General features: G+C 51.2%; 6 protein-coding genes and 1 long non-coding RNA gene across 8 annotated transcripts in view; 3 read left to right on the top strand and 4 right to left on the bottom strand.

The window, feature by feature from the left end:
* The window catches only part of VPS37B (VPS37B subunit of ESCRT-I), a 26,877-nt gene extending 502 nt beyond the window's left edge, over positions 1 to 26,375 (top strand). The window contains exons 2-4 of the mRNA XM_070399879.1: positions 22,755 to 22,926; positions 23,831 to 23,913; positions 24,605 to 26,375. Of these exons, the coding sequence (XP_070255980.1) occupies positions 22,755 to 22,926; positions 23,831 to 23,913; positions 24,605 to 25,033 (684 nt within the window). The 3' untranslated portion in view covers positions 25,034 to 26,375. The remainder of the gene's footprint in view (positions 1 to 22,754; positions 22,927 to 23,830; positions 23,914 to 24,604) is intronic.
* On the bottom strand, positions 25,166 to 27,095 carry LOC138997922 (uncharacterized). The gene is made up of 3 exons (XR_011469047.1): positions 26,224 to 27,095; positions 25,969 to 26,118; positions 25,166 to 25,855 (listed from the first exon to the last, which is right to left on the bottom strand). It is a non-coding gene; the product is annotated as an uncharacterized lncRNA (long non-coding RNA).
* Positions 27,096 to 28,877: 1,782 nt separating this feature from the next.
* HIP1R (huntingtin interacting protein 1 related) lies at positions 28,878 to 58,053 on the bottom strand. Its single transcript, XM_070399877.1, has 32 exons — positions 57,895 to 58,053; positions 45,365 to 45,428; positions 42,437 to 42,579; positions 42,127 to 42,183; positions 40,979 to 41,059; positions 40,518 to 40,594; positions 40,167 to 40,228; positions 38,018 to 38,158; positions 37,325 to 37,382; positions 37,162 to 37,237; positions 36,870 to 37,010; positions 36,700 to 36,761; positions 36,426 to 36,498; positions 36,121 to 36,304; positions 35,929 to 36,017; positions 35,732 to 35,848; positions 35,538 to 35,639; positions 35,059 to 35,253; positions 33,660 to 33,807; positions 33,464 to 33,550; positions 33,005 to 33,112; positions 32,708 to 32,844; positions 32,381 to 32,491; positions 32,096 to 32,154; positions 31,835 to 31,865; positions 31,663 to 31,725; positions 31,302 to 31,402; positions 31,077 to 31,182; positions 30,808 to 30,931; positions 30,670 to 30,731; positions 30,342 to 30,548; positions 28,878 to 30,070 (listed from the first exon to the last, which is right to left on the bottom strand). The coding sequence occupies exons 1-32, from the start codon at positions 57,985 to 57,987 to the stop codon at positions 30,023 to 30,025; spliced, it is 3,207 nt and encodes a 1,068-aa protein (XP_070255978.1). The 5' UTR covers positions 57,988 to 58,053; the 3' UTR covers positions 28,878 to 30,022.
* Positions 58,054 to 63,657: 5,604 nt separating this feature from the next.
* On the bottom strand, positions 63,658 to 88,109 carry CCDC62 (coiled-coil domain containing 62). Its single transcript, XM_070399367.1, has 13 exons — positions 88,025 to 88,109; positions 84,609 to 84,801; positions 83,832 to 83,998; positions 80,707 to 80,808; positions 78,065 to 78,236; positions 75,771 to 75,872; positions 74,012 to 74,100; positions 73,536 to 73,651; positions 72,309 to 73,028; positions 69,540 to 69,687; positions 69,017 to 69,142; positions 65,352 to 65,441; positions 63,658 to 64,184 (listed from the first exon to the last, which is right to left on the bottom strand). Exons 1-12 carry the CDS (start codon positions 88,058 to 88,060, stop codon positions 65,394 to 65,396), a joined length of 2,019 nt encoding a protein of 672 aa, XP_070255468.1. The 5' UTR covers positions 88,061 to 88,109; the 3' UTR covers positions 63,658 to 64,184; positions 65,352 to 65,393.
* A 3,181-nt stretch (positions 88,110 to 91,290) lies between these two features.
* Positions 91,291 to 103,021, bottom strand: DENR (density regulated re-initiation and release factor). The gene is made up of 8 exons (XM_070399444.1): positions 102,909 to 103,021; positions 102,013 to 102,127; positions 98,987 to 99,006; positions 97,963 to 98,047; positions 96,965 to 97,048; positions 93,821 to 93,937; positions 91,699 to 91,838; positions 91,291 to 91,594 (listed from the first exon to the last, which is right to left on the bottom strand). The coding sequence occupies exons 2-8, from the start codon at positions 102,116 to 102,118 to the stop codon at positions 91,550 to 91,552; spliced, it is 597 nt and encodes a 198-aa protein (XP_070255545.1). The 5' UTR covers positions 102,119 to 102,127; positions 102,909 to 103,021; the 3' UTR covers positions 91,291 to 91,549.
* A 20,093-nt stretch (positions 103,022 to 123,114) lies between these two features.
* HCAR1 (hydroxycarboxylic acid receptor 1) lies at positions 123,115 to 127,352 on the top strand. 2 transcript variants are annotated; one of them, XM_070399692.1, is made up of 2 exons: positions 123,115 to 124,541; positions 127,076 to 127,352. In XM_070399692.1, the coding sequence occupies exons 1-2, from the start codon at positions 123,663 to 123,665 to the stop codon at positions 127,289 to 127,291; spliced, it is 1,095 nt and encodes a 364-aa protein (XP_070255793.1). In that variant the 5' UTR covers positions 123,115 to 123,662; the 3' UTR covers positions 127,292 to 127,352. The 2 variants fall into 2 exon arrangements, with proteins under 2 accessions (XP_070255793.1, XP_070255794.1); XM_070399693.1 differs by lacking the exon at positions 127,076 to 127,352 and having other exon boundaries at positions 123,115 to 124,928.
* A 6,173-nt stretch (positions 127,353 to 133,525) lies between these two features.
* On the top strand, positions 133,526 to 136,189 carry HCAR2 (hydroxycarboxylic acid receptor 2). Its single transcript, XM_070399732.1, has one exon. It carries the CDS (start codon positions 133,629 to 133,631, stop codon positions 134,748 to 134,750), a length of 1,122 nt encoding a protein of 373 aa, XP_070255833.1. The 5' UTR covers positions 133,526 to 133,628; the 3' UTR covers positions 134,751 to 136,189.
* The last annotated feature ends 3,557 nt before the right edge of the window (positions 136,190 to 139,746 follow it).

The raw sequence follows: 139,746 nt of genomic DNA, 5'->3' as shown, positions 1-139,746 counted from the left end.
CAGATATTGGGGTCTGAGAATAGGTTTTGAGGCTCTGAGTGGACTAGCGGGATATGAGCTTTAGGAGATAATTTGGGGGCTCCAAGATGGGTTTGAGGGGGCTGAGTGTCTGTAGCTGGTCTGGGATGTGGTTGGGGGGCTGAGTGACTGTAGCTGGTCTGGGAGGTAGTTGGGGGCTGAGTGACTGTAGCTGGTCTGGGACGTAGTTGGGGGGCTGAGTGTCTGTAGCTGGTCTGGGATGTGGTTGGGGGGCTGAGTGACTGTAGCTGGTCTGGGAGGTAGTTGGGGGCTGAGTGACTGTAGCTGGTCTGGGAGGTGGTTGGGGCTGAGTGACTGTAGCTGGTCTGGGAGGTAGTTGGGGGCTGAGTGACTGTAGCTGGTCTGGGAGGTAGTTGGGGGCTGAGTGACTGTAGCTGGTCTGGGAGGTGGTTGGGGGCTGAGTGACTATAGCTGGTCTGGGAGGTAGTTGGGGGGCTGAGTGACTGTAGCTGGTCTGGGAGGTGGTTCTGGGGATGAGTTCTGTAGCTGGTCTGGGAGGTAGTTGGGGGCTGAGTGACTGTAGCTGGTCTGGGAGGTAGTTGGGGGGCTGAGTGACTGTAGCTGGTCTGGGAGGTGGTTGGGGGGCTGAGTGACTAGCTGGTCTGGGAGGTAGTTGGGGGCTGAGTGACTGTAGCTGGTCTGGGAGGTAGTTGGGGGCTGAGTGACTGTAGCTGGTCTGGGAGGTGGTTGGGGGCTGAGTGACTATAGCTGGTCTGGGAGGTAGTTGGGGGCTGAGTGACTGTAGCTGGTCTGGGAGGTAGTTGGGGGGGCTGAGTGACTGTAGCTGGTCTGGGAGGTGGTTCTGGGGATGAGTTCTGTAGCTGGTCTGGGAGGTAGTTGGGGGCTGAGTGACTGTAGCTGGTCTGGGAGGTGGTTCTGGGGATGAGTTCTGTAGCTGGTCTGGGAGGTAGTTGGGGGCTGAGTGACTGTAGCTGGTCTGGGAGGTAGTTGGGGGGCTGAGTGACTGTAGCTGGTCTGGGAGGTGGTTCTGGGGCTGAGTGACTGTAGCTGGTCTGGGAGGTAGTTGGGGGCTGAGTGACTGTAGCTGGTCTGGGAGGTGGTTGGGGGGCTGAGTGACTGTAGCTGGTCTGGGAGATAGTTGGGGGGCTGAGTGACTGTAGCTGGTCTGGGAGGTAGTTGGGGGGCTGAGTGACTGTAGCTGGTCTGGGAGATAGTTGGGGGGCTGAGTGACTGTAGCTGGTCTGGGAGGTAGTTGGGGGCTGAGTGACTGTAGCTGGTCTGGGAGGTGGTTGGGGGGCTGAGTGACTGTAGCTGGTCTGGGAGGTAGTTGGGGGCTGAGTGACTGTAGCTGGTCTGGGAGGTGGTTAGGGGGCTGAGTGACTGTAGCTGGTCTGGGAGGTAGTTGGGGGGCTGAGTGACTGTAGCTGGTCTGGGAGGTAGTTGGGGGGCTGAGTGACTGTAGCTGGTCTGGGAGGTGGTTGGGGGCTGAGTGACTGTAGCTGGTCTGGGAGGTGGTTGGGGGCTGAGTGACTGTAGCTGGTCTGGGAGGTGGTTCTGGGGATGAGTTCTGTAGCTGGTCTGGGAGGTAGTTGGGGGCTGAGTGACTGTAGCTGGTCTGGGAGGTAGTTGGGGGCTGAGTGACTGTAGCTGGTCTGGGAGGTAGTTGGGGCTGAGTGACTGTAGCTGGTCTGGGAGGTCGTTGGGGGCTGAGTGACTGTAGCTGGTCTGGGAGGTGGTTCTGGGGCTGAGTGACTGTAGCTGGTCTGGGAGGTAGTTGGGGGGCTGAGTGACTGTAGCTGGTCTGGGAGGTGGTTGGGGGGCTGAGTGACTGTAGCTGGTCTGGGAGGTGGTTGGGGGCTGAGTGACTGTAGCTGGTCTGGGAGGTGGTTCTGGGGATGAGTTCTGTAGCTGGTCTGGGAGGTAGTTGGGGGCTGAGTGACTGTAGCTGGTCTGGGAGGTAGTTGGGGGCTGAGTGACTGTAGCTGGTCTGGGAGGTAGTTGGGGCTGAGTGACTGTAGCTGGTCTGGGAGGTCGTTGGGGGCTGAGTGACTGTAGCTGGTCTGGGAGGTGGTTGGGGGGCTGAGTGACTGTAGCTGGTCTGGGAGGTGGTTGGGGGCTGAGTGACTGTAGCTGGTCTGGGAGGTGGTTGGGGGGCTGAGTGACTGTAGCTGGTCTGGGAGGTGGTTCTGGGGCTGAGTGACTGTAGCTGGTCTGGGAGGTAGTTGGGGGGCTGAGTGACTGTAGCTGGGTCTGGGAGGTGGTTGGGGGCTGAGTGACTGTAGCTGGTCTGGGAGGTGGTTGGGGGGCTGAGTGACTGTAGCTGGTCTGGGAGGTAGTTGGGGGCTGAGTGACTGTAGCTGGTCTGGGAGGTAGTTGGGGGGCTGAGTGACTGTAGCTGGTCTGGGAGGTGGTTCTGGGGCTGAGTGACTGTAGCTGGTCTGGGAGGTAGTTGGGGGGCTGAGTGACTGTAGCTGGTCTGGGAGGTGGTTGGGGGCTGAGTGACTATAGCTGGTCTGGGAGGTGGTTGGGGGCTGAGTGACTGTAGCTGGGTCTGGGAGGTGGTTGGGGGCTGAGTGACTGTAGCTGGTCTGGGAGGTGGTTGGGGGGCTGAGTGACTGTAGCTGGTCTGGGAGGTGGTTGGGGGCTGAGTGACTGTAGCTGGTCTGGGAGGTGGTTGGGGCTGAGTGACTGTAGCTGGTCTGGGAGGTAGTTGGGGGGCTGAGTGACTGTAGCTGGTCTGGGAGGTGGTTGGGGGACTGAGTGTCTGTAGCTGGTCTGGGAGGTAGTTGGGGCTGAGTGACTGTAGCTGGTCTGGGAGGTGGTTGGGGGGCTGAGTGACTGTAGCTGGTCTGGGAGGTAGTTGGGGGCTGAGTGACTAGCTGGTCTGGGAGGTGGTGTGTGTGGGGGCTGAGTGACTGTAGCTGGTCTGGGAGGTGGTTGGGGGCTGAGTGACTGTAGCTGGTCTGGGAGATAGTTGGGGGGCTGAGTGACTAGCTGGTCTGGGAGGTAGTTGGGGGGCTGAGTGACTGTAGCTGGTCTGGGAGGTGGTTGGGGGCTGAGTGACTGTAGCTGGTCTGGGAGGTGGTTGGGGGGCTGAGTGACTATAGCTGGTCTGGGAGGTAGTTGGGGGCTGAGTGACTGTAGCTGGTCTGGGAGGTAGTTGGGGGGCTGAGTGGCTGTAGCGTGTCTGGGAGGTAGTTGGGGGGCTGAGTGACTGTAGCTGGTCTGAGAGGTGGTTGGGGGGCTGAGTGACTGTAGCTGGTCTGGGAGGTGGTTGGGGGGCTGAGTGACTGTAGCTGGTCTGGGAGATAGTTGGGGGGCTGAGTGACTAGCTGGTCTGGGAGGTAGTTGGGGGCTGAGTGACTGTAGCTGGTCTGGGAGGTAGTTGGGGGGCTGAGTGACTGTAGCTGGTCTGGGAGGTGGTTGGGGGGCTGAGTGACTTTAGCTGGTCTGGGAGATAGTTGGGGGGCTGAGTGACTAGCTGGTCTGGGAGGTAGTTGGGGGCTGAGTGACTGTAGCTGGTCTGGGAGGTCGTTGGGGGGCTGAGTGGCTGTAGCTGGTCTGGGAGGTGTTTGGGGCTGAGTGACTGTAGCTGGTCTGGGAGGTGGTTGGGGCTGAGTGACTGTAGCTGGTCTGGGAGGTGGTTGGGGGGCTGAGTGGCTGTAGCTGGTCTGGGAGGTGGTTCTGAGATGGGTTTTACGACTGGGCAGGGGTCTTCGAGGTATAAGACGTGAGGGCTGTGTGTCTCTTACGGGCTCTCGTGGTCTGACTGCGTGAGGTAATGGCCCTAACAGTTATCCAGGGGGCTTGTACGGTGGGTGGGCCTAAGCGGGGGGCGGTGGCAGGACCCCTTTCCCTGTAAGAGTTCCCCCCATACACACATAAAAGGGAATGCTCTGCCCTAGTGTAACCCCCCCCCCCCCCCTCCCCAAGGAGATTTCCTTGGCTGTTTATTGGAGGAACATGAACTGGGAGGAGGGTTTGGGAGCTGACAGCCCATCCCCACCTCCAGAACCTCCTGCCCATTCGCGCTCACGGTAACTGCCCTCACCCTGTGCCTTTGCCGCGTCTGCTTGCTTCTCCCTTTCTCCAGACCCTCTCTGAAATCCTATCCGGGGGTCTGGGCCTTTCCGCCAGGCGCCAGGCGGACCCAGGCCCGTCCCGCTCTCCAGCCCACTCTTCCTCCCCTGTGTCTCTGAAGGCGGGGCCTTCCCACGCCCGCCTGCCCGCGGGCTGCCCCTCGCCAGAAGCCTGTGGGGGCTTCGGCTGTCTTTCCCAGGAGGGATTGTTAGCACCGAGCCAGCCCCTGAAAAGGGGGCTTGTCTGGAGGTTGCACATTCAGAGCCCCTGGAAAACCCTCAACAGATCATTGTCCCGAGCGACAGAGAGGCCACTGTAGTGAGATGGTATCAGTCTTTCCGTTAATACGCCCCTTGTATTCGCTGGCCTGTAACTGGGCACAGGTCACGCTGCTCCGAGATGCAGCTCCCCCGTTTGTGGTCTCCGGGTGGCACTCTCCATCCCGGAGGATAATAAGTGACAAAATCCATCTTTCCCGGCGGAGTGAGAGTTTCACGTCCCCAGAGAAAGAAAACCTTCGCTTCGTGTCCCTGCTTTTCCGTCGCCAAGGAGACCTTTGGCCGGCCGCCAGCAGGCATCTTTCTAGTTTAATAACCAAATGAGGTGTGTTTTTCTTTGTGTAACCCGCGTTGTTTCTCTCTGTGTGACTGTCCTGGTTCAGGGAGGAGGGCGTCTGTCCTTCTGCCGGCGGAACGTTAATAGAAATAAGCGCCTTTTGGTGGAGGGAAGGTTGTGCAAGTCCAGGAACTCGCCGCCCGACCGAGGCTGTGGGGCCTCACTGGTTTCCTCTTCCTGGGAACTGGAGGTTATTCTTTAAAGGGCACGGCCAGTTCATCCAGCAGGTTTTGGTTGATTGTGGGTTTTGGTGTCTTGTGTTGGCGTAAAGGTGACCTTCATACCTGAGCGTCCTGTACTGAGACCGAGGACGGGCTGAGCCCACTTGTCTCGACCGCATAGTTCACGTTCATAACTCAGCAGGAGTTTGTTTTTCAGGGCGTAGTGCTTTCAAATAAAACAAGGAAACCGGAGGCAAAGACCAGAATACCTTTCTTGGCCGGGCAGCTCACCTGGCCACCGGCACACGCGGCGAATCCTGCCGCCCCGGCCCCGGGCAGCGGGTTCTGGAGGAACGGGTGTGCCACAGAACAGCCGGAGTTCTGGCCGTGGCAGTTTTTGCTGGTGTTACTCGTCGGTTTGTTTGGGGGTGGTTGTGAGACACGGCAGAGGAAATACCTCGTGGACTGTCCACTCTCGAACCACGTGGAAGACGCATGCTGCGCTGGTAAAGAACACCCGGGCTTTGGAATCGGACAGGCCGGGCTGGACTCGGCCACCCCCAGCTGTGTGATTGCAGGCACGCCGCTGTACCTCTCTGAGCGTCCGGAGAAGGGTACTGTGGTCGTATTTGGTTCATGGAGTTGGTGTGCGGGTTATGTGAGACGGTGCATGTTAAGTCCTTAACACAGCCCATGGTCGGTGCTCAGTAGTGTAACTGCAAGTTTTTATTTTTATATTTTTGTTCATCCTCACCTGAGGGTATTTTTTTCCATTTCCATTTTCATAGTGGAAGGGAGGGAGGGAGAGAGAGAGAGACATATCAGTGTGAGAGAGACAAGTCAACTGGTGGCCTCCGGCACGAGCCCCAACCAGGATTGGGGCGTGAACCGCAGCCCAGGTACATGCCCTTGACCAGGAATCGAACCCGAGACCCTTCGGTGCACAGGCCGACGCTCTAACCACTGAGCACACCCGACCAGTGGTTACAATCATTTGTAGTTCTCCCTTTTTAGAAAAGCTACTGGCGGTCCTCAATACCAGATCATCCAGACACATTCGTAGGCTTGTTTCAAGAATGTTGAGCACATTTTTACTTGCCGTCGGCCTGAGAAACATTTTGCCTTCCTGTGGTCAAAAGGCTTCGGTGCCTCAGTAGGTCTAGGAGGAGCCGGTCAATGGAACAGGCCTTGGGCCGCACGGAATCGCCTAACCTGAACCAGAGGCTCTGTTTTGTTTCGTGTGTTTTTTCTAATTGGCAGAAGGATGTGTTTTAAATTGCAGAGTGAGGCCTCTGGAAGCCTGAGGGAATACTTTGCGGCCACTGGAAAGTGTGGCTGGGTTTCGAAGGCTTTCATTCACTCTTGGGTTTAAAGACAGCGGGCGTTGTGCTCCGCTGTGGGTGTGAGCGGCAGGCGAGATGGTCCCATCTTCCAGGCCCTGTGTGCACCCTTTCCCGTCCTCCTGTCCATGTCGGCTCCCTGCAGGTGGCACGCCCAGTGACCGTGTTCTTTCCCACTGCCCGGGGCGGATATTTCAGGTGCACATGTTTTTACTTGTTTTCAGTTATTTGTACGTGGCCTTGTATTCAGAGTACACTAGAGGCCCGGTGCACGAAATTCATGCAGGGGGGGGGGGTCCCCCCCCTCAGCCCAGCCTGCACCCTCTCCAATCCAGGACCCCTTAGGGGATGTCCGACTGCTGGTTCTCACAATCCTGGACCGCTGGCTCCTAATCGCTCACCTGATTGCCTGCCTGGTCACCCCGTAACTGCCCCCCTGCTGCCAGACAGGTCGCCCCCAAGTGCCCCCTCCCTGCTTGCCTGATTGTTCCTAAATGCCCCCCCCCCTGCTGCCAGCCTGGTCACCCCTTACTGCCCCCCACTGCCCCCCAGCCGGCCTGGTCTCCCCACACAGCCTGATTTTTAGTCATTTGGTCATCCCTCACTAACTCCCAGCTGGCCTGGTCGGAGGCAGCCATCTTGTGAGGGTGTGAGGGTTAATTTGCATATCACCTCTTTATTATACAGGATGGTCTTGTATTCAGAGTTACTTGTATTTGGCCGAGGAATTGGCCTTTCTCTCTGGGTCCCCATGATCCCCGTGAACCTCGTGGACCTGCAGGAACTTGCCTGGGGGCTTGGGCAGCTGCTCCAACCCCTGGGGTCACTCTCCCAGTGCTTTTTGGGGAAATGCTGATTGATTGGTGCTAAGGATCCAATTCAGGATTTCCGTTCCTCTGGCGAGCGAGGATGCCCACATGCCCATGCCCACATGCCCCAGGAGGGTCTGAAGCGCAGCTGTGTTGTGGGAAGCACCGAGTCTCAGTCTCTCCTGGAAGGAGCGGCTTCCTTCCCCGAGGCGTGCTCTGCAGAGCGTGTGGGGCCGCCAGGCGGCTGCGGGAATCACAGTGGCTCATTGAAATGGACCAACCTCGCTGCACACGTGGGGGTGCTGGGCGAGGGGTGTGGAAGCTGGGGTGTAAATGTCCACTGTGTGCGGCCGGCGTTGGTTCCTGTCTGGTCATCACTGCACGTATAACGCCTTCCGCTGTTATATCTGCCTCTGCTCTTCCGTGGACCTGTTACTTTAACTCTTGAGTAAAAAATGACCATGCCCGGGGTATTTCCCGAAATGTGGTTTTTATCTGATTTTACCTTTTTTTAAAGGAGGCACCCAGCGAGTTGGGTGCCCTCATGTGGGTCCTTGGAGCTCTGTGCTTCATTCCTCCCGTCGGGGGTAGTGGCCCTGCCCGCCTCTCGGGGTTCTCGGGGGGCGAGGGCAGGAGCCCGCAGTGGGGCTGCTCCCCTTCTTTAAGGAGGGGATTTCAGGCCTGTCAGCCTGGTCCCTTAGTTCGTCGCTCTCTGCTCTTCTGCATTGATTGACAGCGCCTTGGGGGACAGAGGCCAGCGCTGAGGCCAGCAGTGTGGCTGCTCCGCCTCCCCTGCGGCAGGTTCCTCGGGAAAATAGAGAGGATAATGGCCCGGCCGGCATGGCTCGGTGGCCGAGCATCATCCTATGAACCAGGAGGTCACGGTTTGATTCCCAGTCAGGGCACATGCCCTGGTTGCAGGCTCCATTCCCAGTGAGGCAGGGGGAGGGCATGCAGGAGGCAGCCGATCCGTGAGTCTCTCTCATCATTGATGTTTCTATCTCTCCTCTCTGAAATCAATAAAAATATATTTTTAAAAAAATAATGGGGATACTAACCAGTAACCAACTGCAGAGGGTGGTCAGGGGGACTCAGTGCACTAAGCCTGTAAGATGCTCACCGTGGTCCCACGGCACAGGGGGGCACCCAGTGAATTGCTGTTAGCTGTCGTTGCTGAAACAAAGGCCCAGTATTTTTGCTGCCATTTCCGGAAGGTTCCGTTTCAGGTCCACAGCGTGGGTCACGGGCTGTGCAGGGCATCATCCGGGACAAAAAGGTGAACAGGCAGGATCCCTGTAACTCGGGGAAGAAACCAAGTCCACAAACATGCGCAGAACAAGAGAGTGAGGGGCGTTTGCGCTTGGGAAGATGAAAAGGGGGGGGGGGGGGTGCCCAGCAGGGTGACTGCTAGGCTAGTGCCACCGAGCTGCACGCGGTTGAAAGGGGATCTGTGCTCTTCTAAGCGTGACCCCCCCCCCCCGCCCCCCAGGATCAGTGTTATGAGCTGTAAAGGCCTCTGAGCGGTGTGAGACGGACAGAAATGGGGGATCAGGAAGAAGCTGTGGCAGGAAGGCCCGGGACAGGTTTATGACCAGTGAGTTGCCGTCTGTCCGCCTTTGCCAGATCAGATTTGCTACGAGCAGGGACAGGACGGGCAGGGAGGCGGGCGGGGCAGGGTGCCAGCGTGTGGGCTCGGTGGCGGGAGCCGAGAGGCGCGCTCGGGGATGAACCTGGCAGCCGCGCGTGGGCGGGATTGGCAGTTGGCGCGGGGACATTCCCGAAGCCCAGGTCTCGGGGGGACGCGGAAGGGCAGGTGAGAAGAGCTTGGGTTTGAGCTCGGGTTCTGGAGAGGAGACGCAGGCCGGCTGCGGGCTCCCTGCCACCTCTGTGCCCTGGTGGGTTGTCCCGCCCCTGCCCACCGGAGGGGCCCTGCAGCCTCACCCTCCGGGCTCTCCCCAGCCCCTCCGTCACTGACACGTGGTCACTACGCCTCTTCGATGACCATCCTGGGGCAGGACCCATGTTGTGTAAGTCCGTCCCTGCCCCGTGTCCCCGCCGAGCCTGGGACGTGTTTATCCCTGTCCTCGCACCCAGACGCTGCCTGGCCCGCAGGATGTGCCGAGGGCTGCTGAGCGAGTGGAGAGAGTGGCCGGGGCGGGAGAGGGGTCACAGACCCTCGCCAGCCTGAGTGTGGGCACACAGGACAGTCACACTGTCCGGCTGGCACGCGAGGAGCCGCGGGGCCACATTTGGGGGCCAACTTCCTCCCAGTGCTCGTTGCAACCAAAGGGACTATCAGAGGTTGAAAGGTCACCAGGAGGGATTAGTGGGCTGGGAGGAGGAGGGAGGTGGCATCAGCAGGCGGTGACCATCCTTCGCGGACGGGCCGACATCCTCCTGTCCAGGGCCTGCCCGGCAGCCGGCTGACTGGCCGGAAGAGGAACCAGGAGTAGACCCGACTGTTGGCCTCTGTCACCTGCGGAGCTGATGGGCTCCTGGGCTCAGCCGATGCGGTGGCTTATTTACTTGGCTTTGGCCACAGGATTGGGGCTGGCGGTCGTGGGGGGGGGGGGGGGTGGTGGCAGGTACACAGGCCTGTCTGTCGGGCCCTGCGGCAGCCACTGCTCACACGCGTGATCTCGGGTGCGGCTGGGAGTCCTGCGGTTTATCTCCTCGGCCCCGTGGGGGTCTCCGCTTCCATCGTGGGCAGGAGGACGGTCTGACCCAGGGGTGCCGGGCTTCTTCACGGGGAAGGAGGAGGTAGACAGGTGGGGTGGCTTGGTCGTCATCAGGTTACCCTGCAGCATGGGATTGTGGGAGCCGTTGGTTTCTGTGCCAGAGAGGGGGTGCGAAAGGCCGACTTGTGGATAGTCTGTGTCAGTACAAGCAGCGGCCTATGGTTAATGCTGCTTCCAAATCAGGTCTTTGGTGACGGCCAAGGTTATCTAAGGCACCTGGAGGTTACATTCCTACCCGCGGCCCAGCGCTGGGGTGGCCCCCAGTCAGCACGTCCGTTAACCTGACACAGCTGAGGTCGAGGACGACGTGAAACTGCTGAGCCGGTAGCTCCCCTCCTTTAGGGTAGAGCGGTGTGCGTGTGACCCCGTAGTGAGGCGGCCGTGCCCCAGCGGGAGGGAGTCCCAGCGAGTCTGGGCTGCGGAGACCACAGGGAGGGTTTCCTAGGAGGTGCCCCTGAGCCGGGACTCAGGTGGGTTACTCAGATCAGGAGGGAGAGGGCTTCCGTAGTCATGGGCGGGCAGCAGGGACCAGGGCGGGGGGGCCGGGGGGGCGGGGGGGACAGGCGGAGGGGCAGGCAGAGACAGGTGGCCTCATGCCTCTGGGCCTGGCCCGCCCGTCGGAGGGAGCCCTGGTGGGTCCTGAGCTGGGCTCTGCGGTCTCTCTGGCAGTTCCTGGAGGACATGGGCAGCCGGTGGGCGGGGGATGGGGGTCAGACAGAAAGCAGGCAGAGCCGTCGGAGGCCGGAAAAGGATGGATCAAAAGGCCTCTGGGTGGCCAGTCCCGACGTGGGCGGCTTTCCCTGGGCGCCAGCGCGGCCGGTCTCGCTCTGCTCGCAGTTCAGGGAACGGCCTGAGCCCTGCGGTTTATCCACCAGTGGCAGATTCTTAAGGGGTGTCGGGAGAAGCCAGAACACCGCCAAGAAGTAAGTGATAGAAAAGGAGGAGCCAGATTATAAAAAGCTGCATAGAAATGGAAGGTCGGCTAGTAAGCCTCGTGGTTAAGACGGGCCTGGGTTGCTAGGAAACCATGGACACAGATTAACCTCCCAAAGCTCCGGTTTGCTTATCTTTAAACGGGAGCACTGTGATACCGCCTGTGAGCTGTCTGCGGGTGACGGGGCTCTGTGAACTACTGAGTCCAGTGCGTGGGGGTAGTAAGTGCCCGGGAGCCGGGAGCGGTCAGTGGTTGGGGCCACTTGGGGGTGTGCTTCCCGTGGAGGCCGGATTGTGTGGGTGCTCACGGTGATTCCTTAAAGGGGTTCCCTAGTAAGCGGGTGCGGAGAGCAGAGCGGTGGTGAGGTCAGAGGGTGTCCCTTTGTCCCTTTGTCTTGCTTTGTTTGTCTGCCTGCCAGGTAAGCTCCCCGAGGGGCACGCGTGGCAAGTGCTTATTTAGGGGATAAGCCGCCATCTGCTTCCATAGCCCACGGCACTGGCTTATCACAGATGGTGCCTAGTTACTTGTTATTCATTCGCAAGGTCAGTTCTGCCTCATCAGAGGCGCCCTGCCTTCTCCGGTTAAAAAGGCAGGGAAGCCCTGGCCGGTTTGGCCCAGTGGATAGAGCAGTGGCCGGCAAACCGCGGCTCTTTGGCCCCTTGAGCGTGGCTCTTCCACAGAATACGACGTGCGGGCGCGCACGTACAGTGCAAAGTTGACTTAAAACTTTAAGTAAAGTTTATTAAGTTAATTTTAGGGAACGTTGTGGAGTGAAAGAAGATGTAGAGTCGAGGATGGAGAAAGGTATGTTGAAATGGTTTGGACATATAGAGAGGATGAACGAAAGGAGATAGACCAGCCGTGGGCAAACTACGTCCCGCGGGCTGGATCCGGCCCGTTTGAAATGAATAAAACTAAAAAAAAAAAAGACCGTGCCCTTTTATGTAATGATGTTTACTTTGAATTTATATTAGTTCACACAAACACTCCATCCATGCTTTTGTTCCGGCCCTCCGGTCCAGTTTAAGAACCCATTGTGGCCCTCGAGTCAAAAAGTTTGCCCACCCCTGAGATAGACAAAACAAGTACACAAGACGAGTGTGGATGGGAGAGTTGGAAGGGGTCGACCTCAGAGACATCTTTAGCAAAGGCCAGCTTAGGAGTACCCTAATTAAGTTAATAACAATGTACCTACCTATATAGTGTAAGTTTAAAAAATTGGGCTCTCAAAAGAAATTTCAATCGTTGTACTGTTGATATTTGGCTCTGTTGACTGATGAGTTTGCCGACCACTGGGATAGAGCATCGGCCTGCGGACTGAAGGGTCCCAGGTTCGATTCCAGTCAAGGGCACATTCCCCAGGTTGCAGGCTCAATCCCCAGTTGTGGGCGTGCAGGAGGCAGTCAGTCAATATTTCTTTCATCATTGATGTTTCTCTCTCTCTCTCTCTCTCTCTCTCCCTTCCTCTCTGAAATCGATAACAATATACATACACACACATACATATATATGTCCTATATAATAAAAGCATAGCATGCAAATTGTCCTCAACCAGGGCGCAGGGCCGGCCCGGGGAAGGGAGGGAGGCCCCGGACAGCAGCCGCTAGGGACCCTATCTGTGCACGAATTAAAAAAAAAAAAGAGGCAGGGAAGTATATAGCATTTTAAATTTCTGATCCCAACAGACCAAATCTTTAAAAATAACATTTTTTATGTGTTATTATAGAACAGAAATTTAAATACAGAAAACTGGAGAGGAAAATATACAATCACATGTAATAGCACCACTCAGAGGCGACTGTTAACAGACATTTTATACGTTTTCTTTCTTTCTCCGCCAGGATCATTATGTATGTACCTTTTTCTGTCTGTTTTGTGTTATACGCTAGGCATTTTCTTACCAGAATATGAGAAAATGGCTAGTGGTTGAGCATCGACCTATGAATCAGCAAGTCATGGTTCGGTTCCCAGTCTGGGCACGTGCCCGGGTTGTGGGCTCAATCCCCAGTGGGGGGTGTGCAGGAGGTAGCTGATCAGTTATTCTCTCTCATCGTTGATTGATCTTTCTATCTCTCCCTCTCCCTTCTTCTCTGAAATCAATTAAAAAAAATGTATCTGGGCAGTTTTTTATCAGAATGTTCTTCCATGACATTTAAAAAATAGATATATTTATTGATTTCAGAGAGGAAGGGAAAGAGAGAGAGAGATAGAAACATCAATGATGAGAGAGAATCATTGATTGGCTGCCTCCTGCATGCCCCCTACTGGGGATCGAGCCTGCAACCCTGGCATGTGCCCTTGGCCGGAACTGAACCCGGGACCCTTCAGTCCTCAGGCCAACGCTCTATCCACTGAGCCAAACCGGCCAGGGCTTCCATGACGTTTTTAATGGTCACATGATATTTCACTGTGTGGCTATGTCTTAATTTATGTGACCATTCCCTATCATGTTATATTACAATTAACATCGGTGAACATGAATCTATTAAAATATTTTTTGAAAATAAGTCTTAAGTAGCCACTTTTAGTTAGAATGTCTACTTCCCTATATCAGATATAATTGCAAAGTGTTTTGTGTTTTTTTTGGTTATGAAATTTAAGTAGAATAGCTGGTTCTCCTTTGATTCATCCCTTTCTTCTTTAGCCACAGTCTTAAAAAATAAAATTCCCTTCTTAGAATAGCATTTTCTCAGATTGACTAGAAGATGAGTAATTTCAAGCACGTGAGAGTAAGTTATCTCTTAAACGAAACTCGAGTCGGGTGGCGGGAAGTGCGTGCGGGTCAAACTGCGCTTTGAATGTCAGAGCACAGTTCGTTGGGGGGGGCAGAGCCTTAGCGAGAAACCCAGGACCCACCGGGCGGCGTCTGCGGGCTGCACCTGTGTCGAGGCCCCGGCACACCCTGAGCTCTGCACACACATGGCTGCTTTGGCTGCTGGTCCCGGCCAGAAACTGCTACTGAGAAAAACCGGGTTTCGAAATTGCCTTCCGTTAAGTGGCTTTCTTTGGGGGCGGGGAGGAGGGGGCGGATTTTTTATTACGGAGAAGTCATTAATTGACCTCCTTGCACTAAAGCAGGCCAGCGATTGGCCCTGTCTGTTCCCTTTATCCAATATGATTGAGTGATCCCCCAACCCCCCCATGACCGTGACCATGACCATGACCATGACCGGGTGGCAGGCATTTCTGCTCCCACCAGGCAGCTGCATCTCTACCCAGAGTCAAGCGTGTTTGCTCTCAGACCGGTTGTTCTGGTTTGGCAGTTACAGCCGTGCCACGATTCCATTCAATCCTGTGACAGCTGCTGAGCCACTGGCGTGAAGAGAGGGAAAAGTGGGCGCAGAGCAGCACCCACTGCCTGCTGCTCGAGGAGAAAGCAGCCGGAGAGCCAGGGGCAGGCCAGCTTGGGGGGAATCGGGAATCCCAGATGCCTCTCGCCCTGCCATCCCGCGCCTGTCAGCTCTCCGCGGGCAAGGCCGCCGTCGGGCGGAAGCACCTCGTCACTCGAGCTGGTGGGTGCTTTCTCTCTAGGAAGAGACCTTTGTCTCCAACCAGGGGTGGGGAGCCTTCCTCTGGCCACGGCCACGTGGACATTTCTAACATCACTCGCGGGCCATACAGAACGGTCAGCTCAAAAAGTAGCCTGTCTGTGGCCAAACGTTTAATGAACTCTCCCGAACGCCTCGGCTGGGCCAGGCCAAATGATTTCGAGGGCCTCCTGCAGCCCGTGGGCCGGGCGTTCCCCACCCCCGCCTCCCAAGGAGAAAAGGGGCAGGTGTCTTTGTAATTTTGTTTATTCAGTGATTTCCTGTTTCAGGCAAACTGCTCGGTGAGCCGAGCCGGCAGCTAACTGGTTCCGATGGTCGTGGGTGAGGCCTCCCGGGGGGCTTCCCTGGCCCCCCTGCTGGCACCGGGCTCTGTGGCCAGGTGGGCCTGGCGTGCGGAGCCCCTGGCTTGGAGGAGCCTGGGACGAGGCGGTTCCCTGTGATCAGCTGAGTGTCCCATCCCCGCCCTGCCCTTCCTCCTCCTCTTCTTCCTCCTCCTCCGCCCAGAGCCCCAGGCCTTAGAACAGTGATGGCGAACCTTTTGAGCTCGGCGTGCCAGCATATTGAAAAACACTAACTTAACTCTGGTGCCGTGTCACATATAGAAATTTTTTGATATTTGCAACCATAGTAAAACAAAGACTTACATTTTTGATATTTATTTTATACATTTAAATGCCATTTAACAAAGAAAAATCAACCAAAAAAAACGAGTTCGCGTGTCACCTCTGACACACGTGTCATAAGTTCGCCATCACTGTCTTAGAAGGTCAGTGCTGGTCTCCAGTGACAGTCACAGCTCGGACAGTTCTCGGAACCGCACACCTGTAACAGCCACATCATCCAGGAAGGGGCAGGGCTTGGGCTGTTTTCTCTGAATATTAGCTAATGAGGCTTCCAGGGAAAAGCATCAGCGGAAATGCCCGGAATACTGTTCTGCCAGGACTAGGAGGCTGTCCGTCCAGTTGTGTGAGCCCGAGACCACCTGCCTCTTTCCGGGTGGCCCATTGGTTTTCCAGCCCGGCCTTTGCCTTTGTGTGGTCATTCGCCCTCGGAGTAAGGGACGCACTGATTTCAGATTCGAGCCAGCCCCACGCGGAGGGTGGTCCAGGCAGCACCCCACGGCCTGCTGCTCTCTGAGGGCAGCCGGTTCTGTCTCAACCAGCAGGACTTCGGGTCTTCAGTCAAAAACAGTCCCCATCGGCCTCTCGGTTCTGTCTGTTGCGGGGGTTGCTCTGGTGGGAGATTTGATGAGCCGCTGGCACAGTCCTTCCCCGCGCAGGCTACAGTCCGGGATGGTTTCACACCGCCCACGAGGTTGCTGTTTTAGGGCCGTTTCATCGTGCTCTGCGGCGCTCTCGCTGTATTTTAGTATTTTTCCAGATCTTTCACCTTGGTAACATGTTGCACAGTCCGACTCTGCAGCCACTGAGGGTTTGTTCTTTTTTTGTTTTTCATGAAAACTCAAGGAACGCTTGGGAAGCACCGAGGGCGTGTGGGTAGCACGCAGCTCTGGGCATGGCAGGCTTGGGGCACAGGCTCCGCCTGGAAGCCGCGGGGAGATGAGCTCCCCCGGACAGGTGTTTTCACGGAATGGGGGAGGAATTTGGGCTTTCTAATACCCTGACCTTTAACATCCACGGCCACACTCACAGTGCAGGTGGTGCTGCTGGAATTGACCCTGAAGTAACTGGCGAGCTCGAGCAGGTGCAGCACAAGGAAGGAGACGAGGTTAAGCTGGCGCACGCCTGCCAGCCTTTCATCACCTAATCCGCGAGCCGGCGGAGTTTAAAGCCCGTGCAACCCAACCTTTGCTGCCGTGGAAAACCGCAGGAGCCCAGGCTTGTCTCCGCCTTCGTCTCTGGGTTATAGAGAACTGTCCGTTTAGTGTTATCTGGACAGGAAAATAGCAAAATCCAAAAGGAACCGGTATGTCTCCGAGGGAGGGCCAGTCTGGGTCGGGGCCACACAGAGGGCAGAGAACTGTCAGCCCCCGGGGTCAGCTGCTGGCCAAGTTGGAGTGTGTGTGTCCCCCCCCCCGCTTGGCTATGGACTTTGAGCATCAGAAAAATGAGGGACTACCCCCCAGAAAGCTTATTGGTCATTTTTCAAGGTTGCTTGAGCATTGAACCAATCTACTAAACATGGGTTATAACGGGGAAGGGAGGGGTGGGCAGAATCAAACAGTTATCCTGCTCTTCAGCCCTGGCCGGTTTGGCTCACATTGGCCTGTGGACTCAAGGGTCCTGGGTGCAACTCCAGTCAAGGGCATGTACCTCAGCTGCGGGCTCGATCCCCAGCCCTGGTCAGGGCGTGTGAGAAGGCAGCCTATTGATGTGTCTCTCTCATATTGATGTTTCTCTCTCTGTCTCTCCCCTTCCCTTCCACTCTCTCTAAAAATCAGTGGAAGAATATCTTCAGGTGAGGATTAACAACAAAACAACATTTATCCTGGTTTTCCTGTAGAAACCATTTCAGATACTCAAACAGAGGAGGTAAAAAGCCCTCTATGGAAGAATTCCAGCCCGCACGCACAGAAGATGAAATTAAACAATTACTGTTAACTTTAGGAAGTGTGATTGTGGCCTGTGGTGAGAATTATAGTCCTTGCCCATCAGAGATACATATTAAAGACTTTACGGCTGCAGTGATCAGGTGGCTGAGATTTGCTTTAAGCCCCGAAGTGAGCTTGGGAGTGGTGCTGCCTGTCCACCTGGGGAAGGTCCACGGGACTCCTAACACGTCTCCCTCCGCTCTGCTCTGTGCTTGACAATATCCGCAATGAAAAGGTAAATCAGAGATAAATAGAAGTGAAACGCAGGCCATTCCTGGGACTTGAACACAGGGAAGTGATAGTAGACTGGACCGTCAGTGGCAGAGAGCAGCTTTCCCAGCGTAACTTACACACAGTCCTGTAGAAACGCACGTCGAGAGAGACGGTCCTCACACGTGGCGTCGGAGTCCTGGGGTTCCTCATGACACCCTGGTTCTTCATGAAACCTCCTCAGGTTGCACCTCCTCCTCCCTGAGAGAAAGGGGGACAGGTCTGTCCCGCCCTCCGCCTCCGAGAGGAGAGGATGGAGGTGATGCGTGGAGAGGGGGCGCAGGGCCGGGCCTGCAGGGAGTGCTCAGCAAGCGCTGGCCAATCCTGCTGAGGTGGAGGTTGTCCCATCACCGGTGACGCGCTCACTCACATCTTTAAATTCGCGTCTGTTCTGATTTTGTTTTCTCTTGCGGGCCTTTCATGGGAAGAGCAGATGCAGTCTGTGTTGGGGGCGGGCGGGGGCTGCAGTGCAGGGCGACACGGGCCTGTCTCCGGGACGGTCGTGAGGGCCTGCTGGGTTCTGGCTGCCGCCTCCCCAGAGCCGGGCACGGAGAGGTGCTCCATACGTGTTTCCTGAAGTTCGTGAGTTTTTTAACAGATGTGTGAGTTTCGGGGGCAGCAAGGCCCCCGTCGTCGCAGCCTGGCTCTCCCGTGGTCCTGGCACAGCCTCCAAAGGCAGGGGGCCGAGTCCCGCCACCGAGAAGGGTGTGACGGTGTGAGGCCGGCTCGCGTCCAGTGTGTCTCCTTTCTCTGCCTTCGCGGGTGTTTGCTTTAGGGCAGTCACCGCATCATCCTAATTCTTCCCTTTCGGGGTCACTGCCAAACCATGGCTCTGCCGTGTGAGCGAGCAAAGCCGGTTCCCAGCCCCCAGCGGGGGGTGTAGTGATGGTGTATCTGTGGTGCTGCTGTGGACAGTGTGTGGTAAACAATTTAGGAAGCTAATCTCCGGAGCAGTTTAGCAAGTTAACAGGTAGCCGACAGTGGCCTGAGGCCCGAGGTCCTGATCCCTGCAGATTAGGCTGAGGAGTGTTTAGTGATAGGCCTGTTGGCCAGTTCTGGGCCTTGGAGTGAGTGACTCGATTCTCTTAAGGGGGCGTGTGCGCTCCCATGTCATTTTATTTAACTGTGAAAGCCCTTCTAGTTATGTCAACCAAGACGGCCCCCAGCTCAGCGACATGAGAGGCGAGTCCTAAAGGCGTGCTTCACCAGGAGACCTGGGCGTAGACCCCAGGGCCTGGCCTCGGGGGTGTGTTTCCTCCAGACCCCAGGGGTGGAGAGAACAGAGACGGAGAGAGGGCTGCTTTGAATGGGGAGATGGGTCTGGCCGCCTACAGTCACCCCATGGGGAGGGGACCCAGAGGACCCCATCCTCAGTCCCCATCGCCAAGTCCAGCAAGAACTAGAAGGCAAGGGGCCTGTTGAACTGGTCCCGGGGCCCATCTCAGCCAGTTGGCCCCTGGGGCACAGAGCAGGATGAGACAGACGGACATTCCAACACCAACACCCACCGTGTCAGTGCCCTGGGGCTGCCACAACAAGGGACTACAAATTTGGTGGCTTAAAACAGGGGTAGGGCATGTCCGGCCTGCGGGCCATATAAGGCCCCTGAAATCACTTGGCCCTGTGAAGGCAATAGGGGTGAGTTAATTAAATGCTTAAGCAAATACAGCAGGCTACTTTTTAAGCTGGTAATTTGTATGGCCCACGAGTGATATTATAAATATCCAGGAAAAGGGTTCCCCATCCCTGGCTTAAAACAAGAAAGCGACTCTCCCAGTTCCAGAGGCCTGAGGTCTGAAACCGGTGCCCACACTCCCCCTGGAGGCTCCCGGGGAGTGCTCCTGCCCTCCCGGCCTCTGCTGGCCGCGGCTCCCGGGCTTGTGGCCGCTCGCTGCAGTCTCTGCCTCGTCTGCACGCGGCCCCTCTGCGTCTGCCTCGTCTGTGTGTCTCTTACCAGGACACGCGTGGCTGATTCAGGGCCACTCCGATCATCCAGGGAGATCTGGTCTCCGGACCCTTAACTTAGTCACATCTGCAAAGACAATTTTCCCAAACAAGGCCATACTCCCACGATCCAGGGATGAGGATGTGGACACATCTTTGGGGGGGCGGGGGGCCATTCAGCCACTCCAAGCACCATCACTCCCAGGAATACAAACTCCATTGTGACACAGCAGCCCCCCAGGCGCACCTGTGATGCCTCAGCCTTCCCCCTCCACCCCGCCCCATTTTTGATGAATGAAGAGTTACCTGAACAAGCACAATGGACTGCGGTACAGATGCACTCACGCCAAAGGTGTGCGCTGACCACCCTGCAGTAGACACTTCCTGTGGGTGGAGCATGTGGGTTCCACCTCCACAGAGCTGTGCCTTGGAGGCCACGTGGGCGAGATTGTGCGGCCCGTGGGGCTGTGGGGTGGTGGTGGGTGAGCACCGCGGCCACGTCTCCAGGACTAAGCGGGGTGCTGAGCGTTTACTCCCAGCACTACCAAGCATTTCCGTGTGTTGTTGAAATTCGCTAACATAACTCAGTAGCGGCATTGACTTTGCTGTAAGGATGTATTACAAGGGGAGCAGAGGACTGCCCCGAGCATGTTGTCATAGGAAGGGTGAGCTTGGAAATGGGCAGGTTTAGGAAGGCACAACTCTCAGAGCTGAGGCAGCCGACCGGCCAGCGCCAATCAGAATCCCACGTCCCAGAGCCTCCTCAGACACAAGCCTCTGAGCCGGTGACGGCCGGCGGGCGGTAGGCGTCCCTCTCCCGTCCCCACGTGTCTCATTTGTAACCGTTGCATGTGTCATTCAGGGGGAGTTCACATTTGTTTGCTTTTTGACCTTTATTTCCTGCCCTATTCCTTCAACCAAGTAAGTAAGTAAGTAGTGACTAGTGCGTTTGAGGTGGAAAGTGTGTTCTGCGGGAACGTCGTCATTGCTGGGAGCATCCCAGGGGGAAAGGGCCGGACGTTCTGCCTGGACAAGTACAATCAAACACCTGTTTTCTTTTCTAAAACAAAGACAGCTGATTTCCCTGCCGCCTCTGCCCTCTGGCTCTACTAACACCCAACAGATTTATTTTTATTTTTAAAATATATTTTTATTGATTTCATAGAGGAAGGGAGATGGAGAGAGAGACATTAATGATGAGAGAATTATCCACCAGCTGCCTCTTGTACGCCCTCCACTGGGGATCAAGCCTGCAGCCTGGGCATCCAACCATGACCTCCTGGTTCCTAGGTCGAGGCTCAACCACTGAGCCACGCCGGCTGGGCCAGGTTTGTTTGTTGTTAATTAAAAAATAAAATTTTCAGTAAATTTGTATGTTTATTATATACAAACAGAAAAGAGAAAGAAACAAGGTCACACAGTCCAGAGGTCGCCGTTGACTTTGGGGGGACACCCATTCAGCCAGCGCTGCTCAGGGGAGACAGATGGGCAGATAGCTCCCGGCCGTCGGGTCCTGCTGTAAGTGCTGCTTCGGCAGCTCATTTTCCTTCCAGCGTGAGCAGAAAGGGGAACTGCAGTGAAACCGAGCACAGCGATAAAAATGCTTCCTACCACAGCAAGATTATTTCCTGAAAAGATTGCTCTCTGGTTAAGAAAAAGGATCATGAGAACCATCAAGGGTTGGCGACAGTTTTCAATTTCAGGCGTCTGCTGGCTCGGCACCGCGGCTCCTGAAGCGTGGTGGCCCCTCCACGGGGTCTCAGGTTCCTGTACAGAGCGAGCGGCCACAGCGGCGCGGCTGGGATCGGGAGTCGGGCTGTCACCCGGCGCGGCCCCGGGGCCTGCCCTGCCGAGTGCCCTGGGCGCTGCCCGACCAGCACCGCCGCTGTTTCCTTCCCCGGGAGCAACGGGAAGGAACACTGAGGGGGAAGGTGTCTTTCTGCGTCGCGTTGAGCGGCCCGAGCTCTGCTGTGGGGCCCGGGCGTGGGAAGAGCTTCGTCAGCTGCTTAGAAGCTCCCGCCACCGCAGCCGTGTCCACCTGGAGAGGCTGTGGGTGTGGGCTGGCGGCCACTTAGAAGTCACTGGTTTGTTTAAATGTAAAAACATGAACGCCCGAAGGTTCTAAAAAATCACAGCTCGCTCGGTGGGCCTCCTCTGCTGGCCGGTGGCTTTGCCCTCTTCTTTGTGCAGACGAACTGCCTTTTGATGCTAGCCTGTTGCTTCCTGTGTTCCCCTCCCCTGGGACTTCCCGGCCGTAGAAGTGACTTTGACCTGACTCTGACCCTGCGAGAAGAAGGTGGCCGAGCTGACGCGTGCTGGGCGCTGGCCTGCCCGAGGTGACGAGAGGTTGCCGTGGCGTTCGTGTTCCAGCCGGGCAGACGGGGCGCCGGAGCACACACTCAGTGCCCATTGCCAGTAGCGGCACCGTGACCGAGCGTGGCTGCCGGCGTGCAGTTTCCGGGTCGCATGGCATTTGCATGTTTAGTATTGAAAGGAATTGCGCTGTTTCTCAGAGCGGCTGTACGGTGGTGTATTTGTTTTTCTTTGTTCATTCTTTGAAATGCTCAGCATTCGGAGGGAAGACCTCAGGACACCGCCCTGTGGCCAGCGCTCTGTGGGTTGGGGCAGAGGGAGCCCCTGCTGGGCCCTGCGGAGCCCGTGTGTGTGTGTGTGTGTGTGTGTGTGTGTGTGTGTGTGTGTGGTGCCTGAGTCCGTTCAGAGGCACGGCCTGGCTCGCAGCAGCAAGAAAGGGGAGGTTCCTGCTGTAGATTCCTAGTGCTGAGCTGGAGGCTCTCTCCCTTTGATCTGTTAAGCTCGCCCACTCTTTAGGGCCCGGGGCCCTTCATCTGTGTGTGTCCTGCTGCAGGCGTGGGGCTATGGGCCTCCTCTTTGTTCTCTTACTCCACCAAGTTGTGCGTGTGCTCTTCTGCATGTGTGCGTGCACACACGTCAGTGAGTGTGCTGGGAGCCGTGTGGGAGCCTCTGGTGGGCATGGCTCGAGGTGGGCAGTGGCGGCAGCGCAGCCAGGGCCCTAACCTGTGACTGTGGAGAGGAAGGAAGTAGTGAAAATAGATGGGGGTGGGGGCGGAAGGGGGTGGTGTGCAGGGAGCAGAGAGGACTGGCACAGGCTTGAGGGAGAGAACGGGCAAATAGTGGGGACCGCGTGCTGCTGAACCTCAGGTCCAGAAAGCGGGTTGCGGTGGGTGGAAGGAAACTAGAGCAGGAGGGACCACCCTCCATGCCCCCTCACCCCCGAGGTCCAGGCGGGTGGGCTTCTCCTCCTCCCAGATAACCCTCACTTCCGAGAGGAAGGAGAGGGCAAAAGGAAACCCCTGTGGGGCAAACAGTCCCCTCCCAGCTCAGGGTCCGTTCGACTGATGGTGACCAGCAGCGGGGGAGCTGCGGTGGGCGGGGTGGGAGCGAGGGGAGCAGGCTCAGGGGCACCAACCGCCTCCCCAGGGCCCCAGGCTTGAAGGTCATGGGTCATGATGTCGGCCCACTGGCCCCTCCAATAGTGATTCTTTAACTTCCCCTGGAGCAGCAGACACTTAGTCTGAAAAAACCTGTTTCCTCCTGGGAGGAGTAAGGCGTTCCAGTCAGCACAGCCACTGAGGAGCGGTCCGGGACAGAGCCCGCCCTGCACGCTCGCGGGGAGGGAGGTGGCTTGCTCTTTAAGAACGGGAAGCAGCATCCACACTAGATGCCGAGGGTCCGGCCGGGAACTAACACGCTTGGGTTCTCACCGTCCTGTGTGTTCCCTGCAGACACAGAACGTCCAGCTTAACAAAGAAATGACGCTCGCCAGCAACCGGAGCCTGGCCGAGGGGAACCTCCTGTACCAGCCCCAGCTGGACGCGCGGAAGGCGTGCTTGACCCAGAAATACCAGGAGCTGCAGGTGCTGTTCGAAGCCTACCAGATCAAGAAGACCCAGCTAGGTAACTCGGGGCCATCAGATCCGTCAGGAGTGGAGTTGGGAGCCCTTTCCCAGCTGCTGCGGCCGGGAGAGCAGTGTTCTGGGGAGACCTCGGAGGAAGAGGCGACCTGGGGAGTGTCTGAACCGCGAGGCTCCGCTGCGTCACCTGTGCGGTTAGGCCCTCAGAGTTAGTGTTGAAATGATCGTCACCGGGACGTTGCATTTTAATGTCTCACTTTAATTTCCAGCCATGACGAGAGGAGGTGGGAACAGAATAGAGTCCTGGGAGCTTTGGGTAGGTTTCAGGGAGACTTCTCGGTGAGGAGGTTAAAAACCACCCCCTTAGAGGTCACAGGGGCATCGGATAGCCTGGTCCCCACACTGTCTCCATAACTTCGGTAAAAATGGACCAGAACACACCTAGCCAGACAGTGACAGGGAAGCGGCCTCGTGCCCCGTGCGTGAGGTGCAGACTGCGCAGCCCCTGGGCATGACAGACACGCACACCACCCCAGGCGTGCTGACCCCCAAGTGGGTGTTGATGTGGCTCGGAGGCTGTGGCTTTATTATTAGCTGGACTTGGGGGCCATCTGCATGTCGACCGTACGGTGACGGGCTCCACAGGGTGGCAGGCAGGAAGTGCGATGTCGCGAGGGGAGTGTGGAGCGAGTCGCATGCTCAGTATCAGTCCCAGTCCTCGGAGGGGCAGAGGGACCTGGGCTTTGGGGCGAGGTGCACCTGTCCTCAGATTTAGTCTCACTTCCTGGAGAGTCCTCACCAGTGTGACTGCTGTCACCTTTCTGGCTACAATGCTCGTGCTTTGAAGGGGGAGTGGGAGGGGTGTGGGGAGCGTGGTTGTGAGAGGCTGGGGCCCTGTGATTTCCGAGGGTCAGCCCCCTGCTCACCCTGCCTCTGGCTTCTTCCAGACAGACAGCCCAGCAGCGCTTCCTTGGAGACCCTGTTAGCACTTCTTCAGGCCGAAGGAGCCAAGATTGAGGAAGACACAGAGGTAACAGCCAGTGTCCCTGGCCCAGTTCCCTCGGGGACAACGAGCACCACACCCGAGGCCAGGAGGTGGTGCCTCCCAGGCTGCTCCTGAACCGAGTGGCCTGGGCTGGGGGTGCAGCAGGGAGTGGGGTCCTCAGGTGAGGGGTGCCTGTTGTGCTGACTTAGCGAGGGTCTCATGGGCACTGGGGTGCCATCTGCTCTGAGTCAGTAGGTGAGAAGTGCCCACGGGACGCAGCCGAGCACTGGAGGCTGGAGCCTCACTAAGCGAGGAGATGAGTCTGGGGACAGTTGTAGCTGCGAGGCTGGCGTAGGGGTCCAGATGGGACCCCGGTGGGCACAAGCTAGCTTCGGTCCTGCTGAGCCCACGTGTGTCAGGATGCAGCCAGTGGAGGGAGCAGACGGCTCGGGCTGGCCTAGGAGAGGGTTGGAACTGGGCGCGGTGCTGTCCTCTCCGGGCCGAGGGGCCCCCTGCATCCTGAGGCCAGCTCTCCCCAACCTGCTGCCGTCCAGCTTGTGGTTGGGAGGTGGGCCCGCGGGGTCAGCCAGGCCTGCCGTGCGGAGCTGCGGTGACCGGAGGAGGGCCCAAGTTGGGAGGGAGCTGGGGTGCCTCTCCGAGCCCGCTGGGTGGTGGAGGGAGAGTCCTCCCCCAGGGCTGGGCTGTCCCTGTGACCAGGTGTCCCTGCTGCTTTCAGGACATGGCAGAGAAGTTTCTTGAGGGAGAGCTGCCTCTGGACTCTTTCATCGACGTCTACCAGAGCCAGCGGAAACTGGCCCACGTGCGCAGAGTGAAGATCGAGAAGCTGCAGGAGATGGTGCTAAAGGGGCAGAGACTCCCGCAGGCCCCGGCCCCACTGTCGTCCAGGGTGCCCGAGCCAGTGCCCGCCGCCCCGGAGGCCAGCGGGCCCCCCTCCGTCATGCCTCGGCGCATCCCGCCCCCTGTGCCTGCAGGACGCTTAGCCACGCCGTTTACCGCTGCCATGGGCTCAGCACAGGCCCCGCTGTACCCTCCCTTGCCCCCCCGCATGGGCCTCCCCGCGCAGTTTGTGTCGCCATACCCACCACCTCTCCCCCAGAGACCCCCGCCCCGGATGCCTCACCAGCCAGGCTTCATCCTGCAGTGAGGGTCCCCACCCATCCGTCCTGGGAGACTCACGCCAGCCTGCTGGCCGGGCCCACACTTGGGAGGGAGCGAGGCCCAGGGCCCAGTGGCGTCTGCTGTGAGCACTAGGTGGGGTGAGTAGTGTGGGGCCCTGGTTCGTGCTGGTGCCAGTTTGCAGTCTCCACTCCGGTGCGGTTTGTGTTGTGAGCTCACGAACCTGGGGAAGCTGCCCTCCCTCCCCTTTAGAATCATGGTCCTCCCGTCGCAGCTTTTGCGGTCAGCATGGTTCCTGGTTTCTGCTTTATTTTCACGACAGTTTGTCCCAGCCCAGTGAGGGTCGGCCGAGGGGCCAGCCCAGAAGGTGCTCACTGAGTCTGTGGGGTGACAGCCCCCCACCCCTCCAAAACCTCAGTCCTTCAAAGCCACCCGCAGGGTTTGCACTTGGCCCACTACCCAGTGGAGGTGGGCGGAGCTGGACTTTGCACATCGCTGTCCTCCCAGCTCCCCCCACCCCCCCCCTCAGCCGGTCCCAGGGTTTCTATGAAGAAATACTCCAATATTTTTACTACGTGTGTAAATTTCCTGTTTTATATTGGGGAAGAAAACTTTTTGACACAAAACCGTTCAGGGAAACTTTATAAAAAATGCACATGTTGTTTTGAGCAGATGGAAGTGTAGGTGACATGAACCCTGTCACAGGCGGTGGGTGCACAGCTTCACCGGTGCCACGGGGTGGCTGCAGCCCCCAGCTGCCTTCAGGAAGGGCACGTCACGCTGTGTTGTAAGAAGTTCGTGCCCTGAACCAGGGTCCTCTTAGCCAATATTCTCAGCCTCTGGCTGGGCCCTGGGACGAGAGAGGGTGCCAAGCTAGGACACTCTTCCTGCCCCTCTAGGTTCTCGGCTATAGGTGCCCCACGTGCTGAATTCCGAGGGGGGCGGGGGGGTGTCACCACCTACCTGTGGACAAACAGGCCAGGTGCTCAGGTGGGGAACTCCTGGCTGCTGCCGAAGCTCAGACGGTCTGTCCCAGTGGCCACGGGTGAGGCCACCACCTTTGTACTCAGTGTCCACACAGTTCTCCTGGACTTGAACTCTACTGTATTGTACCTGTTTTCAGAGAAACAGAGCTGTATAGGACCATTTGCTGCCATGCCAGTCAGGGGCGCCTGCCATGTTCTGTGAACCCTGAGAGCAGTGCCACCCACCCCATACCTCTGCCGCCGAGCAGGACGCAGCTGACATGGGCTCCATGTGGATGTGGCGAAGGGGCTGCCAGGCCGGCCACGCCATTACTCCGGGGCCATGTCTGAGCTGTGGTTGTGAGGACGTGGGACCCTTTTTAATAAATAGAGAATTGTTACTAACAGTCCTGTCACTTATTTACCTGTGCGTGATGTTTGGTTCTAGAACATCAGTGAAGCTGACTGGTGTGTCGCTGACGTTAAAAATGAAAGCCACCGAGACGGCGGCCGCAGCCGCCTCGTCCAGGGCCCTGGCCCTGAGGCAGAGCCCTTGTCCTGTTTTGAATCAGGAATCCTCACAGCCATCAGCGAAGGGCAGAGAGAAGCAGGGTCCTCACCGGTCTCAGTGGACGCGGCCCCGGCTGCTGCCCACCTGATGGAAACGAACATTCCTGCTTGTTTCAAATGACAGAAGTCAGTGGCTGACATTCTGCTCTGGGGACCCCCCGCCCCAAGGCTGAGCCATGCCTGGGACCCTCACTGCCCGCTGTCCCTGTCTGCGGACCAGTCTGATGCCCTGGGAGGGACTCTCCTCAGTGGGTGGGTACAAGGAGCACCCACAGCAGCCTGAGCAGCTCGCCCACCGCCGGCTCCTAGACGCCATTCCCCGTGTGGCACTGTGCGCTGGGGTTTTCCTGAGAAAGCAATTCCTTTTTTAAAAAGAATTTGTATCTAATAGTTTCTCTTTCCCAGTGGCTCCAAGCTTATAGGCAGAATCCAGTCCACCCCACTGCAGGCGCTGGCCTGGGCATGGGTGTGGCTCCTCACCCAGCCTTGTCTGGTCCTCTCCTGCCTGCTGGGCCCCTTGGCTCACGAGAAGGGGGCGGGGGGTGGCAGGCGGGACAGTACCTGAACCAAGGCTTCTCATTCGGGGTCTCCAGTTCAAGTGTAGTCGACTTGCACCGATGTTCACTGGGGGGCACTGGGTGAGAGAACAATCCGCTTTAGTCTTCTCAAGCTGTTTCCTTATGAATAAGAACAGGCATTGGCCGTGAAAAAGAAAAAAATCTTACCTTTTGCAACAGTGTGGATGGGCCTGGAGAGTATTATGCTAAGTGACATAAGCCAGTCAGAGAAAGACAAGCACCATGTGATGTCACTCATATGTGGAATCTAATGACCAAAATGAACTAACAAAGAAACACTCATAGATACAGAGAACAGACTGACAGCTGTCAGAGGGGCAGGGAGTTTGGGGGCTGGGTGATAAAAGTGAAGGGATTAGGCAAGAAGAAGAAAAAAAACACCTCATAGACACAGACAACAATATGGTGATTACAGATGAAAGGTGGGGGGAGGAGACAGAAGGGGTAAAGGGATGGTGATGAGAGGAAACTCAACTTCGGGTGGTGAACACAACACAATATACAAATGGTGTATTATACAGTCACACACTGAAACCTGCCAATCACTCCAATAGGTTCAATGAAGATACAGTACTGATCAGGTAGGTGCTTGTCAAGATATCTAGGCACATTAAAAACAACCACAAAAGACTGCCTTCATGGACTCCAGTTCTTGCAAAGTAAACGGACAACAATCATGTAAATGAACAAATCAGTAATATGCTTTCTAGAGAGTAGTGCTATGAATACAACATGGCAACAGGACAGAGCAATTCTTCCATTAAAGTAACTTTTTCATTCATTCCATTTGAAAACACGTTTGTCTCTGTTACTGCTCGTCTTGCTAACACCTCCTGAGGGGGCCATGTGTGCCAGGCAGCCATAAGCATTACACGCATTATCTTCCAAGCCCTCAGCACTCCCCCCGTGGGTGCTGTGAGGCTCTGCATCTTATACAGGAAGACACTCCCCGTCTCCATTCTGGACACGAGGCTGGAAGAGGCACAACGGGGACCCACAGGAATCCAGCTGTCCAGTGAGGCGGCCATACGTACACCCTCAGAAATGTCCCCTCACCAGGGTACCCTCCCCTCCTTGCCAGACACGCTCCGTGAGATGGAGGTCTTTCTTTGCTGCTGTATCTCCAGTACCTGGCATGCTGTTTGGCACAGCAAAGGTGCTCAGTAAATTTTTTTTTGCCAAAGCAAAACAACCTTACAAAAGCAGAGGCAGGGGCCCCTCCCTGTTTACGGAGACCAGTTTCCAAAGCACTGACCCACCTGGACCTCAGTCACCCTGGGGACAGGAGTGGACGCATGTCTGAGGACACGGTGGGAGTTCTGCCAGCTGGGCAGGAGCCACCTTGACCTTTCCTCCACCCCCTCCCCCAACCGGCACTGTCCTTTTGTTCCAGATGCTTGATCTGAGGCCAAGGCAGGCAGCCAGGAGCCTTCCCTCTCCCCAGTGCCCTCCTGGGAACCAGCTGTGTGCTGGGGGGAGGGGATTCAAGAGCCACGGGGGCTGGGGACCTGCCTTGGATGTGGCCTGGGGGCCATGGAGAAAAGCCCTAAACCACCACTCACCACACAGGCGTCCGGGCCTCCACTCGTAAACTTCCCGGAGAAACCACCTCAGTGACACCTGGCAGAAGCAGCAGCACCAGCCAGGGTTGCTGTGGTTGCAATGCCGTTGTCACCTGCAGAAACTAAGCGAGTCCCAACCCAGCTCCTGGCCCCCGAGAAATAAACAGCCCGGGCGCAGCCCCTCACTGGGGCAACAGTGACCACAGTCAAAGTGCATTTTATTGCCAATTGGACCCCAATCCAAGGAAACACTGAACTCTAAGCCCAGAACTGGATCCTTGTGCTCATCCCGACACAGTGGGTACTGGCCGCAGGGGGTGGTCCTTGCAGGGCCGGTCCCCTCCCCCCAGCCAGGGCCCCACCCCACCCAACCACTCCCCAAGGGGGTCTCAGCAATGCAGTTCTTCCGAGTCCTCCTTCAGCGGGCAGGGAGGCCACGCTGGGCTTCAGCACCGGGCGGAGTGGGGCTGCCCTCTTCTGTGGAGCACGAGGCTCCCTTGGTCCAGAGGATAGTGGCAGGGCTATGGTTCTGGGCTCTTTCTGGCTGAGCTGGAAACCTCGTGGCCCGGGAGGTGGAGGTGGGCAGTGGGCAGAGCCCAGAGCTGGGCCTCCAGGGCAGGGGCAGCCAGAGAGGAATGAAAAACAGGAAGCAGGCGGCCACCGGATTTCAGCGGGAACAGACTCCAGGAGCGAGGGCAGCACCTGTGCCCAGCAGGCATGGGGCTGTCAGCCCTGCCTGGCCCACGGCAGAACCCGGCCCGCCGCTCCCCCCAGACCACGACCTCCTCAGCACCCCCATCACTGGTGCCCGAGAGCGAGGCCCGAGGAGAAAGGGCGCTGTCCCAGTCCTGCTTTGCCTAAGTCCCATCTCCATGGAATCAATGTCCCAGAGACCCAGGGAGACTCACGCAGTCCCGACGGCCAGCACTGTGTTCTGCTCACCTCTCACCTCAGACCTCGAGTCCAAAAGGCAGGGGAGGCCCTGCCCACCCCACCCCCACGGCCCTGCTCCTGCGCCGAATACAAACTCACAAGGAAAAGCTCTAGCTGGGAACATACAAATGTCTGTGTATTTCCTGAACCGTGGCTCCAGCCTGCTGAGCCTGGATGCTCTCGGTCCCGTGGCAGGTAGGTAACTCACATCCAGAACTGCCCTGTCAGCCCCGCTCGGCCCAGATCCAGGGGCTCAGCAAGGGCTGGGGCCTCGCGGACATGATCCAGGCCGTGGGCAGGCCCGGCCACCTGGTGTGCGCGCCGCGCCCCTCAATGCCTCCTTAGCCGAGTCACGGTAGCCACGTGAGGCCCAGGCCGCCTGCCAGGCTCCCGCTGGACCCCTCGGAGCCTAGGAGTTCATGAGTTGAGCAGGGCAGACGCCATCCTTTTTGTCCAGCTGCAGGGGTCAGAGGTGAGGTGCTCACTGGACATTGCAAGGGGTGCATAACCAGCCAGGCCCCCTGCATCCTTGTCTCCTCAGCCCCCTACATCTTCCTCTTGAGTGAGCCGAGCTCCCCATGTTGCTGGGTCAGCATTTGCTCCTGCTGGTCAGGGTTTTCTGACCTTCCCAAGGCCCGTGTCCCGCAGACCTGGGAGCAAGAGGCTGGCAGCACCCTCCAGGGCCCCTCCCCATCCCAGCACTGGTGCCTGGCACCTGGTGGTCCTACCTGGTGGTCCTGCCGGGGGGCCACACTGGGCTTCTGGGCCAGGGGTGGCTTCCTGGAGGTCCCGCTGTGGGGGGCAGTGCTGGGCTGGCCAGGCTCCTCCTCTCCAGGCGTCCCCACCCCCACAGCCAGTGCATAGTGTTGCTTCCGAAGCTCTCCCAGCCGCACACGCTCCGCCTCCAGCGTCTTCTCCAGCTCCAGGACCCGAACCTGCCGGCGAGCACCACTCAGCAGAGCCCTCTGGGAGCTCGGCCCCAGGGGAGGGACAGGCCTAGAGGCTGCCCAAGCACCTAGGAAGTGGGGTGGCTGTGGGGTTGGCACAGGCACCTACCTGGGTCTCCATCTCCTGCTTCTTCAGCTTGATGAGGGACATGCCAGAGAAGTCCATGGTGTCTGTGACCAGAGACAGAGTAAGTGTCTGGGTCCCCGCCCGCCCCCCCAACGCCACTCCCAGGCCCCCAGCTGTCACCTCTCTCTTCGATCTGCTCTTGGCCCGACTTAGTGGAGGCCACCACGTTGGCGGCCATCACGTTGACGGTGCGGGAGCACTCCTGCAGGCGGCTCAGGTGGCGGCTGTCCTTGTTGGCCTTCACCTGGGGAGCGTGGGGGTGGGTCAGGATGCAGGGTGGCTCCCATGGGACCACCCCATCCCGAGGTCTCCCGGCCACATGCGGTGCATCCATCGCAGCCAGGAGGTGGGGAACCTGAGCAGAGGCCGGGCCGGGCACGGAGCCTCACCTTGGAGGCTGCCACCAGCTGGGCCGTGCTGGCCGCAATCTCGTGGGAGCAGACGATGAGCTCTTCGTACTTGCCCGTGTGAAGCACCACCTTGTCAGCCGACTCCCTGGAGGCAGAGCGGGCGGGGCCTGGGTCTCCAACCCCTGGAGATCAGGGCCACCCCACACTCCCTCCTCAGACCCTGGGCACCACACTCCCTGCTGCCCCCCACCTGGGGCAACATACACCAGCTGCGCGGCTCCCCAGCCGACGGCCTTGGAGGCGGAGATGAGGCCTTCAGTCCACCTTGAGTTCTTGGCGTAAAATTCCTGCTGCGTGGCTGCCCCCTAGTGGCGATAAGAGGGCAGGACAGACCAGTCAATGACATCACAGGTGGCTATGGATGGTCCCCAGGGCCCTTCTCTGGGCTGCGGGGGGTTCAGCTGACTCCCAGGCAGGTGTGCACACTGGGGGTCTCATCACTGCACCCTTCAGGAGTCTCCTGCCCAAAGGAGCCCTGTGGCCTGGGATGAGAAGGGCGCTGGAGCGGTGGCCCTTCAGGAGTAGCTGAGTGACCCCCACCCTCTCCCCCAAAGGCCCAGCTCACCCTGCCGCTCTCCACAATCTCCTTCTGCAGGCTGGTGGATGTGGTCACCAGGAGCCGGATGGCCTGCCAAGACCAAGACTTATGTCACACTTGGGGCAGCCCTCTCAGCTAGAGCCTGCCCCTGGGGTCCCAGCCACAGAGCCCGCCCCTGGGGTCCCAGCTGGCCGCTCACCTTCATGAGGTCTGTGCAGGACTTGAGGATCCTATGGGTTGGAGTGGGGGGAAGAGAGGGCAAGCTGCTGTAGTGTGGCCAGGAAGCCACAGGGGGTTACGGGTTTGGGGGGTTAAGGGGCCTGACACAGGGCCCACAGGGTGGGGTGTGCTGCTCATCCCTGTGCTTCTGGAAAGCGGGCAGTTAGGAGGGCAGACTGCTGGTGCTGGGAGGCGGTGGGAACCTGCTTCGTCCCGGGCCTGGGGGCAGAAGTGGGCTCACCTCTCATTCACCTCCAGTTTCACCCCTGAGCTGGCGTGGCGGGCCTGGTTCATCATGTCCTGCACCAAGGACATAGCTGTGAGCTGGCTGGGAGGAGGGCAACGCGGGAGGAAGGGGGCTGCTGGAGCAGCCGCTGCACCAGGAGGGGTGGGCTCGGCTCAGGGCACCACATCAGGGCTGCCTCCCCGTCCAGACCTGCACAAGCCACCTGTCCTTGGCAGAGGGGGGCGCAGCCTGCTCTCAGCCCACCCTGCCCAGCGTCCTGCAGGACGGCACCGGTCCTACCTCGATCCTCCGCACGGCCTCCTCGATGGCCGAGGACGTGGCTGCCATCTCCTTGTCAACCAGGGCCCCCAGCTCCTCCTGACGCACGTCCAGGCTCTTGGGCTTCAGCTCCTGGGGGAGGCAGGCACCCAGGGCTCAGATGGGGTGAATTCAACCCCCAACCACCCCACAGGGAGCCTGGGGCAGCAGGACTCGTGCTCTGTCCCCCAGCACCTGGTCAGCCCAAACTGGAGAAAGGTGCAGAAAAGTTGGGGATCCAAGCCTCAACCCAACCCACTGCCCTCCACCAGAGCCCAGCCCACACTCAGCACCGGGCTGCAACCTCACCTGGCCCAGCTGGAGGATGGCCTGCAGGGGGCTCCGCACCCGGTCGGGCTGGGCCTGCTGCACAGCCTGCTGATCCTGCAGCTGCCCCACGAGCTCCAGCGCCCGGGCCCCACACTCCCGGCAGGTGTCGATCAGGCCTGGGGGAGAGGGCTGTCAGGGTAGCCGGTGCCCGAGGACCCTGGGAGGAGTGTCCATACAGGCTCCTGCCTAGGCTCTGACGCCGGGACCTGTCTGCAGACTCCCACCCGTCCCTGTTCCACCGTGAGAACCTGCGGGACACAGCCGGGGCCCACTTACGGTCAGCAGGGTCGGTGGGGGCCAGGTGAGAGGTGGCACTGCCGTTGATGATGGTGTCCGCAGCCAGGTGGGAGAACTGGGTCAGGGCTGCCACCAGGGCAGAAGCATCTATGGGCAAGGAGAGGAACAAGACCCTAATGCTGCTGCCACGGAGCGAGTCCTGGCCAGCGCCTGAGAGCAGGCGCCATGCCCCCTAAGACAGGTGCCCGCGCCCAGTCCACAGATGAGGAGGAGGGCTCAGAGGGGAGAAGGTACTAGGCGAAGGTCATGCAGCTAGAAAACAGCAGAGCAGGAACCAAACCCAGGTCTGTGACTCAGGCCTACAGGGCGGGCTCCCAGGTGGGCATGGTGGGGGCACCTGTTGCAGGAAACCACCCGAAGGCAAGAGGCAGCCAGGGCTGGTGGAACCAGCACCCAAGTGCCCTGGCCTCTCCCTGCCCAGTCCTGCCCTGCACTCACCTGATCTGGAGGTCAGGTACTGTGCGTGGCCCGTCTCCAGGGCGCTCACGGCGTCCAGGGCCACCTGGGCCCTGCTCACTAGGTAGTCTGCAAGCAAAGGGAGAAGGGGTGAGGGGCAGACCTCTCAGGGCAGGGGCTCCCGCCCTGCCAGCTCGTCAGGAAAGCAGGTGGCTGAGTGCCCGGCCGGCGGCCCTACCCGGGGAGCTGGTGCAGCGCAGGTGCAGGGGGTCGTCCAGCTTGCCCACGGCGTCCTGCAGGATGCGCTCAGCCTCGGCGGCAGAGCGCCGCAGCACCTCGAACTGCTCGTCCAGGAGCCTCTGCTGCAGCCCCTGCTCCCGAGACTCCTGCAGGAGGGGAGGAGGCAGCTTGGAGACCTGCCCAGGCCCAGCCTCACACCAGCTGGACAGGACCAGCCCACCCCTCGCTGGGGAGGAGTCGGAGAACAGGCCCAGCTCCAATCCCAGGGATGGGGCCCCTCAAGAGTGTGCTGGACAGCTCAGGAGTAGAAAGACAAACACCAGTTAGAAAGCAGGCGAACATCTGAACAGACATTTCTCTCAAGATATGCAAATGGAAGGAACACAAAAAATGCTCAATGTCATTTGCCACCAGGGAAACACACATCAAAACCACAATGAGAATGAGGCCTGGCCGGTGTGGCTCAGTGGTTGAGCATCAACCCATGAACTAAGAGGTCACTGGTTCAATGCCAGGTCAGGGCATGTGCCCAGATTGTGGGCTCGATCCCCAATAGGGGCGTGCAGGAAGCAGCCAATCAATATTTCTCTCTCATTGATGTTTCTATCCCTCTATCCGTCCCTTCCTCTCTAAAACCCATTAAAAAAAAAACATTTTAAAAAGCCATCACAAAAACAAATTAAAAAATACAGTGAAGTACCACTTGAACCCACTAGGATGGCTAAACACAGACAGACAGTGACAAGTGCTGGCAAGGGTGTAGGGAAACTGGAACCCACGTACACTCCCAGTGGGAAGGGAAAATGGTGCAGCCACTTTGGAGAACACTGGTAGTTCCTCAAAAAGTTAAACAGCGTTACCATGTGACCCAGAAAATCCATCGTAGTTCCATATGAAAGAGAAAAACATGTCCACACAAAACCATGTACACAAATGTCCACAGCAGCATCATTCACAATAACCAGAAAGTGAAAACAACCAAGTGTCCATCAGCTGACGATGGATAAGCCACGTGTGGTCCCTCCACACAGCAGAATGTCCCTGGGCCATGGAGAGGAAGTTAGTTCTCTAACAGGTGAACCCTGAAAACCTGCTGAGCGAAGAAGCCGGCCCTACTGTACAACTCCATTTCTATGAAAGTCCGGAACAGGCAAATCCAGAGACAAGAGCTGATTAAAGGTGCCAGGGGCTGGAGGAGGGGGTGCAGACTAACTGCTTATTGGGGGGGGGGGGGGGGGGGAGGGTTCTCTTTGGAGGGGTGAAAATGTCCCCGAGTTACCAGATGAAAGCACAGCCCTGTGAGCATAGAGACCCCCTAACTCGTCCACTCTCAGGGCTGGGCTGTGGGTATGATGGTCTCGAGCCGGCTGTCACACGGGGTGGGAGAGGCACACTACCTTGTCTGCCAGCCGCCCCTGCAGCTCGGCCCTCTCCTGGGAATGGCGCTGCTGCTCCTGGCTGAGCGCTGCCTCCTTCTCCTGCACCAGGCTCTGGGCGGCCTGCAGGTCGGCCTCCTGCTGCCGCACAGCACTGCTCAGCGCCTCCTTCTCTGCACTCAGCACATCCAGCCGTGAACTCAGCTCCGACCCGCTCTGTGAACACCAGGCGGGTGGGCAGGGCTGCCAGGTGCCCACCACCCCTCACGCCCACCCCACCCAAGTTCACAGTCCTCACTATCCCCCGAGACTGCGAGCTTCTGGAAGGCCAGGGCCCATGTCCTGTGTGTTCCCTGCATGCTGGGTCACAGCCACAGGCCAGGATGGCCGAGGGGCCACTGAACCAACCTGATAGCATCTAGGCGTGGTCCAGTTCACGGGGAAGAGGACCCTGACGCCTGTCCCGCCCAATCCGGAGGCCACCCTGGCCAGCAACTCACCTGCTCCGTGCGGCTCAGGTCCTGCTGTACGCGCACCAGCTCCCCGGACTTGGCCTCCAGCTCCCTCCTGAGCTTCTCTAACTGGTCACTCTGCTCCTCCAGCTGCGACAGGGGACAGTGTGTTACGGGGACAGTGTGTCACGGGGACAGTGGTGCTGGGGGCTCCAGAGTCAGGGCCTATGCACATGACGCACCTTCATCTCAGACTCCCGCTTCACCTGCTCCATCTGGAACACCAGCTGCTCCTTCACTCGTGCCACCTCCTCCTGGTTCTGCTGCTTGGCCGTCAGCTGCTTGGCCGTGTCTGCATTCTGCGTGGACAGGGGATGGGCTCATACTCTGCCGTCGCCAGGCCTCCCTCCTCCCACCAGTTGCCTACACATGGCCCTACCTTCCTGAGCAGCTCAGCGTGTGTGGCGATGAGCTTGCTGTGCTGCTCCTTCAGCTTGGTGTAGCGCGCCTCCGTGACACTGGCCTTCTCTGCAGGTGAGAGGTGAGGCTGTGACCCCCAGCTCGGCAGAGGGCCCCCCACTGGGGACCAGACCCTCCCACTGGGCTCGGCCACCCCGGCCTGGCCACGCACTCTCGGCCTCTTCGCGCAGGCCCTGGTTCCGCTCGCCCTCCAGCTGGGCCGCCCGCAGCTGGGCCAGCTCGTGGCGGAGCTGCTCGTTGTCCACCAGCGCCTTCTGCTTCTGCTTCCGCTGCTCCTCCAGCTCGGCCTCCAATGTGTTCACCTGGCCCTTCAGCTGGGAGATGTACCGCTGGGCCTGTGGTGTAAGGAAGGACATGGACATGGTGGATGTGAGGACTGTGTTGGGCCCGCATGCGGGTGCTGGGTACAGGTGCTGGGTGCAGTCTGAGGCCTCCCCTTGGTCCACATCCCCTCACCTCCAGCCTGATCTTCTCCAGCTCGGCCCGGAGTGTCTCCACCTCTCTCTTCAAGGTCTCGATCTGGAGGTCCCTGGGGACAGAGGTCGGGCAGGCAGGGTTATCTGAGGCCCACAGTCTGGCGTTCAAGTTCAGTCAGCACAGGAACTGTGGTCTCATCAGCGCTCCTGGGGATCTGGGTGTCTCCAGTTCACATCCCCCACCTGTGGACTCTCCTGACCACAGCTCCATGGAGGCCACGGCCAGCCCTACCCCAGGGTGTCCCAGGCCTCACCTGTCATCCTTCATGGAGCCATTGGGGGGTCCAAACGTCTGGTCAAAGAGGTCGGCCACCACCTGCCACAGCAAAGCACCGTGAGCCCCACCCTCCAGGCCAGGAGAAGGAGGGAGCTGAGGGAGGCCCAATCACCCCAAACCCCCCTGCAGGAAGAGGGGGCCACTCACCGCTGGCTCCCCGGCGGGGGGGGCCGTGCTGATCTCAATGAGGTTCTCGGGCTCCTCGTCCTCGGGAGCCTCCTCGGGGATCACCACCACCGGCTTGATGTGCTCAGCCAGCGCCGAGGCCCGCAGGAAGTTGGGGGGTCCCTGCAAGGGCCATAGGTGAGAGCTGCTCAGGGTGCCCCCCCACCCCACCCAGGAGCCTTCCCTGGCCATCCCCAGAGCCCACATGGGGCCCTGCTAGGCACCCAGGGTCGTCCAAGGGCTCAGAACCCAGAGTGGAAAGCAGGGCAGGCACCTCGGGCAGTCGGGGGATCTGGATGAGGCGCTTGAAGTAGAGCATGTCGGACGCTCTGCGGAAGAAGTTCCTGAGGCTGCGGGGACACACACGGAGGTCAGAGGGGAGCCTGGCCGCTGGCAGCCCCAGCCCCAGACATGCCCGCAGCCCTGCCTGCTGGTACCTGTGAAACTGCTCGTGGAACCGGTCCCTGTGGCCTTGCAGGGTGTCTGCTGGGAGACCTGGGGCGGAACAGCTTGATGACCTTCATCTCTGCTCACCACTCTGTGGCCGCCGAGACTTCACATTCCCCCCTCCCTTCCGCTGCCTATTCCTCCCCCTTCTACAAGCTGCCACAGAACAGAGGGATCACTACCACCCGGCCAAGTCCCCACCATGGAGGGAAGAAATGTGAGTGGACAGGGCGGTCCCACGGCCAACCCCTGGGCCCAGCTTCGGAGGCACAGTGAAGCTTCTTTAGACTCAAGTTTGCCCTGGTCTGATATTCGAATGGCTCCTATGCCCCAGGCCAGCGTTGTCCAAGTGGGGCCCGGGGACAAGCCCCTTCCCAAACCCCACGGAGACATTAGCACCGACTGGCGCAGGGGCAGCGAGGGGCCGCTCTGAGACCAGGCGTCCAAGAGACCGGCACACACGTCACCTGCACCGCTTTTCTCACAGAGTGTTTGCTTTGAAAACTAGGGATTTTTCATAACAAGTATGTCATTTATGTTAATGGGTAATGAGCTCATCATTGCTACTTCTATTAATTTCTCATCTCTGATCCAGTCCATGCCAGTGCATGTAAGCCCCCTGGGCTCAGGCTGGACCTCAGGGGCCGCGGTCGTGGTGAGGGGACCGGGGCGGTGAGACTCACAAGAGTGCAGCCTGAACATGAGCTTGACTGTGTAGTGGTAGAGGTGGCTGCAGTCCTGGATGACCTGGATGAGGGGGGCCAGGCGGCACTGGCCTGAAGACATCTGGGACACGGCGATGGCTGTGTTGAGCTGCCGAAAGACTGAGAGAGAGAGAGAGAGAGAGAGAGAGAGAGAGAGAGGCAGGCGCGGAAGGAGGAGTGTGAGACACAGGCAGAGCTGACGGGAGCCTAGTGACAGCCCTGGTGTGGAGTCTCATGGCGTCGTCACAGAAGCCTGGGAGGTGCCGTCCTGGGGAGCCTGGCTTTCCCTCCCAGCTGGGCAGTGAGATTCTGTCCCTCAGATACCAGTGGGCTCCTTACTTCTAGAATGGGAGCCCCATGTGCTGTGGCTGCTCCAGACTGAGGCCAGTGCTCCCTCAAACTAGGGTGACAAGGTCGGGCAAATGGGATCCAGCTCAGCCTGGCCAGGCTTTCCCGAGAGCCTCAGGGTGGCCCTGGGAGCAGCTGCAGCAGCAGAGTCAGGACGCGGCTCTGTAAAACCCGTGACCCCAAACTTGTGCCCAGTGCCAACCTCCCTGGACCCTGACAATCAAGCCTTTCATCAGATCATCCAAGTAGGAGGGACAAGGACAAACATGAGGCTGCCCACCCTCCAACCCCTCCTCTGGGCAGAGACGACAAGTAGGCAGCCCGCCAGGACGGAGAGCCGCCAGGGCGCCCACACGGGACACGGACCCGGGACACTGCTCCAGACGGGCGGGCCCCAGCTCTGAGTCCTCCTGTCACCTCGCCTGGGCTGGGACCACTGGCGAACCTCCATGTGACACGAGAATGCCCAGGAGGGAGGGGACGAGAAGGCTGGAGCTAAGTGCTGTCCCTCGCTTTTATAAAACTTAACTTTTAATTCCATGTCAAGTACATTTTCCTTGTAAAAACTGAGAACACCCATGAAGTTCTATTTTGGGTTTTTTTGAGACACAGCCATTTCTCCACTGAGGGGCGCTCAGGACGTTCCTCCCATCTTTGGCTGCTATAAACCAAGCAGCAAGGAGCAACCTCCGGGTGAGCAACGCCCCTGCACCTCCCTCCAGGAGACGCTGCCAGGATGCCCTTCTCTGTGCTTCATTAAGACATCACTGACCTGGGGGCTTTCTCCACCTTCCCTGGTGGGGACCCCTGTCCTCCCCACACTCAGCCCCACCCTGGCCAAGAGCAGCACAGGGGTGGGGACCGCAGGACTCAGCTCCTACATGACACATTTCTGCCAGCGTCCAGGCTGGCAGCCATGGCCCTCGACACCTGCCCTAGTTGGGTCCTGGACAGGGCCACCCTCCTGGGCATGGAGGTTCAACGCCAAGCTGCCCACAGGCCCACCCAGACCGGGATGCCAGGAGGCTGCCCAGACACACCTCTTCCTAACGCCGATTTTCCCTTAAAAAGGCATTTGGGCAGAGACGACAAGTAGGCAGCCCGCCAGCATGAGTCACCCACAAGTTATTCTGAAGCTGTGGCCCACAACAATCACCTCTGCGGCCCTGGGAAGGGGACCCTGAGGCTTCCTGTCCAAAGGCTGCCAGTCCCTGGGCGGGGAAGTCCAACACGACTCAGGGGCCTTTTATAGCAGAACACGGGCAAGTTGACCCAAACTAACTCTCTGGGGTGGGAGCTCCTGGTGGCCCCGCCCCTGCCCCCACCCTCCCTGCCCTGGAACAGGAGTGGGTTCATGTGCTGGCAGGAACAGCAGATCTCACACCGGCCCCTGGAACTATGCCCAAAATTAACCAAAAAAAAGAAAAATAGGGATTTTTTTTTCCTAACAAGTATGTCATTTATGTTAATAGGTAATGAGCTTATCATTACTACTTCTAATTAACTTCTCGACTTCTCATCTCTGATCCAGTCCACATAAGCCCCCTGGGGCTCTGGCTGGACCTCAGGGGCCGTGCTCGCAGTGAGGGGACTGGGGCGGTGGGACTCACAGGAGTGCAGCCTGAACAGGAGCTTGACCGTGTAGGGGAAGAGGTGGCTGCAGTCCTGGATGGACCCCTGGGCAGCGCAGGCAGGAATGGGAAGTCAGTCTAGTCTGGCTCACAGAGGCACCCCTGATTCCTAGTCTCCAGGTTCCCACACCTGATCCCTCCCGGCTCACCTGATTCAGACAGTTTCAGCTCGCAGTCCATGTAATCGAACATCTCCACGGTGAGCTGGAAGCTGCGGGGGGAGGCAAGAGGATTGAGAGAGTGGTAGGAGGCATGCCCCTGGGAGACCCCTCCACAGTTCATCAACACGCCTTTGCACAGCACAACGGCCCTTCGGCCAAAAACACCTGATTCCAAACAAATCCCATCCCCTCAATGTTAGCTTCATCTCCAGGGAACATGACCTTTGGCCCCAGAGAGCCACTGACACGTGGGAACCCGGAGACTTTAGGGACAAGCAGGGAAACCGAGGGAGGAGAAGGAAACGGCGCCAGGACACTCCACCTTGTGGAGAGACTCACATGTCGTTGATGTCAGTCCCAGCTGCCTTCTCCAACACCTCGTCTGTCACCTCGAGGCCCGCAGGAAACTGGGGGTGCTGCAGAGAGGACACCCTACTCAACAGCAGGCCCAGAACCAGTTCTAACTTCTGAGGGAGGGGAAGAGGCTGGAGAAGCCCCCGACCTGTGGAGCCGCCCTCCGCCCTGGGTGCTGGCTGAGGAGGGACTGGGAGGGACCGGAGACCAAGGACAGAAGATGGGACACCTCCAGCCAGGGCGAAGAGGCTGCCCAGACCCAAGGGCAAGGCCAAGACCACCTCCAGTGTCCGCAGAAAATGCGTCAAGAGGCTCTGACTTCCGGGAACCCCGCGTCCCCGTGGATCAGGTTAGGACAGAACAGGACCTGCCCTCCACCAGGTCCCAGGACATCAGGAAGGAAATCCCAGGGCCCCTCCGCCCCACGACCCTCCCGAGGACACCACCTTGAGGTGGAAGGAGATCTTGGTCAGCAGGAGTTTGGTGTAAACATTGACCAGCTGTCCGTACCGATCGTGCAAATGGCCCTGTGGAGGGAGGAGCTGGATCAGCACCCACTGCCCGGGAAGGTGCCCGAGAGTCCCATAGGCCCTGGCACGCCACAGGGCAGATCAGGACGCTGAGGTGGGACGACACCAGGTGACAGCCGAGTGTCACTCCTTCACCCACCAATCACTTATTCACTCAACAAACGTTAACCAGCCAGAGGCGACTGACTCTTCTCCTGGGAACGTCCACCAATGCCCTTTGTCGAAAGCTCTCTCATTTTGTTTTTTTAATCATATTCCTTGCCAGTCTTGCCAAAGCAACTCCTGTGACAAGAGCTCCTTGTCCAGGCAGCAGGCCAGTTCTGGGTTGAGATACTTTATTACAATGCTTGCAGCAGACCGGGAGGCACACTCCACAGGCGCGCGTCCATGTCCTCCCAGGTGCCTCCTCTGTCACCTCCTAACACTGCTTCCCCGTGGCCACGCCAGCTGGACGTGCGTCTGCACATGGCACCCTGCTGCCGTTTTCCTGACTTCCGGTGAAACACAGTGGCCTGCCTGGCGGGGCTCTAGCATTGCTCCCAGGGGACAAAGAGGCCAGAGGTTCTCTCTCCACCCCCGATTCTGGAGGGTGCAGGGGGGACCTAGATGACCAGCTCTCGGGCTCTCAGACTGGCCCGTGAATAAGAATCTTCTGGGAGCTTCCCGAGCACACAGATTCCGATCTGAGATTCTAAAGCAGCCAGACTGGGGGCCCAGGAGCCTGCACCCCTCCCACGGGCTCTAACCGCCACCATGACCCGCCATGACCACCCAGGACGGGCATTGCTGCGTTTCCCGACTCAGGGCCTGAGGGGCTGGAGATGCCTAGTCATGCCTTTGGAACTTCCTGTACCAGGTCTTCTAAAGCAAGGCTGCAACGCCCCCACTGTCACCCCAGAAGGCATCACTCTAACTTCTGCTCTGAGAGAATGAAGAAAGACATCGTCACAGGGCCCCGCCAATGCTCTGCCCTGAGTGTTGAGGACTCGAACACCAAGCAGGCCCAAGGCTGGACTCTGTGGAGGGTGAGAGATGGAGGCCACCAAGCTCGCCTCTGCACCTACCCATAGCTCCCCAATCTCCCGGATGTTGCTCCGGTACCGCTGGCAGTCATGCAGGACCTGCAGCACAGGGGGACAAGGGGGGAGGCTGGAGAATCCAGGACTGGCAGGAGGGGCCCAACACACTGACCCATGCTGGCGGCACGCTGAGGGCAAGGCTGGGAAGGGGCAGGTAGAGGGCAGCAGGCGTGGCGGGACAGAGTCTCTCATTTCAAAGGGACACTCCCTGCCTCCCCTGGGCACCCGCTGCCCCAAGAAGCACAGTGGCTGGAACAGGAGACCCTCTGGGGACCAGTGAACAGAGGCTACTCACGTTGGGGTGCCCATCTCGAAGGACCTTGTGGAGGACATGGCAGAATTTCCAGCTGAGGATGGAGCTGCTGGGAAGCGGCAGGCCGATGGCATAGGACCAGAAGGTGAAGGCTCCCTTTTCATGGTGAGTGCCCAGAATGATGCCTACGAGCGAGTGTCAAGGCCAAGTGCAGCATGCAGAGACCAGCGTGGGGAAGGCCGGGGGCACTTGGTGACGCCCATCCCACAGCTGCTGAGCCCCTCCCCACATTCCTCCCCCCATCCACCACGGTTCACAAAGAGCTCAGCAAAGGTCAAGAAAAAAGGGCAATGCCTTAGCCAGTTTGTCTCAGTGGATAGAGTGTCGGCCTGCAAACTGAAGGGTCCCAGGTTCGAGTCTGATCAAGGGCATGTACCATGGTTGCAGGCTCCTTCCTGGCCCGGGCCTTGGTAAGGGCGCATGCAGGAGGCAACCGATTGATGTGTTTCTCTCACATCGATATTTCTGTCTTTCCCTCTCTTTTCCAGTCTCTCTAAAAATCAATGGAAAAATATCCTCAGGTGAGGATTTAAAAAAAAAAAAAAGAATTAAAAAAACAATCCCATTTACCATTGCATCAAAAAAATTAAGATACCTAGGAATAAACTTAACTAGGGAGGTAAAAGACCTGTACTCAGAAAACCACAGGACACTGAAAAAAGAGATAGAGGAAGACATAAACAGATGGAAGAACATATCGTGTTCATGGAATGGTAGAATCAACATCATTAAAATGTCCATACTACCCAAAGCAATCTACAGATTCAATGCAATTCCCATTAAAATACCAATGGCATATTTCACAGACCTAGAACGAACTCTCCAAAAATTTATCTGGAATAAAAAAAGACCCCGAATGGCTGCAGCAATCCTGAGAAAGAACAAAGTAGGAGGGATCTCAATACCAGATATCAAGCTGTATTACAAAGCCACTGTTCTCAAAACAAGAACAGACATATAGACCAATGGAATAGAATAGAGAACCCAGAAATAGACTCAAACCACTATGCTCAATTAATATTTGACAAAGGAGGCAAGGGCATACAATGGAGTCAAGACAGTCTCTTCAATAAATGGTGTTGAGAAAGTTGGACAGATACATACAAAAAAAATGAAACTAGACCACCAACTTACACCATACACATAAAATAAACTCAAAATGGATAAAGGACTTAAACATAAGACGGGAAACCATACAAATCTTAGAGGAATTCACAGGCAGCAAAATCTTAGACATATGCCAAAGCAATATCTTCACCAATACAGCTCCTAGGACAGTGATGGCGAACCTATGACACGTGTGTCAGAGGTGACACGCGAACTCATTTTTTTGGTTGATTTTTCTTTGTTAAATGGCATTTAAATATATAAAATAAATATCAAAAATATAAATCTTTGTTTTACTATGGTTGCTAATATCAAAAAATTTCTATATGTGACACGGCACCAGAGTTAAGTTAGGGTTTTTCAAAATGCTAACTTAACTGTGCCCATGGTCAGAGGCCACACATGCTCAAAAGGTTCGCCATCACTGTCCTAGGGCAATGGAAACTAAAGAGAAAATAAACAAATGGGACTACATAAAAATAAAAAGCTTCTGCACAGAAAAGAAACCATCAACAAAACAAGAAAGCCCACTGCATGGGAGAACATATTTGCCAATGTTATCTTCGATAAGGGTTTAATCTCCAACATTTACAGGGAACTCATACAACTTAACAAAAGGAAGATAAACAACCCAATCAAAAAATGGGCAACGGACCTAAATAGACACTTTTCAAAAGAGGACATTCAGAAAGCCAAGAGACATATGAAAACATGCTCAAAGTCACTAATCATCCGAGAGATGCAAATCAAAACGACAATGCGGTACCATCTCACACCTGTCAGAATGGCTACCATCAACAAATCAACAAATGACAAATGCTGGAGAGGATGTGGAGAAAAAGGAACCCTCGTGCACTGCTGGTGGGAATGCAGACTGGTGCAGCCACTGTGGAGAACAGTATGGAGTTTCCTCAAAAAGTTAAAAATGGAACTCCCATTTGACCCAGTAATCCCACTTCTAGGAATGTATCCCAAGAAATAAGAAACACCAATCAGAAAGGATATATGCACCCCTATGTTCATAGCAGCACAATTCACCATAGCTAAGATTTGGAAACAGCCTAAGTGCCCATCAGCAGATGAGTGGATTAGAAAACTGTGGTACATCTACACGATGGAATACTACGCTGTGGTAAAAAGGAAGGAACTCCTACCATTTGCAACAGTATCGATGGACCTGGAGAGCATTATGCTAAGTGAAATAAGTCAGTCAGAGAAAGGTAAATATCACATGATCTCACTCATTTGTGGAATGTAATGAACAACATAAACTGATGAACAAAAACAGATCCAGAGACAGAAGCATCGATCAATGCTCAAACCTCAGAGGGAAGGTAGGGGAGAGTGGGGGTAATGGGGAGAGATCAACCAAAGGACTTGTATGCATGCATATAAGCCTAACCAATAGACACAGACACCAGGGGGGTGAGGGCATGAGCGGGGGGTCCGGGGGGGGGAGGGGAATGGGGGAAAGATGGGATAAGGATACATATGTAATCAATAAAGAAAAAAATAGAAAGGGCAAGTTCATGCCCCTCAAATTTAACTGGGCTCAGTGGTCTAAGATAATAGATGGTGCTCCTGAGATGAGGCTCAGAGTCTGACAGGAGCTGCTCGACGCAGGAGACTCTGCCGGGCCAGGACAAAAGAGGACATGCGCCCGTCTCGGTGGGGGTGGACCTCACAAAGCCCCAGTGGCACTAAACCACTCCCACTGTGCCCATGGTCAGAGGCCACACAGGGCAGGCCCACGTCCTCCCACCTCCTCCCACCACCCCCTGGGACCCAGAGCAGGAAGGATACGCCGGGCATGCTTCTCCTTCACGGGGGCCTCCTGGGTGTTGATGGCCTTACTGATGCTGATGGCCTGGGAGGGACACAGGAGGCAGAGTTCAGAAACGGCAACACCCAGACAGACAGGGCAACCCTTCCCGCGGTGAAAGGCACGTGTGGAGACGGACAGCCAGACATCTCTCAACCTAACCAAACCAAACTTTGAAGGCTGGACATGCGCAGCTCAAACCACAGCTGACACCCAAGGCCACCAAAGCCCCCAGAGCTTCCAGGGGTCTAGGCGGTGAAGAAAGCGGCTGCTGGCTGCAGACACCACCTGCGCTTAGCTTTCCCGAGGCGAGGCCCAGGCAGGGTCCTGTCCCTCCTCTGGGAGAAGCGGCCTCGAACAGAGCCCTCACCACACGCCGTGGACAGACATCTGCCAGCCCCATCTCGCCATGGCAGGACCCAGAGAAAGGCTGTAAGCTGGCAAGGCCCATACAGCCACTGCGTGGAAAGCCAGGATAAACCCAGCTCCGTTACCTGCCAAGAAGGCTGTCTCTCTCCCGGGTGGGGCAGGAATGGGAGGGGGGTTCGCTGCTACCACCTGGGCCCTGAGCAAGCAGCAATCTCATCCTTAACGAAGTCCTCTCCCATCTCCACCCGCTGGAGTCTGCCCTCATCCCCCTTGTGTCAATGCCTCCTCTTCTGAGAAGGCTTCCTGGAGGTGACTGCTCCCTCACCAAAGGCTCAGGGCACCTACTGTCACCCCTCCCACCTCACCCAGGAACTACCACCGGCCCTGGGTTTACTTGTGGATGTTTTATTTCTCCACCTGGGGGCAGGTCTTATAAGCCTCTGTCCCCCCACCCAGCACTGAGCTGGGGACATCAGCGTTTGTGGACTGAGAGGGGCGGCCTGCGAGTGACCAGACAGGGGCCTGACGAATGCAGACACCTCTCCCGGCCAGATCCTCTCCCGCCTCCCACAATTCCTTACAGGGCCACACTGCCCTTTCCCCTCCACCCCCCCCCCCTCCCCGCCCCGGCAGCCAAGAAGCAGCTCACCCATCCTGCAGGCTTACCTACCCTGCAGCCAGCCCTGAGCATCCCTGCCTTGTCAACAGGAAGCATCGAGAGGGGACAGGGCAGAGGGGGCCGAGAGACAGGGCCAGCGCTTCCTTTTTATGGCTGCAGCCACTGTGCTCCCCGCTGCTGGCATCTGAGCAATAGTCGCTGCCCAGCTCGCCCATTTCTGGTGCATTGTGACCGACTTGGAGCCTGCTCAGAGATTTCCTCTGTAAGAAAAGCAGCCCCTGGGAGCACAGGTGGCCATTCAGATCAGACACACAGGCCCAGAGCTGAGGGAGCTGGGGCTGGGCAGGCAGTTTCTGGAGCCACCCAGCAAGGCAGGCCGCCCTCCTTTCACACACTGTGCCCATTGTGGCCCGATTCACGGGGTGCGGGCAGTGCTGGGGCTGCGACCATACATGCTCCAGCATCAAGGACAGGCTGGGGGAGCAGCCCCTGCCTGGGGGTACCAGGACTGAGAGGAGCGCAGGCAGCTCTGATTTCTCTGTCAAAGCCTCGACAAGCCACTCACAGAAGGTGCCCTTGGCTACCGGTGCTATTTGCCAGACTCTGCCAGTACAGCTGCCCGAGCCCTCGGCGCCTTCACCAAGAGCCACTGAGCAGCTGTGGGGAGAGCACCCCACCCGGGCAGAATATGTCTAAGACAGGGGCAATGACAGGCACTGGCTTACCCTGTGCCGAGCACAGGCAACATGCCTCCCAGCAACAACCCTAGAAAGTGGTCACGAGCCCATTTTCCTGGTGGGGAAACTGAGGCACTGGGGTTAGGGAACTTGTCTGCACAACTAATAAGAGCAAAGACAGGTTTGGCTGATTCTATGTTCTGTGTCTTTAAAGATTCTGTCCACGCCCCCCCCCCCCCCCCCCGTACGCCCCCAGGTGCAGGTGCAGAGCTGGGAAGAGAGGGCCACTGAGGCAGTGCCAGGCAAGGGGGTGGGGCCATGCCTCCCCCAGCAGCAAGCAGCTGCCAGCTCATAAGCCAGGCGTGTCCTGTCTCCGGGGTGTGTAACCCCATCCCCCAGCTGCCCTGATATTTGAGCTGGCTCTTCTCACAACTGCCACCTGGTCCAGAAGGCTCCAGGCAGCGTGGAGCCTAAAGCCACCGTGCAGAGCAGGCCGCCCAGGGGAGGCTGAGGACCAGCGATGTAACCACAGCCGGATGAAGTGCTTTCTCCACCCCACGTCCTGGGTGGGCCCCAGGAAGGGCTGCAGGGGAACCCCTCTCCTTCCTGCAGGCCTCCCCCTTTCTCCTCCAGGCCAGCAGCTAGGAGCAGAGCAGAGACCCATCCTGAAGGAGCAGGCTGGCTTGGGCCTGCCTGGGGCCCAGCAGGGTGGGGAGAGGGGGAGGGCTGTTCTTCCTGGAGCAGGGAGGAACGCACAGCTTAGCTGGGCCCAAGGTAAGGTCAGGCATCCCCACCTCCCACTTACTTTACTGAGCACCTTCTCATTGCTGGACCCTGGACCCCCAGAAAGAGCCCCTGCCCCCCCCAACCCCTTTTGGGTGTCTGCTCACCTTGTCACCTTCCTGATGCCACCCTACTTAAGTCTCCATGTACTCAGCACCCACTAACAACGTTTTCCTTATCTGTCTGTTATCCGTCTCCTCACCCTAATGTCAGCACCTCGAGGGGGGTGGTTCTACCTGGCTGGTCGCTGCTGTACCCCAGCCCCTAAGGTGCCTGGCACATGGAAGATTTTCTAAAGCATGGCACCATCTGTCAGGCCTGCCCGCCCTCCAGTCCCACCCACTGCTGGCTGCAGGACCAGGGTTCCTCCCAGCGGGAACACGGCCCCGTTGTGTGCAGGGGCAGATGTGCGGGTCAGGTCGCTCACAAGGAGGCTCAGTGCTCACACAGAGGGAGTCTGTGGACACCTCACAGGGCCTCGATGTTCCTACAGCAGCAGCAGCCAAGCCCCGTCCCAGAAGGGGACATCAGACCCCGGGACGCCCGGGCCTCTCCAGCCGGTCCTGTTGGACTTTCCCCTGCTGGGCGCAGGATGGGGTGTGCAGCCGGCCCTCCTTCAGGCTGGACTCTGTGCTGGGCGATTAGGACCCAGCTCAGCTTCGGGGCTGACAGTCTCGGTGGAGGCAGCCCTATCACTTGGTTCTGTCTACACAGCGTAGCACCCTCATGCCAGCCAAAGGGTGACTGTGGGAAAACTGAAGGGTGAGGGGAGCCCGGGACCACTGTGGGGGTCCTCTCGCACCTGCGTGCCTGAAGAACCCTTCTTCCCTCGGCCCCTGCAGCCCCCTCCAGAGCCCCTCAGCAGTGCTGACCAGCAGGCGCAGTCCCTCCCGGTGGCTCAGGGGATCCCTGCCGCGGAGAGAACTGTCTTCCAGGGAGACACAGGCTGAATGAGATGGGTGGTTGGGGCCCTCAGGTCCGGAGGGAAAACCCAGTGCTGGAGAGCAGGGCCCTGGGTGAAGGGAGGAGAGGTGGCCACCGTCTTGGGGATCTGTCAGCTTCTCTGAGCCCCAGGGGAGAAAGGGAGCAGCTTTGAGTGGTGGGGAAAGGGGGTCAGGGAACAGCTCTCCCCACTCCTGAGCACAGGCAGGGAAGCAGGACCACAGCAGTACTGGCGGGTCGGGGGGCTTTGGGAGGGAGCGAGCTGGAGGGTCTGCAAGGACAGAGGGTGGGCAGAGGTGTGCCTCCTGGACCGGGAGGGAGGGCTAACAGTCCTGGGCATTCACCCCCATGCTCCTGTGCTGGAAAAATCCAACAAGCCCACACCCAGGAGCCTCTGCAGTCTGCACCTCACTCCACCCAGTGCCCAGTGGTGAGGGAGGGGCCAGACCCTCCAGAGCCAGAGGCGGGGATGAGGTTGGGGTGGCCACAGGCCAGAGATGGGGAGGCTCTAGCTTGCACCAGAGACACAGTCAGAATGGCCAGCTCCTCACAGCATGGAAAGGTGTATCTCACACCGCAGGTCTCGATCACCTAACAAGAAAGTGACTTATCCAGCTCAGCCATGTGCCAGGCACACTGCTGGGCACTTCACAGCTGTGATCTCCCTCAATCTGAGCAACCTTGGGAGCGGGCGGGCAAGGCTTCAGGAAGTTAACCACTTGCCCAAGGTCACAATGACGAAATGTTGACCAAGTGCTTCTGCCCTGCCTGGCGCTGTTCTAAGCACTTTACACATATTGACTGAGCCCCACACATCCTCCCCCGTAGACTGTGACGAGGAAGCTGCGGCACAGGCCACCTGCCCCTGTGACTGTCCTCTCAGCCCCCACACAGGCCACCTGCCCCTGTGACTGTCCTCTCAGCTCCCACACGACCCACCCAGTGCCCAGTCTGCACCTCACTCCACCCAGTAGCCTCCTGGGCCACCTCTCTGGGGGGAGGGGCAGAGGGAGCAGAGAGCCTCTCTGTCCCACCACAGGAACCGGCTCCCCAGGACCTGGCCTGGGCTTCACCTCAGCTCCCTCCAGGAGTGGCTCTGTCCTGTGGCCAGGGCGGGGACATCCTGGGAGGCCTCTCAGGAGGGCCCCACTGGGCCACACCTGCCCTGCTTCCAGGAACAATCCCGTCCTTGTTTGTCTAACAAAAACCCTGTGGAGACAATCCCAGGACCAGGCTGGACAGAGCCACAATGGCATTCGTCCCTGGACGGGCCACACGCAGGGACACACACCAGGGAGCATCTTAGCAGGCGCTGACCCAGGAGACAGGAGACTGGGAGGCAGCTGCAACTGCAGCCACAGGCGTGATTCCCCAAGAGGCTGGGTCCTGAGGTGGACTCAGGCATGCACACAGTCAGCAAAGCCAGAGGGCCACATAGGAGACTCCGGTCAAGGGCTGCTCACAGCAACCCAGTCCCTGCCCCATCAGCTGTGGGGCTTCACACAGGGCACAGGGGCCCCAGGAAGTTTGGGAAGAGCCACACAGTCAGGGGGGCAGCGGGGAAGGGATAGTCACTGAGGATGGAGCGTGAGCATTTTCCGGCTCCTCAGCCCATCGCGCAGCAACACCTTTCTGGGAACCCAGTCCTCGGCAAGGGGATGAGCCGAGTGACTGTTCTCGGGGAGACATGACATCCTCTAGTCCATGGGCAATATTCACCATGGGGGAACATGGACTCGGGGAGACCCCTTCCCCAGGGGCCCACGTCTGAGGACAAATACAAGTCTCACTCAGTTCCACCAGTGCAGCCGCAGCTCCCCAGCCCTCAGACTGCATCCCCACCCACCCGACACAGTGGGGAGCCTTCGCTTTAGAAACGTCCCCTTCCCAGACCACCACTTCCCCATCTGGGAAGCAGGAATAAGAAAACCCCGTCTTCCGGAAGGTAAGCACACATGCAGCTTGTCTAAAGCATCGTGCTGTGTCCCAGCCACGTGTGCCTCCCTTCTGTCCCTCCAACAGGGCAAGCCAGGTCCCGCCTCCAGGCCAGGCTGTGCCTGCCCACCTCCCAGCTCTGGGCTGAAACGCCCCTTCCTGGAGGGTCTGCCTCACCCACCCCCAAGGGGAGCGCATCTCCTGTTGACTTTACCCGGGACATTTACTATCCCGAGTACCACTTACTCTCTGTCCACCTCTGACCTGGACACTCGGCTGGAGGAACCCTGTCCGTCTTGATCCCTGCTGTACCTCCAGTCCCCAAACCCTGGCCCTGGATGCCAATAAATCTTTATTGGCTGAATGAAAGAGTGAACACTTGAATGGACAAAAGCTCTTTCAAATACAAGTGCTGGTTAAATTCAAGGTGGTGAGTGTTCCTTTCTCCAGCTAATAACTTAACCACGAGGGTTAAATACTAAAGGCGACTATAAAACAGTTTCTATTTTAAAAACCAACCCTGCGATGAATCAGAGCTAAGTCTCCTTGTACTGTTATCATGACCCTTCACAGCGGCTCTCCGCGGGGACAAAACCGTCCTTCAAAGAGCTGGGCCGGGGACTGGCAGAGAGGCGGGTTATTCTGCTTTGGCGTTTCCAGAGCTGTTGGAAGAACAGAAGGATCTCATTCAAAGGCTTTTGCCACCTCAAAGGCCATTGATGAAAGCGAACACAGGATTTCTGTAGCCGAGGCAGCGGCTAGGATGTGGTCACATGCAAAGCAGCAGGGTGCACTGGGACGAATCTGCAGCTTGGGGACTTCAGCAGCGGGGAAGGCAGTGGAGCGCCAGTCCTAAGGCTTCAAGCGCCACTTCTCTTCATTCATATCCCAGCCTCTCAATTACGAAATCGGAGGGCTGAGCTGGGGCCACCTGCCCTCCGGGGGGAGGGGCATGAGTCAGGAAGGATGGTGCCACTCACGGGACAGCCCAGCCCACTGCCACCTCTGCCCCAGCCCTGCTGGTAACACACGAGGAGGTGGAGATGCACCCCAAGTTCCACTTCCGGAATGGACAGGGAATCACCCCAGGCGGTTTCGTTCCCTGGGCCCTGGTGACATCACTCTAAGACCTGTCTGTCCCACAAGCCAGGGGCCTGAGTCACTCCCTGGCAGACGGACCTACTGCAGTTTGAGGCTGTTTATTTCAGCAGGAGAAGCAGCAACCCCGCCTCACCCAAACTTTTCTCCACAGCTCGGCCTTTCTCCGCAGTGGGAGCCGTGGCCTTTCAGGCCTCACTAAGTGGCGGCTTTGAAGAAGGGAGACTCGCATGGAATCCACGCGCACCGAGTGTGTCCTCTGAGCCACGTGCTCAGGGTGCTGGGACACAGGAAGAGCCAATACCTCCCTGCCTGAGAATCCTGGGGTTCAGGGGGTAGTGCTTAGGGGGCCCGCCCACAGGTGAAGCGAAGCAATCGTGCCCAACCTTCCATGTGCCCACATCCTCGGTTCTGCTGCAGTGTGCTGGGGACAGGGAAACGGGTGAGGCCTCACAGACAAGGTGATATCTGAGTCCCGCCCGAGATCAAGTGGACAAGGGAGAGCCTGGCCCACAGTGGCCCGGCCGGCGTCTCAGGTGAGCCGGCTGGGTTTCCCTGTCCCCCAGCCAAGCAGGCCTAGACTCGACTCCAGTTTCCACGCAAGCTGCTGCAATCGAGTGCCCAGTCTCATTTCATTCACAAACGGCCCTGTCTGCCCAGGTCACGCTGGCCTGGGGCAAGGTCAGAAGGGCAGCGTTTCTGCCAAGGGAGTCACAAGCTGGCTGTCCCAACTCCCTGGGGCTTCCCTGGAGTACCTTCCCAGAGGACCAGGGCCCTGGAAGCGGGCCTGCTGTCCTGGGGAAGGGGGCCGTGAGCACCTGCAGACTCGCTCTTCTGGAGATCCGCCTCCCTCCCCAACAGCCCTGGCTCCACTCCTGCCCTGCCAAACCAAAGCACAGGGACAGGCCCAACAGGACATCCTTTCTACGTCTTTCTGTCTGACCTGCCCTTCTGGGCTCTATGGAGCAGCTAATGCTGACAGAGCATCTACTCTGCACCAGCACCAGGCAATCCGTCAACTCTCATGACCATGACCTGGGCACAACCATCGTGTCCACTTTGCAGATGAGCCGACTGAGGCACAGTCTTGTTCTTCACTGCTCTGCCACAGCACACCTGTCCTTCTCTCACCTCCTTCATTAAATGAAAACTGTTGGAGGGACAAGGATGATTTTCTCACCCTGGCCGGTGTGGCTCAGTTGGTGGAGTGTGGTCCCGGGCACCAGAAGGTCATGGGTTTGATTCCTGATCTGGGCACATGCCTGGTTACAGGCTCAATCCGCAGTAGGAGTGTGCAGGAAGCAGCTGATGGGATGTTTCTCTCTCACATTGATGTTTCTCTCCTTCTCCCTTCCTCTCTCTAAAGTCATTTTAAAAAATTATCTTTTTCTTCCTGTAGCACACTCCAAGGCACCAGAAACAAACCCAAAGACACAGCATGTGGTCCTCATGAACATGTCATGGGACAAATGAGCATCAAAGATGGGAAGAGTGAGGGAAGGGCTAGCAGCTGCATCCTCACCCCCATCTGGACCAAGAAGTCAACTGATGGGAGGGGGTAGGCTCAGGGGATTTCTGGCAGCCCAGAGTCAGGAAGTCAGCTGCTTGCCTGAGCATCACCAAGAGGGCAGAACCAGATAGAAGGGCACAGTTCACCACCCATGACCCACCCCAATGGCAGACCTCAGCAGGCAGGTGAGTGCAGCTGGAGTGGCTCATGGCCAGCTTTGGGGGCAGTGTCGTAGGGTAGCTGTGCGCCTAGTTCTTTCTGTCCTTCTCAGAAAGGAACCTTGACTGGCCTCTGTCCTTTAGCCACTCAACCCGTCTGTTCCAGGTGCCAGGCACCCTGCCTGCACAGGGAACACAGCGGGGAGAAGACAGGCCTGCCCCGCCCCCATGACAATGGTGGGACGGAGCTGGGGTGTCTTGGCTGTCCACCACATGGTTTAGATTTCTTCTCAAACTTGGGAGCTTTTTTGGTAAATATTTAAATGAGGCCCAGAAAGGGGTTAGTGACTTAGAGTGTTACAATACCAGTGTTTGTAAGGAACAAGGACGATGTGAGGGTGGGCACATGTGAGTCTACCTGCCTATCACAGGAGACTCCATGGAGGGGGCGATGGGCACACAGGGGAGAAGTCAGAACAGAGGGACCAGCAGGCGCAAAGGATGGGATTCCGAGAGTACTGTGTGCTTGGGAACAGCTTTTCCAAAGAGAAACTCAAGTTCCCAAACACTTGTCCTGTGGTCTGCCTCTAATAATGAGATTCTAAAGAATTCCTGGCAGGAAAACATTAAAAACAAAACGAAACAAAAAAAACAATGCCCTGGGCTCCAACCCAGACCAGATGACTCCACATCTCAGGTACCCAGGCACTGACATTTTTAAAAGCCTCCCCCACACCCTTGGTGATTCTCCCACCGTGCTGTCTACACCAGCCACGTGTGGCCACTGAGCACCTGAGTGTGTGAGCCCAAATCCAGACATGCTCTGAATGTCAAACACACGGATTTTGAGGACTTAGTAGGAGGAAAGGAATGTAAACTAACCCACTCATAATTTTTTACGGTAGTTACGTGTTGTAATGGTTAATCTGAAGACACCAGGCTCAAGAACAGATACGATGAAAAGGAATTTCTGTTGACTTCTTCATGGGGCTGCTAGGAAATGGGAAGTGGTACGCGTGGTTCGTAGTTGGTTTCTATTGGACAGTGCTGTTCTAACGGGAGATGGGGCTGAGAAGCCCTGAACGGCAGTAAGTGTTCATCTTTACAAGACTTCGGCTCCCAGAGGCTGCAGAGGGGATGTGTCACTGAGCTGGATGGTCACCCTTCTGTCCAATCCCTTCCGCACCATTAACACCTGGGCTGCTCACCGCTCCACACGGGGCTTGGCACACTCAGGTGCGGCCCCTCTCTTGTGCTGACCTCATGGGAAGCTTTAGGGATCTATTTCCACATCCTGCAGGGGAAACTGAGGCCCAGAGAAGCAAAGGGACTCAAAGCTAAGGAAAAAGCAAGACTGGAATTAAGCATTTCCAAGACTGAGTCCTCATCCATAACAGGCCTCAAAGGCAGGTCTGCTTGGTCAGAAATGGCTCTCAAACTGTAAGGCTTTGTGGGGGCGGGGAAGGAAGGGAGAAAGACGACTACCTGGCAGTTTGCAGAGCACTGTCCTACCTGCTTTGCATTCTGTATGTATTAGTAACCTATTACTGCTATAATAACACGCCACAAACTTGGTGGCTTACCCCTATCATCTCACAGTTGAGGTCAAAAGTCCAAAATGGGTCTCATGGAGCTAAAGTCCCGGTGCCAGCAGGGCAGCTTTCTTCCTAGAGGTTCTGCAGGAGACCCTATGCCCACCTTTCCCAGCTTCCAGAGGACACCGCGTTCCCTGAGAGCGGCCCCAGCCTCCACCTCCAAGGCGCCAGCATTGGATCGCTCTTCCATATTAAAGGCCATGTGACTGCATTGGGCCCACCTGGCTGACCCGGGCTATTCTCTCCACTCTGAGGTCAGCTGATGAGCATTTTCTTAGCAAGGACTGTCTCTACAGGTTCCAGGAATCAGGAGACGGGCACATTGTTGAGGGGCTGATCTCTATACCTTACAACAGCCCCAGGAGGTGGATGGAATTATCTCCATTTTTAGAGACAATGAAAGAGATTCAGGAGTTAAGCAACTGGCCCAGGGGCACAGACGAGCCCTCCATGCTACCACACCGTCTTTGCAACGGTACAGGCCATTTTCCGGTTCAGAAGGCAGGTGTGCTGTATTGTGGTGATCTGTGTTCAGAATACAACACAACCACAAGCCAACACGATTTTCTGACACCCATTTTGGAAAGGGGTTTTATCACCAAAGAGAATGAAGTCATGGGGAAGAGACCAGCCTTCTGGACACTCCCCCTAGGATTACAAACACACCCACTCACATCACACAACAACCACAAGTACCAGGTACCTTCCCTGAACAGTCCTGACTCGGGTGGGGAGGGACCTTTGTAAAACAGGGGGTGTGGCCTGTTGAGAAAGCTAATCTGTACTCATTTTTCCTATTCCTCACCCAGGAGCCCACCAGGAAGGAAGCTGGGGGGTCATAAGGATGTAAATTCTTGGGAAGCCAAAGTGCTCCTTTGCAACCCAGGGCCCTGTGGTCACCGTGAAGACACAGGCGGCGTATTCCAAAGGGAAGGCGGGTCCGGGTTGGACGTGCTCTTCTGTGTCCAGAGGAGACACGAACGCAGCAACCTCAGCTCTCCAGGTCCTTCCCACCAATGGGGTCTGGCTGGCAGCTCACTAGATATTTCTGGGAACGATCTAATTAAATATTAACCATCCGCAAAACCTTATTCCTACATCCCCAGTAAGTCACCCTGAAGACAGGCAAAGCCAGACACTGAACCCGAACTCTATCTTTCCAGGAAAAAAAAAAGGAGCGAGCCCTGGAAGGGGCAAATGCTATTTTCACCCATTAGAAAGTTATTCATCATAAGGAACGCTCTCAGCCCCTGAGGGAAAAAACCCAACAAGCGAACACCAACAAAACACCTTGTTTTCCAAACCAAAATGTGTGGATCTATATCAGAGATCCCTTCTCTTTGACATTAAAGAAGGTTGCTCCTGACTTAGAATAACTCAAGAGTTAGGCCATTAACTTAGCCCTTTAAATTCCATCCTCTCTAATGGAGCAACCAGGCTTCTTTATTCCTCCTCAAAGGCAAGAGAGAAAAAAAAAAAATCAGCGACCGAATAAAGCTTCTGACAACATCCAGATTCTCTCTGCCCATTAAGTGTCTCGCCATCCTTCCGCAGGTTCCGGCAAATCGATTATGTATTAATGACTTTAAATGCCACATTTGTTTTTATGATGGGCTATCCGGGTTGAGGGAAGAAAAAAAAAAACATACGGTAGGCCAGAGGAGGATGATCACAAGGATTAATTAATTTGTGGCCAGGTTACTTCTAGCACGAAAGCCTCGGTATCCCAAGGTTTTATGATCACTTTCATTGCTCATCACAAGCACAAAGGTGGAAGGTCCCCCTGGGTTTTTCTTATTTCAAAAGGCAGCTGCTGCAGACAGAATGTGCTAACTTGTTTTGAAAGCAACCGCAGAAGTCGGGTCTCTCTGCGGGGAGGAACCTGCTAATGGCAGCCGCACCCGTCACCATCCAGCTTCAGGCAGGGGAGGGAGGGAGGTCCTTTCGGCCTCCTTTATTTCGAAAGTAAGGTGGTTTTCTTTTAAAAATTTTGTGGCTATTTCAGCCTTGCTTGACTTCTTTGGGCAAATAAAGAAGTATGCTCTCCCCTCCCCCAGGCCTCAGCACACCTCGGTGTCTGTAAAATGAAAAGGAACAGAAAAAAAACAAAAAACACAGAAGCACAGCCACGCCGGCATCGCGCGTTCCCCGCAGGAACACGCGTCCAAATACACGCCCGCGCCATTGTTTCCCGGTTAAAATAACCTCCCGGGAGGGCGACGCGGGCGCGTGGGAAGCGCAGGAAGGAAGTTCCCGTCTGCCGGGCGCCCGCCCGCGTTTCATCAGGGGTGGGAACCGGCGTCTGCGTGGGCCCGCGCTCGGGCGAACAAGTCCGGCCGCATTCGTGAAACTTTTCGCCCGGCAGGTAACCAGCCCCTGCGCGGCGGGGAGACAGCCCGGCGAGGAGGAAACCCGAGCTTCCTCCGAGGAAACGCGCTGCTTCCCGGAGACCCGGCGGCTCTTTGACTGGCGCGGAGGATGGGGGCGCGAGCCGGTCCGCGGGGGCCGGGCCGCGCCGGCCGCACCTGGGCTCCGCGCTCACCTTGACCCCCCGCTGGCCCACCGCCGCGTCTCGGCTTCCGGCCACCGCGGTCCCCACTCGCACCTCAGGCCCCGGCGCCGGCGCGCGCTTCCGGTTCACCTGCGCGCGGGGCGGCTTCGACCGCGGAGGCCGGGGGGGGGTAAGAGGCTGAGCGGCTGAGGGGGTGCGGGGGGCGGGGGGGAGCGGGGAGCGACCGGTGGCCCGGCTCTAAGGGACGCGAGTGAGCGGACAGGGGAAAGGGCGCCGCCCGCCAGCCCCCCGCCCCCCGCGGCCCGCCGCTCGCCTGGGTCTTGTCGAACTGCTCCCGCTCGGCCTCCAGGCTGTGGCCCGGCCTGCGGCTCAGCACCCGCGCCGGCACGTTCTTGATACTGTTCATCCTGCCGCCGCCTGCGCTCCCGGGCCCGGCTCCGCGTGAATGAGTGCGCCCCGGCCGGCCGCCCGAGCCTAGGCACCGCGAAGCCGCCGCGCCCCGCCCTCCCGCCCGCTGCTGCCCGGTTCCCGGCCCCGCCCCTCGCGCCGCAGCTCCGGCTCCCGGCCCCGCCCCCTCCCCGCTTTAGCCACGCCCCCGCCTCGCGCCACGCCCCCTAGCCCCGCGGGTCTGGCCCAGGCCCGCAGCCCCTTCAGGCTCGCTGCACCTGCTCCTTGGGCGCACTCCTCCCGATTGGGGCTCGGCCATGTCCCTTCCCGCACACACCCCACCATCCCGGGATCACTAAGACTTGTCTACACCAGCCCCGGATCTAGTTCTTTTTTTTTTTCGTTTCAGTCTCATTAATTTGTGTCACAATGAATACAATTAAGCAGCCGCTCTTTGTGCATCTCTAACATCACCGCAGCTGCTCCCCCCGCGGGGCTGTGCGTGAGCTTTCAGAGACTGAGGACACCTGCCTGGGGCCAGGAACCGCGAGGGGACTGGAGAGGCAGGGCAAGGACAGACAGATTTGAACAAAACACAGTGATGGACCATCGAAGCGCATCAAAGAGATGCCCCTGGAGGTGGTGTGGGACTTTTAAAAATATTGGCCGGCCCCAGCAGCTCAGTTGGTTGAGCATCTCATTCTGTGCACCAAAAGGTTTGCAGGTTCAATTCCTGGTCAGGGCACATACCTGGGTTTCGGGTTCGATCCCTGGTGGGGGCACATCTGGAAGGCAACCTCTCTCTCTCTCTCTCTCTCTCTCTCCCTTCCTTTCTCTAAGCATATATTCAGGTGAGGATTAAAAAATAAAAATTAAACAGCTATCCCAAGTATGTGTTCTCAAATGGTTGTTATTGTTTGTTACCTCCAACTTTCCTATCAGAATATAGGTGTGAAATTACCCAATACAGCTACCAAGGACTCCCCTTGAAGAGGGAAAGGGATCCCTCCATAACCTTGACCGCTGTCTCCTCCACACTTTCTGGAAGCTACGTTCCTGGAGCAGACACAGTTCCTGAAAATGGTATTTGACAGGGCTGTCCTCTCACTCCACTAGAGAGAAACTAACCATGCTTTACCTAACTCCAATCCCTGGAAGGTTTCTCTACCAGAATAACAACAAAAATGACAATAGCTAATAGTTATTGAGTGCTTATTATTTGCTACAGCACTGGGCTAAACCCTTTACATGTATTATCTCATTTTTAATCCTTGGCGCCCCAGTCCATAGCTGTGATGAAATAAAGACACCCCCTCCCACACACACACAGAGGCTGCTGGCTCCCACACCAAATGTTTCTCAGACTCCTGCTCCACATCCAACAAATCAGATCTCCAGTGAACTTCACACAGCATCTGCTTTTAATCATTTTTTTAAAATATATTTTTATTGATTTCAGAGAGGAAGAATAGAAACATTAATGATGAGAGAAAATCATTGATCAGCAGCTTTCTGCATGCCAGCCTCCCCACCCCCACCCCACTGTGGATAGAGCCCACAACCCAGGCATGTGCCCCAAGTGGGAATTGACTGTGACCTCCTAGACCTAGTTCATACATCGATGCTCAACCACTGGGCCACACCGGCCAGGCAGCATCTACTTTAAATCAAACGACAACCCCTCTGGGTCTAGACCAGGGGTGGGCAACCTTTTTGTGAGTGCGTGCCAAAACCAGCAAAATCTCTGACTCAAAATTCTTCTGCGTGCCAACCCTAATTTTTTGAGAACATGTTACGCCTACTTGATATCTCTTAAGGTGTACGTATGTGAAGAACCTTGAAGAAATAATAAAATTCATTCGAGTGACAAAAACACAGTATATGATGATGAAAAATACATTTATTTTTTAATGTATACATGTACACTGATAGTCCGACAGAAAACTTTATGACTCCGTTTGATATTATCAGTGGGACTTTTGCTGCTGCATCACTGATGACAGAGATTTTACATCAGGTTTATATTTCGTGACCTTCAGAGATATGCACGAGCTACTACTTTCATCCATCAGGCTACTCCTATTACGAGACTTAACAAAATTCATCACTGAGAACAAAGATTCACAAGCATATGTGGATGAAAACATGGAGAGTAATGCTGTTGCAGAGTTTTTTAAACAGAAAAAATTTTCTGGAATGGCATTCCAAGTCCTCAATAGTTCGTTTTTGACACTTCTCTCTGGTACTCCTGTCTCTAATCGCTTTTTTTCAATGTTTTCCAAGTCAACTCTAAGGTCAATAAATTTCTGCTTCCAAATTAAGCTACTCTGAAATTCAATCAACTGCATTTCAAAGTCAGCCATGTCTGTCCACAAAAACATTTGTAAGTTTAGTTCCTCCAGTTTCATGCTGTCTGGAAACCTCATGAATTTTGCTGTCTCTTCCAGTTCTCTGAATTTCGCAAATCTTGAGAAGAACTGCTCAATAAGTGACTCGATGATGTTTAAAAACAGCTTTTGAAGGCTTTGACAGTCTGTTCTGTCATCTTTTGGGAGGTCTTTGATGTGCCTCTTGAGATTTGGGAAATATCTAAATCTCTCACCATCCACATCCCTCTTAAAGACTTCCAGTTTCTTTTCAAAAGCATTTATGTAACCAAACATAACATCAAGTGTCTTGCCAGTTCCTTGTAATTTAACATTTAAGTCATTCAAATGTTCACAAAAATTGTAAATGGAAGATTATAAGAGAGGGTTTCGCATGCCAGCACAAAAGTTACTGGCGTGCCATGTTTGGCACGCGTGCCAGGGGTTGCCCACCCCTGATCTAGATCATCTGCCATAGTGACTTAATGTTAGCAACCAACCTTCAGACTATGACTAATCAGGGTCAGTGACTTTGTGGACTAACCGCCTGTTTTTGTAAATAAACCTTTATTTATTAATGTGCTAGGCACTGTGCTGAACACTTGTTGGGATCGCAGAGTACTTGGCTTCAGCATCTCTAATGAATTCTAAATTATCTGCTTGTAGGTAAGATGTTGAGCTACTACAGGGCAAGGACCATTATCTTCCTCAGTTTTATACCCTCAGTGCCTAGCCGGGTGCCCAGCACAGAGCAACGTTCAAAAATGTGTGTGCAATGAAAGGTTGGAAAGTAGGTCAATAACCCCCCATAACTTGCTACACACCTGCATTTGGCTTGGTTTTATGGAAGAGCGTTCCTGGGAGCACAAGGACACAGCTTCCTCACGCATAGTTTGTCCAGATTCATCTGTGGGAACATCTTCAGGGAGTGCTGGTTCTGTAGCTGTTGGGCGGAGAGTCTCCTTATCATCAGAATCAGGGTACCACGCTTTGGTGTGTCTCCAGGGCTGTTTAAGGCTCCACCCGGGGAATTACAAAGGCAAAGCATTTGTGATATGAATTAGACCTTGTTTCCAGAAAAATCCCAGGAGGCAAACAGTAGAGGTGACATCATTGCTTATTAAAATGACGGTGCTGCAACCCCCACACTGCCTCATGGACACGTGACGCCCCGCCTCTCTGCTCAGCTTCATCTTACTCCATCCTGGTCCACTGAGCCCGAAAGTATGTCAGTCACACTCCTTCCACCTCAGGGCCTTTGAACATACTGTCTGGAATGCTCTTCCTCTTCTGTTTGCCTGCTCATCTTTCATCTCTTAGTTCAGATGTCACCTCCTCTGGAAAGCCTTCTCTCAACCCTCCGCCCTTGTGCTGTGCCCCGGCTGCATGCTGTCACGGTGCTCGAAGCTTTATTTCATAGCACTTACCAGTTTCCATGACCTATTTGTGATTATTTCATTAAGGTCTCTCTCCCCCACCAGGCTGTAAACAGCTGGAGTCTGCTTTGCTCAATTGTGTGTCTCCTCCAGTGGCCAGCAAAGCAGTACTTAACTGTGCTCAAATCATTTCCTTTTTTTGTTAGATCTCCTAAACGTGTATTTGGCTGAGAACCCAGAAATCGTCCTGATTGATGTGCCCTCTTCGTTTGATAAACTCTCAAAGACCATGCTGGTTTTTGGCCTACCTTGTCAGCTGTGGTCCTGATTAATATGCCTGGTTTCTCAATCCAATCATCACTGTTTTCTATCCCTTATGAAGTGGTTGCTAAGATTATTCTGTTTAAGGCCTAGAATGATGAACCTTCCTGAAATGGATGCTAACAAAATCGATCTCAAATGGTCCGGGGGAAACCAAGGTGTACTACTTCAAAACCACTATGTAACTACAGGTATCTCAAAGGTGGGGGGTGGAATCTCAGGTCAAGGCCACCGAGGAAAACTGCAGGATCGAGTAGCCATGGCATGCATAAGGTTTCAAACCTCAGCCATGTTCCTGAAATGAACCAACCTTACCCCACGGAGCCTCTCAATTATTTCTATGCATTCTACTAGCACTTTTTAGGTCAGACTGTTTTGGGTTTGGTACTATTTTGATTCAGAATTTACTTCTTTGGGGATATTTCTATTTGTTGAAATGATCTGTTCACACAAATCCTAAAAATACCCTTTTACCAGTCTCTTCTGATGGCTGAGAGAATTTCTGGCAGGCAAGTTATAGTACAATTTAGTTGCCTCCTCTTAAGATAAAGGATATGAATCATATAAAATATAAATGCTAAAATCTAGTTTTATCCTGCAATTATTTTAAACATACTGAGGCTGCTTCTCTTTAACAGACATTGCTCACATTTAAATAACTTTAGCCACAAAAAACAACAACAAATGAACAAACATGTGTCTCTGCTTTCTTTCTCCTAAACTCTAAGGAACTCCAATTGCAACCAGGGGAGCAGTGGGCAGTGGCAGCATGTCCAGGGCTAACCCCTGAACCTGTCTCCAGGGCCTCCTTTGCTTCTGTAACTGGTTTCCTGAGTCCACGCAGCCCTGAGGCTCATTTCTTCTGCCTCTGAGACCTTCTTCTTAAAGGGCCAGAGCAGCTCCGCCTATACTCACTCCAGTTGCTATCCTCTTGCCTTTTCTATCTTATGCCCTTCCTTTGTTTCACTTCCCAGCTTTAATTGACATACTCTCAAAATAAAAATACTAACTTTAGCCACAAAATAACTTTTGACTTTTCAAATCTTTTCATTCCCAACATTTTCCTCCTTAGAAGCTAATCAGTGTTCTTTTCACAGGCAGGTTGACATGTGGCCTAAAGAGAAATGTGATCGCATCATGAAGAGGAGATTAACATTTTGATTCTCAGATAGGAAGGCAGCCTCTGCACATAGGTTTCTGACTTGGGGGCGATAGTTCAGAATCAATGATCCCTTTCTTAGATGCAGCTAGACCAACCAGCCTAGCCTGAGGGGAAAAGCAAGCATTTGTACAGAACACAGCCAAACCTCACCCATTTCTCTTTTCAGCACTCTCATTCAAAAGGCTCTATGGGGTGGCTCCTCCGTTCTCCTGAAAATCACCTCTGACGTGGCCCTGGAACCCCTGAACAGAGGGGCATTTACACAGCACAGCAGAGTCTGAGTCTGAAATGCTTAAAAGGCCCACCCCCATTCCTGAGGAAGGGAATGTGCTAAGTTTGGCTTCTCGTGACCAACCTTCCTCATTTCACTCCTGAATGATAAAAAGAACCCAAAGAAAATTATTATTAAAAATATTTTTATTGACTGAAGCTGATCAATTCTCATAGAAGAACAGAGAGGCACATAGTATATTCTTAAAAAAAATTAAATTACAAGTTAAAATGGAAGTGTTTTAGACTTTAATATATATTTTTTTAAATGCATATAAAACTTGATCTTTCGGCAAGCTGTTGTTTGTGTGAGCCGATGAGACAACTACATATCATTTTATGTCTGTTTACACAGCCATGTCCAGAGCTGAAACCACAAGAAAAGAGAATACTATTTCTCATATAGTTGGAGCTGACTTCTAATAAGCTACTGGTTATAATGCAGGGGGGTCTTTTTCTCTTTTAGCATAATCCCAAGTTTGTGTATCTCCAATAGAGAATAAGTTCTAATTTCTTACATGTGAAAAACATTTGACATATGCAAATTATTAACTTGAAAACAAACAAAATACAGGTGTTTAAAAATTGACTTTCAGTTTCTGCTCCCCTTTGGTATGAAATCACTGCTTCTGCGGGATTACAATCCTCTTTTTGTTTTCAAGGTTAAGTACTAGGTATTGATGTCTGCTTCCTACCTTCTGCATAGATGAGAGACCAGCTTCTGTAGGAAGGAAATACAGAGTTAATAAAATCAATGATGCTGGATTGTGTGCTAGGAACTCCCAGTCTCTAAAAAATTAAATGTATCCTGCCTTGGCCGGTTTGGCTCACTGGATAGAGCGTTGGCCTGCAGACTGAAGGGTCCTAGGTTCAATCTGGTCAAGGGCACATGCCAGGGTTGCGGACTCAATCCCCAGTAGGCGATGAGCAGGAGGCAGCCAATCAATGATTCTCTCTCATAACTGATGTTTCTATCTCACTCTCCCTTTCTCTCTGAAATCAATAAAAATATATTTTAAAGGAATTAAATGTATCTTAATTTTCATCAACATAAGGTCATGCAAAATATTACAAATATGGAAACTTCTCAGCAGAGAGAGAGGAGGGATAGGAGAGAGGAAGAAAGGGAGAGGACTACTAAAGCTTTCTACTCTCACAGGTTTTTTTTAATGCTCTTATGCTTACATCAAAAACAACTAAAATGATGAATACCTTTTAACCTAAACTGGGTTCTACAGAAACTGTGCATGTGATGTGAAGATTTGATAGCAGGAAACACAAACTGAGAAAGTGCTTACTGGGTCAATAAACCTTTTTCTACAACTTGAAACTCCATGAAAAGACTTCATCCCAGATATTCAGATGAAATGTTCATTTACATTCTTTTTAAAATATATATATATTTTATTGATATTTTACAGAGAGGAAGGGAGAAGGATAGAGAGTTAGAAACATCGATGAGAGAGAAACATCCATCAGCTGCTTCCTGCACACCCCCTACTGGGGATGTGCCCACAACCAAGGTACATGCCCTTGACCGGAATCGAACCTGGGACCTTTCAGTTCTCAGGCCAACGCTCTATCCACTGAGCCAAACCAGTTAGGGCTGTTCATTTACATTCTGATTTTGAATGCTCTATGTGGTACCTGCCTTCAATTTAAAATTCTAGGTATTGAGAACAAGAACTTTTTTTTATCTCCACTTCTTATACAAGTAACTGACATTTTACCCTGATTAAATTTAGAAGGTATGTATAAATAGGTCAAACCAAAGAGAAAGAATTGCAGGTCAAACAAACGTGAAGCCTTAACTCCACCTTATCAGCGTTCCCAAGTTACTTATTAAATCTCCATTGAGATAGAAGGCGAGATAAGCAAGGTGACTTACCCACGAATATTGAATATTGAAGTGGACTTTTGTTTTCTTCTATTACTGAGAGCTGTTCCTTTGAGCTGACTCTTCTGAGGCTTCTAAGTTCTACAAAACAACGCCCAAATTAGTAACCAGGATAGAAAAACGAGAAGATACTTAAGAAGACAATATTCAAATACAGCAGGTGTTCCTTGAAAAGATCTCAGGGAAGTAACAAAATACAATGAAGGAATTTCATTCCACAACCAGCCATCCAACAAGGACCTACCGATTTCCTATTCGCGTGTGGGGCCCTTTGTCTCATGGTGGAGCAGGGATGCCGTTTGCTTTACCACACGTGTTGGGGCTGAACTCTGGCTAACGCCCAAAGATACCTGGCTCTTTGTCAGCCTCCATATAGACTTGGTGGTGAGCCCTTAATGAAGATAATGGTCATCAAAAGAACCAACCACCCTAAGTGTTCTCATTCACTTGAGTGCCTACTGAGGGCTTAGTCAGCATTGTTAGGTGTTTGGGGGGATTTTTTTTTTTAAAGAGAAAAAAGGAGGAACGAGAAGGATGATACCTGGAAAGACAGAGGCAGACACAGGTGATGAACTTCAGTTTGTAGGGTAAGCCCCCTTGGCAGCTGCGTCCTCCTCCCCACGGGGCCTATGTTTGAGCCTTGACAGCATTCCCCTCGGTGTTTCCATACCTCCCTGCTTGACCCACGCTGCCCTCTCCACTCAGACAGCCTTCCTCTGTATCTTACAATCTGATGGATTTGACTTTATTCACTTAAAAACACGATTCTAAAAGGGATCCATAGGCGTTAGCAGCCTGCCACACAAAAAGGGATGATACCGCCCTAACCGGTTTGGCTCAGTGGATAGAGCGTCGGCCTGCGGACTGAAAGGTCCCAGGTTCGATTCCGGTCAAGGGCATGTACCTTGGTTGCGGGCACATTCCCAGTAGGAGGTGTGCAGGAGGCAGTTGATCGATGTTTCTCTCTCATCGATGTTTCTAACTCTCTATCCCTCTCTCTTCCTCTCTGTAAAAAATCAATAAAATATGTTAAAAAAGAAAAAAAAAAAAGGGATGATGCCAAAGGTCTCAAACTCGTAATGAGGACATCCAGTCCCCTGTACCAGTCAAACGCCAAGTCCAGCCTCAGGCCAAGTTCCTCCCCACCCCCACACCTCAGCTCCTAGGAAGCTGCTGTGGGGGAAGGGGATGGGGTCAGCTGTGCTGTTATATTCTTTCCTTTCTTCTCTGTTTTTAAGTTAATGGTATATTTTTTCAATAGTTAATACACTGATGTGGTTTGAAAAGAAAAATCATGTATATTCTTATTTCCATCCCCTTTCGTAAACGTGGTGAATACCATATGAACCTTTCAGCATCTTGCTTCTTTTCACTTAAAAATATACCCTGGAAATATTTCCACACCCAGATCTGCCCCGTCTGTTTCACGGGTAGGCAATGTTCCTGCGAGTGGACACCCGGGCTATCTCCTAACCTTTGCTGTTATAAAGCAATCCTGCTGTGGAAGATTACTTGTCACACATGCAGGTGTGTCTGTAGGAGGGCTCCCCAAAGGCTCAGTTCTCCTGCGACTTTGAGGGAACAGAGCCGGGTCCCTGCCTGAAGGATGGAATGACTTGTGAGAGGGCCTGCTGCAGAGGCAGGCTCTGAAGTGAGACCTTTGTCTCTAGCAGCAGATGGCAAAGCCTGGAGAAGCAGAAAGGCTGCTCAGAAAGCTCCCCTATTGCAAAAAAAACGACCCGAGGGGCCCTGGCTGGGTAGCTCCGTCGGTTAGAGCGTCATTCCGATACACCAAGGACGAGGGTTCAATTCCCAGTCAGGGCACTTATAAGAATCAACCAACGAATGCATAAATAAGTGGAACAACAAAACCCTCTCTCCCTCTCTCTCTCTCTCTCTCTCTCAAAATTAAAAAAAGAGAGAGACCAGAGGGAGGAGTCTGTAAAATTCACTGCCAAGTGGGTTTTTGCTCATTGTTCTCCCAACATCCCAGAATCACTTAATCCACTGGAACACACATTCCATCTAGAGCCAATATTCTTCCCAACTGAATGATTATCTGACTCTAGCTGTGGGATGTTAAGTAAGAGATTTAGTCACTTTCCTCACCTGTAAAATGAAAGGTTGAGATTAGATATCCCTTCTGGGTCTGTCTAGCCCAAAAATTCTCTTAAGCCAAGTTTCACCCACCTCCATCAGCTTCAGTGACTTTTCCTCTATACCTGAGGTCACTGTTTAGCCTCTTCCCTTCACTTTTCCTACCAATTCCGTCAGGGTCTTTCCTGAGCATCCTGTGTGATGGGCCCTGTGCTATACCTGGGGATGCCACCTGAGTAAGAGGGGCACTAAGGGGCTCAGGGATGAGCAGGGAGCCATGGAGTCGGAGATCAGGTGCTGAGACGCATGCTCTGATGGAGACATACCCATACACACATACACATCCTGTGCTTTGAGGTCAAAAGTGAGGGAGCTACTGATTATGTCTCTGATAGGAATTCAACATCAGGCCCTAAAGAAGAGGCTGAGCCCTAGCTGGTTTGGCTCAGTGCATAAAGCTTCGGCCTATGGACCAAAGGGTCCTGGGTTCTATTCTGGTCAAGGGCATGTAACTTGGTTGCAGGCTCCTCCCTGGCCTGGACCCTGGTCAGGGTGCATGCAGGAGGCAACCAATCAATGTGTTTCTCTCACATCAATATTTCTCTGTCTTTCCTTCTCTCTTCCACTCTCTCTAAAAATCAATGGAAAAATATCTTCGGATGAGGATTAAAAAAATAATAAAATAAAAATAAAGAAGAGGCTGAGACAAGAGCCTGAGGCTGGGGATGAGAAGGAGTGTCAGCGATGATACTGAAACACAGCAGTTCTGCTGCGACACTTGCTTCGAAAACAGGAGTTTTCTCCAACACATCTGGTGTATCGGGGAACAAATCTGAGCCCAGTGTGAAGTTTGCATTTGTTCACATGTGATTTTTGCCCACGAGAAACACAAGGTGAAATGTACCCAGCTGGATTGAGCCATGCCATGTAGGAATGCACACACACACACACACGCACACACGCACACACACATGCACACATGCACACACCCTGGCAGCCACACCCACCCACCCACATATGCTGCTACCCCTCCGCATCTGATACCCCTTCTTCTCCCATTTCCCAATCAAACTCCAGCTGGAACCTCTCTGACACGCGAACTTCATGTCTTTTTCAAGGCGAAGTGCCATGTTTACTGCAGTACTTCCGTTATGCTTGCTTTTAGAAAGTCCTTATGTGTTAGAGGTACATGAGGTATTTATGAGTAAAATGATATGATGTGTAGGAGAAAACGTGTATGGACGGGGAGACCAAACAAAAATGACAGGAAGTTGCTGGCTGCTGAAGGTCTGTGATTACAGAATTCCTTCTACATCCGTGTGTACTTAAAATTTTTTATAATAAGGTATGCTTTTTTAAATCCCCAAGTAATCAGAAAGAGGAAGTTTGGGTGCAGTGACATTAGAGTATGACATTTTCTTCCTCAAAGCCAGCGTGCTGCCCCCTCCCCCCGAGACATAAAGAAACGTGCTCGCTGCCCGGCCAGCGACGCGGTGCAGGAGGACTCGGTGAAGCGTTCAGGTACTACACGTGGGGCCAAGAGAAGAGGAAGCACCTACCTTCTTGGCAGCGCCGTTGGCATTCTCAGAGCCGATGGGGAGCAGAGTGCTCAACTCCAGGTCCGTGACCATCTGGCGAGATTCTGCCAGCAAACGCTGCAGCTTGCTGGTGGGAGAAAAATCGTCCTGGGGAGACAACGCGATGTCAGCATCCATGAAATGAAGAAGCATATTTCAATGTTTAAGTATACACTTTTACCTAGTAAAAGTACCAATGCTTTTACATAAATACCTTTATAGAATAAAAGTATAAAAACAAACATGGAAGCAACTTCAGAATAGGGGTTAGCTGGGGGGCGGGGCGTGGAGAATGGGAGAATGGAAGAATGTGGGAATTACACCTTATCTGTAACACTTCATCTCTTTGCATGTTATAGTCTTCATTTTTTGTGTGTTTAAAATAATGATGAATTAAAGTTGATATGTCAATCTCAACTTGGAGAGCCTGAGGGACATCTTGCCTAAAGCTGATCTGTAGGATACTCGCAGGAATACGCCGGGCTTTTCTAAGTGCAATACAAACCTTTTCACTGGGCAACGCTGCATCTTTGCACCCAAACAAAATCCTAGGTGAATTCCTTTTCTCAGAAGGGGACTCTGTCTCCAGCAGCTTCTCCTCCTCTCTTATGGCAGCACCCACACAGTGGGAATGCTGGATGGCAATGAGCTCGCTGCGAATAAGAAACCAAACGGAAACAGACATCTTGAAACGGTAGCGAACATGTACCAATACTCTTATGCTTACAAGTATCTCGACAGGACAAAGAAAAAGTTGTTTCTCTTCTTTAATGAAGTTGTAAGTAGAACACTATAGATCTGAATAGACCATTTGAGAAAGATATTATAAATTAATGCATACCCTTTGCAATAAGAATTAAAACAAGATTCTTAGTTAAAGGGTAACTATAGAATAAAGAATTTCTCTCCTCCCCCAGCAAAAAAAGAAAAGAAAAGAAGGCTCAGAGACAGGATGAACCAAAAAGAGGGAGAATTAACAGAGTATAATTTCTGAAAATTTTAGTGTTTTGGTTTGTGAGACCGATTTCTGTCAATGGCATATAAAGGTCCTTTTGTGTAAGTAGAATGGCACGGCTGTGGCTCATTAATTCTATAGTTTCTCCAAATCAGAGAACAGACACATGCAGCTAAGCTTCTAGGTATGTTATTCGAGTCGATAACGAAAGCTGCCGTGGCTCGGATGGGAGGCAATGGCCCCTCCTCCGCCATGTAACCTGTAACTAGGTGAGAGCAGGCTGCCCTGGCTTCTCCCTCCACGGGTAACCTCTAGCTGCCAAATGGAATGGTGTACAGATGTGAGCACTCAGATAATAAAGTGGGTCACAAGTTCTCACAATCTAAGGAAAAGTAGGCAAATAGAATTATCTTTTCTACTTCATCACGTACTTGTCATGCGATGCCCGGCATGTGCCTCTGCTGGCCGAACAAGGAGTCACTCCTGCTTATTTCATACCAGGGAGGTCAAAATGGTCTCGAAAGAAAACTCCACATTTAAGTTTTAATTTTCTTACATACATTAAACTTAATATATTTCCTCTTTGCTCTTATAACCATCTGACACTGCTTTTCACTTAACATATGGGTGTTCTTGTAGGGTAGTGAAGTCTGCAGTGGTGCCCTACCCATAGATACCATTATCTAAAGAAGACCTTTAAAAACCAAGTATGACCCTGGCTGGTTTGGCTCAGTGGATGGAGCACCGGCCTGCAGACTGAAGGGTCCCGGGTTCGATTCTGGTCAAGGGCACATGCCTTCGTTGCAGACTAGATTCCTGGCCCTGGTCGGGGCATGTGCCGTAAGCAACCAACCCAATCGATGTGTCTCCCTCACGTAGATGTTTCTCTCTGTCTCTCCCTCTCCCTTCCACTCTCTCTAAGAATCAATGGAAAAATATCCTCGGGTGAGGATTAACAATAACAACAAAAAACAAGTATGAACACATAGCACTTAGTATGACAACCAATTTTTTAAAATTTTGCAACTGACAGAATACCTATGCGCATGATTGTTCAACGACTCAGGCTTCTAAAAGAGCCAAAGGACAACCCATACAATGCAAGTTCTAGAAACAAAATGTAGTCATAAAGTCCTATGAAAGTCAAAGGCCTCAATATAGAAACTCTGTCTTTTCTGTGATTTAAGGCTTACCAGGTAGGTTTTATTTGAAAATAGCTGACATTATTATAGCATCACTTAACCAAAAAATTCAGCCATCCTGACAACATGATGAGTCTGAGTAGTGCATATCAGCTAATAATGCATATGCAGCTTATGCTAATAACTAACCCATTTTCTTCTCATAGCTTTTCCAGCCTGTTACATATAGGTATTCTTTCTCTTGCAGATTTTAAAGAGCAAGAAAGTTTGGAAAATGTACAGTGAACGCAGAGGCAGGAGCAGTTGGGTATGTAAGTGTGTGTGTGGGCGGGGAGCAGGGTGCAACCCTGGAGAAGGATGTTACCTGGGATCCAGGCAATGCGTTTGGTCTGGACACAGAGACACAGCTTATCCAGCCAAACCCTCCCAGAGCCGCACAAAGTGACTCACCTCTTTGTTATTAAGTAAAACATATCTTCCCACCCACCCAGCATGGCTCAGTGGTTAAGCATCGACCTATGAACCAGCAGGTCATAGTTCGTTCTGGCCAGGGCACATGCCCTGGTTGCAGGTTCAATCCCCAGTGTGGGGCGTGGAGGAGGCAGCCAATCAATGGTTCTCTCTCATCATTGCTGTTTCTATCTCTCCCTCTCCCTTCCTCTCTGAAATCAATAAAAATATTTTTTAAAAACCGTATCTGGCCCTAACCGGTTTGGCTCCGTGGATAGAGCGTCGGCCTGCGGACTCAAGGGTCCCAGGTTCGATTCCGGTCAAGGGCATGTACCTCGGTTGCGGGCACATCCCCAGTGTGGAGTGTACAGGAGGCAGCTGATCAGTGTTTCTCTCTCATTGATGTTTCTAACCCTCTATCCCTCTCCTTTCCTCTCTGTAAAAAAATCAATAAAATATTAAAAAAACAAAACAAAATCGTATCTGCCCGACCCACAACAACCGGCTTTGCTTTTAACCAAAACCTTTGCCTCAAAGGCTGTGCTAGGTGCAGGCTTTTCACTGGAATCAAGTTCAGTTTCCACGCAATCAAAAACTCAACAGCCTCGGCTGCAATGCAGAGGAAACAAGTTGCCTCAATATCACTCGTCTGCAAATATGAGGTGGCTACTGCACTGCCTGCACGGCCAGGGCCCCCTGGGTGTTACGAACATGAAACCTCACTAACCTCGTGGAGTTGTATTTTGTCCCACTGGCACTTTCTGCACAAGTGCACACAGACTTGTGGCGAACAATTCTCTGCAGTTTGGAAGGCTTGAAGATGTTCATCCACTCCACGTCGGACATCTGGCCTGGGGCCTCGACGATGAAGTTACTCGGGTGGCAGCACCTGAGCTCACACGTGTCGTTCTCGCCCAGACAGGCTTCGCTTTTGTGGCAACATGAGAATCCCGATCTGTCCAGGGGGTCTTGGCATTCGGCATCCAGCTTCTCGGGCCGTTTTGAACCAGAGCAGTCAGCCAGGCCCAGGTAAACACTGACATCGTGCCAGGGCTTCTCATCAGACGAAGCCGATGTTTCTGAGAGGTGTTTCTCTTCCATCTGAATCCCAAGATCATTACCTCTGGGGGATTTTGCGTGGCTCTTGCACAATGTACTTTTACTTTCGGGTTCAAACAGGAGTTTTCCTCCCAGAGACCAAGACTTTTGTTTCTCCGTTAAGTCTTTTGCAAACAGAGATGAAACAGCAATTACACTTTTTCCCCCAAATGAAGTATTAACCTGTAGCTTCTTTTCTTTGCACGCTTCACAAGAGCTCTTGCCCGACCTATTTTGCTGAACGAACATGGTCTCAAATTTTTGGTCCTTACCCAGTGACTTCTGATATTTCTCCTTAATATCGACTTTTGGGTGGTAATTTTCAAGGTCAGATAAACACATGTCTCTGCTACAGTGGTGTCACAAAAAACGGAAGTTATAAGATACACCCAATACTGTCATTTTCAATAGTTCACCCAAACCTCATTAGCTGAGCCACATTCTAATAAGACCCATTTGCCTATTAACAAAGAAACAGGAAAACTGAGGTAAGAGCAGGCTCGCCCTCAGCTGGCCGAGCTCCTCCAGCAGCTATGCACAACGTTCTTTGCACGACTTCTTTTGGGCCAGTGCCCTGTCTGTGTATTTTTATTTGCCCTTATTCCTAGCCCCGTGCCTATATGAATTTCTTTTCTCAGATGGCTAAATTAGGGTCATGCCTAAAATTCTAAGCGCTGGTCTCACCACAACCTGGGATTAAAATGTTTATTATTAACTCACATAGATTTATTCCCTACTAATTTATTCCCTACATAGGGAATAGCAGTAGATGCTGGCCCACAGCAAGTACTTAAAAATATGACTAAAAGATGGAATAAAATACAAGATTACACTAACAGCCTCTTCCTATGGTTACCTGGAATCCAGGGCCTTTGATTCCTCCATCTTCGAGTTATATATGTGTATTAACTCCTGAGAATTCTCCACATTGAAATTCAAAAACTGTAGATCACTCTGTTGTTTTACGTAAATCTGCAGTAGATATTGGTAAGTCAATATAAAGTGTAACAATAAAACTAAATTGAGCCAACAATTGGGCACTTTCAAATGTTAAAACAGATCAGATAGTGACTGGAGACACGTTAAAAACTTGTGCTTTTGTTTTTTTTTCCTGTGTTAGCACTGAGATTTGTTAGTCCAACTTGTTTCCTAACTTTTAATGACTGTAACAAGACCCTATCTGCTACAATAAATATGAAATACAGCTAATGTAGCTGGGATTCCAAAAGCACCATAAACAAAACCAGCAGAGGTACACATTTCCTAATTTGATGTTTGTTTTTAAACATTTCCCACCTGATAATTGTAGAAGAAATGTAACTGGGGACATACCTGTCTCAGACTATGCAGTTCTGCATTTGTTCGTTCTTGCTTTGACTTCGCAATATCAAGCAACTCATCTTTCCTTTTCTCTCTCTCTGCTATTAAAGAAAAAGTATTATTAAAATACTTTTCATCAGCCACATTAACACAAACCTCTTCATGTCCAAAAAATATTTTGAGACATTGGTATGAGTAGAAAAAATGTTTAAGAAATCAGCCTAGCAAATAATCTTTTAAATTATGTCAAGAAATGGGTTTATTATAGTATCATCTAATAAATTCCATATATTTTACTTAGGAAATCATAACAGAATATGAGTAAAAATTGGTGAATCAAAAAGAAAAAGAGACTGTCAGAATATCCTGTGTTTTTTTCTTCCCCTGATCTCCCACAGCATTTCATTCATAGCATTTGTTTGGTACTAAATTTTCTGGGCCTATGAGTTTCTTAGCAAATAGCAGAGTGCCTGGCACACAAATACTGATCCAAAGATTGATTGAATTCAGTTCTGAAGCTATAAATATATCTTAAATATAGCTACCGAGCTATATATGTATCTTTAGCAATATAAGACATTACTTTGAGCCCTAGCCGGTTTGGCTCACTGGCTAAAACGTTGGCCTGCAGACTGAAAGGTCCCAAGTTTGATTCCAGTCAAGGGCACAAGCCCAGGTTGCAGACTCAATCCCTAGTTAGGGGTGTGCAGGAGGCAGCCAATCCATACAAATTCTCTCTCATCATTAATGTTTCTAGCTCTCTCGCCCTCTCCCTTCCTCTCTTAAATCAATACAAATATATTTTTTAAAAAAAGACATTACTTTGAGACAGCAATCCTAATAGTGGAAATAGTGACCCCTACTGGTAGAAAGACGTATTTTCCACATGAGATTCAAGTTAAGAATTCAATTTTATTTGAAAAATTTTAAATAAAATGCTGCATTTTGCCCCCTTTACTTTATAGGAATGTATTCTCTTCCTAGAAGGCAGGGCATTGAGGGTAGGTGTGGGTAGACAAAAAATTTAATTTTATTTATAGTTGGAATTTTACCTCCAAATCTATGATTTCTCTAATACATGCTACCAAAATGAAAGCCTAATAAAATCCTCTTGGCTGGCAGGGATAGGCATAAGATCTATATATCAGTGATTCTCAGCTGGGAGCAGAGAAAGGAGAAATTTTCACTACTGGAAAATGAGATTCTGGGGTAGGGAGGGAGGGGATAAAGTGTGGCAGAATATGGAGAGGAGGGAATGAAATTTTTGTTTACCAGAAGGGGTGAAGTTAAACCTTACTGACAAACTTGCTTTTAAATCATTAAAAATGTATCTCCAGCATTATTATTTTTAGGATCATACTGATGTAACGAAACACGTAACTATTTTTCCAACCTTAATAAATTAAGGTCATCTATTTGCAAAACTGAAAAAATGTGGAATTACTAATTTTTATATAGTATTAGCGCAAGTATAAACAATCTTCCTTCTTCAATTCATAAGTCTGTCTTGATGGATTTTTAGTGAGAAGGACAGTCACAGGCTTAAGCTGGGAGGGAGGGCAGCTCATTTTACAAAAGAGGAAACAGGGTCAACTGGGAGGTGTTGTAACAGTTTAAAAATTCCCTGCCTGGCCCCTGCCCACCCCTCAAAGGTGCTTTAAAAAAAAAGAAAAGAAAAAAATGACTTTGAGAGACTGTAATTCCTTTAGCCTGCGATAGTAGTATCGTAAAAAGCTTAGTATCCTATTCAGTCACTTAAACGATTTTTTACCAGTAAAAACCAATTCATCGTGCAGGCAGCTCTTCTCTTGTTTGAGGCGAATGATCTCTTCTCGCTGTTCGTTATTCTCTGTTGTCTTTTCATTGAGATCCTCTTCACAAATAAAACAAACAAAAAAAAGTTCTCAAATAAACACTAGTTCTTAGAAGAAGACACACATTATGACTACGTCTCATGTCCTCAGCACCCTTTCCAATGAACAGGAAGTCCTGTTAAACCTACAGCCAAAATCTGTCCCATCTGCAGCAGCTCATGGCAATGACCCTGGCCAAGGCTTTGCTACCTCTCACCTGACTGGTCTCCCTGCTGGAACCGTGCCTGCTGTCCACAGTGCAATGAGGGCAACCTTTTCAAAATAAAAATCTGCTCACATTACCTCTGTTAAAAGCCTCCTCCCATACTTAGGTTGAAATCCAAACTCGTAATAAGCCCTCCTGGCCTGGACCGGCCCTGCCTGTCACTCTCCTCCTTCTTTCTGTTCCTTGAAGGTGTTCCAACCTCAAAACCCACTAGGGCTTGTGCACTTGCTGTTCCTTCTGCCTGGAAGGTTCCCGGCCCAGATCCTCACATGCCAGTTCTTCCCATCACCCAGGTTTCAGCCCAAACGTTCTCCTCAAAGATGCCTTCCAAGTCCACTCAAACTGAGTTTCTATATCCCTCATTCTCTAGTCCACTATCTATTTTCCTGTTTTTCTTTTTTAAAAAAGTTTTTTGAAATATATTTTTATTGATTTTTTACAGAGAGGAAGGGAGAAAGAAAGAGAGTCAGAAACATCAATGAGAGAGAAACATCGATCAGCTGCTTCCTGCACACCCCCCACTGGGGATGTGCCCACAACCAAGGTACATGCCCTTGGCCGGAATCGAACCTGGGACCTTCCAGTTGGCAGGCCGACGCTCTATCCACTGAGCCAAACCGGTTAGGGCAAAAAAGTTTTAATAAATATTCAATTTATAAAATAAGGCATACTAACACTAAAACAGGCTTTTTCCGTGAATATTTTACCTAGGTATGCACAGTATTTAATAAATACTTATCAAATGCCACCATGTACCCCAGGGGCTGTGCTATTAACTGCAGATCCAAACAAAGGAGACTGAGTCGGCCCCTGCTGCCAAGGCCTACCTTATGGTCCTGGTTCTAGCTGGAGCCACAAATGGACACAAAACTCTGACCTGCCACAAGCCAGAGCATCATCAGAACAAGACCGAGTCGTCTAAGTTGAATCAGTCACAACAGTCACACAATCTCAACAGCAACTCGCAGCCTCACGAGGTGCTGTGGGCACGCCACTGGGACAGAGGGAGGGTGGCCTCCACACCCCACGGCTTTGTCACTCTAAGGGGCTTGTTCCACAGTGGGAGTCGGTCTTCGTGTCTAAGGGAGTGACTATGTATAAAATGATAGCGCCTCTGCCCACAGTGGGGAAAGGCCAGAGGAAAGCAGATCTACCTCCACAGCCTCTGAAGACACATTTAAGTTTTGACTCTATCACCTATGTCCATAGTCAAGTACGTAGCACTAACCTATTTCGTATACCTACCCTTCAGTTCATTATAAAACCTCAAGTAACATTACTCAGAAAGAAATGAATCATGGAGCTACTGTGAGAATGAAAATAGAAAAGGAGAAGGAAAATAGAAAACGCAAAGGAACCTTTAAAAATAAAACATGCTCCAAAAGTCACTCTGGCAGATCATGCCGTTCTCGGCGACTCCTCACTGCTCCCTGCCTGCCTCCCACAGTTGCTTGCAAATCCTCCCATGAGAAGCAGAGGATATTTCTCCACCACCTGACTTCGGGTTGAGCCACGTGACTTGCTCTGCTCAGTAGAGTGAGGGGGAAGTGAGGTGTGTCAGGTCCTCACATTTCTGCTTCCTCTCTGACACTTCTGCCTTCACCGTGGGAGGAAATGCCTATGGTGAAGAGATGAGGTACATGAAGCGGAACTAGCCCAGATGAGCAGCGTGGCCTCATCAGCTTCCTGCCTCATGAGTGTACCAAAGACTCACTGCTGCCTGCCACTGAGATACTGTCCTTGCTTGTTACCGAGCAGTATCAGCAGTACTGACTGACTGGTGCAGCCAAGGCAGGATTATGTAACAAATATCATGCATTATGCAATTTCCCCAACTCTGCTATATATCTCATAGCACAGAAATGACATATGAAATGAACATTTCATGGTGGGACCTAGATCTACTCTTGATCTTAAGATTCGGTAAACCTGAATGAAGGAATATATTCCCAGAATAAAATGCTTACATTTATATCTCTTCCTTACCTTTTAGTTTATTGATTTCGATCTTAAAGGTCTTCAATTTCTGCTTATAGTCTTGCTTTTCTTTCACGATACACGTCTCCACCATCTTGGCGTCGCGCAAGGCTTGCTCTAGCAATTTAAATTTCCCCGAACAGTCTGCAATGTGATTGACTGCCTCAATAATATCTTTGTCCTAAAAACCATATTTGGAAACTATTACAGAAGATTTTTAAATTCCCACTAATCAATATGAAAAGATTACACTTGGTGTTAAGACGTCATTGTGTGCCAGGTTTCAGCCTATGCACTTTTCACGTGTTAACTCATTTTATCCACACGGTAACTCTCCGAGAGAGGGGCTATATTTATCCCCAGGTGACCCATGAGTCAATAGTAAATTGCCCATGGTTACACAACTAGTTAGTGATGGAACTCCCATTTGAACCAACCAGCTGGCCCCAGAACCCAGTGCCACCCACCCTCGCTTACTGTCTCAGAAAAGCTTAGAGCCAGACAACTCAACTCCCTGGAATACTGCAGTAACAGGAGGGCTGGTGGCCCTTGAAGGGGCTTATGCTTTGAGTCACAGATAAATCCCAGGGGCCCCACTCTTCCTCCCCTTCTTTTCAGCTGCTAAAATGACAGACTCCAAGACCTTATCACAAACCTACCCAGATCAGAACCTCACTGTTGAGGTAGTTTTTTAATTACAAAAAGAGGATATCTGCTGGTTGAAAAGCAATTCAAACAATACCTAAAAGTATAAAAATAGTAAGAGTTCTTTCCCTCCCCCACTCAAATGGGATAACTATTAGCAGATTTTATTCCTGCCTAAGGTCACAGCTTTCTGCTCCAGCGTCCTATGCATGTTCATGAAAAACCTCACAGTCTACACACCTCACACTAGGAGGACTCGTGGAGAAGGAAAGGGTTGGGCAGACCATTCAATAGCTGATGGATCTTTGTGATCAGACCAACGTCAGCAAACCCCAACATCCCTATTAAGTACATGAACACAGTTCAGCAAATGCCAACACAGACGCATTAGTCGGCCAAGCCTTTTCAGCATCGTCATTAGCACTCACAGCTCTGCCCGGAGTTTGCTATGACGGAACCCACAGTGGTTGTTGAAGCCATGAAGCTGGTCATTACTTCACTAAAGAAATTCTGGAGCTTTTAATATTTTTCTCTTTAATATTAAGAAAACTTGGCCCTGATCACTTCAAAACATTAATGTGCTGGGGGAGGGAGAAATCACATATAAATTAGCAAGATTGTCCCACTCTACCAACATCATTCCCCCACTTGCCAGTTGTCCAACATGTGTGTTATGGCAAAAGAGACTGTTTATCAATCACTGCTCATGACATGTTAGTCACTATCTATAATAATAAAAGCTTAATATGCTAATTAGACCAAACATCCCTCCGGGCAACATTCCGGATGAAGCCAGGGCTGCGAGGGAAGCCAAGGTCCCGGGTGCCAGCAGCCAGAGGGAAGCCCGGGTCCCGGGTGCCAGCAGCCAGAGGGAAGCCCGGGTCCCGGGTGCCATAGGGAAGCCGGTGCCGGCAGCCAGGGGAAGGAAGGCCTCCTCTTACACCAATTTCGTGCATCGGGCCTCTAGTAAATATACAAAACTGCTTGATTGCTAACCATTTTTCTCTCCATTAAAAAAAATTAACAAGCCCTAGCTGGTTTGATAAGTGGTTAGAGCCACAGCCTGCGGACCAAACGGTTTCAGGTTTAATTCCTGATCAAGGGCACGTGCCTGGGTTGCAGGCTCGATCCATGTCCCTGATTGGGGCACGTGTGGGAAGCAACCAATTGATGTGTGTCTCTCTCTCTCTTTCTCTACGCACGCCCTTCTACTTTCTCTGAAAATCAATGGAAAAAATATCATTGGGTGAGAATTAAAAGAAAAAAATTTAACAAGCATTCTGATTGCCATGACACCTAACAATGGATCCCTCGGAAGAAAACGAGTTAATCCGGGTTAATCCGGGCATGCTAGACCATGGAATGGGACTTGGAGACAGAAACCAAAAGTGGAGTCTTGCCTCCTCTCCCAATGCCTTGAGGACATCATTTCAAACTCACTTCTCTCATTTCTAAAATGGTAGCTCTATCAATCTGCACAGCTATGGATTTAAGTAAGATTGTGTATGTGACTATCCTATCTAATAAAGGGGGAATATGCAAATTAACTGTTACTCCGTCACAAAGATTGCGGTGCCCATAGCCACAAGATGGCAGTGCCCAGTCCCCTAAGCCCAGCCGGGTCGGGGGGAGGGAGGAGGCGGCAGGCGCACAGTCCAGCTGGACTGGACCCATCCTCAGCCCCCAGCCGCCCAGGGCAGGCCCAAGGCGCAGACAAGCCTTGGATGGTGGCTGCCCAGCTGCCCAGGGCCAGTCCGAGGCTCAGGTAACCAGGGCCAGCAGAGGTTTGTGCTGCCGGCAGTGGCAGCAGCAGAGGTGTGATGGGGGCTTCGCCTTTCCCTGATCGCGGGGTCGCCTCCTGCCCCTGAGGGCTCCCCAACTGTGAGAGGGGGCAAGCCAGGTTGAGGGATCCCCCTCCAGTGCATGAATTTTCATGCACCGGGCCTCTAGCACTTTATAAACTACAAAGCACCCCAGTATATGGAGATCGTATTATTCTGAATTACCTTTAGCTTTATCATTGTAGTGAGAGACTGTTCTCGAGCCTGTAGCTGTCCTACCTGAGCAGAAAGTTCCACTAACGTATTGCTGAGATTTTCGTTTCTAGCCTGCAAGGGAACAACACATAAATGCTAATGTATGAGCCATCGAAAAGCTTTCATTACTGTCAGCAGCCACACTCTGTGTTCATTCTTCTATTTTGTTTTTTTTTCTTTAACTTTTTTTTTGGTAACAAAATGGGCTTAAGTAAGCAGTCATCAAAAGGAATACAAACATCTATTTCTCCATTACCTCTAGCATCCTCTCAATACAAGTGTTTGCTCTACTGAATTATGTTTATAAACATGTCTACTTCCTAATGTCTTTTATGTATAATTCTAGGTTGGCAAGAAAGAAGAAAATGAATGAATGAAAACAGAGTTCCTTTGCTAAACTATAGTAGTAGTGAACTTCTGTGCATTATTTTTTACTCTGTGTTGGGGTACTGCCACTTGCCAGATTTTTTTTAAACCACAGAACTATAGCTGATATAACTATTGTATATATCAAGCATGTCAAACTCGCGGCCCATGGGCCACATGTGGCTGACAATGAATATTTTTGTGGCCCAGCCAATATAACGGTATGTAAAAAACATTTTAATAAAAATTTCATAACTTAATTTTGACAATATCCTGTTATACATAATTATTAATAATGAACTACAATGTTCGCTAATGACGGATTACTATAATCGTGTTGCATTTATTTCCCTTACGCACCTTATGCGCAGGCGCACCATTTCTCTCCACTAATACTAGCAGCGAATATTTTATCAGCCGATGGCCACATCATTAGTCTTGTACTGACCTGTCTGGTGTGCGCAACAGGAAATATTTCACTTTCAGAGAACAAGAAAAATAGGTTTATTGCGTTACACTTATTAATTTATGCAGTTATTCAGTATCTTGTAAGTTAATGTTCAAGAAAAAATATTAATTTTTATTAAAATGTTCTATTATTTTATGTTAACAATGATTCATTTATTTCAGCCCTTTGTATTCAGCATGTCTCTATTGAAATAAACCTATGTTTCTATGAAAATTGGAGCTTTTGTTTTTTTGCGGCCCACATAAACTTAAACCTTGTTTATTTGGCCCGTGTTAACCTTTGAGTTTGACATGCTTGGTGTACATGATGTATTTATTGGTTAGGAAAAAAGAATAATCAGGCTTTTAAAAAGATATCTTCATGGAGGAAACTTAACTGCCTATTACTAAGTACAGTTAAGTTTCCTCCATGTGAAAAGACTACAATTCTAACCATACATTTTAACCATATGACATTCTGGAAAAGGCAAAATTATGGGGGCAGTGAAAAGATCAGTGGTCGCGAGGGGCTCTGGGAGGGAGGGATGGAGCACAGAGAGCTTTCAGGGAGTGAAACTTTTCCATGTGATACAATGCTGCATATATGTCATTATACATTTGTCAAAACCCTTTTGGTGATAATGATATGTCCTGTATATATATACTGATTGTGATAAATGCACCACCATGCTAAAAATGTCCATAATGGGGTGGGAGGTGGGGGGTGGGGTATGAGAAATCTCTGTACAGTCCACTCTATTTTCCTGTGAACCTAAAACTGCTCTAAAAATAGTTTATTAATTTAGAAATATCTTCCAGCTATGCAGCCCCCATAATGCATTAGCCCTAACCTGCAAAGTGGTGATATTTGGAGATGAGCCTTTGAGAGATAATTAGAATTAGAGGTCATGAGAGCAGGACCCCATCATGGGATTAGTATCCTTATAAGATACCAGAGAGCTTGCTCATTCTCTCTGTTCCCAACACAGCAAGAAAGTGGTTGTCGATAGACCAAGAAGAGAGCCCTCCCAGGAAACTGACCCTGCTGGCAGACACCCTGATCTGGGACTTCTCTCTGCCAGAACTGTGAGGAAAGAAACTTCTGTTCGTTAATCCCCCCAGTCTATGGCATTTTGTTATGGCAGCCTGAGCTGATGGAAATACTTCCTTTTATAAAAATTATATTTTTATTGATTTCAGAGAGGATAGGAGAGAGAGAGGGAGAGATAGAAATATCAATGATGAGAGAGAATCATTGGTTGGCTGCCTTCTGCACGCCCCACACTGGGGATTGATCCTGCAATCTGGGCATGTGCCCTTGAATGGAATCGAACCCGTGACGCTTCAGTCCACAGGCCGGCATTCTATCCACTGAGCCAAACTGGCTAGGGCTGAAATACTTCCATTTTTAAATTGAACATATCAATAGATTCTAGAATAGTTTTTACTTAGTTTGTAATTACAAACTCTCTACTATAGTAATCTGAAAAAAGAAAAGAGGCATACAATAAAAGCTATACCATTATTGTAAATTATTAAGCCCCATTGTATTACCAAGATTTATACTGAATATCATCACTATGAAACAAGAAGAATATGAAGGATGGAATAAAAAATGGCTTTCTGTCTGTGCCTCTCATAAAGCATGAGCTCAAAAAATATGTCTGATACCAGGCCAGTGTGGCTCAGTGGTTGAGCATCAACCAATGAACCGAGTGGCTGTGGGCCCAATCTTCAGAGGAGTCATACAGAAGACAGCTGACTGATGTTTCCCCTTCATCTACCTTTCTCTCTCTTTCTCCCTTCTTCTCTCTGTAGAAATCAATAAAAAATCTTTAAAAAGATAACTGATGACTACCCAGTTGATCAATCTTACAGATTTTATTTCTAATATGCCTTTAACATGGGTTAGATATCTGTTTATCATATCAGATAAGACACAGTTCTTTAGAAAGCATACTTTGAAGTGCCCAAAACTTGGTGATACTGCTCTCGGACTTTGAGATAGGCTTTCCAAAATAACCCATTGTTGATAAAATGATAGATGTTACTGAACCAAATGGCCCAACAGTTAGAAAAGGGTTGTCGTGAAGCTTCATCTGCAGGACAGACAGCTAACAGAGCAGTACAATGAGTACAAGACGAGGACGGTGGACAGCTATACTTTCACACACACGCACATGCATTTTCAATGGAACCATTGAAATATACCAGTAAATCGTCAATAAGTGAAACGCAACCACAATTTGGGCTAGTGAGGCTGATCACAAAATCAAACCCACCTCAAGGTCTTCAGAGAGGAGAGAGGAATGGGTTGCCTTCTGAGCCATTTCCTGAAGCTGCAGCTGAGTCTTCTGAAGAGCTGTCTGGCATTCCGTCTGACTAGATTCTAGGGTTTTTACCTTCTTTGTGAGTGACCGGATTATTTCAGTTCTTTTATGTAGTTCACCTGAGGGAAATTTCACCAGTCGCTTATTTGTGTTCAGAGCTGAAGCTTAAAATGCATTATTTTCCAATACATCGTTAAGAGGTAATTGTGCTAAAAAATTGTTTAAAGATAATTCTTCTTTTAAAAGTTTGTATTATAGCTCCAGCCAGTATGGCTTAGTTGTCTGGAGTGTCATCCCATACGCCCAAAGGTAGCAGGTTCAATTCCCAGTCAGGGCACATACCCAGGTTGCCAGTCGGGTGTGTGCAGGAGGCAACTAGTCAATGTTTCTCTCACATCAATGTTTCTCTCTCTCTCTCTCTCTCTCTCTCAAATCAATCAATAAGTTAAAAACAAAACACAATTTCTAAAGGTTCACTCCTAACACACAGTGTTAACTGGAGCTCTACTCAGCACTCTTTCCACATGTAAGCACTTTGTTCATCCGACTTTAATTCACATTGTATTTGTCTGTTTGATGGTGGGTATTCACAGTCCTCCTACTGTCATTCACACTGAACCCCAGGGCAGAGGGTACTGTGTTGGGATATGTCATTCCCATGAGCCCTTTTCATGTGTGAGCCTACAGAAGTGCATACTAGTACCAGTCGTGGCTGCACGCATTTCTGACCTTCCAATTTGCTGCAACGCTCTTCCAAAGTCAACACCTTCTGCCGATCCTCCTCCCACGACAGAAGTTGTCTCTGATGTACTGCAACCATTTCATTGAGCTCTTTGTCTCGATCTTTCAGTTCTCCAATGAGCAGCTGCAGTTCTTTCCGTTGTTTCTCGATAGTGGAATTCTCAACGTCTGACCCGATGTTCTAATCACAGAAAGTGGTTTCACACAAAATAAAACTCATCAATAGGATAAATCAGCCAAAGCCTATTTTCCAAATAATTATATCTTCTTGTGCTGCCAATTCAAGGTAGTGATGTTAGTTAGTTTTATTTGCTCTTTATAATGTGGCATCGCCAGGACCGGTTTGGCTCAGTGGATAGAGCATCGGCCTGCGGACTGAAAGGTCCCGGGTTCGATTCCGGTCAAGGGCATGTACCTGGGTTGCGGGCACATCCCCCGTGGGAGATGTGCAGGAGGCAGCTGGTCGATGTTTCTCTCCCATTGATGTTTCTAACTATCTATCTCTCTCCCTTCCTCCTGTAAAAAATCAATAAAATATATTAAAAAAAAAAAATAATAATAATATAATGTGGCATCAAAATTATGTATATTTAAACCAGGATCACACCTACTGTTCACTGCTTCTATCATTTTGTAATACCACACACACCACTCAAAAAGTGGGACTGTCCTGGCTGGTGGGGCTCAGGGGTTGAGTGTTGAATCATGAAACAGGAGGTCACCGTTCAATTCATGGTCGGGGCACATGCCCAGGTTGCAGGCTTGATCCCCAGTAGGGGTGTGCAAGAGGCAGCCGGTGGAAGATTTTCTCTCATCAATGATGTTTCTATCTCTCTCCCTCTCCCTTCTTCTCTCTGAAATCAATAAAAACATATTTTTTAAAAAAATTTTTAAGTGGCTAAATTACAAATGAACCCATCTCTGCATTTTTCTTTGCTGTCAACCCTTTTCTTGTATCAACCAACAATATTATCCCTCACCTGCTTCAGCAATTCTGGAGCAATCAAGTAAAGGGAAACATGAAATAATTACTGGTTAAAAGTAAATAATCTTCATAACACTTAACTCACTCTATCAATTTAACATTGGGACTGATCCAAACTCAACATACCTATTAAAAAAACAAATCTTATAAAGGAAAGTTTTCAAACATACACAGAAGGCAGAACAGCACAATAAACTTCCCTATGCTCAGAACCCAGGTCCTGCCATTATCAAGATTTTGCCATATCCGTTTCAATTTTTTTCCCTTTTTGTTGTTGATGAAAAAAATACATTTCACTCATACATACTTCAGTATGCATCTCTAAAAATGAACATTTTTATATAACCATAATGCCATTTTCATACCTACCAAAATTATCTACAGTAATTCCCTTTTAAGCATACATCATTTTAAAATCTAGTGCAGGAAAGTTGGTCTGACCTAAGTGGGGGTCCAGAATTAGCCACGGGGTGGCTCTATAATCTTGGACTAGTTTCTTAACTTTAAGCCTTAGTTTCCTTCCCTATAAAATCGCAATAACAGCACTGTGATTATTCTTAGAGTTGTGTGGATTACTCAAGGGGCAAGAGAAGCTCTGTAAAGTACTTCACAGTACTTGGCACATCACAGGCACTCAACAAGCATTAGCTATTAAGACTTTAAGTTACATTTCAAAATATGGTACTGTTCCCATCAATGAAATAAAGAGCTAAATGTATTACTTTAAGAATTCTATCTTGAAACCAGGTGGTGTGGCTCAGTGGTTGAGCATCAACCTATGAATCAGGAGGTCATGGTTCCAACCAGGTGGTCACCTATGAACCAGGCATGGTCAGGGCACATGCCTGGGTTGTGGGTTTGATCCCGTGTGGGGCAAGCAGGAGGCAGCGGATCAATGATTCTTTATCATCATTGATGTTTATCTCTCTCTCCCTCTCCCTTCCTCTCTGAAATCAATAAAAAAATATCCTATATAATAAAAGGTTAATATGCAAATCAACTGAAAGGTAGAACAGCCGGTCACTATGATGTGCACTGACCACCAGGGGGGAGACGCTCAATGCAGAAGCTGCCCCCTGGTGGTCAGTGAGCTACCACAGGGGGAGCAATGCTCAGTCAGACGCCAGGCTCAGTGCTGGCAAGCGCAGCGGCGGTGGCAGGAGCCTCTCCCGCCTCTGTGGCAGCACTAAGGGTGTCGTGAGGAGCTGGCCTAAGCCATCAATTGGACATCCCCTGAGGGTTTCCAGACGGTGAGAGGGTGCAGGCTGGGCTGAGGGACTCTCCCCCTCCCCCCGAGTGCACAGATTTCATGCACCTAGTATTTAAAAAAATAATAATTCTATCTTGCCCTAGCCAGTTTGGCTCAGTGGATAGAGCATCAGCCTGCAGACTGAAGGGTCCCAGGTCCAATTCTGGTCAAGGGCACATGCCTGGGATAATGGGCTCAGTCCTTACCAGGTAGCTGATCAATGATTCTCTCTCATCATTGATGTTTCTATCTCTCTCTCCCTCCCCCTTCCTCTCTGAAATCAATTTAAAAAATAAAGAATTCTATCTTGAAAAGTTCATGGAGGCCATGTACATCATTCCTGCTCTCTGAAAAATACGACTTGTAAATAAACAGAAACAACGAATGGGTAACAGTTACTAGTAACTAAACACACAAGAAAAGGAATTTGGAGTTAAGGGATTCGGAATCACAAGACCTGAATTCCAGTCTTTGGTAAGCCATTCATTCTTTCATTCATTTGTTCAACAAATACTTACTGAGCACCAAGTGGTTGGGGACACAGCAAGGAGCATATACTCTAGTACCGGAAAACAGGCAACAGACCAAGTATACAAAAAAGTTCATCCCATCGCATACCGATTAATGCAAACCTAGAGCAAGTTCACTTTCAATGCTTTTTTTTTTTTTTTTTTTTTTTGTAAACCGGCTGGGTGCTCCCCCACTGGCAGGTTACTGAGGACAAATTAAGGACAGGAAGGGAGGTGGCCTGGAGAAAGCTGCTCTACAAATGCCCACTGTCATCGTTAAGAACTGAACACCTGCCCTGTGGCCCGTGTGACTCAGTTGGTAGGGCACCGTCCATGCATCTACAGGTTTCCGGTTCCGGTTTGATTGCCCGTCAGGGGTTGCCGGCTCATCCCAGGTTGGGGGAGGGGGGGCCGTGTTTCTCTCTCACATAGATGTTCTCTCTCTCTCTCTCTCTCTCTCTCTCTCTTAAAAAAGAAGTGAGCACCTGGTCCCAACACTGGTCTAAACGCCTGGGTTGGACAACAGGTTTCTTCTGAGATAAGGAAACGGGATATGACACTCCATCCCTCCGGTTTCCCTTGTTTAAAATCTGAAGCGGAAACCGTGCCCTAAAGGCCACCCGAGTTCGGCCAAAATGCACGCCGTGCCCAGGCCGCTCACCTGGCGCCCGGCGAGGAAGGGCACTGTAGGGTTCATAGGAGTTTCCTCCGCCCCCGGAGAAAGTCGCTGTGCGCAGCGTCACCTTGGAAACGCCATAGCGCGTCTGCCCGCAGCGGTGGGGGTGGAGGTGGGGGGGGAGCCCAGAGCCCGGGAGCCCCGCGCCCTTGGCCCAGCCGCCGGCCCAAGCGCGCCCCCCAAACCGCCTGCCAGGAGGACCTCGAGCGCCAGGGGCGGGGCCACCCGGGCTCTCGCGATACCTCGGTAGCAGCACAACCAGACGCGGGAAGCTGGCTCCCACCAGACCACCTGCGGACACCGCTCTCACGACGCTTCATGCTTCCAAATCCGGGCCTGGGACTCAAGAATGATTAATCTGAGAATATGCGGCCCGCAAAACAGGTTAATAAAGGACGAAAATTACAGTTTCTGTCCCCATCACCCTGGGTCATGACATTTGAGTTGCTCACCTAGTTCCCTCTGGCCCCACTGAACTGCGAGCTTTTTAGCTGCTGCCTATAACTGACACTGAGAACAGTATCTGGCATTCAAACGAGTACATGGATGGAGGAAGACACCAGCCCCGGTAGCCAATACTTGTTGGCCAGCCCAGCAGACAGCTCTAAACTAAGAATTGCAATTAAACCCTAACTGGCTCAGTGGATAGAGCATCAGCCTGCGGACTCAAGGGTCCCAGGTTCGATTCCGGTCAAAGGCATGTACCTTGGTTGCGGGCACATCCCCAGTAGGGAGTATGCAGGAGGCAGCTGATCGATATTTCTAATTCTCTATCCCTCTCCCTTCCTCTCTGTAAAAAAATCAATAAAATATATTTAAATAAATAAAGTCATTACTTGAGTTTTTTTAAAAAAAGAATCGCAATTAAAAAAAAATTTGTTTAGACTCTGGATGTAGCTCTTGAACAGCAATGAGAATCTTGCAACTCGCCAAAACCGGTTTGGCTCAGTGGATAGAGCGTCGGCCTGCGGACTGAAAGGTCCCGGGTTCGATTCCGGTCAAGGGCATGTACTTGGTTGCGCGCGCACCCCCAGTGGGAGATGTGCAGGAGGCAGCTGGTCGATGTTTCTCTCTCATCGATGTTTCTAACTCTCTATCCCTCTCTCTTCCTCTCTGTAAAAAATCAATAAAATATATTAAAAAAAAAAAAAATCTTGCAACTTTATCATGACAAAATTTACCACATTCTGGTTTGAACCTAAACCTTTTCACGTGTTGTTTCATAGTCCTCCCTTCTTCCCCCTTTTACTCTTCATGATATATAGGAAATGAACTATGAAAAAATACTTATCCCTGACAAGTAAATAATACATTTAATCCCTGGTCACCCACCCCCTACTGCTTAACCCATACGCTGGCATTGCTGCCAAGACAAGTTACCAAATAGTCTTATAGTATTTCAACTTTATTTTTTGATTGTGAATTAGCAAAACACGCCATTGTGTTTATAAAATCTGAAATGGAAAAACAAAATTACAGTTTGCTTTCAAGCTTCACTGATGTGGGTGACACTTGCCTTCATAGGATAGGCTCATGTTTTAGGGGAACCAAGACAATGTCTTAGAATTTAAAATCAAGTAAGAAAATTCTGACAAGTTACTAAAAATAGCTTATCCAGCCCTGGTCGGTGTGGCTCAGTTGGCTGAGCAGCATTCACGTACCAAAAGGTCACCAGTTCAATTCCCGGTCAGGGCACATGAAGGAAGCAGCTGATGGATGTTTCTCTCTTAAATCAATAAATACATATCTTTAAAATACTGTATATCAAAACTGTATTTGCATTTGAAGTTGCCAGCTTAATCATGACAAATCTCTTACATATATTGAGGTAGGCTGTTTAAGGGTTAGTATTCTTTTTGCTAAAAATACTAGACTGTGAAAACATTCCACAAAACACATATAAATAGAATGTATGAATTAAAGTCATGCTTTGTTCTACTACTTCATTTAATCAGAGATTAAAATATACTCTATTTTAAATTCAGGTCAAAGAAACACATTCACACATGTTATACACAAGGACAATTTTAATCCTGCATTTTCCTGCAGTAACATCCACTGCTGACTATATATGGATTGAAACTGCATTTGCCAAGAACTGTGAACATTAAGAATCTTTACATGAAGTCACATGTGTTGATACAGGCATACAGACATCTTCCAGCACCAACAGCATACATAACACATACCACATGGTCTCGATGGATGAATTTGCTTCATCAAATAATCAGATAATCATATTTAGTAAAATTCACAGTTAATGCAGAATTTCTTTTTTAAATTTACATCTTTACTACACATTCTAAGATTTTAATTATTTATAAAAACATTCAAGATTGTAATTTGCATGGCAATAAACAATAGGTTCTAAATTTATTAAAAGAATCTATAGCAATTAAAATACCACCAGTCTTCAACTTGTAGCACCTGGCTTAAGACCTTTATAAAAACAAAAGTTTAAATTTGTTTAGTGCATTCATTATAATGGTGTTTCTCTTGTGAGAAAAACATGTTTCAGTTGCTATTTCCCAGACAATATATTGAACACGGGTTTATAATATCTGCAACTGGTTAGCAGGATTTTACACTCAGATAGCCAGAACAAGAACTCCCAGCCTCTGAAAATGGCCTTCCACTCAGAACGATGACAATGTATGAAACGGATTTGGGGTCTGCCCCTACTTAACATTATTAAACATGTTTCCAAGTATTCTTGGAAAATATTTTATAATATAGGTGTAATAGTGTACTATATGAATGCACCATCATTTCTTTAACCATCTCCCAATTGCTCACTTATATCATTTGCAATTTTTTTGGTAGTAGGAGTAACATCTTGATGAACGTAAGACATACCTTTAGGATAATGTCAAAGAAGTGGTTTACAAGGTCAAACAGTGCAGATGGTTTTAAGGCTTGTCATATACTTGATGAATAATATTCAGAGTAGCTTGAACAACTCCCACCAGCAGTATGTTTATGGGCCCACAAAGTGGACTTGGTTGGTAACAATGAAGCCCATTCAACCACAAATCTATCAGATGCTCAGGCATCTCAGAACTCTCACACTGAAGAAGCAAGGAGATGATTATGCCTGGGGATGAAGCCCAATTACAATTCTTTAAAACGTCACTCAGCTTTAAACCAGATTAAATCACGACCATTTGGAAAATGATACACAAAATAAACTTCCCACAAAAAGTCTACAGTGTTTTTCCAAAAATAAAAAGTTTAAAAGACAGAAAGAGAAGTCAGGACCAAATGACCAAAAATTTTTATTTGACTAAATTCTATTTCATGCATAAGCATGACAGTCTCCCCTGTTTATAGGACTTTGGCAATAAAAAAACAAAACAAAACACAAGCAGCCTTGTACAGAACAGTGAAAATGCCAAGGGCGAGGGTAGTCCACAGTTTTACTGTAGGATAAATATTTTTTCTTTTCAAAAGGCCTCTCCCCCTTTGGCCAACTCTCAGTTCAGACCATTAAATACAGAGAAATTCTCAAAATCACTTCTTCACTTCTCCAAGATCTTCAATACTATCATCATCCACCTATAAAACACAAATTACATCTCATGAGTTGTGATAGAAAATAACATGAAAGCAACCTGCCATATCAACTTATTTCTATAGATGTGTATGGTCCATAGACTCACCTCTGGCCATTTTTCCTGAATGACATCAATGATGTCGTCTGTAAAGTCTCCCTGAATGATGATCTCATCCTCCCCTGTCACTGAGGCACCACAGGAGAATTTTTGAGCAAAAAATCTTTGTGCTTCTTTAAGATCAATTTCTGTTATTTTAAGAAAAGAAACAACAAAACTATAATCAGAATTGTGTGTCCAGGACATTTTTCCATTTTGAAACTTAATCTGCATTTTAAATTCATAAAACAGATTGCATTCATGGGTTTCATATTCCTTTCAGAACAATAATCACCATCACAGACAGTGGTCTTAATGCAACAATTCAAGGTAAACATACAGCCTCAGTACATAAAAATACCATCACCCATAATATTCATGACTTGTATAGTAAGATCAAAATAAATCCAGGGCCCTAGCTGGTTTGGCTCAGTGGATAGAGCAGGGGTCCTCAAACTTTTTAAACAGGGGGCCGGTTCACTGTCCCTCAGACCGTTGGAGGCCGGACTATAGTTTTAAAAAAAACTATGAACAAATTCCTATGCACACTGCACATATCTTATTTTGAAGTAAAAAAACAAATGTTTTCGGCGGGCCGCATGTGGCCTGCGGGCCGTATTTTGAGGACCCCTGGGATAGAGCGTAGGCCTGTGGACCAGAGTCCCGGGTTCAATTCCAGTCAAGGGCATGTACCTCGGTTGCAGGCTCCTCCCCAGCCAGGGCCCTGGTCGGGGCGCATGCAGAAAGCAACCAATCAATGTGTTTCTCCTGGGGCGCATGCAGAAGGCAACCAATCAATGTGTTTCTCCCACATAGATATTTCTCCTTGTCTTTCCCCCTCTCTAAAAAAATCAATGCAAAAATATCCTTGGGTGAAGGTTTAAAAAATAATAATAAACAAACAAATAAATAAATAAATCCAGGAACACATGAATTCCATTACATATACACTTCTGAGTACAATGAAGTTCTTTTGTTTATCCCTTTCTTTATTCTTCTGTATCTCTTTAAAAAAAAAAAAAGATAATCTACAGCAGAGAAATAAACCTAATATTTGTAATGTGGTTCAGTGATTGTTTTCCAGTCTGTGTTGTCACACAAAGGGACCTTGATTTGCAGTTTCACCCCAGTTTCACTATTCATTCAAGGCCTCCCCGCAGGACCTTCTGCCACCACCACCTTCCCTCACCCTCTACTGTCCTTCCCAGAGGGGACGAGTCATTTTGCAACCCTCCAAGTTACGGGGCCAAAGGAGCAGCACTCACTGGTGGGCGTCAAAAGGAACCCTATCCTTGCCCTCTTCATTCTACATAAAATGTGCCCATGCAGGAATTCTGGAGAGGAAAAAGTTAAACCAGTTCTCTCTGGGAAAGACATTAAAATGTCTTCCAAATTTGATTTTGAAATTATAGTAACAAATGCAGAATCTTATCCTGTATCTTCTTAGCAAAAACAGACCCATGAAATCTTTATGATTCCAGATTTTTAGAAAGAGAAATATATAGAGAGTTCACATGCTTTAAACACATTTAAGATCAAAAAGCAACTGTTTGTTACATCTGTTGCTTGGTGTAAAAAAAGAAAGAAAATTGTCTTTTAAAAGAAACTCTGTGGGTCCTAATAATTACTCTGGAAGGAAATAAAAAGAGGTTTCCTTCAAACAGATGGAAAACTGTAATTAAAAGTCAATATATTAGGTCTCAAGAAGAAAAGTAAGTAATTTGTATTTTTGCCTCCCTAAACAAAGCTAATGTAAGGTTATTCAAAGACTAATAGCAGAAATTTAATTAATGTCATTTACTTTCTATAACCTAGGACAGTGGTCAGCAAACTCATTAGTCAACAGAGCCAAATAACAGTACAACGAATGAAATTTCTTTTGAGAGCCAAATTTTTTAAACTTAAACTATATAGGTAGGTACATTGTAATTAACTTAATTAGGGTACTCCTAAGGCTTAGGAAGAGCCACACTCAAGGGGCCAAAGAGCTGCATGTGGCAGTTTGCCGACCACTGACCTAGGACAAGTGAAGTTAAAAAATAAACCTTGTATCAGATTGGTTTAAATTGGCTAATTAAAATAAATGAAAAAAACAAAACAAAACAAAAAACACACTTAAGATTAAACTCACCGAAAGTTGCAAGGCCACATACTCTTGTTACATATTTCTTCTTTGCTCTGGGAATTTTGGCTATCGTAACCTTTTGTGGTACGGTCTTCTTTTTTTGTTTTATTTGACCCCTTCCACCTTTATTTATTAAGGAAGAACTTAGCATTAGTTGTTTCACTTTCAACATAGTTAGAAAATACTGTCTTTAAAGTTGTTAACTTTCAAAAGGTAACAAATTTTATTTCTACAGTTGCTTGTTCTAATACAAAATTAATGAACACGTGCATGAGTATTCATTCAATAGATATTTAAGTACTATGTGCCAAGCACTGAACTAAGGACACAAAACGAACAGAACACAGCCCCTTCAAGGATTCTCAAGTCTAGTCAAATGCAACAAGAAAAGTTAAGTCTAGCCCAGCCAGCATGGCTCAGTGGTTGAGTGTCGACCTATGAACCAGGAGGTCATGGTTCAATTCCGGGTTAGGACACATGCCTGGGTTTTTGGCTCGATCCCCAGTGTGGGACATGCAGGAGGCAGCCAATCAATGATTCTCTCTCATCACTGATGTTTCTATTGCTCCCTCTCCCTTCCTCTCAGAAATCAATAAAAAAAATATATAAAAATAGAAATGTTAAATCTTTACAGCAACCTGCTATTCTATATAATCCTATATAATAAAAGGCTAATATGCAAATTTGTCCCCTAAGGAGTTCAACTGACCAGGAGTTACACGCACTGGGAGTTTGACCACTGCTGTGACATGCGCTGACCACCAGGGGGCAGCATGGAATGATGAAAGGCCCCAGCCTGCAGCTGGCAGCCAAGGAAAGGAAGGCCCAATCAGCCCTGATCACTGGCCAAGCCTCGGGACCCTACCAGGCCTCTAGTATACTATACCTAGAGGCCAATGCACGAAATTCATGCAAGAGTAGGCCTTCCTTCCCCCGGCTGCCAGCACCGGCTTCCCTCCAGCCGCCGGAAGGAACCTGGGACCCAGGCTTCCCTTGCAGCCCCGGCTTCGTCCAGAAAATCGTCCAGGAGGATGTCCAGTCTCATTAGCATATTGTGCTTTTATTATTAGATAGGATCCATAAATATGACACTACCACAGCTTCGAAGAGGAGCGGCTAACCCTGCTTCTGAAGGACAGAATAGATTTCCTAGTGGAAGTGGCATCTAAGCTCCTGCAGAATAAGGAATTGTCCTGGCTGGAGAGGTTTAAGAAAGGACATTCCAGGAAAAGGAACGAGTTCAGAGATAAGAAAAGGGATTATAGTTCAACAGGTTTGGCTCAGTGGATAGAGCGTCGGCCTGCGGACTCAAGGGTCCCAGGTTCGATTCCGGTAAGGGGTATGTACGTTGGTTGCGGGCACATCCCCAGTGAGGTGTGTGCAGGAGGCAGCTGATCGATGTTTCTCTCTCATCTGTGTTTCTAACTCTCTCTCCCCTTCCCTTCCTCTCTGTAAAAAATCAAAAGGCATTATACCTGAGAGCTACACCTGTCTTGATGAAGCACACTATGGATATGCAGCAGATAAAGCCGGAAAAGCAAAAAATTCTGTGTCAGTCATTAAAGGAACAGTTCATCAAGCTTGTAATTTGATTTTACACTGAAGAAGGAGATAAGCCACTGAATGTGCAGGAGTGAGATGACCAGATTTATGTTTTGTCAAGATCACCCTACAATGTGGAGGGTGGGTCTGTGAAGAGTTAGGCTGATTGGGAGGCCACAGAGCCTGCATTAGTTCAGGTAGAAATTAATCAAAATCTAAACCAAAGCAATGGCAACAGCAATGGCCACTAGGCACAGGATAAAGACAGTAAGTAAGAGAGAAATGTAACAGAATTTAGAACTGACTAAAGGGACAAAACGAGAGAACCTAAGATGGGTCTCAGATTTCTGGCTCAGATGACTGGATAAACTGTGCTGTCATTAACCAAAATAGGGGAAACAAAAGACACAGATTTGGGACTTAGAAAGTTTACTGTGGAAATCCTGCATCTGAGGTGCCTATGGCACCATGCACATTCCCCATGTAGAGACATGGGCCAGGACCAGAGATACAGATGGGGGACTTCTAAGTGTCCAAGTTACAAACGTCTAAGAATCACCCTAGGACAGTGGTCAGCAAACTCATTAGTCAACAGAGCCAAATATCAACAGTACTTCTTCAAAATAGACTCGCTCAGGCCAAAAACCGACTTCTGTGCATGGGCCACGAAGTTTCAATCGCATTGTACGCGCGCCCACACAGGGTATTTTGTGGAAGAGCCACACTCAAGGGGCCAAAGAGCCGCATGTGGCTCACGAGCTGCAGTTTGCCGACCATGGCCCTAGGAGAACAAGCAGAATGAAAGGTCAGAGGTCAGAAGACGGAATCCAGGGAAACATCAACTTCTGAGGGACAGAAGGGAGAAGTCTGCACAGAAGACAGAGGAAGAGTGATAGGATGAAAAAGAATGTCACAGAAACCAAGGAAGTACAGCACTTCCAGAAAGGAGTCCTCAAATGCTCTTATTATTTAGCAATTACTGACCCTTATTAGAGGGTTTTAGTGGCGTGAAAGTTAGGTTAGGACAGACTGGGCAGTGAACAGGAAGTGAATGGCTAAGAAGGGAAGCAGGGGGATAAGGCAAAGAAAGACATGGGCTCTTTGGAAATTTTTTGAGAAGATACAAAGTCCTAAAAATATCTATAGGCTAATTTTAGTCTCGGGGAGAATAATTAAGGAAGAAGAAACAGGAAGGGACAGGATCCAGAGGAGAGACAGACAGGTATATGCAACATCAGTAAAAAAAATGTCAACTGAGCTGTCAGAATAAGAAAAAATTTATATAAATGTCCTCGTTCTAATTAAATAGAATACACAGATAGTTTAATAAGGCAACAAAGTTTTCACATCATCAAGTTGGCTGGTTGCTTTTTACATATGTATACGGCAAATAAAGCATGTTTTCTTAGGTCTAATTTGCTAATAAAGCAACAAATCATTCCGGATCCAACTCCCCCCTGAAAACAAGGTTCTGTATCCCTCTGAATGATATTCATGAATTACAATAACAGGCGGGTGTTACTGATGTTGGAAATGCTTTCATCACTGATTTCTACTGGCAGAGGGAAGGTAAGTTTGTGTCCATCAAATCGTGGAGTTAGGTCTCACCTCTCTTTTGTTTTTTCTTTTCTTCCTCTTCTCCTGCTGGTCCTTGACCCTCACTAATTCCAGCTTCTTGTTTGGGTGAATTTTCTAGATGTAAAAATGAAAATTCAAAAGCATTAACATCCCTTCCTAATAATGTAAAAAAATTAAATCACCTTTGAGCAACCCCATGCAAAAATAAGCAATTTTACAACAATTGAGCATGACTATTATTTTATTTTTGTTAAGCCTCAGCCGAGGGTATTTTTTCCATTGATTTTTAGAGAAAGTAGAAGGGAGGGAAGGGGAAGAGGGGAGAGATGGCGAGAGAGAGAGAGAGAGAGAAAGAGAGAGAGAGGGAGAGAGAGACATTGATGTGAGAGAGACACATCGATTGGTTACCTCTCGCATGGCCTGACCAGGACGGGGGATCGAACCTGCAGCCCAGGTACATGCCCTTGACCAGGGATCAAACTAGAGACTTTTCAGTGTGCAGGTCGATGGTCTAACCACTGACTCACATCAGCCAGGGCCTTCCCCAATAATTATTATATCCCTGTTCCCTGTTTATCACTACTTAACATAATTATGTCATCTGTCTCATTTTACTTATTTTATTTGTCTCCCCTTAGAGAACATAATTTCCAAACACATCTTTTGTTTGCTGCTTTATCCTCATCATTTGAAACAGGGTGTAGCATATAGTATGCTCACAAGAAATAATTTGTTAAATGACTGAGTGAAAAAATATTTGCCCCTAAATCATTTACTCTTCTTTATATAAAAAAAGGTGATATTTTTAACATACACTGTTTCAGAGAGAGAAGACACATGAAGCAGTGTGTGATTTGATATAAGGAATTTTAACCCAAGAACTTAAGATAGTTTTAAAGTTCATAGGTATAGGTTATAATTCTGTAATTATCCTACTAAAAGAAGACTTTTCGTATCTTTAAAATAATACCTTACGTGCATTTGTTTTGGGTATACAAGTTTTGATGAAAGAAAAAAAATGTTCATACCTACTGTAAGTTTTGCGAACTCATTTGGAAAATTCTTCTCTAACCACTGTCTACATTTAGCAACATCAGGCATATATTCACAGTACTAGGGGGGGAAAAGAATAAACAGAGTTACAACAAAACATTTTCAATCAACCAATATATTTTCATTTAAAAGCATTCCCAGTACTTGCTACATAAAGAATGGTAAAACTAACTACTTCCACCTGCTGTCTTATCTACAGGAAATCTATATTCAACCAGGAAACACCCCATAAGAAATCAGAAATAAAAAGAAATTAGGCAGCTTCTCACTGTAGTAATTTCTTTCTTTTTTTTTTTTTTTTTTAAATATATATTTTATTGATTTTTTACAGAGAGGAAGGAAGAGGGATAGAGAGTTAGAAACATCGATGAGAGAGAAACATCCATCAGCTGCCTCCTGCACACCCCCTACTGGGGATGTGCCCGCAACCAAGGTACATGCCCTTGACCGGAATCGAACCTGGGACCCTTCAGTCCGCAGGCCGATGCTCTATCCACTGAGCCAAACCGGTTACGGCAGTAATTTATTTCTTTTCCATCAAACACAAGGGCCATTGGAAAGGGAACAAACAGACAAAAACAAGTACATCTACCTCTTGCTCTGGGCACATGGGTGCCTCATTATTTTCATGGCTTGCCCACAGAGCCTGACTTAGAAGCTTATTAACAGAAGTCTTACACATAATTCATGCTTTCCTCTGCTTGCATGTCAAATTTTGGCTTTAAAGTTACTCTTGTTTTATTAGCTGACCGACTATTCATGAGTGCCATGCAAAACCCCAAACTGTATGGCTAAGTGCAAAAGATGTACACATGAGACTCAAAATCTAAAGATTAATTTGTAATTCCATAAAATTATTCTAAACCAAGTTTGTCTATTAAAAGGTTGAAAATCTACTACTAAATGATAGAAAATGAAAAATAAGAAAAAAGTTCTCAAGGTAGCTGTAAAATCAATGATCTCAAATGCAGAAATTAAAAGAATTTCAAAAGAACTTACCTCTGTTGGTAATGAACACACTGGGGAAATGGAGAGAAAAAGATTTAGAAATTTAAATACACACACACATAGCACTCATCATAACTTTAATTTAAAATTGACAAAATGCCTCATTTGTACTTTTTCCTATATTTTTTCTGTATTACTTTTCAAATGCTACCATCATGCCTTGCTTGTTTGAGGCAAAAGGCACATGGTTAATATCACACTTATAAACTTCAGTGGCACTTTGCTACCATTTCTTTGCAATATACTTTTTCCTTTTCCTATTACTAAAAATAATAAAATAAAATCAATTTCCCTCTACAAATCACTTATTATTAGTAAGCTAACTTTTCAAGGCAAAAATCTCACAGTCACTTTCAAATGCCACATCACTAAGTGGAACAACCTGACATTATATAGGGATGATCTTATAATTATGTTATGTCAATCTGACCATTTTTTCTTTCTTAGTGGAACCTAAAATAATGGTACATCTTATAAAATAAAGAATTCCAGATTTGATGAAACAGGATATAAAGAATAGCTCTTAAGTACACTAGTATACTTTTCTAATAATAATAATAGTTAGCATTTATCGTAATACATTCTTTTTTTAATATATTTTAATGATTTTTTACAGAGAGATAGGGAGAGGGAGAGTCAGAAACATCGATGAGAGAGAAACATCGATCAGCTGCCTCCTGCACACCCGCCACTGGGGATGTGCCCGCAACCAAGGTACATGCCCTTGACCGGAATCAACCTGGGACCCTTCAGTCTGAGGGCCAACGCTCTATCCACTGAGCCAAACCCGTTAGGGCGTACATACATTCTTGTCTTAGTTGCTGTACCAGAAGCTTGATACGAATCATCTGACTTATTTTATAGGTCTCAAGAAATAAGCCTCTAGCCCTCAGTGAAGTTTGTTAACTTGCCCAAAGTCAGGTAGCTAGTAATGCTGGAGTCAGGATGCAAACTCTGGCCATGACTCTAAAGTCAAACAATATAACCCAGTAAAACGCATATATAAGAAAACTCAGCCAACACTACAAGAAGTTCCCCCGCCTACTCTCTTACTGAGGTATTTTACACTAATTTTAAATTACTATCAAAGGTATTTTTTAAATGTTTTTATTGATGTCAGAGAGAGGAAGAGAGGGAGACAGAGAAACATCAATGATAAGAGAGAATCACTGATTGGCTGCCTCCTGCACACCCACCATCGGGAGCCCGAAACCCTGACCGGCAATCGAACCATGACCCACAAGGCACTATCTATAATAATAAAAGGGTAATATGCAAATCAACCAGATGGCCGAACAGCAGATGATCTTCCAGACAACCTTCTGGATGAAGCAGAGGCTGCGAGGGCCGAGGCAGCTGCCTCCAGGGCTGCGAAGGCCTGCTCTTGCATGAATTTTGTGCATCGGGCCTCTAGTCAAAGATATTCAATAAAGGATGAGTTGATACAACTTTTTAACGCAGTAACATCGCTCTCCTTCTACAGTCCTTGACCTCCAGGGGAGGAGGTCTCTATTCCACTCATAGAATGTAGGTCCACGAAAACAAGGATCTTTTCTGACTTACTCCCTACGCAGTTCCCAGCACCTAAAACATTGCTAGGCACATAATAACTGGTCAAATATACTTTAAAAAATTAGTGTTTACTTGCCCTTTTACTGTCTTGTACCTTCAAAGTTTTCTGAGACTTTCCAAGATGCTAATAAAATTAGACCATTTCCGCCCTAACCGGTTTGGCTCAGTGGATAGAGCATCGGCCTGCGGACTGAAGGGTCCCAGGTTCGATTCCGGTCAAGGGCAGGTACCTTGGTTGTGGGCACATCCCCAATAGGGGGTGTGCAGGAGGCAGCTGATCAATGTTTCTCTCTCATCCATGTTTCTAACTCTCTATCCCTCTCCCTTCCTCTCTAAAAAATCAATAATATATATTTTTAAAAAATTAGAGCATTTCAAATTCACAAATATTTCTGTATTGAAAATGAGGCAAATATTCAAAGGAGGGAATCCTGATTTAAGCTAATATATATATATATATATATTTGTTAATCCTCACCCGAGGATATTTTTCCATTGATCTTTAGGGAGAGTGGAAGAGAGAGAGAGGGAAAGACAGAGAGAAACATCGATGTGAGAGAAACAAACACATTGATTGGTTGCCTCCTGCATGAGCCCCAACCAGGGCCCCGGCCAGGGAGAAGCCTGCAACCAAGGTACATGCCCGTGACCGGAATAGAACCCGGGGACCCTTTGGTCCGCAGGCCGAGGCTCTATCCACTGAGCCAAACCAGCCAGGGCTATTTTTAATCAAACCAAGAACCCTGTCCCAAGACTGTCCTTCCACACACATCGCTGAAACCTCCTCCTCCTCGGCTCCTGACACCATCCCTCTGCTACACTCGCACAAAGCGGTCTGTGCCTCCAGGCGTGCACCAAGCTCTTTCTTCCCCGCTTCCTTGTCATATCGGAGAAGCGACCTCCTTTAACAGCTAGACTAGCCAGTAACATCCGGCTCAAACAGTCTATCTGCATGTCTCTCTTCCAACTGGACTGTTAGCTTCGCCGGGGGGCCACGTAACAAGACACAAGCCCCACGCGCAGGTGGGGAACATGTGTTCATCTCCCCGTCTCAAATGAAGGATTCACCCCACGACGAAGACCAAGACCGATTGAAAAAGGAGGACTGCCAGAACCGGTTTGGCTCAGTGGATGGAGCGTTGGCCTGGGGACTCAAGGGTCCCAGGTTCGATTCCGGTCAAGGGCATGTACCTTGGTTGCAGGCACATCCCCAGTGGGGGGGGGGCGTGCAGGAGGCGGCTGATCGATGTTTCTCTCTCATCGATGTTTCTGACTCTCTGTCCCTCTCCTTCCTCTCTGTAAAAAATCAATAAAATATATTTAAAAAAAAATAAAGAAAAGAAAAAAGGAGGATGGGAACCAAACGTGAGACGATGATCACAAGGCATACAAACACAGTAAGCAAAAAACACAACAAAAATAACAACAAACGCGCGCACACTTGCCTCCGCAGTAAAGGACCCGGAGCGGGTAGTCAGCATCTAACTTGGTGTTGCTCCTGGAGTCTCCTTTGCAGTCATGGCCCCCGGATTCGGCAATGTCAGCAGCCATCTCACAGACCTGTCAGCCGGGAAAAAGAACACACATCTGCACGACCGTGGGCCGCGACCCCGGGGCAGCTGTGCCCGGGTGTGGCCCTGCCTCGTCCCCCACCAGGAATAACCCGAACCCCAAGTCCGTTTCATCTCCCTGCTGTCAAGTGGATGATGACGATACAAGCTGCCATTAGGATTCACAAAACGCGAGCCGCTCCGGGCACAGGGCACACGGCACACGTCTTTATCAGGCCTACGGGGAAGCAAGCGCCTGGGGGGGCAGAGGGCACTCGTCCGAGAGGAAAGAATGGGGGGAAGGACGGGCAGGGCAACTTCGGTGGAGACGGGGAGGGCAAAAGGTCTGGGGTGATTAGGAAGGGGTGCGACCCGCGGCAATAAAGGCCACCCAGCAGGTGGAAGAAAAGGCCCCACAAAGACGGGGTGGGTCCCCGGACGTGCCCCGAGGGCAGGGTGTAGGGGCAGCTACACGCCAAGGAAGTCAGGAGCCGGGATGGGAGTGGGAGAGGGCGGGGAGACCAGAGTCTCGGGAGAGAAAATAGGGCAGGAGAGCCGAGGAGGCGCAGAAAGTAAGGAAACTGGGGTGACAAGGGCGGTCGAGGTGGGAGAGCGGGGACCGGGAGCCAAGGGGGCTAATCCCGGGGACACCTGAGGGGCCCATGTGGGCGGGGATGTGGAGACGCCCGGCCCAGCCCGGCCCCTTCCGCCGGGCGGCAGCACCTTAGCTTCCCCCCACGCTCTCTACACGCGATTCTCCCAAGCGGGAAAGATCACGGGGGATCGTTTACCCGGGCGGTCGTACAGCCGCCGACGCCTCCGCTCCCGCCACTACCGCCGGCTGAAACGACACATGCGACTCCTCCTCTCCGGCCCGGGCCACCAGAGAGCCCGTCTGCCGGCGCGGTCCCGCGAGACAATGAGCCTTTATCGCGAGACTCAGGCCGCCGCTGGGTGGCTGTCGCGAGAAGCCGGGGAGGCGTGGAGGACGTGCGGAGCATGCGCGTGGCGTTCGGGGGCGGGGCCGAGCCGCCGAGGGTCCGAAAACCAGTAGGCGGTGCTCGAGAGCCGCGAGAGAGGTCGGGTGGCGGGTGGCCTCGGCGTGCGCGGGGAGGCCGATCGGAAACGTGCGTCCAAGTCCGCGGTGACTCCCGGTGAACGGGCCCCGCAGTCTGGGATGCGTCCTGGAGTCCTGACCTCGCGCCTGTTGGATGAATCAGCCCTCCGCCAGGAGACTGCACCTGGGAAAAGCGTTTTCGTTACATTTCAACCCTGTTCCCTACGTTGGCAGAATTATTGTTGAAAAGATGATGCCAGCGCTGTTTAGGTTTTTCTCCTCGGCCACATTCTCACGACTGTTTTCAGCGCCTCTTTCTTGTGCATCGATCCTTGCGTGTGTCGTACACTGGAGTCGATCTCATCTCAGGCTTTCCCTGGGAATAACGCTGCCACATTTGCAGGAAAGAATGGGACCAAGATGTGCTTCTTAGAGGGTGGAGGGGGGTCTTTTCTGGTTTGCTTTACCCACCAACTCCTCCTCCTTCGCTGCCAACGTCATTCGCCACCACCATCAGCAGCAGCATCCTTAAATTCTCTGCTCAGAACTTACCTTGTGTCGGGCAGGTGTGGCTCAGGGGCTGAGCATTGACCTGTGGACCAGGAGGTCAGGGTTATGTGTTCCTGGGGGCACATGCCCAGGTTGTGGGCTCGATCCCCAGTGTGGGGCCGTGCAAGAGGCGGCCAGTCGGTGGTTCTCTCATCATTGATGTTTCCATCTCTCTCTCTTTTTTAATATATTGATTTCAGAGAGGAAGGGAGAGGGAGAAAGAGAGAGAAACGTCAATGATGAGAGAGAATCATTGATTGGCTGCCTCCTGCACGCCCCCTACTGGGGATCGAGCCTGCAACCCAAGCATGTGGCCTTGACTGGAATCAAACCCCGGGACCCTTCAGTCCACAGGCGGATGCTCTATCCACTGAGCCACACCAGCTAGGACCTAGCTGCTAGGGCAATGTTTCTATTTCTTGATCCCTCTCCCTTCCTCTCTGAAATCAATAAAAATGTATATATTTTTTTAATATATTTTATTGATTTTTTACAGAGAGGAAGGGAGAGAGACAGAGTGTTAGAAACATCGATGAGAGAGAAACATCGATCAGCTGCCTCCTGCACATCTCCCACTGGGGATGTGCCCGCAACCCAGGTACATGCCCTTGACTGGAATCGAACCCGGGACCCTTCAGTCTGCAAGCCGACGCTCCACCCACTGAGCCAAACCGGTTTCGGCAATGTATATATTTTTAAAAAACAAAACAACTTTGTGTGTCCATGAAGCGATCTGGCATAATAGTTTCCACCAGGGACTGTGGCCTCCACTCTGACATCTTTCTTCAATAAAAAAGGAGTTTCCCCCTCACAAAAAGAGTCGTTTCTGCATGACATCAGTGAAAGAAGATCTTGTTCCCAAGCATGTTTGGTTCCGATAATAATAGCTCCCAGCAATAATAACAGCTTCCATTTATTGACACCCACATCCCACTATGTGCCAAGAACCTGCTCTTTGGGGCATGCAGAGTGCAGGGGGACTCATTCCACAAAACTTTCTCAGATTCCCACTACACTCCAGGCACTGTGCTAGGCACTGGGGATACCGTGAGCAAGGGACAACGTCTCTACTCTCACTAAATGGTCTTAGACATGTTAGTTGATTTCATCCTTACAAAAACCCCTTAATGCCCTGGCCTGTGTAGTGCAGTTGGTTGGAGCATCGTCCCCCATACACCAAAAGATTGTGGGTTTGATTCCCGGTCAGGGTGTGTACAGAAGGCAACTGACCGATGTTTCTCTCTCACATCGATGCTTCTTTCTCTCCCTCTCCCTTCCCCTCTCTCTAAAATCCATAAACATATTCTTGGGTGAGGATTACAGAAATAAATAAAATAAATAAAGCCTTGGCCTGTCTCCCTTCTTTCTGCCGGGATCATGAACATAGCCAGGAGGGAGTACCACAGCCATCTTGCAACAAGAGAGGCCTGAGAATAAAGGAAAATGTGCAAAGGATTATGGACTGGGACATATAAATAGCCTGTGTCCCCGACAGCCCCTAACTGTCTGGCTTCTGGGGCTTCCTGTTGTGAAACACACACACACACACACACACACACACACATACCCGCTATCTGGTTAAATTAACAGCAGGAGCGTTTTCGATTATACTACAGAACACATTTCTAAATGATACTTCCAGAAAGTCAGATGTTTCCTTTAAGACAAGAGTGAAACGTGCTGTCAAGCAAAGCATGCCTGAAGGAGGGGGACAACGCTGAGGCCGAAAGATGATGGGGAAGTAATGTTGCAAGACCCGCGCCATTCAAAGGAAGCTCGGGAGGAAGCGGACACTTTCTGAGAAGTCCCCTCTCAAAGAAAACCAGTTTCCCTGGCTCCTTGGATTAGAAGTGACTCATTACCACACATGCCACCTTGTTATAACATCATCTGTTTTCTCAAGAATCAGAGGGCGGTTGTTTCCCCCACTTTTGGGGACAGCACCTGGTGTCATGCTGGTAACGGTGATGGATGGATTGATTGATTCAAGGGTAGATCAATCAGAGTAAATCCCCGCACATTTTGAAGGTGCTTCTAGAGAAGAGGCTCTTTCCCATTGGATTTGAGCCTCAAGGATGCTGGCAGCCACCTTGCCACCATGCGGCCTGAGAACCGAGTCCACAAGAAGGAGACAAGAGCTGGGAGAGAGATCGTTTGACCCCTGATTCCAGCACATCTGAGCTCAGCTCTAACTCTGGATCTTTCAGATATAAAAGTCGACAATTTTCCACTTTTGTTTAAGCCAGTTTTAATTGGAATGTCACTTTCAAATTAGTTCTGATGGACACAAGGGGTCAGGACTGGGGCAGCCCTTACAGAGGTTTATTAAGACCTGTTCTAGCCCTATTCTGGTCAACCTCTCTCACACTGATGTTTCTCCCTCTCTGTCTCTCCCTTCCCTTCCACTCTCTCTCTCTAAAAAATAAAATAAAATAAAATAAATCAGTGGGGCCGAAACCGGTTTGGCTCAGTGGATAGAGCGTCGGCCTGCGGACTCAAGGATCCCGGGTTCGATTCCGGTCAGGGGCATGTACCTGGGTTGCGGGCACATCCCCAGTGGGAGATGTGCAGGAGGCAGCTGATCGATGTTTCTCTCTCATCGATGTTTCTAACTCTCTATCCCTCTCCCTTCCTCTCTGTAAAAAACCAATAAAATATATTTTAAAAAAAAATCAGTGGGAACAAAAATGTCTTCCGGTGAAGATTAACAAAAAAAGACCTGTTCTAGCCTAATGTTTCCCATTTTCTCCATTATAACACACACAGTGGATATTATGCCCTCACAGAGCACAATATCGGAAACAAATCTACAGTTTAATAAAACCACCAAATGACTGCAAAGATGTAAAATAACATAATAATTTATCATTTTCACAACTAATTGCAATTCATATGTAAGTAGGTTGCTATGGACTAGGGCAGATTAAATGGGCAGTCATTTTGCCCTGGCTGGTGTGGCTCAGTTGGTTGAGCATCAACCCATGCACCTGCACCGAGAGGTCACAGGCTCAATTCCCAGTAGGGGGAGTGCAGGAGGCAGGCAATGGATGTTTCCCTCTCTCTTCTTCCCTCTATAAAAATAATCAATAAAAACCTTTTTTTAAAAAAAGATGTCATTTCATTCCTTCCTCTCCTACCCAAGACTTTGGAGTTTTTAGAACAAAGCCTGGCCCAGAGAGAAACGTACAGAGAGAAATAGGGCTAACCTTCAATCTGTCTCATTTGTTTGCGTAAATAACATTTCAAACTCTAGTACTTTCATATTAGCAATAAAGTACCAGACACATACCATACATTCATGGATGGAGACACCCATGAATGAGGACTGCTAAGTAAATTGGGCTCAATTATCCCAAGCTATATGAGTTACCTGCAAAACGAATACATCCATTTGTTATCTCTGGTCTAAATTAAAAATACGTAATCTTTTTCTGAGAAGAGAGTTGTATCACTTTTCTCTCTCTTGAAAGAATAAATATCCTTCAAGAATATCTTTCTCAAGAACAAGATGACACCTTTCTCTTGGGTCTTGGATGTTCAAACTTGGTTTATAAAACAATTTAATGAAATGTATTGGACTCATGAAAATTTCACATTTCAGCAAATGTGAGGCGTGCTTATGCTTGGAAATTCTGGTTTAATGTATGGCGCTAACTTTGTACTATGCTCACAGCTTTTCTGTATGTTTGAAATTACTTCAAATTTTTAATTTCTTTGAAAGGAAACTATCTTTTTTTTCAACTCTTGGCTTCTTCCCTGTGGTTTCATCATATTACAAAATATTGAGGTTATTTTCTACTTGGTTAGCAACCCCAGAAGAGAGATGAGCTTTCCACTAGTTCTAGCAAACAACTCCGGTTAGTGTCTGCCATAGACTGAATGTTTGTGTCCCCGCCAAACGTCACAAGTTGAAACCCTAACCTCCAATGTGATAGTATTAGATGGGGCCCTCGGGCGGTGATAGTGGGATCACTGCCCTTATAAAAGGAACTCCCTTTCCCTTCTGTCTTGTGAGGACACAGCGAGCAGACAGCAGGCAGGGAAGTGGGTTCTCACCAGGACAATGAATTGGCCCCCACCTTGACCTTGGCCTTCCTAGCCTCCAGGGCTGTGAGAAATAAATTTTGGTTGTTTAGAAGCCACGAAGTCTATGGTATGTTGTTAGAACAGCCAAGATGGACTAAGACAGTGAATCGTTAGCCTTTCAATCCTGTGCCCATCCCTGAGCCAGTCACAGTGGCCACTGGGGAGGCTCTGATTTGCCAGGCCAGGTCACATGCTCATCCCTGAGCCAATCACAGTGGCCATTGGGATGGGAGGCTCTGATTTTGCCAGGCCAGGTCACATGCTCATCCCTGAGCCAATCACAGTGGCCATTGGGATGGGAGGCTCTGATTTTGCCAGGCCAGGTCACATGCTCATCCCTGAGCCAATCACAGTGGCCATTGGGATGGGAGGCTCTGATTTGCCAGGCCAGGTCACATGCCCATTCCTGAGCCAGGGAATGAAGCTAAGGTCTCCCAAATCTCAGACATGGTGAAAACTCAGGGATGGATGAGTCACCAAAGGAAATCAGGGTGTTGATGCCAAAAAGAGGGCACATGGATGCTGGGAAGACAAAAACAGCATAAACTACTCCTTCATCTGAGCTCTTAATCCCAGACGTCCTGCTCAAAGGGAGAAGGATCAGGGGACGGAGACGATAGGGAAGGAGCAGGCGTGACCCAGGCTCATGAAAACGAACCTGTTCTGCTTCTCCAACAAGCAGGTGCTTAGTAAGGTCATTGCTCTTCTTGCAACGCAGGACTGGCAAGGGACATAACCAGTTCTGCCACAAGAGGCCCATAAATATTCATTAGAAAAGGGAGATTAATTTACAAAGATGATACATTTGTATCACAAAAGGGGCAGGCACTTTGTCACTTTTGCAGTGAAACCAGTCCTTGCTCAGTCACACTCCCCAATGTGCCCTTTCTCCAGTCCCTGGCGATCACTGATCTACTTTCTATGATTTTATTCTGGGATGTTTCGGGTAAACGGAATCATACAATATGTCACCTTTCGTGTCTGGCTTCTTTCACTTAGAATGTTTTCGAGGTTCTTATATTTTGTAGCATGAATCAGTACCTCATCCCTTTTTATGGCAGAATCATATTGCATTGTAGGTATAAACGCAGCTTGCTTCCCTAGTCGTCTGTTGATAAACACAGGTGTTGTTCCCACTCGTATTAGTCAGGGCTCTTCAGAGAAACAGAACCAAGGGAGGTTTCAAGGACGTGGCTTATGTGATCGTGAAGACTGGCATGTCCGGCAACTGCAGGGTAGGCTGGCAGCTGGAGGCCCCGGGAAGAATCAGTCAGACTCCAAGGCCAGGCACTGGCAGAATTCTTTCTCACTAGGGAGAGGCCAGTCTTCACCAAGGCCTTCAACGGATTGGAGGAGGCTCTCCAGCACGTAGCGGGCAATCCACTCTCCCCAACGCCCACCAATGTAAACATTAATCTCATCCAGAACACACCCTCACGGAAACAGCCAGAATAACACTGGACCAAATATCTGGGCACCGTGGCCCAGCCAAGCTGACACATAAAATACACCATCACACGACCTACCTCTCGGCCATTGTGGATAGTGCTGCTGTGAGCATCCGTGTACAAGTACTGTTTTAAGTCCTATTTTCAATTCCTGGGGGTACGTGCCTACAAGGAGAATTGCTGGGTCACGTGCAATTCTACACAGAACTGCCAGACTGTTTTCCTTAGCAGCTGAACCAGTTTACATTCCCACCAGCACTGCGTGAGGGCATATATATTATTTTTTAACTTCCAAAAATGAGCACGCGCGCGCATGTGTGCGTGTGTGTGTGTGTGTGCGTGTGTGTGTGTTTTCACTTAACAAGATATCTTAGACATCTTTCTGGGTCAGTACTTAGAACTCAGTCTCATTCTGCATAGATAGATGAGATGCTTAGAACAGGGCCCGGCCCACAGGGAGGATTATACAAGTGAATACTATTATTCTTTATAATAAGTAGATAGTAATTTATTTATCTCATTCTCCACTGGTAAAGATTTAAGTGACTTTTAATTTTAAATAATTTTTTTAATTTAATTTTTTTTAATTTTTTTAAATTAAATCTTTATTGTTCAGATTACATTTGTTCCTCTTCCCCCCCCCCATAACTCCCCTCCTCCCAGTTCCCGCCCCACCCTCCGCCCTCACTCCCCACCCACTGTCCTCATCCATAGGTGCACGATTTTTGTCCAGTCTCTTCCCGCATCTCCCACTCCCCTTCCCCCCTCCCAAGAATAGTCAGTCCATTCCCTTTCTATGTCCCTGATTCATTATAATCACCAGTTCATTCTGTACATCAGATTATTTATTCACTTGATTCTTAGATTCACTTGTTGATAGATGCATGTTTGTTGTTCATAATTTGTATCTTTACCTTTTTCTTCTTCCTCTTCTTAAAGGATACCTTTCAGCATTTCGTCTAATACTGGTTTAGTGGTGATGAACTCCTTTAGCTTTTCCTTATCTGTGAAGCTCTTTATTCTGAATGATAGCTTTGCTGGATAAAGTAATCTTGGTTGTAGGTTCTTGGTATTCATCACTTTGAATATTTCTTGCCATTCCCTTCTGGCCTGAAAAGTTTCTGTTGAGAAATCAGCTGACAGTCGTATGGGTATTCCCTTGTAGGTAATTGAGTCTCTTTCTCTTGCTGCTTTTAAGATTCTCTCTTTGTCTTTTGCTCTTGGCATTTTAATTATGATGTGTCTTGGTGTAGTCCTCTTTGGATTCCTTTTGTTTGGGGTTCTCTGCGCTTCTTGGACCTGTAAGTCCATTTCTTTCACCAGGTGGGGGAAGTTTTCTGCCATTATTTCTTCAAATAGGTTTTCAATATCTTGCTGTCTCTCATCTTCTGGCACCCCTATTATTCTGATGTTTGTACGCTTGAAGCTGTCCCAGAGGCTCCTTACACTATCTTCGTATTTTCGGATTCTTTTTTCATTTTGCTTTTCCGGTTGGGTGTTTTTTGCTTCTTCCCATTTCAAATCTTTGATTTGATTCTTGCACTCCTCTGGTCTGCTATTGGGTATCTATATAATATTCTTTATTTCAGTCAGTGTATGCTTAATTTCTAGTTGGTTCTTTATCACAGCATCGAGGGTCTCATTAGATTTCATGAGGCTCTCATCAAGTTTATTGGCTGCTTCTAGCACATTATTGCAAGCCCTCAAAATTGCGTTTTTTAGCTCTATATCCTCCATTTCTGTCATGTTTTTTTGTCTCCGCATTTTTTATGCTTTCTTGGTGCACCCCCTTGTGGTCTTTGTGCGCAGTCTTGTTCTAGTTAAGCCTTGATTGTTGTAGTTAATACTAGAGGGATTTTACCTCCAGGCTGACTGGCTGTGAGAATCACCTGTATCTGCAGTGGGAAAACTTCTGTCCTCTGGAGAGGTGCTAATCTAGCCTTTGCCTGAGGCTATCTGGCAAATGGCTCTGCGCAGGGCTTGGGCGGGGCGGGTCGCACGGGATCTACAGGGCGGGCGGAAGGAGCAGTTATGGCTGCTCTCAGTCCCGTTCCCAGAGGCTCTGCTTCTCAGAACCCCGGCAACCGCTGCAAACCTCGGAGAGAAAGCTGCCCTCACGTTCCAACTGATGCCAGACAGTCCCGCTTCTCCTGTTTGAGTCTGAGTCCCTGGAGACTCGCTCGGATCTGGAGCTCAGAGTCTGAGACTCCCTCCTGATTAAAAACGACAACCTCGCCCTCAGCCACCAGCCCACTTTGCGCGTGCACCTCTGCACCTTTGTATTTTCCACACTGCGCCTCCTCTGAGCCTCGGTATGCTGTTGTCTTTCTTTCTAGTTGAAGAGTCTCTCCTCAGCCAGCCTTCCTGTGGTTCTGGGTGATGTCCGTTCCGTCTTTTAGTTGTATTTTTTTTTTTTTTTTTTTATAATTTTTATTTCTTAAAGTATTACAAAGAGTATTACATATGTCTCCTTTTTCCCCCCCATGACATTCCCCCGGCCCCTACCCCCCGCCCCCCCCCGCCCCGTGTCTTGTGTCCATTGGTTAATCTTATATGCATGCATATAAGTCCTTCAGTTGGTCTCTTAATCCCCCCCCCCAACCCTCCCCAGGCTCCCCATTGTAGTTTAACATTCTGTTCAATGTTGCTCTGCTTCTGTATCTACACCTGTTCATCAGTCCATACTGGTCCCCTTTATTTGTCCCAACCTCACTGGAGTAGTCTCAACCTCACCAGGGCCGTCTGAGCCTCACCAGGGCCATTTCAACCTCACCGGGGTCGTCCCTACCTCACGGGGGCCGTTTCAACCTCACCGGGGTCGTCCCTACCACACCAGGGCCGTTTCAACCTGACTGGGGTTGTCTCTACCACACCGGGGCTGTTTCAACCTGACCGGGGTTGTCCCTACCACACCGGGGCCGTTTCGACCTGACTGGGGTCGTCCCTACCTCACGGGGGCCGTTTCAACCTGACCGGGGTTGTCCCTACCACGCCGGGGCCGTTTCGACCTGACTGGGGTCGTCCCTACCTCACGGGGGCCGTTTCAACCTGACCGGGGTTGTCCCTACCACACCGGGGCCGTTTCGACCTGACTGGGGTCGTCCCTACCTCACGGGGGCCGTTTCAACCTGACCGGGGTTGTCCCTACCACGCCGGAGCCGTTTCGACCTGACTGGGGTCGTCCCTACCTCACGGGGGCTGTTTCAACCTGACCGGGGTTGTCCCTACCACGCCGGAGCCGTTTCGACCTGACTGGGGTCGTCCCTACCTCACGGGGGCTGTTTCAACCTCACCGGGGTCGTCCCTACCTCACGGGGGCCGTTTCAACCTGACCCGGGTTGTCCCTACCACGCCGGGGCCGTTTCAACCTGACTGGGGTCGTCCCTACCTCACGGGGGCCGTTTCAACCTGACCGGGGTTGTCCCTACCACGCCGGGGCCGTTTCGACCTCACCGGGGTCTTCCCTACCTCACGGGGGCCGTTTCAACCTGACCGGGGTTGTCCCTACCACGCCGGGGCCGTTTCGACCTGACTGGGGTCGTCCCTACCTCACGGGGGCCGTTTCAACCTGACCGGGGTTGTCCCTACCACGCCGGGGCCGTTTCGACCTGACTGGGGTCGTCCCTACCTCGCGGGGGCTGTTTCAACCTCACCGGGGTCGTCCCTACCTCACGGGGGCCGTTTCAACCTGACCGGGGTTGTCCCTACCACGCCGGGGCCGTTTCGACCTGACTGGGGTCGTCCCTACCTCTCGGGGGCCGTTTCAACCTGACCGGGGTTGTCCCTACCACGCCGGGGCCGTTTCGACCTGACTGGGGTCGTCCCTACCTCTCGGGGGCCGTTTCAACCTGACCGGGGTTGTCCCTACCACGCCGGGGCCGTTTCGACCTGACTGGGGTCGTCCCTACCTCACGGGGGCCGTTCCAACCTCACCGGGGTTGTCCCTACCACACCGGGGCTGTTTCAACCTGACCGGGGTTGTCCCTACCACACCGGGGCCGTTTCAACCTGACCGGGGTCGTCCCTACCACGCCGGGGCCGTTTCGACCTGACTGGGGTCGTCCCTACCTCACGGGGGCTGTTTCAACCTCACCGGGGTCGTCCCTACCTCACGGGGGCCGTTTCAACCTGACCGGGGTTGTCCCTACCACGCCGGGGCCGTTTCGACCTGACTGGGGTCGTCCCTACCTCACGGGGGCTGTTTCAACCTCGCCGGGGTCGTCCCTACCTCACGGGGGCCGTTTCAACCTGACCGGGGTTGTCCCTACCACGCCGGGGCCGTTTCGACCTGACCGGGGTTGTCCCTACCACGCCGGGGCCGTATCGACCTGACTGGGGTCGTCCCTACCTCTCGGGGGCCGTTTCAACCTGACCGGGGTTGTCCCTACCACGCCGGGGCCGTTTCGACCTGACTGGGGTCGTCCCTACCTCACGGGGGCCGTTTCAACCTCACCGGGGTCGTCCCTACCACACCGGGGCCGTTTCGACCTGACTGGGGTCGTCCCTACCTCACGGGGGCCGTTTCAACCTGACCGGGGTTGTCCCTACCACGCCGGGGCCGTTTCGACCTGACTGGGGTCGTCCCTACCTCACGGGGGCCGTTTCAACCTGACCGGGGTTGTCCCTACCACGCCGGGGCCGTTTCGACCTGACCGGGGTTGTCCCTACCACGCCGGGGCCGTTTCGACCTGACTGGGGTCGTCCCTACCTCTCGGGGGCCGTTTCAACCTGACCGGGGTTGTCCCTACCACGCCGGGGCCGTTTCGACCTGACTGGGGTCGTCCCTACCTCACGGGGGCCGTTTCAACCTCACCGGGGTTGTCCCTACCACACCGGGGCTGTTTCAACCTGACCGGGGTTGTCCCTACCACACCGGGGCCGTTTCAACCTGACCGGGGTTGTCCCTACCACGCCGGGGCCGTTTCGACCTGACTGGGGTCGTCCCTACCTCACGGGGGCTGTTTCAACCTTGCCGGGGTCGTCCCTACCACACCGGGACCGTTTCAACCTCACCGGGGCCATCCCAGCCTTACCAGGGAAACAGGATGTTTGGTCCTCTGTCCCCTGCCGGCGGCTCCCCACTAGACAAAATCTCCAGGCATTCCTGGTGGTTGCACATCCAGCGCTCCTGCCCTCCACCAAGTGCACAGACTGCCTGTCTGCTGTCCCGCAGTGCCCCACCAGAGACTGGGACCAGTGGGCATGTTTGTGCGCTTGCTGGTACAGCAGTTCCACAGTGCCAGCCGAGTCAGGCCCAGCCCTGGCCGGCCCCGGACCCGACTCTGCCCCCCCGATTGCATCCCTCCCAGATGCAAGGAGCTGAAATCTGCAGCCTGCTGGGATGGGCTCTGTACTTGGTGCTTCAGCACATCCTACTCAGTCTCTATGCGCTTCTTTCTATGCGAGGAGTTGAAATCTGCAGTTTGTTGGGTTGGGCTCTGTACTTGGTGTCACATCCTACTCAGTCTCAATGTTCTTTCTCTCCTTCCAGTTGTAGAGCTACCACTGGGCCAAGTTTCCCATGGTTCTGTATGATAGGTGTTTGTCTGATATTTGGTAGTTTCGATGTTGTTGTGCGAGGTAGCACGCACAGGTCTCTTCCTTATGCCGCCATCCTGGTTCTCCTGGGTCTGCTTCTTGAGTGTGTCTCTCATGGCTGCGAGCAGTTGAAGTCTGCAATTTGTTGGGACAGGCTGCAAAAGCGCATGTGGGTCTTTTTGTGCACCTGGCACAGCTTGGATGGGGATGTAAATTGATTAGGGCTGAGACTCAGGGAGTCGCCATGGCGGAGCAAATAGCACTGGCTGAGTCTCCGCGGCCCCTTGACTCTCTGCCAGGGCTTTGTGTCCCCCAGTGCCGGCGAGCAGCTGTGCAACAGAGTCTCCCTCGCTTTCTGATGGCTGCAAGGCCGTGCTGCCTCTCCCCGTAGGGTCTGGTGCTTCATGATCCCGCCTGAACCAGCTCAGTGGATTTGAAAGTTTGCAGAAGAAAAGGCGCTTCTACTTGTGGGTCTGGCACAGCCCAGATGGGAATGTAAATTGCGTAGGGCGGGGTCACAGGGAGTCGCCAGGGCGGAGACTCAGCGGCCCCTTGCCTATCCAGGACTCCAGGACTTTGTGTCCCCCAGTGCCGGCGAGCAGCCGAACGCCAGAGCCTCCCTCGCTTCCTGACCGCTGGAAGGCCGTGCCGTCTCTCGCCTTGGGGCCTGGGGCCTCAGAGACCCGCCCGAACCAGCTCAGTGGATTTGAGAGTTTGTAAAAGCACAGTCATTCCCTCTTGTGCCTCTGGCACAGCCCTGAGGGTAGGGCGGGGTCACAGGGAGTCACCAGCATGGATGAAATAGCGATGGCGGCGTCTCCGCGCCCCTCGCCTCCCCGGGACACCAGGACTTCTTGTCCCTCGGTGCCGGTGAGCAGCCGCGTATCAGAGCTTCCCTCGCTCTCCGACCACTGCAAGGCCGTGGCCGCCTCTCCCTGTGGGATCTGGGGCCTCAGAGACCCGCCCCGAGCAAGCCCAGAGGATTCGAGGGTTCGTAAAAAACCGAGAATCCATTTGCAGCCCGCGTGGCGTGTGACTGCGTACCTCTGGTTTTGGTGCCTCCGTAGCTCCCACTCAGTCTCACTGCGCTTCTTTCTTTTCCTCCAGTTGTAGATCTCCCACTGGGCCAACTTCCCCATGGTTCTGAGTGGCAGTTGTTTACTTCATAGTTGATAGTTTCAATGATGCTGTGAGAGAGCAGCACACACAGGTCCGCTCCCTACGCCGCCATCTTGGTTCTCCTTAGTTGTATTTTTGAAGTGGTTGTTTGCGGCAGCAGTCTCCGGTGTTTACCTATGCCGCCATCTTGGTCTCTCTAATAATTTTTTATTATGGGCAATATATACAAGTAAAGAGGGTAGAGCAATGAATGCCCTTGTTCCCATAATCCAGCCACCACAATTAAAAAAACTCATAACCTCTCGCCTGGGGTGACTCAGTTGATTGAGCATCATCCCATGTACCAGGAAGTTACTGGTTCCATTCCAGGTCAGGGCACATGCCCATGTTGCCAGCTCTATCCCCAGTAGGGGCGTGCAGGAGGCAGCCTATTCTCTCATCATTGATGTTTCTAGTTCCCTCTACCCTGCCTTCCTCTCTCTGAAATCAATAAAAACATATTTTTAAAAAACACCAAAAAAAACTCATAACCCCTCTTTTTGTATTTCTGCCCTTCTCTCCTGTTGGACTCCTTTGAATCACATACCAAATATCACACAATTTCATCTACACATATTTCAGCATTTATTTCTAAAAGATAAAGGCTCTTTCCTTAAGCATCGCCAAAATGCCATTATCACACAATAATTAGCAATAATTCCTTACTATTCCTACTTAGCCATCTGGGATTTCCCCAAATGTCCAATGGAGTTGTTTGAGTCAGAGTACAAACAATTGGTTAATATAGCTCTTAAATCTCTTTGAATCTACAGTCCCCCCTCTTTTTTCCCCTCTTTTAAATTTTTCTTGCATTTTATATGGAGAAAAAAAACCATCGTTTGCAATTTTCAAGACTCATTTTGAAATAGAGAGAACGTTTCCCGTCACAGTTCGTGTCAGGTCAGGGCGATCCCCCTCCACGCTGTGAAGCAACTCCCGTCCCTCCCTTCACGTTTGGGCCCCAGATTTTCCTGGACTGCAGCTCTACTGAGCAGAAACAAGCAAAAAAAAAAAATATGGCGAATTATTTAGACCTTAAATTCAGTTAGTAGTTCTTGCTCCCTCCTGGAGAAAGCGTTTTTACACAGTTGGGTAGGACTCAAACACTGACCATGAAAAGGTTGCCATGGTGGGTTGAATGGTTGCTGTTGCACCAAAAGATATGTCCACATCCTTATCCCCCCAAAAATGTGAACATGACTTTGTTTGGAAAAAGAGTTTTGTACTTAGATGTAATTAAATCCATCTTCCTGAGATGAGATCAGTCTGGATTATCTGGGCGCTAAATTCAATGAAAAGTGTTCTTTTAAGAGGCAGAGAGAAGGCCATGTGGCCACAGAGGCAAAGACTGGAGCGGTGCAGCCACAAGCCAAGGAATGCCGGCAGCCACCACAAGTTGGAAAGGGCAGGAATGAGCGCTTCCTTAGAGCCCCTGGAGGGAGCACAGCCCTGCTGACACTTTCACATCTGACCTCTGGTTTCTAAAACTGTTGCTTCAAGTCTCCGAGCTTGTGGTAACTTGCTGCAGCAGCCATAGGAAGCTAATACGGTCACATACTCAGGCCCCTGGCTGGGGCATTTTAGAAAGCAAAGTCCCTGGGTTTCTACCAGTGAAATAATAAGAAATACATGTATTTTCCTGATTCCTGATACGGAACTTTTTTTTTTTTTTTCCTCTTTCTGGTTGTTATGGATTCGTTTGGTTGCCATTAATAAATATATAGATATAGATATATATTATTTTTTTAAATCTTTATTGTTGCAAGTATTGCATATGTCCCCTTTTTTCCTCCTATTAATCCCTTATAGCCCGTCCCCATTCTCCACCCCAGACCCCCACCACCCTATTGTCTGTGTCCATGGGTTATGCATATACTAGTATGCATATAAGTTGTTTGGTTGATCTCTTCCCACCCACCCCCCTAGAGCTCTTTTTTTAAAAACACATTTTTATTCATGAGAGAGAGAGAGAGAGAGAGAGAGAGAGAGAGGAAGGGAAAGAGAGAAACATCAATGAGAAGCTGCCTCCTGCACACTCCCTACTGGGAATGGAGCCTACAACCCAGGCATGTGCCCTGACCGGGAATTGAACCAGCGACCTCTCAGTGCATGGGAGAATTCTCAACCCACTGAGCCACCCCGGCCAGGGCAGATACAGAGCTCTTAAGTCCCTAGGAATTTCCTGGAGCATCTTTTGTCCTAATGAGGTGATCCTTGGTGGGCTCCTGGATGAGGGCTGGTCACCACAAAGACCAAGCCATGATCAGAAGCTTGGAATTTTCAGCCCCACCCCCCCATCCTCCAGAGAGGGGAGAAGACCTGGAAATGGAGTTAGTGGTGGATCACACCTATGCAATGAGGCCTCCATAAAAATCCCCAAAGTAGGGGCTTCAGAGAGGTTCTGGGTTGGTGCACATATGGAGGTGCTGGGAGGGTGACACACCCCAACTCCATGGGGACAGAAGCCCTGCGCTTGGGACCCTTCCAGAACTCACCCAACACACCTCTTCATCCAGCGCTCACCTGTACGCTTCATCACATCCTTCTTTATAGAACAAACTGATACACGTAAGGGAGGGTTTCCCTGAGATCTGTGAGCTGTTCTAACATATGGCGGAACCTGCAGAGGGAGGTCATGGGGACCTCGAATGGTAGCCAAGAGGGACAGAAGTTGCGGGTGACCTGGGACTCATTCGCGATTGGCACCAGAAGTGAGGGGCAGTATGGTGGGACTGGGCCCTTCGCCTGTGGCTAACTCCAGTTCGTGCCAGAATTGACCTGGAGGACACTGACATGGTGTCGCAGGGAATGGCTTGGGGTGGGAGGACATCCCCACATCCGGCATCGGAAGTGTTCTGCGTGGCGCAGCAGCGAGAGAAGAAAGGAGAAACCCACAGGAGGGGTGTGTCTCTCCAATCGTGACCACACACAGTTCCTCCTCCTACACCTGCTGGGCGCCCCCGCAGGAAAATCCACTTCCTGCCCCCGTAAAGTGACATTATCTTGCAGGGCATCGGAGCAGGTGGCACGGCAGGGCCCACGATCACGCCGGATCAGCCTGGCAGGCGTGTCTCCCGTTCTTGCGATCCGCCCATCCTGTTGGCTGGTGTCTCCTCGCAGCCAGGAGGAGAAGACGGATGCTGAGGTCTGGAATCATCTACTAGTGCTCACTAGTTCATTCATTTACTCAATACAAACTTACCGAGCATCCCCTCGAGGCCAGGTGCTGGGCTGTGCTCTGGGCACGCAAAGCTAAATCAGACCCCATGCTGGTCTTCCCAGAGACGGTGGGGGGGGAGGGGGCTGGAGGAGGACGCAGGAGTAAGCCATTACAACACGGGGTGGCAGGAACGCACAGCGGGGAGGGCCTCACCCAGACCAGAGAGGGAGATCCCAGAAGGCTTGGGGCAGAGGAAGTGGCGTCAGGGGCTTCCTTTATGTTGGCCACAAACCATGTGTGGCTTTTAAATGTTAAATTAACTAAAATGAAATCACGTTGAAAATTCAGCTCCCATGACTAGCCCCATTCCAAGTGCTCAAAAGCTCCCCGTCTATTCCAGAACATTCCCACCATGGCAGGCAGTCTACTGGGGCAGGCTCTCCCTCCCAGGGCACACTGCGCCTCGGCCTTTCTCCTCTGCTCCCCCCACAGGCGTGCACCTCCTACATTCCAAGGGACCCCCGAGACCTGCACCCAGGGAGCAGTGGGCAGTGGCAGCTCATCCCGGGCCAACCCGTGAACCTGTCCTCAAGGCCCCTTTTCTCTGACTTCTTAATAAACCAAAGCAGCCCTGGCCGGTTTGGCTCAGTGGATAGAGCGTCGGCCTGCGGTGGACTCAAGGGTCCCAGGTTCGATTCCGGCCAAGGGCATGTACCTTGGTTGCGGGCACATACCCAGTGGGGAGTGTGCAGGAGGCGGCTGATCAATGTTTTCTCTCATCGATGTTTCTAACTCTCTATCCCTCTCCCTTCCTCTCTGTAAAAAAATCAATAAAATATATTTTAAAAAAAAGACCAAAGCAGCCAGCAGCCTGGGCTCCTTTCCCCACCTAGTCCCTCTCCTGCTGCTTCTTCTATCCTAGGCTCTGTCTTGTTTCACTATCCCCAGCTTTAATAAATGTCCTCTCAGAATAAAAATAAAAAATAAAAATAAAAGAGCCCTGGCTGGTGTTGCTCAGTGGTTGAGTGTTGACCTATGAACCAGAAGGTCACAGTTTGATTCCTGGTCAGGGCACATGCCCAGGTTGTAGGCTCGATCCCCAGTGGGGGGTGTGCAGGAGGCAGCCAATCAATGATTCGCTTTCATCATTGATGTTTCTATCTCTCTGTCCCTCTCCCTTCCTCTCTGAAATCAATAAAAATATATTTAAAAATAAATAAATAAAATAAAAATGAAAGAGCCCTGGCTGGTGTTGTTCAGTGGTAGAGCCATGGAGCATTTGAGCATTGACCCAGGAACCAAGAGGCCACCGGTTCGATTCCTGGTCAGAGGTCATGCACAGATTGTGGTCTTGATCCCCTATGGGCGTGCAGGAGGCAGCCGATAGATGATGTTTCTCTCTCATCGATGTTTCTATCTCTCTTTCCCTCTCCCTTCCTCTCTCTTAAAAAAAAAAAAAATCAAAAAACACCTCAGAGTTCCACTAAATAACCATTTTTATTTACCTTTATTTTTCAAATTTCATTTAATTTTTAAGATTTAAGTGTAGTTGGTATCAAATATTATATTAGTTTCAATAAATCAATAAAGCCTTTATTTTTGCATCAGGTAACATCATTAATAGCTAGAAGTCAAAATAAGATCAGTAATAAAACCTGGTATAAATTTTTTAAGACTATTTTAAAAAGCAGTTTCAGATTCTAAGCAAAAAAAGATTTCCAGACGTTATCAACAATAGACTTTCAGAGAAACAGAAACCAATCTTTCCTTCCTTAATCCTCTGCCTTCCAGCTAATTCTACGGTCAAAGGGAAAGGGAAGGTGACTGAACCAGCAGGAAAGGATGAGGGGAAAGCAGGCGTTCCACAGGAAAGGGGAAGCATTGGTGTTTCCGAGAATCTCAACAGCTTCTGCTAACAGAGACTCAAGAGGAGTTTCCAGCCCTGGCCGGTTTGGCTCAGTGGATAGAGCGTCGGCCTGCGGACTGAAGGGTCCTGGGTTCGATTCTGGGCAAGGGCATGTACCTTGGTTGTGGGCACATTCCCAGTGGGGGTGTGTGCAGGAGGCAGCTGATCGATGTTTTTCTCTCATTGATGTTTCTAACTCTCTATCCCTCTCTCCCTTCCTCTCTATAAAAAAATCAATTAAAAAATATATATATATATTTTAAAAAAGAGTTTCCATCCCTGGCCAGTGTGGAGCAGTGGATAGAGTGTCAGCCTGCGCACTGAAGGGTTTGATTCCCTTCCGGGCACATGCCTGGGCTGCGGGCTCCATCGATCCCAAGTGCCATTGATCTTTCTCTCTTCTCTGTCCCTTCCTCCCTGAAATAAATAAAAAAAATATTTTTTTTTTTAAAAGAAGAGTTTCCATTTGCTGACCCTATTAAGGCATTCCGAGTTACCCACCTGGCCTCCTCTTGGGGTGTTACAGCCTGTAACAGTCGCCCCATTAGTCAACACCCTCTCACAGAATCACCAAGCCCCAGAGTGAAAGAGGCTGCTGGGAACTCCCATGAAAAGCAGGACGGAGGCACCCAGATCCTTCGTCTACGCCCCTTCCGCCAAGACCACAGACCTGGTCTCCAAGCCCGCCTGGATCAGTGGGAGAGCTCACTGTAGATGTTTGATGGGCACACTGATTTAGTAGAAGTGACGAGGCGACCAGAGCGAGCAGGAAAGGGGCAGGAGAATGATATTGGAAAGGTGACCTTTAACCAAGGGCAAAACCCCACAGAGACCAGGTGTGTGAATGAATGACGCTGACCGGGTAATAGGGAGTGGTGGGGACTGTGGCAAAAGGGCCTGTCTAAAGGGGGCAGCTCTCTCAGCTGCAGCTCTTTGTTACTCTGTGGGCTTGCTGGCCCCGTGTAGCCAGATCTCACCATTTCCCAAGAGAGGCTGGAAACGCAGGTTCTCATAGGACAGCCCAGGTTTTTAAAACATGTAGGCCACATCGAACTGGTTTTCAAACCAGCTATGGCCCACAAGGCCATGTAGCTGTCACCTTAGCCCATGCAAGGGAGCTCATGCTGGCTTTTGGGGGGAGGGGGGAGGGAGGAGGAGGGCATGGAAAGGGATATGATAACATCTGTACTTTAGAAAAATCCCAGTGCCGCGCGTGGGGGAGGAATTAAAGGGAACGGACCAGAGGAGAGGAAACCAGTTGGGAAATGCAGCCCTTTCGGCAGCTGGGAGGTGGCAGGGATCCAAGCCAGGCCTGCGGCGTAGAGAAGGCTGCCGCGCTGATGGGGCGTCTGGGCTTCAGGGGGAAGAATTCTATCTGCCTCTGGCACATGGCAGGCATTCCCTCGCTGGCTCCCTCTCCTCACCCCTTCCCTACTCTGGGAGCCCAAGGCACAGGGCAGATAGATGATCTCAAAGACCAAAGGGACGGAAATTTTAGCAAAGACTCCGGCTGCAGCGCCGTCTAATTTTACCCACTGGTATTTTAGAGGTAGACCTCTCTTGACCAACTGCCCCAGCCCTCAGGCGCCCTCGCCAAATAAAAAACATATATATCCCGGAGTTTGGTTCTGCGGAGCAGCCAGCGGGAAGCTCGGAGCCAAACCCTCTTCTGCAAACAGCAGAGGGAGGGCGGGCTCCCACACAGGCTGTGCCATGGAGACAGACCTCCGAGAAGTGGCTTGGGCTCATGTCACGGTCCTGCTGGTTGTGCAACCGGGTCACTTGTGTCCAGGGAGGGAGGCAAAGGGTAGGAGGTGGCGAGTGCAGGGGAGGGAAGGCCCACGCACTTCAAAGAAAACACTTTTTAACAGCCCACAAGTGTGGCTTTGACCGCGTCTTTCCTCTGCCGACCCTGCTGGGTTTTACGGGCGACGTTTTCGGGCGTGGGCACAGGAAATGGCCCTGCGCCTCCCTGGGTTCGCCTCTCTGGTTTTGGGCAGCGCCCCCGAGGGCCCCCTGGGATGAGGGAGAGGACTGGGGCAGTCAGGCAAAGGTTAGGGAGGGGAGCAGAGCGGAGGCCCCGGACGGACTGGAGGGCTCCCTCCGGGAAATGTTTGTATTCCTCCTCCGGAGGGAGGGAGGGAGGACAAACAAGCTCTTTTGGTGCCTCCCGGGCAGCCAGCTTTGCGCGCTCCGGCGCAGCGCCCGCGGGGAGCAAGAGCAGAGCGAGGCTGGCAAGGAAAGCGCGTCTCCCGATTCCTCTCCAGCATGAACCGCACGGGGCCTGCGCGCCGCTTCCCACCCATGGCCACGTCCCAAAGCCTTGCGGGGCCACGCGCTCGGGTTCTCAGGGAGACGGGCAGCTCGTGACCCGCGCTCTGGAGTCGGGACATCCCTGAGGCTCCGGTTTCCCGGCTGAAGGTGCCGTTCTCCGTCGGTCCGCGTGTGCAGCGGCTGCATCCACCACCCACCTGTGCGCTCGGTGGGCACCTGCGTCCCGGGGGTGGAGGAAGTTAGGAAAACGGCAGCAGGGGAGTGGCGGCTTTCAGATAAGCATCTGCGTCTTTGCGGGAGCCCCGGGGGCCTCCGGAGCACTCACTCGCCCGCCCGCCCGCCCGCCCGCCCGCCGGCCGACCGTCCGCCATGGACAACGGGTCGTGCTGCCTCATCCAGGGGGACCCCATCTCGCAGGTGATGCCGCCGCTGCTGGTCCTGTTCTTCGTGCTGGGCGCCCTGGGCAACGGCATGGCCCTGTGCGGCTTCTGCTTCTGCATGAAGACCTGGAAGCCCAGCACCATCTACCTGTTCAACCTGGCGGTGGCCGACTTCCTCCTCATGGTCTGCCTGCCCTTTCGGACCGACTACTACCGCCGGGACCGGCGCTGGGCCTTCGGGGACGCGCCCTGCCGGCTGGTGCTCTTCATGCTGGCCATGAACCGGGCCGGCAGCATCGTCTTCCTCACCGTGGTGGCCGTGGACCGCTACTTCAAGGTGGTGCACCCGCACCACGTGGTCAACGCCATCTCCAACCGCACGGCGGCCGGCGTGGCCTGCGCGCTCTGGGCCGTGGTCATCCTGGGCACGCTGTACCTGCTGCTGGAGGGCCACCTGTGCGCGCAGGGCGGCGCCGTGTCCTGCGAGAGCTTCATCATGGAGTCGGCCAACGGCTGGCACGACATCATGTTCCAGCTGGAGTTCTTCCTGCCGCTGGGCGTCATCCTGTTCTGCTCGGCCCGGGTCGTCTGGAGCCTGCGGCGGCGGCAGCAGCTGGCCCGGCAGGCGCGCATGCGGAAGGCCACGCGCTTCATCGCCGTGGTGGCCGCCGTGTTCATCACCTGCTACCTGCCCAGCGCGTCGGCGCGGCTCTACTTCCTCTGCACCGTGCCCTCCAGCGTCTGCGACCCCTCGGTCCACGCGGCCCTCCACGTGACCCTCAGCCTCACCTACATGAACAGCACGCTGGACCCCCTGGTGTATTACTTCTCCAGCCCCTCGTTCCCCAAGATCTACGCGAAGCTCAAGGTGCGCAGCCTGAGGCCCAAGCGTGCGGGGCGCCCCGCGGCGCAGAGGCGGGAGGAGATGCCCATTCCCAATCTCTGCGGCCAGAGCTGCACCGGCGGTGGCGTGGCCAACAACGTGCAGAGCCAACCTTGCCTGCCGTGAACCGGCGCTCGGACAGACGGACGGACAGACAGACGAACAAAAAAGGACAGGGTGGCGACTCAGAAGGACTCCCTGCTAAGGGGTAGGGAGGGGGCTTTGGAAGGGCTGTAGCCCCCTCACTCCGCTGGAGACGAAATTCAGGCCACTGCGTTTTGGGAATCCGGCTGAGAAGTGAGTGGGTTGATTACAGTGACAGGGCATTGTGTGTGTATCAGGGGCCTGTGTGTGCTGGGTGGAGGGTGTGTGTGTTTGGTGGTGGTGGTGGGGGGGCGGGGGTTGGGGCGGGCTGGGGGGTTAGGAAGGGCTTGGCTCCTGTGTAATTTTAACCGGCCGAGGAAGTAGGCACAAGTGTTCGAACCTGTCCTGTTCTCTCTCTCCCCCGGGGAGTCAGTGAACTTGATGACTTATCAGTATTTCCTATCCTTTGCCCTAAAACCCTTACTTGTCTTGAAAAAGAGAAACAGGACTAAGTCAGTGCCTTTCTGTCGGGCCGAGTGAGGCTCTGCAGATTGGAATGTCTTGATTCGGATGAGTTTTGTCTTCACCGGAGGGAGGAGGAAGGGGGAAGGTGGGGGGGAGGGAGGGACCCTCTGTTCATTTCTGGACTTCTCAGTAGCCCAAGAAGGACAGCGAAACCATCCGCTCTGACCTCCTGGGAGCCCCCCATGTTTTCTGCAGCCTTTGCATTTCAAAGGACATGCTGTGGGGTATGTGTACCTGCCCTGGTTTTTCGGGGGCGGGGCGGGGGGGGGAGCTGAGTGCTTGAAGAAAATCCCACTGGCTCTGGGGGGTGCCAAATGCCCTGTGACTGCCTGCCTGCTTGTTGTGTGAGTACGAGTTGAAATTATTCGTTTGTCCTCCGGCCTTTACTGAATTCACATTCTGTGCTATGTCCCTTTTACCTGGAAGGTCATTAGTCAACTCCAATAGGACAGCAAGGTTTATTTTGGGGGTGGGGGGAGAAGAGGGGAGGCAGAGAGGTTAATGACCCTCACCCTTTCCGTACAGTTCATAGACCGGTTCCTGTAAACAGCAGTGTTTTCCTCTCACGGAGGGCTCTGCACAAACACCAAGGCGGGTTGGGGTCAAGTGTCCCTTATGCACGCGTAGGGCCCCCAAATCCAGATGATTCTACCACGTGACAGGCTGCTCCGCCCTGGATCAGGGACCCACCCCAAGCCAACCTCAGCTCCATTCTCAAGCCTCGGGGCGGTGAGAGTTGTCCTCGTTCTCGGGCGCCTTCATCTCCACTTTCTCACACTCCCAGGGTGCTCGCTGCACCTAGGGATCTTCCTTACCAGCTTTTCGCTCTCCAAACACCCCTGCCAGTGATCTCAGAGGCGTGTCCCTCAAGTGAGCTGTAGGAAGCAAAAGCATGAATCCCAACTCAGCCACTTCCTAGAGGCGTGATGTGGGGGCAGGTTTTACTTAACCACTTTCAGCTTTTTCATCCCTCAAGCAGGGATAGCGACGGCTTGATATTGACTTCAAAAGGTCCTTGGACAGATTCAACACATCTGAGACCCTGAGGCATGGGGCCTTTGCTCACTGTTATAGTCCCAGTGCTTAGATGAGTGGCCGCACATGGTAGTTGTTCGATAACTATCTGAATGAATAAGTGCATGGAAAACATTAAGCACAGTGTGTGGCAGTCAGGATTCAATATTATGGCTTTTTATGTTAACACCAGAGTCCTTTGGTGTTAACATAACGCAATCAGGGACCCCTCGGGGGATATTGGAGGGCCGATTTGAGCCTGATCCCCACAGGCCAGGCCGAGGGGCCCCATGGGTGCACGGGGGCGGGGGGGGGGGGGGCGGTTTGCAGAGGGGCGGTTGTGCACCGGGCCTCTAGTATGCATATAAGAACTTTGGTTAATCTCTTCTGCTTTCCCCCTCCCCCTGCTCCCCTCTCCCCTTCCTTCTGAGATTCATCAGTCTGTTCCATGTTTCCATGCCTGTGCATTGAGCATCTGCCCTCTGGTGGTCGTTGTATGTCATAGCTACTGGTCGAACAGTCAGCCGGAAGCTTAGGCTTTTATATATATAGATACTTTACACATAATGAAATGGAGGCACATACATCATTTCCCTTGGGGTTCAGAGCCCCCCTAAGAAGCTGCTGCACGGCCACAACCAGAATTCTTCAGCTCCCCAGCCACTTGGGGAGGAGTGAAGGCCAGGAGTCTTATCAGCATCAAAGACCCATATACCCCTCCTGATAGGAATTTGTGAAAACCCACACTTCTGCTTTTAATTCTATTCTTAGTTCTCATTCTCTCCCAGGCTGCTCCATGATTGCTTCATGTCAATAAAAATGGGTTCCTAAAGCAAATTCGTGTCCCATGTGCCTGACGCTATGTTCAATGACTCATAAGATTTTACCCTCCACAGGAAAAAAAGTCTAAACAATTCAAAACCTCACGGCGGGCAGAGGTTCTCACTGCAAAACAGCAAGAGCAAATAAAAGAAAAATCAGCCGTGACCGGTTTGGCTCAGTGGATAGAGCATCGGCCTGCGGACTGCGGGGTCCCGGGTTCGAGTCCGGTCAGGGGCATGTGCCTTGGTTGCGGGCACATCTCCAGTGGGGAGTCTGCGGGAGGCGGCTGATCGATGTTTCTCTCTCATCATCGATGTTTCTGACTCTCTATCCCTCTCCCTTCCTCCCTGTAAAAAGTCAATAAAATATATTTTTTTTAAAAAGAAGAATCAAACAAAAACCCAAAGGCAGACTCGACTCTAATTTTGCTTCCCCTTTTAAGTCCAGAGAATGTGACGAAAACAAAATCTTATCAAGAAACGTTCTTCAGGTCCTGGCCGGGGAGCTCAGCTGGTTAGAGTGTTGTCCCGATTCCCCAAGGTTGCGGGTTCGATCCCAGGTCAGGGCACATACATGAATCAACCAATGAATACAGGGGTAAGTGGAAAAACAAGTCTATCTATCTCTTGTCCTTTCCTCTCTCTCTCTCTCTCTCAAAAAATAAAAAAGGTCTTCGGAAATTGAAAGGAAGAGGAGGAAACTTTGTTGACAGATGGTTTAAACTACCTGGAATAGGGAAATGTAATCAACTTAGAAGAAACTTTGTTCCTCTTACTTAGAGTCTTTCAGGAAGTCACATATTCTATGGAAATTGTATGAAAAAAAATAAAAGATACCTTTTATTGGTGCTGATAGTGTAAAAGATTTCAGTTCTGGTCTATTCTCAGAATGGCCTTCCTTCCCCTTTAGTAAAAGCGAAAGGATTAAAAAATAGACTTTAAAACAAAAGCTATAACAAGCGACAAAGAAGGACACAGCAATTCCACTTTCTGGGTATTTATCCAAAGAAACCTAAAACACCAAATTGAAAAGACACCCAGCATTATTGACAATAGCCAAGATATGGAAGCAACCTAAGTGTCCATCAATAGATGAATGGATGGATAAAGAAGTGGTGCATATATACAATGGAATATGACTCAGCCATAAAAAAGAATGAAATCTCACCATTTGCAACAACATGGATGGACCTGGAGGCTATTGTGCTCCGTGAACTAAGTCAGACAAAGACAAATGCCAGATGATTTCACTTACGTGTGGAATCTAAAAACCAAAATAAACAAACAAGCAGAACAGAAACAGACTCATAGATACAGAGAACATTTTAACGGTTGCCAAGTGGAAGGGGGGTTTGGAGGGATGGCTGAAAAAGGTGAAGGGATTAAGAAGTACAAATTGGAGCCCTGGCTGGTTGCTCAGTGGTTAGAGCATCGGCCCCAGGACTGAAGGGTCTCGGGTTTGAGTCCCAGTTAAGGGCACGTACCTCGGTTGCAGGCTTGATCCCCCGCCCGCGTCAGGGCACATGCAGGAGGCAACCAATCAATGTGTCTCTCTCACATCCTTGTCTCTCTCTCTCTTTCTCTCTCTCACCCTCCTCCCTCACTTCCACTCTTTCTGAAAATCAATGGAAAATGTCTTCAGGTGCAGATTTTAAAAAAAAGTACAAATTGGTGGTTACAGAATAGTCATGGGGGTGTGAAGTACAGGCTAGGAGTATAGTCAGTAATATTATAACAACTATGCACAGTTCCAGACGGGTATTATGTTTATCGGGTGATTACTTCATCAGTTACGTAAATGCCTAATCACAAGGGTGTACTAATATAACATTATATGTCAACTGTAATTTTAAAATAACAATATATTTTAAAGGGTTAATGAGGTCTGAAGTCATGAGAGCGCAGGGGCTGCTGAGAGCGGATTAGAACGAGGGGTCACAGCCGACTGTTGAAGGTTCCAGAACACAGTGGGCACATGGCCACGCATGGTCTCAGCCTGCTTGCCTCTCAGGCCTTCTGTTCCACGGAGGTTTCCAATGAGTCAGGACCCCATCGCGGCAGTGACTGCATCGATGGCTGCGGGACCAGCTCCACGATGTGCCGGGCGGACCCCATGCAACATGGAAATGTAAGGCCCCTTGTTCAAAATAATATTAAGAATTTTAAGGTGGTGACAGCAGAGCATGAAACTAAACAAAGGACCCTTCTGAGCTCATCCATAAAACTGGGGTCCTAAATTTTAGATGGATGGATAGGTGGATAGCAAGATAGAAGATAGATAGATAGATAGATAGATAGACAGATAGATAGATATTGAGGTGGAATAAACAGATGGCCTCACATATGGGCCTAATACATATTGAGCATCCAGTGATGAGACAGTAGGAGTGGGAAGGGGTCAATGTTTTATTTCTTGTGAAGGTTCATTCATTCATTCATTCATTCATTCCCTCTTTCAGGGAACACTTTTCAGGCACCAGCTCAGTACCAGGCACAGTAGAAACACAATGGAAAACATAGCTCTGGACCCCATGGGTTCTACTGTAGAAACCAAGGGGGAAAAAATAAGCTTTCCTTGCAGGGTAACTGTGATGAATGTGGGGGACATGGGCTCGACAGGAGAACCCAGCCCTTAATCCTGGCTTAGGTGGGGGGAGGCTTCTCAGAGGAAGTGACTCATGAGCTGAGGCCTGAGGGATGGGAAGGAGGGAGGCCAGCAGATGACTCGGTGGGGAAAGGTAAGGCAGTTAGAGCAGAGGGAGGTGGGAAGCAGAGCGGGAACTGCGGGAAATCCGTGGCCAGGAGCAGGAAGCCCAGGCTGGGCCGTAGCAACGTGAGAGCCATGCAGGAGAGAAGGGGCAGGATATTTGTGAATAGCCTTTTAGATTTCATTCTTTTTTAAAAATACATCTTTTTACTGATTTCAGGGAGGAAGGGAGAGGGAGGGAGAGATAGAAACATCAATGAGGAGAGAGAATCATTCATCGGCTGCCTCCTGCACGCCCCCTACTGGGGATGGAGCTCACACCTGGGCATGTGCCCAGTCTGGGAATCGAATTCCGATCTCCTGGTTCATAGGTCGATGCTCAACTACTGAGCCACGCTGGTCGGGCCAGATTTCATTCTTTAAAATAATAATAATAATTCTTCAATGTATTTGATTACAGAAGGCATATGTATGTTTTTTTGTTCAAAATTCAGACACAAATATATAAAGTAAGAAGTAAAAGTCTCCCCCTGGCCGGTGCGGCTTGGTTAATAGAGTGTCGGCCTGCACTCCAGAGGGCCTTGGTGCATTTTGTGGTAATTTTGGGGTACAGTGCAAGGAAGGGGCCCAACTTCACTCTTTTGCATGTAGTTATCCGATTGTCCCAGCATTATTTATTTACTTATTTATTCATTTATTTGAAAGAGAGAGAGAGAGAGAGAGAAACCCAGGTATGTGCCCTTGACCAGGAATCAAACCTGCGGGCTGACGCTCTAACCATTGAGCGCACCGGCCAGGGCCCTATTATTCTTAATTTAAAAAAAAAAATTAGTTCCACCCAGTTCGTTGGCACACATTCAAGCTGTAATACGATCACTAGGCACGGAGACTCAAGTTCACCGTGCAAGTCATGGGTGATAAGTGAACTTTCCTCAAATCCCGGCGGAGCCGCTGCCGTGGCTGTCGACATGATTCATTAGAACCAGTTTCTGTACAGCTCATGCGCTGGGAAGGAAAAGAACAAATACATAAGTGGAGGGTGCACGCAAGACAAAACATGCCCGCGGCGAAGGGAGGCCAGCAACGCCGCAGCAGGCCCCCAATCCGAATGGGGGGCGGGGGCCGAGTTGACATTCTGTTTAGAACAGCGATTTCCACCCTTTTTCCTCTCGTGCACACATCAACTAAGGACTGAATCTCTGCGGCACACCAGAAAGGGTATTTTTTGCTGATCTGACAAAAATTTAAAAAAATAAAAAGGTTTAATTTTGTTTCGTTCCCACCGGACAGCTATTGTTGTGTTGGCTGTTGCCAGGTTTTAATCTGACAACCTAAGGGGAAGAGAGGGCAGCGCCCCTGGCGGCAGGGGCAGGTACTGCGTGTTTGACAGCCTGTGGCTCGCGGCCAGGCTGACAAATGCCTGGTTTGGAATCGTAGGACGTGAGAACTTGGGAGGAAGCTTGAAGCGAATCCCGTCACTTAGACGTGAGGAAGCAGAGGGGTTCAGAGCTGGTTCAGGACGAAGCCAGAGCCACCGGCCTCTCCAGCGTTTCTCTCTCTCTTTTTCAAGCTTAACAATATCGGTTATTCTTGTCTAATTTTGTCCAGGACAGCGAATTGATTTTTTTCTCTTTCTCTCTGTCTCTCCAATCAATCAATAAAAAGCAAAAACCTACACAAATATTATAAAATTGTAAAATGTAGAAAGGGAGGGTCCCTTGCAAACTTTCGCTCCCAGAAATGACGTACTGGTTGGTTTCTCTGACTTGTGGTAAATCAAGACCCTTAAGTTGACTGTACGAGCATCACTGACAAGTCCACATCTGGGATGGCCACAGGCAGCAAGGTCGGGAAGCAAGTGCCAATCATTTCACGGGAGACTAAGACGCCCACACAGCGAACGTGACCTCAATCCAGGGCAGCCTTGCGGACGAGGCAGCATGTGCTATGGTCAGGACACGGGCTTCGGTGCCAGGGCCGATCCACACCCACCCTCTGCTCTTTTCTTTTCTTTTTTTTAAAATATATTTTTATTGATTTCAGAGAGGGAGAGAGAAACATCAATGATGAGAGAGAATCATTGATCGGTTGCCTCATGCATGCCCCCCACTGGGGATGGAGCCCACAACCTGGGCCTGTGCCCTTGACCGGAATGGAACCCAGGATCCCTCGGTCCGATGCTCTATCCACTGAGCCAAACCAGCCAGGGCCCACGCTCTGCTCCTATTGGCTGGGTAGCCTTGAATACATGACCAACCCCTCTGAGCCGCACTTTCCTCATTTTGAAACCTGAGTCAGTAATAGTCCCTACCTTCCGGACCGCAGGCGAGATAAGACAAGAGAGTGTATTGAAGGCGCCGAGCGTGGGGTCTGACACATTGGAAGCTCCCGGTAACATTGGTGCAAACACCACCTTTATCATCGTCTTCATCATCAAGTGTGTCTGGTTCCTGGGAGTCTAGTATTAGATCATCCTGACTAATCCACTATTGAGAGTCTACCAACCACTACTATTGAACCTGGGCGTGCAACTGAAAAAACAACTTTCCTACTTTATATATATATATATATGAGAATCATTGATTGACTGCCTCCTGCACGCCCCACACTGGGGATTGAGCCTGCAACTCAGGCCTGTGTTCTGACTGGAAATCAAACCGTGACCTCCTGGTTCACAGGTCAATGCTTAACCCCTGACCCACCACCAGCTGGGCAACTTTCCTATTTCTAACTCCAAGTAGAAGCAATTTAGGAACTTGTAGCAAAGCAAGAAGTTGACAGGCCCAAATGTCACGGGTAGAAATGTTCTGCAGCCTTACACCCAGTTATACCAAAAAGCAAAGAGATGATGCGTGAAACGGTGACCGGCTTCGAAGCAAGAGTTCAAAGTCCTCTTAGGTCCTGTCACTCTGAGTTCAATTATAAAAAAAAAAAAAAAAGGGGGGGGGGCTTTTAAAATATCACAGGCTAAGCGGGGGAGGCTGTGCGGGGACGGGGGTACACAGGAACTCCCTGCACTTTCTGCTCGATTTGGCTGCAAAGCTCAAACTGCTCTCACAAACAAAGCTTGCTAATGTTTTTAAAAAATCACGTACTTCGACATAAATCACTTGAGCAGGAAAGCGTATCGAAATCTAACACGAACAAAAAAACCTAGGCTGGTTGTAACAAACCCCTGGCATGGCTCCCACCGTCTTAGGAAATTTTACGCTGCTCTCAAGTTGCTTTTTTTTTTTTTTTCTCTTTTGCAAAAGTAGAAATTCACTGCAGAGTTCTGGAGAAGCCAACCCATTGCTTGGGCCGAGAAGATGGGCACGGGGGACATAACACCCACGTCACGGGTCCTCGTGAAATACACGATGACTGTGTTCTCGGCGTCTCCAAAAGAAGCCACACACCTGCTGCTCCCCAACCCACGTGCGTGCGAATAGTTCCTCCCCGTTCGTAATGTTTCTGGAAAACCAGGCTGCTTAGCCCAGTGAGTCCTTGTCGCTATGGCCGTTTCCCGAGCGGCGTGAGCCGACCCCACGCAGGGAATCAGTCTCCCGCACTGAGCAGGCAGCGGACCGGCTTGCAGAGGGATGCCCTGCGCGGCTCCGTCACTCCCGACCGCGGGCGTCTTGCCCAAACCCAGCCTTTACATTTAGAGCGTTTTGTGGGTTCCTGTCGGCCCTGGGGATTTTTATTACTTATTTATGCAAACAGCCGGTTGCCTAAGAGCCTTGCCGGCTTTTTTTTTTTTGAGCGATTTCGTAGTTTCCTGGTAACCATTCAGTCATCTATTTCAACATCCCGACGTGACATAAAGGCGGGCGGCGAAGCTCACATCCTCCACACAGACACACACCTCCGGCCGTGAGCACAGCCTAGGTGAGGCCTCCCCGCGCCACGAGCCAGCCGGCCGGCCGGCCGCCGCCCCTCATGCAGCCGCACCACCCGCACCACCCGCACGACCTGGAGACTCACTTTCTGAAAATCGACAACAAGAACTGCTGTGTGTTCCGGGATGACTTCATCGCCAAAGTCCTGCCGCCCGTGTTGGGGCTGGAGTTTGTGTTTGGGCTCCTGGGCAATGGCCTGGCCCTGTGGATCTTCTGCTTCCACCTCAAGTCCTGGAAGTCCAGCCGGATCTTCCTATTCAACTTGGCCGTGGCCGACTTCCTCCTGATCATCTGCCTGCCCTTCCTGATGGACAACTACATGAGGAAGTGGGACTGGAAGTTCGGGGACGTGCCCTGCCGGCTGATGCTCTTCATGCTGGCCATGAACCGCCAAGGGAGCATCATCTTCCTCACCGTGGTGGCCGTGGACAGGTACTTCCGGGTGGTCCACCCCCACCACGCCCTCAACAAGATCTCCAACCGGACGGCGGCCATCGTCTCCTGCTTCCTGTGGGCCCTCACCATCGGCCTGACGGTGCACCTCCTGTACAAGAAGATGTTGGTCAAGAACGGCAACGCCTACCTGTGCAGCAGCTTCACCATCTGCAATACCTTCCAGTGGCACGACGCCATGTTCTTCCTGGAGTTCTTCCTGCCCTTGGGCATCATCCTGTTCTGCTCCATCCGCATCGTCTGGAGCCTGCGGCAGCGGCAGATGGACCGGCACACCAAGATCAAGAGGGCCATCACCTTCATCATGGTGGTGGCCATCGTCTTCGTCATCTGCTTCCTGCCCAGCGTGGCCGTGCGCATCCGGATCTTCTGGCTCCTGCACACGATGCACAACTATGTGTCGGAAGAGACCTGCGACATCTACCGCTCGGTGGACCTGGCGTTCTTCATCACCCTCAGCTTCACCTACATGAACAGCATGCTGGACCCTCTGGTGTACTATTTCTCCAGCCCGTCTTTCCCCAACTTCTTCTCCGCCTTGATCCACCGCTGCTTCCGCAAGAAGAAGCCGGAGGAGCCGGATAATAACCGGAGCACAAGCATCGAGCTCACGGGGGACCTGAGTGCGTCCAGGAGCATCCCGGGCGCTCTGATGGCCGAATCCGGGGAGCCGTGGAGCCCCTCTTACCTGACTGAAGCCTCTCGCTAAGCAGCCAAGGAGGGAGACTGTCACCAAGAACCAACATCTCTGGAGAAACCGTGCCGTGCGGCCGGTGCCCAGAGGAACACCATGAAGCACGGCCTGCGGTTTCTGGGCCCGGCCCGGCCCGGCCGGAGGACCTGACTCAGAGGAGCGGTGTGGGTGGAGTGGGCCGCTTGGCTGCAGGGACCGCAGACATCTCGGAGGAACGGAGAGCGAAACTTCCGTTCCATCCTGGACACCCGCGGAACTGAAGGCGGCAAAACTGTCCAGGTTCCCTGCCCAGCGAAGTGGGAGCCACAGAGACGCTGATCGGTCGGCACCTGTGATTCACGGGGCGTCTGCCCTTCGCCTGCCTGAGGCTTGGCTGGTTCTCAGCTCCTGAGGCCGTGCCTGGCCTGTTCCCGGCTCCGGCTGAGGAAAGGAGAACTAAGCGATTGGAGAGGAGTTGCCGCTCCTGAAGGGAGCCCAGGCATCATTTCCCAAGCCCTCGACCACCTGGGGCTCCTTGGGATCAATTCGTCTTGCAGCCAAGCTTTAGCAGAACCGGACTAGACAGAGAGACTCATGAACTTTGGTTAACATCCCAGGTTCCCCGCGGTGGTAAGAAAGGGGTTAGCCCGAGAGAGACAGTGTTACTAAGGGGAGGAAACAGCATTTGTGCTGCAGCCGGCAATTAATCCATTCCTCCCTTGTTGACAGGCATTGGAAGGCCGAGCCGTTAAAAAGGCTTCAGGGAAAAGAGCTGCTCCCACCTGTTTGCTTTTGTCATTAAAAGGGAGATGCCGGCTGCCGGTGGGCGGTGGCGGTGGGCGGTGGCCTGGGAAGATGCCTCCCGGCTCATTTGCGTGTGTTTCTGTACTTGTGAGAAAGCCACCCCGTCCATACACTTGGAAGTGGGACACAGTCTGGGCTTGCATGTGTCTGGGTGACAGTTCACAGAAATTGAATGCTTGCTCAAGCAGGGACCTTTATGGGTTGTGAACTGTGTCCTGGTAGAAAAATATCGTCCCCTGTAATGTGAGAAGGCCGAGGACGCTGAGACAGCGAAGCTAAAATTCCACATGCATTGGGGCCAGGGCAGGCGGGCCAGGGCGTAAGGAAGGATAGTTGCAGACAGGAGTGCGAGAACAGATTGCCCTTGCGTTTGCTTAGATTTCAGTGAATATTGCTCTTCTTATTTGTGTATTTTAAAAACTTATTTGTGTATATTAACCAATGTTTCCCCCCTTTTCCCCAACAAAATCAATAAAAACTTAAAAAAAAAAAAAAGGAATCAGACCGGACTGGGATTTGCATAGAAGGGGGAAGACAGAGCTTCCCAGTGCAGTCGTTTCGGTTCCCCTGCTGCCGCGGAAGGGAGATGTCCGGTTTGAGTCGGTGGAGCGTCCAAGTTTCTGTTACGCCTTCATTTCCAGCTTCTCGATTCTTTAGCAAGACAGGTTTGCTCTCACGCCCTGACTGGGAGGCAGATAAGAAATGCAGATGTGCAGGCTCCCAGCTGAATGGCAGTCAATCTCCCTTCAGAGCACTTTGCTTATCTGGTTCTCCGATCAGCTCCTAGGGGTAGAAAAGTAAAAGCAGGGGTCACCTGAAGAGGAAGACAAGGCAGAGAGGAGCCCCAAGGCTGGGGGCGGGGGGAGTGGGGATCCCTCACCCCCCTGCAGGTGAGTCAGCAGGGAGCCAGATAGAGCCCTTCCAACCTGTTTGCAACAACTCACATTTGTGCATTTGCTCATTCATTCCATTTGCTTTTTAAAAAATATTTTATATATTTTTAGAGGAGAGAGAGGGAGAGATAGAAACATCAATGATGAGAGAGAATCATTGACCGGCTGCCTCCCGCACGACCCCCAATGGGGATGGAGCCCGAGATCCAGGCATATGCCCTTGACCGGAATGGAACGGTGACCTCCTGGTTCACGGGTTGACGTTCAACCACTGAGCAACACTGGCCTGGCGGAAGATGCCTTTTTATCATTGTTTAACTCCAGGGTCATAAGGATGCAAATAACAGAAACCAAGTTCAACATCCTGGAAAGATGGTGGCGTACCTCACAGAACATAAGGGAGAGGGAAGCCAGGCTGGGGCAGCTGCGGGAGACAAGCTCCCGGCCCTTGGCCTCCAGCTCTTAGCCAGGAACGTGACTCCGCCCTCAGTACCTGTGTCTCTCAGGCCAGATTCCCAGAGCAGAGAATCTGATGGAACTCAAGCCACTCTTCATGAAAAAGAGTCAAGACCACGGTCACACAGCAGCCGGGGGGAAGGGTATTTTTAAACGATTGTTTGTGTAAAAACATGCTCTCTGCCGGGCATTCCTCTGACAACTCTCAGCTCACCTTTTGTTTCATCACTTAAACCGCATGTGTGGGCTTTTATCAGAGTCCATCTCAACTCTCGCGTTGGCAAAATTCCTGCCGTGTTATGAAACGATGGTCCCAGGAGAACGAAGAGGTGACCCGTCGACCTTCAGGGAGCCTGGGATTGACATTGCCCCCAGCCCACTCCGGCGTGCACTTCCATCTGTGAGTCCCAGAGCCCCCCAGAAAGGCCTGCTGGAGGATGGAAGTCCTGTTATCTGCACGTTGCTTAATACATTTGCGGCAAATGCTCTCGGGCGGGCTTGGCTGCGTGGGGTACCTGCTCCTGAAGCTCTGTCCGTTAGGTTGCCTGTCTTTAATGACAAATGAAACAGGACTATTTTGCAAGCAGTGCTGGATTTTCTTTGGGCTCAAATGGAACATTTGGCCACCCTCTGTGTTCCCGGAGAAGGGGAGTTTACAAGCACCAGGCCTGACCCAGAGTCCACAATCCCACGGCCCTGTCAAGCTAAGAGGCTAGTGCTTCTGGCCCTGGCCGGTGCGCTCAGTGGTTGGGCGTTGTCCGGTGCACCAGGAGGTCACAGTTCGATTTCCGGTCAAGGGCTCATGCACGGGTTGTGGGCTCGATCCCCAGTAGGGGGCGTGCAGGAGGCAGCCGATTGATGATTCTATCTCATCGATGTTTCTCTCTCTCTCTCTCTCCCTGCCTCTCTCTAAAAATCAATAAATTATTTGTTTAAAAAAAGTGGGGGTGGGGGGGCGGAGGCCTAACCAGTTTGCTCAGTGGATAGAGCATTGGCCCTCAGACTGAAGGGTCCCAGGTTCGATTCCGGTCAAGGGCATCTACCTTGGTTGCAGGCTCTATCCCCTGTAGGGGGCGTGTGGGAAGCAGCTGGTCAATATTTCTCTCTCATCAATGTTTCTAGCTCTCTATCCCTCTCCCTTCCTCTCTGTAAAAATCAATAAAATATATATATTTTTTAAAAAGGCTAGTACTCCTGGGATCTTAACAAATACTGATACACTCAGCACTCCAGCCATACCCCGGGGGGATGGATTTACAGCCCTCAGTGGGTATTGGGAGGAGAGTCTGACATTCCCAATACAACTGGGAGAAGATGAGAGAACAAACGGACCCACGCTGCCGTCAGGTTGAAAAACCGTGGGTTTCTGTTCCGCACTTCGGAATATGAAGCTTCAGCGGGAAAATGGTAGTGACGGTCCGGTTTTGCTTTTGGTAAAGCAACGTGATGCAAAGATAGACTCGCCACCGAAAGACGCCCCATTCCTCAGCATCGTTTGGTCTGCGGCCACTGTGCCGAGTGTTGTACCGACAACCTCATTTCACCCTTTCGGTAACGTCAAAGGGTATAGAAAGGGGCTATTTCCATTTCACGGATGAGGAACTCTGAGGCCCGGAGAGTTGGAATAATTTGCCCGATGTCACACAACCTGTAGGTGATGTGCCAGGAGTACAAATGCCTTAAACTTCTGAAAAAAGGCCACGTGAGAGATGGGCAACGTGAACTGAAAAAAGTAGGGTGGGTACCTTGACCCCTTTGGTGGTCACTATTTCTGGAACTTCCCAGGCTGCCCACCATTAGACCCGCAGGTACCTCTCAGGCCCTGGCTGAGATCATGTGCTTAAGGCACTTGGCCTAGTGCCTTGCGCTCTATGAATATTTGTTTCCCTTCCCCAAAGCTAACCGGCGATGGCCCCTTTCTTCCTTGTGGAAGGTGCTCCTTGTCCTTCCAAAGAAGCTACCATCTCACAAGGAGGCAGGTTAGGATGTTCATGCAACATTGGTTGCAATAGTGGAAACCAGAAAACCTAAGTGTCCATCAGTAGGGGATTAGATACAGAGTAACACAGGCACTCAATGCAATACTGCAGCAATGGAGAAAAGTCAATTTGTATCGATAGGACTGAATCTTGAGCCTAGCATCTAGAGCAGTGGTTCTCAACCTTGGCTGCACATTAGAATCACCTGGGAATCTTTTAAAATCCTGATTTCTGGGCCTCATCCTCTGGAAATTCTGTTTCTTTGTTACCAATGTTGTGGCCCCACCCCATAATAAAGAAACAGAATTTCCAGAGGATGAGACCCAGAAATCAGGATTTTTTAAAAAATATATTTTATTGATTTTCCACAGAGAGGAAGGGAGAGGGATAGAGAGCTAGAAACATCGATGAGAGAGAAACATCGATCAGCTGCTGCCTCCTGCACACCCCCCACTGGGGATGTGCCCGCAACCAAGGCACATGCCCCCGACTGGAATCGAACCTGGGACTCTTCAGTCCGCAGGCTGACGCTCTATCCACTGAGCCAAACCGGTCAGGGCCAGAAATCAGGATTTTAAAAAGATTCCCAGGTGATTCTAATGTGCAGCCAAGATTGAGAACCACTGATCTAGAGCAAAAAGCAAGGTACAGAAAGATACATACAACATGGCAACATTTATGTAACTGACTTAGACATGCTAATATAGATACCATGGTGTTTTTGGAAGCATCAGTATGTCATAGAACAGAAGTCATGGCTGAGAAGGATGGACCGTAACTACAGGATACAGATCATTTCTGGAGGAGGGAGGGAAATGGGATAGAAGGCGGGTTTCAACTCTATCTGCAATGCTATATATACACACTAGTGACCCAGTGCATGAAATTCATGCACATTAA

This window comes from Myotis yumanensis, unplaced genomic scaffold, assembly GCF_028538775.1.
Source record: "Myotis yumanensis isolate MYYU_CA2020_CCGP unplaced genomic scaffold, mMyoYum1.0.hap1 SCAF_19, whole genome shotgun sequence".
Taxonomy (NCBI): domain Eukaryota; kingdom Metazoa; phylum Chordata; class Mammalia; order Chiroptera; family Vespertilionidae; genus Myotis; species Myotis yumanensis.
This window is presented reverse-complemented; position numbering and strand designations above follow the sequence as displayed.

What these genes read in the sequence shown, in the direction of transcription:
- HIP1R (XM_070399877.1), bottom strand. Translation starts at nt 57,987, where the DNA reads ATGAACAGTATCAAGAACGTGCCGGCGCGGGTGCTGAGCCGCAGGCCG. An exon ending in GAAGGAGAAGCATGCCCGGC is followed by an intron (nt 42,580 to 45,364) that starts GTATCCTTCCTG and finishes ACTCGCTCGTAG; the next exon opens with GCATCATTCTGGGCACTCAC. An exon ending in AGGGGCGGCTGGCAGACAAG is followed by an intron (nt 33,808 to 35,058) that starts GTAGTGTGCCTC and finishes CCCCTCCTGCAG; the next exon opens with GAGTCTCGGGAGCAGGGGCT.
- CCDC62 (XM_070399367.1), bottom strand. Translation starts at nt 88,060, where the DNA reads ATGAACCCTACAGTGCCCTTCCTCGCCGGGCGCCAG. An exon ending in CTACAATGATAAAGCTAAAG is followed by an intron (nt 78,237 to 80,706) that starts GTAATTCAGAAT and finishes TATGGTTTTTAG; the next exon opens with GACAAAGATATTATTGAGGC. An exon ending in CGAAATCAATAAACTAAAAG is followed by an intron (nt 75,873 to 78,064) that starts GTAAGGAAGAGA and finishes TTATTTGTGAAG; the next exon opens with AGGATCTCAATGAAAAGACA.
- DENR (XM_070399444.1), bottom strand. Translation starts at nt 102,118, where the DNA reads ATGGCTGCTGACATTGCCGAATCCGGGGGCCATGACTGCAAAGGAGAC. An exon ending in TGTGTTCATTACCAACAGAG is followed by an intron (nt 98,048 to 98,986) that starts GTAAGTTCTTTT and finishes TTCCCCCCCTAG; the next exon opens with TACTGTGAATATATGCCTGA. An exon ending in ATGTGGCCTTGCAACTTTCG is followed by an intron (nt 91,839 to 93,820) that starts GTGAGTTTAATC and finishes TTAAAATAACAG; the next exon opens with AAATTGATCTTAAAGAAGCA.
- HCAR1 (XM_070399692.1), top strand. Translation starts at nt 123,663, where the DNA reads ATGGACAACGGGTCGTGCTGCCTCATCCAGGGGGACCCCATCTCGCAG. An exon ending in AGATCTACGCGAAGCTCAAG is followed by an intron (nt 124,542 to 127,075) that starts GTGCGCAGCCTG and finishes TACCCTCCACAG; the next exon opens with GAAAAAAAGTCTAAACAATT.
- HCAR2 (XM_070399732.1), top strand. Translation starts at nt 133,629, where the DNA reads ATGCAGCCGCACCACCCGCACCACCCGCACGACCTGGAGACTCACTTT.